Source organism: Zosterops lateralis (genome assembly GCF_965231275.1).
Source record: "Zosterops lateralis genome assembly, chromosome: 27".
In the NCBI taxonomy this organism is placed as follows: domain Eukaryota; kingdom Metazoa; phylum Chordata; class Aves; order Passeriformes; family Zosteropidae; genus Zosterops; species Zosterops lateralis.
Window position 1 is genome coordinate 6,235,847 of NC_139787.1, and position 139,192 is coordinate 6,375,038.

Below are 139,192 nucleotides of genomic sequence, written 5' to 3' on the forward strand. Positions count from 1 at the left end.
GCCACATCGCACTGCAGCTCTGGCAAAGGCAACGGCTGCGGCCAGGGCTGTGGGCTGGTGGCACTGGTGCCTTGTCACTGGGGCTGGACCTTTCTACCCCACACTGTATCCTTTATGATTTGCTCTCTCTGGCTCTGGGATCCTTATAGGAAGGTTTTTTCTTTCCCTCCCATCCGCTTTCTGGGTCCACCAAGCAGAAGATCTCAGCTGTGGCTTAACTCGGCAGATGGAGCACCCAGCATAAGGAGATGGCTCATCCACTGATTCAGCTGGTAAGGTCCTGCTGGAGCTTTCCCTGTGAGTTTGCCCAGGCACTTTGGGAAGGGAAATTTTTGCTTTCAGTTTGGTTTTGGCATCCAGGTTTCCTGATGTGTAGTACAAACTCGGGGAGATGCTGGGACACCAGCTGGAGGGGCTGCTGCTGGCAGGTCCTCTCTGCAGCAGGACCTGGCATGGAGCAGCTGTGGGTTAGAGCTTGTGGCAGTTGTGCACAAAGAAAAAAAAAAAAAAAAAAAGCGGAGAAAAAAGTAAATCTAAGGGTAGGAGAACCCACCCACTGCTGTGTTTCATGAAGCTCATTTTGGTCATGATTGTAGAACAGTGTCCTGAATTAGGCTTTATTTCTTTTTTCACCTTTGTGTGGTGATGGGACTCCTGAGAGTGGCAGTTTGGGATATTCCTGCTTCTAAGAGGTGTCATCTGTTTGTATTGGGATATAATGGATGATGGCTGCAAAGGGCAGATACACATCACACAGCAAGTTTTAACACAGGCACTCGGCTGGGTATGCCCCATTTAATGGCCAGAAATGTGCATTTAATGCTCATGGATGTTTACACACACACTGCTGGTTCCCTTGCACACACCTGCTGGTTGTGGCTCACTCCACACTTACAACCAGGCTAAATCCTTGTGTGTGTCTGTGTAAGCATGTGTTACAGGTGCAAACACATAGAATTATGTACATTGAAATATGTCTATAAATCACATGCTTTTGTGTACGAGGTGTTTGTACGCACACGTCTCCATGCAGGGGTGTTCCCACTATGGATGAGGATTATGTGTGCCTATGTGCTGGAACACATGTGGTGGTGGTGGAAAGTATCATATTCTGCCCTTTAAATTATGGACTTTTCACTTGTCCAAGTTGGATCTTATGTGTGAGGCTAGGAGCAATGCCTGCTCTGGAGGCAGCATGTCATTTTAGGGACATGGTTTTGCTTGCACCTCCATTTTAATTTCTCCATTGTCATGGAGATCTCAGGAGAAGAAAGTGCCCTTGGAAATCAGAAAGTGAAAGAAAAAAAAGTAAGAACTATGGACCTCCAACTCTGAGCATTCCAGCAGAGTGAGCCAGGCCCAGAAATCACCAAACTGACTAAAAAGTTTGTGTGACTCCAAAAAAAGAATTGAAAATTGAGTTTCTTTTCATTTGCCTTCTCCTGGGGCTGTTAGATTTCACTCTGGTTGCATCACCTTGCTTTTCTGCACAGCCACAAGGTCTAGAAACTTACTTTAAAAAACAAAAATTCATACTCGCACAGATTCACATGACTCACAGAGTTGGGAATTTAAGGCAACCAGAAACGCTCATTTAAAAATCACAGGAACTGGCAACATGGGCAGTGACTAATCCTGATGGATCCCTGATAGCAGCATCTCTCAGTTCATACAATATTTTAGGGGCGTAGCTGCTCTACAACCAAGACTTTGATCTTCTTCCCAGTGATAGCAGCTGCTTGGGAATGATCTTACCTCCTGTCTGGCATCACTGCCTCTGGGGAAGCTGGATTTCAGGAGTAATTCAGGTTAAAGTTAGCTCTGCCAGGTGGCTTGAACCAGCTCGAGTAGGAGCTGGAGTAGGTCATAGGGGCTCATGGCACAGGGCTGTTGGGGGCTGGATCATTCACAGCTCCCTCGATAGAGGGGTAAAAGGTTATTTTTGGGGGCAGGTAGTGCTGGATTCAGAGTGAGAATTTCACCATGGGTGTAGTCTCTGCACAGCTACATCCACTCAGCGAACACCCCTGCCGAGGTTTTGGCAGAAACACAGTGTTTCTAGTTAAAAGGCGGGTATTTCCAAATGCTTTAAAATCCACATCCCCGAATTACTGTCGGGGGGAAAAAAGTATTAATTAAAGCCAGGCACGGCGGCAGAGTCCTCCGAGCGGAGAGGTCGGGATCAGGCAGCGCTATCACGTGCCCCTTCCTGAGGCAGGAGGCTGCAGAACGATCAAAGGAAAGGGAGAAATTGCGAACTGCAGCTGCTGCCGGTGCCAGAGCCGTCGGGGAGGGGTGGCCGGGCACCACGGCTGGTGACAGAAAGTTCTGTGGGAAGCAGGAATAAAGCTGACATTCACTGAAGAAGTGCCAGCAGCCTGTCCCTAGGCAAAACAGAGACTTAGAGTCACCATCAAGAACCAACGCGGAGAGAAACTTTCTGGATGAATTTGTGTCATCAATGTGAAGCCAAATTTGGCTCTTCCCAGTGCTGCATCCCTCTGCCCACTGACATGACCCAAGTCTGGGGGAAATGTGGCAGCTACTAGGGAAGGTTTAATGCTGTGGAAGCATTGCACGTCCCATAGACATGAGGTGAGGAGCTGATGGTGGGGAGGACAGGGGGAGTAAACACCTGCTTGGAACCAGGACACTTTTTTTAGGCTTGTCTTCATTTTCATCTTGCATGGAATCATAGAATATCCCGAGTTAGAAAGCTCAAGCTGGGATACCATCACCACGAGTGGTTTGAGACAACTGCTCAGCTGTACACGAAACAGAAGTACCCCAAATGATGGAAAGCTGGAAGGGCTCCCTTCCACTCTGAGCCCTCAGCCCTATGTGCTGGCCGATCCCTGAAGCACATGGTTAGGGGGGGACTCTGTGCTCCCTGGTGGCTGATCCACCCGGGATGTCATTCCAGCCCTGTCTGTGGCTGCCACTGTCCATACAATTCATCTGCTGGCTGTTGATGTTAAACCTCTTTGCTTTGTCAATGGCACTGGCAGCAAGAGGAGTCTCACTGTCCATGCAAGGATCCTAAAGTGCTTTGCAAACATTTGTTAATTAAGCTGTTCTATGAGATAAGTAAATTAGCACAAAGCCTGATCCAAAGCTCCTTGAAGTCCATTGGTTTCGGTGAGTCCAGGTCCATGGGATCAGGCCCAGGAGACCAGATTTTAAAACCCCTCAATTTTGTTAAGAGCTCAGCATATTGGCTGCAGATGGGTGCTAAGCTACAGGGACAATCTGGCACTGGGATCGCCAGTGCTGCGCCATTGGCAGACTTGGTTGCGTTCATAACGTGGTGGGTTTGGACTTCTGGTCATGAGGGGTTCTTTTTTAAAAACTGCACTAAGGTTGCTGAAGAAACTTCTGCTGAAATCTGGACAATGTTAGGTCTGGCATCAAAAGGGGGTGTTCAATTTCAAGGTCACACTCTCCCTTTATTCCTGCTGCTTATACATGTAGTTCATTTTCCAAGGAACACGTTTTCCTCCCATTGGAATCCCATCTTCTGCAAGAAGATAATTCCCAATTTCAATTTCTAGAAGATCAGAATTACCATGTGTTTCCTTGAGTATGTCCTCTTTTGAATTTTGTCCAGGGGCATGTTGGGGATTTGGCACTTGCCTGTGTCTGAATCTCCATCAGCCCAGAAATGCCGGTGCAGCCACAGATCAGCCCCGTGAGCATCACCCCCACCTCCACTGAGGTGCCAGTGGGGCCAGTTTCCTGCATGTGCTCCCACTGCCTGCCTGGTGCATCTGCCATCAGTCAGATGCTTCCTGGACATGTCAAGCCCAAGGCCCATGTGTTGGCCAGATGGTCCATGTGTGCCCAGCAAATCCAACATGTCTAGGATGTGTTGTATTTGCTGCACATTCACTGTCAAGCTGTGCAGTGCATGTGCACATATTTCTGTCCAGGAAATCTTGAAGGGAAATATGGCAGCTTCATCCAAGGAGACTTACCTGTCTCCTGTTATCCTGACAAACAAGCCCTGTCTGTTAGGGTCCACCTGAGAGAAGGGGAAGAGCCATATTCTGAGGACAAAGGGAAACAGTTTCAAACCAAAGAGGTTTACATTAGATATTAGGAGGAAATTCTTCCCTGTGAGAGAGGTGAAGCACTGGCACAGGTTGCCCAGAGAAGCTGTGGATGCCCCATCCCTGGAAGTGTTCAAGGCCAGGTTGGATGGAGCTTGGAGCAACCAGGGATAGTGAAAAGTGTCCCTGCTTATGGCAAGGGGATGGAACTTGATGAGCTTTAAGGTCCTGTCCAACACTAATCATCTCATGATTCTATGATTCTATGATTTCTAGTTTCAAAACAAGAATGTAAATCATGGAGTCAAACTAACTTGCACTAGGTGCAGCAAAAGTGGCACTGGCATTTCTGTGAGCTACACACAAGCTCCTTCAGCACAGTCATATCTTCCCACTTGGAGACTCAGTGCACCCACTTTTAATGATCTTTCTGGTTATGAGTTATTTTAAATGAAAATAGGGGAAGGTTATAGGAGGGGCCATGCCCAATGAAATCCCATTCTTTCAGGAACATGGATGTGGGTGCTGTTGGCTATTTTTAGCCAAAGAAGGCCAACAAAGAGTTTTGAAGCATGAATTTGGTGCTGGAGAGGAGTGACACTGATTATTCATACTCACAACATATACAGTTAAATACATGTAAAACATGTAAAACATTTTTTACTTTTTATCTGGGTGTTTTCTCGCCATTTATAAATCTCAGGTGAAGCTAGCATGCATGATCCTTAAGTCTTTTGTGTCTTTCTAAGCAATTTCATCAAAGTCATGCAGCAGGTCCAGGGTGTAGTCCACAGAGCCAGCATCCTGTTTTATCTCCTCTGAACAAGTGCTATATCACTCCAATTTTGTGCAGAAGCACTTTCTCCTGTATCACTGCCTCACTTTTCTCTATCATATTCCACAACGATTGCTGCACATTTTGACAGAGATGAGGAAAGTCATTACGTTGCAGGTGATGCCTCCTTTCCAAGGAGGCTCTAATCACCCTGTTATGCTCCAGAGCTCTTCCTGTCAGTGCTAATTTTAGTCTCATGGTGGAAGTTGCTGCTGGGTGCTTGGGATGGGATGGAGCCTGAGCCACACAGGTGTGTTTGCAATCCTAATGCTGCTCCGGCATCCTGCATGGCCCAGCAGTCTGGATGTCAGATCTTGTTGGGAAAAGTCAGAGGAACACATCTCAGCACTTTTTTAGCTGTTTTGCACTTGCTTATGCCAGTCCACAGATGGCTAATGCCTCTCCAGGGCACAGCAGGGACAGTGGGGACCTGCTTTTCCAAATAGTTCAGTGTCATGCAGGCATCTAATCCAAGGCCAGGTTTTCCCAAGCATTCACCTCCTGGCTATGTCTGTTAGGAAGGCTCCTGTGAGAACGCTGAGCAATTCTGAGAGAACAGGTCCTTGCTCTGCCATGCAGAGAAGACCTTGTCAGCACAGGGACTTTGGGCACAAACAAGCAGGTGACACTGTCCAGTCTTTGCATTTATTTTCTCTCTGCAATTCTAGATCCTTTTGGAAGCATCTCAAAGCTTGAAAAGAGGGTATTTTATCATGGTTCTGGTGACAACCTTGCACTGCTCTGCTCTGGACACTGCTTTTGGTGGTGTAGGTTGATGAGTGGGACACAAGGACCTGATGTGTGAGAGACAGAGCAGAGTGACCCAGAGAAGCTGTGGCTGCCCCATGTCCTTGGCTGAAAACAAGTTCCAAGGGAACTTAAAGCTCATCCAGTCCCAGCCCTTTCCATGGGCAGAGACCAGGTTGCTCCAAGCCCTGTCCAACCTGGCCTTGAACACTTCCAGGGATCCAGGGGCAGCCACAGCTTCTCTGGGCAACCTGTGCCAGGGCCTCACCTCCCTCACAGGGAACAATTTCCTCCCAATATCCCATTTAACCCTGCCCTCTGGCAGTGGGAAGCCATTGCCTCTTGACCTGTTCCTTCAGACCCTTGTCCAAAGTCCCTCTGCAGCTCTACTGAAGTCTCCTTTAGGTGCTGGAAGCAGCTCTAAGGTCTCCTTGGAGCCTTCTCTTCTCCAGGCTGAATTAGATCACATTAAAAGTTTCTTAGAGCTCTCTTCACCTCTGCCTCCCACAGGTTAACAGTCCTGGAAGTACTCTGATTTCTAGGTTTAAAATCTGGGAGGAACAAGTACTTTGTCTAGCCTGGTATAAACTTCTGGTCTCAACCCACCTCAGTTTTGCCTGGGCACCACAGTGTGCTGCTGCGCCAAGCACATGGCAAGGCAGAATCAGGCCCTGAGCCAATTTACCCCTTCTTCTTATCAGTCTAGACATCCTCATTATCCAGATAAAAGTCTGATCCCTCACTGAATCCCACTAAGCTCCTGCCTGTACGGTACTGAAGGCAGAGGGCACTCGCCCTCACCCAGGACTCCCCTGTGGATGGGAGATGCTGCCCGCGGCTCCAGTTCCTGCACTGGGAGCAGGTCGTGGGGTGAGCATATATTATCTGAATGCTTTACCAATTACAAGTCATTACTAATGCTTTTATTACCATTATTTAATAGATGGTGTTAATTATTATTATTAATTTGCTTTAAAAGCAGTGTTTCCATAGCAACAGGAAGATGTGTGGTGCTTTTCAGGCACTTCAAGTGGACACATTCCCCTCTCTTCCCCAATGGACTGGCAGCCCACCGCAGAGCTGGGTGATGGAGAGAGCTGTGCTTTGGTCCCTGAGGGGATGGTACCAGCAGGGCCATCCAGGAAAGATGAGAGTACCATCTCTGTCACTGGAGAGTCCCTTGTGCCATTAAAAAGTTCCTGCAGGATGCAGACTTGGTGCCTAAATGCTGCAGATGCCCCAAGAGAGCAGAGCAGATGTGGTAATGTTTGTACCTCTGTGTGACCCAGCAGTGAAGGTGCTACTGTCAATTCCCATGTTGCTGATTCCCTGGACTCCAGCGCTCCCTCAGAAAGTGCCTTGTCTCCTTTTATGTTTTCCAGTCAGCTGTAGAAGGACCAGACAGAAGTCCAGCAGACCTGGCTGTGGGATGCCAAATCTCAAAGAGGTCTGCAGTGAGTTGGGAGCTGCTGCTGGCATGCAGGGAACCTCTGAGTGTCAGCAGGTGCCACAATGGTTCCAGGGGAAAAGGACCACCCAGGATGCTGAGATGCCACTTCCCAGTCTCAGGCTGTCTACAGGCTCTGGTACAGGTATCCTGTGGTGAGAGGGAGATGCAGGTTTGATGCCAACTCTTCTGGGGTGTGTTGAAGGCTTTGCTAAGGCAGGGAAGCATGCACACTGCTTTGTAGATTTTCACACTAAAGGAGTTTAAACACTGAACTCATCTTTAAAGTTGGCCTCTGAACCATCATGTCCCTCTGACACTGTGCCCAGCTGGCCTTTGCCCCATACTGCCACAGTCACTCTTTCCAGGAGGGATGTGCCTCTTACACAGCTTCTGGGGGGCTGAGAGGCTGAGGGTGTCATTTGCAGGAGTGTCATTACCCCATTGGTGGTGGAGGTGCCTGCACGTTGGGCTGTGTCCTTGCGAGAGAAATTTACAGCAGAGGAGATGCAAAAGGCCAAGGCTAAGCTCAGCCAGGAGCAGTCTGTCAGGGCACGTTCTGAGCCCCGCACTGCTCAGGGAGACCCCGTACCCAGTGATCGCTCCAAAACAAGCTGCAACACTAATTGCTGGCAGCCAGAACATAGGGGCCATCACTGAAGAGCCCATGGGGACCACGGCTCCATCTGCCCAACCTAAAGGAGTCCCTGAAGGGCTGGAGCCAGACATGCTGTCACCTTATCCCTGCTGGTCCAGGTGGCTCCAAGGGTTGCACCAGGAGCAGACTCACATTCTCACACCGGCTGGGTGCCCTGCCTCTGCCTCCTGCTGGCAGGTCATCACCAATTAATTTGCTCACTGCTTTCTATGTTGTCAGAGCAGTGGAAATCCATTGTCTTCAGGAAGGTTCCAGCCAAAGCCTCGATCCAGCAGCTCCTCAACGGGAGTTTGGAAGCTACAGCCTTAAAGGAACACCAGCAGTGACACCTGGACAAGCAGCAGCACTCAAGGCACTTATGGTAAAGCTAGAAACACTTGCTCCACAGTGGCACATCCCACATCATTCCAGTTCACCCTGCTCTCCTGGGGTGATGGGTTCTGTGGGGCTGGGAGAGGGGATTACCCTGCTCAGTCCTGCATGTCCCTGAGGAGAGCAACTCCTGGCAGAGTTTGACTGCTTGGGGTCAAAAATGGGGGTGGCAGGTGGCTGGGACAAAGCCTCATGTCGCTGTCAGCCTCCCGCGCCAGCTGTGGCATTCCCAGGGTTCGGGGGTTCTGGCTGCCCCGATGTGGGTAGGCGGGGTGCAGGTATGTCCAGATGGGACCCACCGGAAGCGCGGTGGGACTGCAGTCCTGCAGGGACACTCGTGCAGCCAGCTCCGCGCTGCACTAAAGCTGCCGGACGCGCCCGCGCCTCCCCCTGATCCTCGAGAAGTGGAGAAACAATTAGAGAGGCAGGAGGGCTGGGAGCGGTGGGAGGGAGGGGGGGAGGGAGAATCCCCCATGCCCGGAGCTAATCCTAGCTCCTCTAGGAGAGGGATCTCGAATAACAACCGTCCGTGGTTGAGGCCAGATGGATTTGATTTAATAACAAAGCAGGGGAGCTCGGAATCATTTCGGAGCCTGCCAAAGGGCCGGATCCTCGGCAAGCAGCAAAGGGCCATCCAAGTGGTGTAAATCCAAGCGTGAGCTGCAGACTGCTTGCATGCTTCCCAAAATGCCGGGATTGACTCGGCTGTGGGAACATCTTCTGCTTCTTGAGAGCTCCCTGAGTCCCGGCCACCAGTGGGGCACAGGGCAGGCACAGGCACACGGCGCCAAATGCACAGGGGCTCTGTGTTTGTCTCGTGGTCATAGCCAGGAGGCAAAGGGGAAGGGGATTGGGGGGCAATTCCTGAGCCTTCCACAGGCCCAGCTGTGGTGTCTCACCACTCGGCACTGCTGTGGGCTCAGACCCCTTTATGGAGCACAGGACAGCCGTTGGTCTTGCTTTTGCAAATCCAGGAGACTCCTACTGCACCCCACAGTGGCTGAAGCCTCCCACTCCTTAGTTTCAGCATCTCGGAGGCAGGGAGGTGGCTCAGGACAGTGTCACCCTGTCCCTGTGCCATGCCAAAGGAGGAGGCTGTGGGTTAGGAGAGGGGGTAGCACACGGGGCAGCAATGCTGATCCCAGGTTTTACCGTGCTCCTGCCTCAAATTCCATCTTGGGTTTGCCTTGGAGAGGGTGGGTGAGTGCAGGGAGGAGTTTCCTGCACATGGCAAGAATTCAGCATTTGGAGAAAGACACACACCCCACACCCCTCCTCCAGCTGTCTGAGGCCCTCCCATGCTTCCAGGACCCTGTTCCTGACCCCGTTGTCAGAAGATGCAGTGAGCACCTTGGGCCATGCCTGGCCTGTTCCCTTCCTTGGAGCAGCTGCAGACAGAGCCAGTACCAGCAGGCAGATGCTGGAGACCAGCTGGCTGAAGCAACACCAAAATCCCCGTATTCATTCCTGTCCCCCATGGTCCTTTGGGATGCTCAGAAGGTCCTGTGTCAGGCAGATCGTGGTGCAGCAGAGCAGCACCTTGCTGCCAGGCCGTCCCCACCGCCCTGCTTGCCACGTCTGCCAGTTGGTGCTTGGGCCAGCAGCCTCCCTGGAGATCCTGTTTCTGGAAACCGGAGCAGCCTTGGCGCTGCCCCACCAGCTCTCCAAGCAGTAGGTGGTGCTGCCATCAGCCCAACACCTGCAGCTCAGCCTGCGACTGTTCCCATCCAGATCGCTTGGCCCTCTGCCTTGGGAGTAATGAAATCCCGGCACCAGTGATGTGCTGGCAAGAGCAAGAGGGGTGTTTTCTGCTTGGGGGAGGATGCCAGGGCTGTGCAGCTGGGCTGGAAGAGTACTGGGATGCAGGAAGAACTGTGGGTCCATCCCAGAAGCAGAGAGCCAGGAGCCTGGCTGTGTGTCCAGCATGTTCTGTGCAGAGAGGCTGGGATGCAGAAGCTCTCGCTTGCATCCCATATCTCAAATGGACTGTGTGTCCTGCTCCAACGGACTCCTTCTCAGGGACCTGTGCTCATCTCATCCCTGTCTTACCTGCTCTTTGGTGACATCATGTTCGCTCACTTGTGTGGGAGCTGGAGCTGGTTTCTGATTCCTGCTTCTGCTCAGCAATGGCATTGGCAGGAAGTCTCGTCTCCTGGCTGGCTCACCGGGACCATCTGCTGTCCGGGAACCTTTTCCCCCCTCTCTGTTGTCAAAAATCCTGGAGGGAGGACCGGGTCAGCATGGGCTGGTTGAGGGAGGCATAGGCTGTGCTGCCACTGCTCTTCCACAGCTGGGTTAGGACATGGTTGTTCCTCCCCACACCAGCGTCAAGGGGATATTCCCACTACACTGGGTGTTTGGTGCCTCAGGGACAAGTGCTGCCAGCAGAGTAGACCCCGGCAAGGGATGGCCTCTCTCCTCACCCACTTGGGAAGACGCCAGCCTGGTATGCGAGCTCGAGACCATTTACTCCCAGCTCTGCTTCTCTAATGAGAAGGAGTCTCTAAGCCTTGGCCCCGTGCCTGTAAAACGAATCTGTGCTTGTGCTTTCGGTGCCGCGTGCTCTGCGGCCAGAGCAGGGGGTCTGTGGAGAGGGGTGGCATCCCCGCGGGCGAGCACTCCACGGCTGCTGGGAGTCTGAGGGCTCTGGAGGGACGCTGCTCTGAGTCTCCAGGCTGGGACCTCGCAGAGCTTAGTGACACCTCCGTCCCGAGTCTCAGCCTCCTTCAGGAGCCACAGGGTGAGGCTGGCCGTGAGTTAGGGCAGCCCCCCGAGCCCACCCGCCGGGACGCGGGACAAGGAGCCGCCGTGTCCAGCGCTGTCCCGGGGCTGGGCTTCCCGCTCTGTACTGCGGGCGTCAGACACGAGGTGGAGCTGCCGATCCCTCCTGTACCCTGCCAGGACTCGGGCTGTGCTCAGCTGAGCCTTGGCCCCTGGCCCGCCAGGCCACCCAACTGCAGAGCACAGTACGAATGACCTTGGTATCACCTCCGGGGGCTGGAAGGTCCCCTTGGCGGCGCGTCTGGGGGTGCGGGAAGGTGGGGGCAGGGTCTTGAGGGTGCGGGTCCGCGGGTCAGAGAGGGTTTGGTGCTGTGTCTTTGTTGATACAGTCCCATGGGGACTGCCCTTGGGCTGGCCTCTCACTGCCTAGAGGAGGGGAACCAGGATGGTGTGTGTCACAGCAAAACCACATGACTGGTCAGACCCTGGGGGTTACAGAATCACAGAGTAGTTGGGGCTGGAAGAGACTTTAAAGCACATCTTCCACCATGCTGCCATGGGGAGGGACACATTCCACTATCCCAGGTCACTCCAAGCCCTATCCAACCTGGCCTTGAAAAATTCCAGGGATGAGCCATCTGCAGTTTCTCTCAGCAGCCTGTGCCAGGGCCTCATCACCCTTCTCTTTTATCCTTTTAGAGAGCAGAGGATTGTGCAGAGCCTGCAGTGTGGATGATGCTGTATAATCATTAATAACACATTACTTTATTTGCATTATGGTAATTTCCAGCATCCTCATATGAGAGCAGGGGTTGGCTTTGCAAGGGGCCATGTATGGAAATCCTACCAGAGAGGATATATCATGAGACCTGTTGATCACCAATGCAAGTGAGCTCATCAGCGACATCAAGATTGGAGGCAGCCTGGGCTGCAGTGACCACGCACCAGTGGGAGTTCACAGCCCTGAGAAATGTGGGACAGGCAAAGGTTTAAGTTAGGACTGGACCCTGAATTTTAGGAAAGCAAAATGCAAGCTGTTCAATGAGTTGGTCAATGGGACCCCTAAGAAACTGCCCTTAGGGACAAGGAGACAGAACAGAGTTAGCAGGTCTTTAAGGACTCTTTCCATAGACTGGAAGAACTCTCAATCCACATGAGTAAGAAATCAGGAAAGAAAGACGAGACTGGCATGGCTGAGTGGACACCTACTGGTGTACTGGAAGGGCAAGAAGGAAATGGACAGGCAGTGGGGGCAGGGATCATGGAAAGAGGACAAATGGCAATGGCTTAAAACTTTAAAAGAGTAGGTTTAGATTAGATATTAGGAAGAAATTATTCCCCACGAGGGTGGTGAGGCACCAGCACAGGTTGCCCAGAGAAGCTGTGGCTGCCCTATCTGTGGAAGTGTTCAAGCTTGAGAGGGCTTGGAGCAACCTGTTCCAGTGGAAGGTGCCACTGCCCATGGCAGGGGTGTGGAAGGAGATGGACTTTAAGGTTCCTGCTACCCCAATCAGTCTGTGATTCTGAGATTCTGTGTGAAGGAAGAGACCATCTCTATGCAGACAAACCCCCAGCGTCTTACTGTGTTAAGACAGTGATGGAAGAATGTGCTGAACCCAGCCTGGCAAATGAAGAAACCAAGGCATGGACCTCTGCATCATTGACAGATGAGCTCTGAAGACTCCAAAGCTCACAGGATGGTGGAGGGGATGTTTTAGCACTTGGGCTGACCACTGCAGACCAGGCAAATCTGAGCATCCAGTGAGTAGGCCAGGCTTTGCACAGAGAAGGACAAAAGGTAGAAGTGGAGGCAGTGGAAAGAACTCACATCCAGCATGGAACAGGAGGGGCAGTTTGGTGCTCTCTGTCTTTGTCGTTGGAGCCAAGGGTGTTTTCTGATTGTCAGTGAGTCATTCCCAGTAGGGTCTGTCCTCCAGCCTCCATTGTATAATTGTTCTTGGGGCTGGTGTGTCACAGCACCCTCTGCTTCTGCCACTGGCCCCCACAGCCTCCATCCTACTGCTCTCTGCAGCAACTCGGGTCTCCAGCCAGCACAGTCCCCTCTCCTGGTACCACGGCTCCATCCTGCCTAGTCCAACCCCACCCTGTGGTCTCAGCTCTGCCCTCAGATCACAGCAGGGATCCCGCAGCTTCCCCATCCCAAACCGTCTTGAAAGAGTGGCTGAACCACAGTGCTCACAGATCCCAATCAGCCGCCACGGGGTCCTTGGCAACAGGCAAACAAACAGCCTGTCGGTGGCTTCATCACCAGTGTGATTCATGGTGAGGCCGGGAGCGCCTGTTTGGCCACTTGGCCTCTCCTGCCTGGGACATGCTGGGATGAAGCACTTTTTAATCATATTTTTTCTTTGATGTTAATCAGCTTATCTCCAGCCTCTACTGCCAAACCCCATTAAGAAAACTCACACTGCTCCTCCGCCCACTAGCCTGGGGACGCTGCAGAGCAGCTCCAATGGGCAGCACAAGTGAGCCTCAGCCATGGGGCTGTTCTGGCTTTGTCCCGTGCTGCCAGCCCTGGATTCCCCCTGCAAACCACAACTCAGGGTCTCTCTGAGGACATTTTGGCCCTTCCCTGGAGCCAACACCCAGGGCTTTCCCCACAGGGTAGATTTGTTTACCCTGCTTCGGGAAAAGACTTCTACCTCCCAGCTTGGAAGAGAGCAGCCTCAGGGCTGTTCTACCTGTGCAGGGGTGATAATGAGTCCCACACCTCCCTCTGCATGCTCTGACTCTGGCTTTGTGCAAGATCCTGCTCTAATTTTTACAACTAAACCCATTTTTGTTTTCTCCTTTAATCTGAGGGACTCTTCCAGCACTTGGGTTTTGTACTATCTTGAGTGCAATTTTTTTTTTTTTAATTTGGCTTTTTGGATCACTAAATGTGGTAAAGCCAACCAGCCGCACCATGCTGCCCTCCACCCCTGTGGCAACACTCAGAGGGCCAGGAGGCAGAAGTGTAATGAATAGCAGGGAAACAGTCCTGTTGCAGAAAGCACTGTGGATGAAAATGAATGGAAGGGGCTGTGGACACACCTGTCAGGGCTGGCAAGGTTTGCCCGGTGCAGCTCTTCCTGCTGATGGAATACGGGCAATGATGGTTCATCTCCAGGAAATACAGAGTGTGGAGATGGGGAAAGGTGCTCAGCAGCCTCCATGGCCCATGCCCTGGTCTGGTGTCCATCAGTGCCTGGCAGTGCAGGTTCCCTCCCCAGACGCTGCAGCCCCAGTGCTGAGCTCTGGCTGCTCTGAGCAGCTCTTCTGATGCAGAAGGAGCCAGGGGATGCTCAACATGCTGAGTGCATAGGGAGCATGAGCCTTGGGACAGGGAGAGAATTCCCTGAGGGAGTGGCTGGAACTGTGCCAGGGGAGGTCAGGCTGGATATCAGGAAAAGTCTCTTCCCACAGAGGGTGGTCAGGCACTGGCCAGGCTCCCAAGGGAATGGTCACAGCACCAAGGCTGCCAGTGCTCAAGAAGCATTTGGACAATGCTCCCAGGCACACGGTGGGGTTGTTGGGTGTCTGTGCAGAGACAGGTGTTGGACTCATGATCCTTGTGGGTCCCTTCCAACTCAGGATATTCCATAATTCTGTTTTTTTCCCATGGAAATCGTGCTCTCTGAGCTTGTTAATATTGCTCAGATTTGCCTCTGCAGCAGCAAAGGAGGCAGATTTGAAAGGAAAGAATGGAAGAATGGAGACTTCCATGTCCCTGACATTCTGAGCTGAAATAAGCTAACGTCATATTTTATATGAGAAAATGTCTGGGATGTTCCTGGCAGGATGTGCTGACACTGAGGTGTTCATTGCTGTTGGATCCAGGATGGCCAAAGGACAGACAGGGGTGAGATGCTGGGTTTGGAGGATCAGTGAGTTTATAAAACATCTCTGGCATAAGAAGACCTCAAGATGCTGATAGCTGGATTTGCTGGGGCTTGGTTTTGCCAGTGTGGAACAGTCCATCTGCTTTGTTCCCAGCTGGTCACAGACAAGTGCCCCTTCCCTGAGGAGCTGCCAAGGACAGAGGAGGTGGCACCACCTGAGGAGCTGGAACAGCATGAAGACTGCTGGGGAGATGGGATGCTGTTTGGAAACATGGAGTGTGTCTGCTCTGTCCTCTCTGCACTGAGGATCCCAGGAGGAATATGCCAAGGCCTCTTCCCCTTTCTGACTTTTAAAGGCAGTGAAAAGGGATGTGAATATCTGCACAGCAATGTTTGTCCCCGCTCATGTGCCTTGTCCCTGTCCCCATCCCTTCCCCAGGGCAGCAGGAATGAGAGGGCCAGGTCTGTGGGCTACTCTCTACTACAGCCCCCAGTCGAAGGTGGGCTTTAATCTCTGCAGTGGAGCAGAGAGGCAGAGCTGGACATTATGCACACAAGCAAAATGGAGAAGAGGAAGATGTCACCACTCTAGATATGGGAATAGTTCATCCTGAAGCTGTTCCTGGAAATTATTTTTCTTGTGGGATCCTTAAAGCCCCAAGCAGTGGAGACCTTTGAGCACAAGGATGTTTTACTGCAGGAGCAGCAGCAGCCGTAGGCTGCAGTTTCTTACATCAGAAGACACCCACTCAGGGGCTTCTCCCGGGATAGAGTGAAGGTGCTGGGAGCCCTGCCAACCCAGGCACTTGGGCCCTCAGGCCAGATTTGGGGCTGGGCTGGCATCCTGGAGGATGCTGGGCAAGTTCAGCAGGGCTGTGGTGAGCCCTGGAGGCAGGATGGCTTTTATCCACCTTCAGCATGGCAATGGCGAGGTCTAAGCCCTTCCAATGGCCTGGATCCTCTCCAGCTCTATTCTGCACAAACATCCCCTTGGCACCTCCACTGCCCTGTAAGGAAACTGGTGAGCTGCCACGCTGCTGAGAGCCGGGGATTCCTCTGGCCCAGGATGAGGGCAAACAGGTCCACATCCTGTCCATGGTGCTGGCTGCCAGACCTGCTGGGGCCCAGCGGCTCCAGTGTTCTGCATGCCAGGGTGAGCTGGCACGGACTACAGGAGAAAAACCTCCACAGCCCTGCAAACCACATCCCTGTCCTGGCATCCCTGGCCATGCCACAGGCTGGAGAGGCAATGCCACAGGACTGGCTGGGGGGCTCCAGAGGTGTTCCCAGCCCCTGCATTGACCACCTCATCCCTACCTGGGAGTATCCCAAGGGACATCTCATTCCTGCCTGGCAATCTCCTAAGGGACATCCCTGCTTTACACCTTTTCTAGCACAAATGGTGAGAGTTGGCAGGAATTACCTCAGGCAGCTCTATTGGTTTATTTGTGAAGCCTCTGGTTCCTGCTCTGCCTCGAGGCACCATGCATCCCACAGAGAGCACCAACTACTGCAGATCCCCCACCCTCTCCATGGCTGAGATGACTCTGCTGCTGCAGTGTGGGAAGCAAAGACTAATTTCCAGCTGTGCTGAGGTTCCCCTAATTTGCCCCAAATGTCTGGATTGTTTAACTCCTTTGAGTCACCCCTCACGATTGACGGGGGTGAGCCAGGGTCCCACCAGTCACTGCAGGTTTAGGGGCTGTTCCAAGGTGGCATTTAATGGGGTACATCCGAGGCTGGTGTCTGTGTGTGTGAGCCCCTATCCCTCTGCCCCACGCTGGCCTGGTCTCATGCCAGCCCATTGTCTTTTGGCTTTTCCTGCAGGCGCCAAGCTCACTGCTTTGGGAAAACTGGTCACGAGAATGTGAGTGTGACCCCAACCCCACAGTGCTGGGGGTTATGGGGAGCAGGGAACTGGCTTGTTTGGGATCTTATATTCAGAAACACTTCTTTCAGTGAAATGGGATATTTTGAGTAGATGTTTATGTGGTCTACTGACTGCATGAAAAGTAGGCCGATCCTGCTCGATAGAAGGATTTTCCTTTAAAGCCCTCCACTTGGGAGGGCTCATGGGAAGCCATGAGATGCATTTTCCATGGAGCCACCACTTGCCACTTGGCGGTCTGACCACAGCACCCGTGCTTGGGGTTTGGGAGAGCTTGGAGCAAGATGCACACCCAAGAGTACATTCCCCTCTGCCTGGCAGTGTGGGTGGGCTTCCATCTGTGCTACTGCACCCACAGGTCCCTGCATCCATGGGTCCCTGATATCTCTTAAAGAGAGATTCAGACACTGGATTATGGGGATGGTTTTTCTCCTGAAAGTGAAGTATGGGAATGTGGGAGGACACAGGCATCTCTACAGCCATTTCTGTGGGCAGACATCTGCCCCAGGACATGCAGACAGAGCTATTCCCATCTCAGAATCTCCAGCAGAGCAGAGGTGACTTGTTCCAGGGTCCCCAAGGGACCTGTCAGGGACACCGTGAGCCTGAGCCTGCACCTACAGGGCCTCATATTCCCATTTGGCCTGTCTGTCCATCTGCTCTGCTTGGCTGCTGGTCGTGGGGCAGTCCGCTGGTGCTGATGGTTCTCAGATGTTCTCAGGGTGGAGGGGCAGGATCCATGCCAGAGAGGCTTGGTGTTTGCTCTCCTTCCCACTATTGCATATCAGAGCAGAACCACCAGTGCTGCCCTGGCTGTTGCTGCCAGTCGCAGCTCCTCAATAGATACAACTGGTAAATCTATTAATTTTACAGCTCTAATTGATGTATTGCTGTAATTACCTTTTATAACAAGGCAATTAAACCCTATTAAAGATTATTAGCTAATCAAAACTCCTCTGTGCACACACCCCAATCCCCTTATGTGCACAGATTGTTGGATGAGGGAACTGGAATTGGAAGCCCATTGCAGCTAGGTCTTGAGGTCAGCATGATGTATGGCATGATGTGATGGGTCAGGATGCTGGATGGGGAGATCATGGAATCACAGGCTCCTTTGCATTGAAAGGAACCTTAAAACCCATCTCATTCCACCTCCCTGGCATGGGCAGGGACACCTTCCACTATCTCAGGTTGTTCCAACCCTGTCCAACCTGGTGCTGAACACTTCCAGGGATGGGGCAGGCACAGCTCCTCTGGGTAGCCTCTGCTGATGCCTCACCACATTCACAGGGAACAATTTCTTCCCAAACATCTCCTATAAACCATCTCTTTTCCAGTTTAAAGCCATTCACCCTTCTCCATGTCCCATTCCTGCCTGTACCACCATCTGTCTCTTCATACTTGGGTGTGTACTTAGCCAGGGCTATAAGGAATCCAGACTGCTGCATGCATCCAACCCAGCAATTTTCAGCTTTCTGGGATCAGATAGGAAAAATATTTGAGGCTGGGATCTTCTCCTCCTGGTAGTGAGGTGGATGGAAGTATAGGGCTAAGGATGGGCCCTTGGCCAGAAGAATGGGTTTAAAGGGGAAAAGCCCCACTTGGAGATGGGGTGTGTATGCCTTGGAAAAGAGAAATGGCCCTGTACTGGAAGCAGGACTGAGGGGAGTACATTGGCTGGGGAGAGAACTTGGAAGGTGTTTGGGAGACAGAGGTGGCTCAGCCCTGGGTTCCACCTGTGAAAGCAGGTGCCAAAAGCTGTGCAGTCTAGGAAGTGAACCCTCAGGTCCTTGTGAAGAGCCTAAAAGACCTGAAAAGCCATCAGAAAAGCAGCCCACAGGAGTCCCCCCAGGGACACTGCCTGACTGCATGGCTCATCCCCTTCCTGTGTCCCTCCATGTGGAGCAGCCAGGGAGTGCGGGTCCCTGGAGTTGCAGGTCCTCTTGTCGCTCCCAAACCAAGTTTCATCACTGCCCACATGTTCATTTGTATCATGAAATTGTATCAATTACAGGCCCCAAAACTGGGATTTTTTTTTTGGAGGCTAAAGAGCTGGAAGTGCGTTGAAATTCCAAGGATGTGGCTGCTTTCTGCCTTTTGAGTCACACAAGTAAGATACAGCCTCTGCTGAGACCCTCTCCTCAAGCCCCAGACTCTTGTTCTTGCCTTGTCCCTCACCTGTCCATTACTCTGCTCCAGCATTCTGCACCTTGAGTTCCCTCGGTGTCCACAGAACCTGAAGAAATCCATGTTAGTGGGTTGAAGCACAGTGCTGTGCCTGTGCCAGATCTGTGGAGTGCAGCCAGTCCTCCTAGCTCATCTGGTTTGAGTTAAGCCCTCCTGCCTTGCGCAAGTGCCAAGCATCTCTTCGCCAGACCCAGTGACCAGCTCAGGGCTGTGCTAGCAGTGGGCTCCCTGTCCCCATTTTGGGTTGGGATGCTCCTACCCCTGGGGGCTGGTGGGGAAGTGGAGCAGCATGGACTTGTCCGTGTCCAGGAGATGAGGGTCTGCAGAGGAGCAGTGTGGGGTCAGCACTGTCCACCCCATTCCGGGGGAGCTGTGTGTGGAGCAACTACTGCAAAGGAGCTGAAGTCTGATTCTCCCTGGGGACTTTTCACTCCAGGCTGCCAACAACTCCTGCAGGCTCCAGAGCAAGCTGGGTCCCCCAGGTCCCCCATCTTGTCCTGCTTGCCCAGCCCAAAGGAGCCCTCAGGTTTGAATCCCGAGCAGTGACGCGTGGGATACTGAGCCGGGGTCCCGTTCACAGCAGGAGCTTTGCGGGGAGCATGAGGAGCCAGGAGGTGCCGGGAGTGCCAGATCCACGATAGGCTGTGCCAGTGACCCTTAGCCGTGATTTCCAGCTGTTTGCCCAAGCTGGTCCTTCCCTGCCTTTACCCTGGATGCTGTTTCCCATATCAAGGCAAGGAAGCATTAGCCCCGCCGTTCGTGACCTTAGAAATGCTCTGGTCTGTGGCCCCGCGGATGCCCTGGACCCTGGCAGGCACCTCCTGCTGAGGGAGCACCCTCGGGCGAAACGGCCTTTCCCTCCCACCCGGCGCTTACCATTTGAAACAAAACAAAACAGAGGCGCGCAGGGGCGGGCGGCTCCGCGCGTCCCACAGTGCTGCGCGCCTTGGCAGCCGGCGAGCGCCGCCACGCCCGCCCACCGCGGCCGTACTCTGTTGGGCGGCCTTGAGGGGCCTGTGGCCACCATCCCTGGCTGCTCCCGGCCTCATGGCCCGCTCACAGGGTCCTGTCGGCTCTGCCTGCCTTGGTGTGTGACACGCACGGGGGTTCCCAGGACTGCGGTGTCCCCCGCCAGGGAAGGGGCTATGGGCATGAGAGGAGGAAGGAAAGGTGTGGGGAAGGAAAAGACAACCCGGGACAGACAAGGAGGCAGGAAAAGAGGAATTTGTGTGGAAATGAACAAAGGAATGAGATGAAGAAGCACAGCCTCCCGCCGGAGACGCGGGGAGACCGGTGCTGGGTGGGTGGTGGCACAGTAACTCCCTGCCTACAGCACTCATGGGCACTTCTCCATGCAGAGAGGGTTACCCTCTGCGAGGTGGGGTGGGGAAGGGTGTAGCGAGGCCGGGGGGGTTAGGGGAGAAGGAGGGGGAATCCCAACCCCTCGGCCTGGCTGTGCCAGGAGGGCTGAGCCCAGCTGACACCCTCCTAACCCTCCCCCCCCACCCCGCCTCCACTTTTCCCTCCTTTCCATTCCTGTCTTTGACGTGGCGCTGGGGCAGATTCCCCAGCGAATCGAACTGTTGCTTTTTGAAAGTTCGACCCTAGGCTGTTGCCGGGGTCTCTTCCCTACCCCTCTACCATGCACCGGCAGCCGGGCCTGAGCAGCTGCCAGCGGGTTAATCATTCCCGGAGAGGGCGCATACACGTGTGTCCTGTGTGTGCTTTTCGTGTTTGCGTGTGTTGCTCCGTTGCTGTGTGAGTCATTCTCAGCCTGCCTGGGGCTCTGCTGTGCTCCCTTAGCTGACAAGCAAACTGAGTCTGGATTGCAGCACGGACAGGGGGAGTCAGGCGGCCGTGGCTCGGGAGGCGGCTCGGGTTGGCTGTGGCCTTGACCTTGGACCCCTCTTCGCGGGGAATGCTTGGGGGAGGTTGTGCTTTAGGGTGCTCCGGCTCTCGCCAGTGTCTTCAGCTGCGAGGTGCAGCTGCCTTCCCAGTTTTCCTTGCCGCAGAGCCCAACTTTCCAAGCAGGAGTTCACAAGGAGGAAGCTAGACCTCTCCGGGCCCTGCCTACTCCTCATTTCTATGGTGTAAAAGGAGTGCTTTTCTGTTCCCATTGTAATTTCATTCCCATTTCTCACACACAGGAGAGTTTGGCTCCACAGCACAACGCAGGGAGGGGGAAGAAGTCCAAGGAGGGGACACCCTCTTTGTGGTAGCACTGGGAGTCCCTGGAAGCATTTGGCAGACCTGGAAATCACGAGCTGCCTGAGTGTCGGCAGCACTTCGAGGGAGACAGAGCATCCCGCACCTGCTGGGAGGACTGGGAACCACCCCCGCTGGATGCTGTCGATACCTGAAAGGTGGTTGAGTGGGACTAGAGAGGGCTGGGAGGCAGGAGAACAGGAAACAGTGCAGGGAATTGGGGAGGGGGCTCAACTGGTGCTCAGAATTTGGGGAGTTTGCCAGACTGGCACAGCTGGCACTGAGGAGAGCTGGGAAATTAGGCAAACCAGTGCTGACAGAACTGGGCAAAATCAGTGCAGGGAAGTGGGTAGGTGGGTGGGGGGATTCTTGGGTTCCCCGGAGCTGTTTGTGTGGGATGCCTCAGGATTCAGGGGAACCCAGACCAGAGTGTTTTAGGTGACTTGGGACTGGCTTTGGGTCCCTAGACCCCAGAGTTTCAGGTACCCCAGGGTCCTGTGCAGCCTATGGCTCCTGCATTCAGGGTGTGCCAGGACCGCCCCCCCCCCCCCCCCCGGGTGCCAGTTGTTGAGATGCTGCCTGCCCTGCCCTATAGGACAGCAATGACTTGGAGGTGCTCAGCCCAAGGGTCCTGGGGGTTCCTGGCTGCACCCCCTCATTGCAGCCCCTCTCAGGGTGCCTTTTTCCCTGCCCAAGTCCCCCTAGTCTGCAATCCAGCCTCTGTCGGGAGAATCGCCCTAGAAAAGGGTGTGGAAGGGGGTTACCCCAGACTGCATCCCCAGAGACGCCCTCTCAAGGCCCCTTTACCCAGAGATATTTTCCCAGCCTTTCCTAAGGAAGGGCTGGAACTGATGCGAGTTGTCTCCACCCAGGTTTTGGATAACTCCACCCGCCGCCGCCTCGCAGCTCCTCCTCCCAGTGAGCAGCCCAGCTGGGATATAAGCAAGTCACTCAGAGACCAGGAGCTGCCGCGACAGCTGGGTGGGTGGCGTGGGACATCGCGCCGTGACCTGAGCTGTGCCCTTCGCCTCGACACCGGACCCCATGGCAACACCTTCGCAAAAAAGAAGCACCCGCAGCGGGGCTTCGGGGACCCCCTTGTCGCCTACACGCATCACCCGCCTCCAGGAGAAGGAGGACCTGCAGGAGCTCAATGACCGCTTAGCCGTCTACATCGACAAGGTGCGCTCGCTGGAGCTGGAGAACGCCGGCCTGCGGCTCCGCATCACGGAGTCCGAGGAGGTGGTGAGCCGCGAGGTCTCCGGCATCAAGGCTGCCTACGAGTCGGAGCTGGCGGATGCCCGCAAGACCTTGGATTCAGTGGCCAAGGAGAGAGCTCGGCTGCAGCTAGAGCTCAGTAAAGTCCGGGAGGAGCACAAGGAGCTGAAAGCGCGGTGAGTGCCCTGGGGATGGGTGCTGTCGTCATGCTTGGCAGGGAGCCGGGAGGGAGGAAGAAGCGACGTGGAGGAGGCAGGGAGAGAGAGGAAAAATCCGTGGCCTGGCCGGGGCTGAAGTGTCTGTGGTAGGGAGCGAAAGAAGAGAGAAGCTATCTCGTCATTCCTGCTCTCTTTCCAAGCGCCATCTTTGGCTGGGTTGCCCTTGGAACGGGGCTTTAGGAGCAGAGCTTGGGCTTCAGGGGACGCTTGGGTCTGGGGCTGAGCAGATATGCCCTGGGCCCCCGGCAGGGTCTGTGCTATGCGGGCTGCAAGCGCCGGGCTGGCGGCCCCTCTACCTTCGTCATGCTGAAGCTATTCCTAAACACGCTCTGGCACAGCCCGGGAAGCAGTGCCAGCCAGCTGGCTCTGTCCTGCCTACAGATTTCGCCTGCTCGTCCTATTTTCCTTTGCTATCTTTGGCACCGGTTAAAGAACCTGGTCCAGGTTTTGTGTGTCTTAACCCTCCCTGTGCCAAGCTTCTCTCACTCTGTGGGATTCCTGGCTTTGGGGGAAGCAGTGTTTGGGCAGCACTCATGTCCCTCTCCCACCAGCTGTCTCTGGGTGATATGCTCCCAGTCCGCACTGAGGCACGAATTCCTCTGGCCACTTCCCATAGGGTTCGTTTCTTTCCCTCCCTGCCTTCAGAAATACCTTCCTCATGGACTGCTCCCTGCTGCCACTGGGTACCTTTGCCCTCCTCAGGGCTGTCACTGGTTACCAGCACAGGTCCCCTGAGGACACGGGGCTCCCTGGCCAGTGTCACTGCTGGCCATGCAGGGGCTGGCACTGGGCTTCCCCAGGACTCTGCCAGCCCGTGCAGCGTCGGGATGTGTCCCTGTATCGCTCAGTTCCCTGAATCCTGCTCCATGGAAGAAGCCAGCAGATCCCTTTCCGTCATCAGCTTTGGCTCACAGCCGGATCCGGGCTGGGCAGTGTCGGGACAGCCCCCTCTTACTCCATTTGATCTTTTGCCTATTATTCTGGATGCCTCGTTTTGAGCCTGTACCAAATGAGGCTAAAATTAACCTCCTTAGTTGATGCCATGAATATTCTACCTGGGAGGGAGCGACTGCGCTACCCGTTACAGCCGTCTCCAAAAGCCATGTGGGGTTATATTTAGCTTTGTATTTCCCGTACACTGCTGCAGCTTCGTCCTCGGATAAGGCGGTTTGCTGCTTGCCAGATCCCTGCTCCCGGATCCGGAGGATCCGAATGCTGGTGAGAGGAGGAGCTGAGCTGTCTAAAGGCTTTTTCTGCCTTATGCAAACCCAGAACTATCTTCGCCGCGATCTTTCGAGGGCTGGAAAAAAATGCCCGGCCCGCAGCAGTGGCTGGAGGGGAGTTGGCTGCGCTGTGGAGCCGGCCGTGTGGAAAACGGATGTGGAATTTTTCCCTGGGATGGGCTGCACTCCGGGAGCTTCTGTGCTTGTTCCCGGGCGCTGACAAATCTCCTGAAAATGTGCTGTGACTCGCGGGGGTTCCCAAAGAGCAGCCTGTGCTTCAGAGATGGGTTTCGGTGCGTTTTGGAGAGCAGGTGGTGCGCGGGGCTCTGGAGGACAGGGGCGTTTCCGTGTTGAGTCATCTCTGAGTCACGATCGGTGAGATGGAAGAGCGGAGATGCGGGGGAAGTCGTTGTTATTCATTCCTGCCTCTGGCTTGTCCCCTCTTCCTAGGGCGCGGTATGAGGATTGCTCTCTAACCCCCAAAACCCTTGCAAGGAGGCTGCAGCTCATCTTGTTTCCCTGGGGACCTGCTCGATGTGGCAGGGCTGCTCAGGGAGCAGCACAATAGGCTGCCGAGCTGCGATTCAGCTCCTTGGGCTCAGTTTGAAGTGTCCCGAATCTTTGGGGCATGAGGGAATGGGGCCGCCACGAGCCCAACCCTGCGGAGGGGTCAGAACTGTTGGCGGGATTAGGAGGGCCCTGTTCAGACGCTGTCCTGCTCCCTGCCATCCAGTTGGGCAGGGATGCGCCTGCTCTGCCGGCTCTCCCCGCCCACCCTGAGCCCTTGGGTCAGCACCTGGTATTGGGTCACTTCACTGTCCTTGACACAGCGAGACTTTAGCTAATAAGTAACTGGCAGCCCTCTGCAGCCCTCGCTGTGCCTGTCAGCCCCAGGGAAGTGCCGAATATCTCCCGCAGGGCAGGCGCCCGGGGGCGCGTTATCAGCACCCACAGCATCGCCACTGCCCGATGCGGGGGTTGTCTCGCCAGCACAGAGGGAGGGTGGGGGGCTGGGATGCCAGGGCATGACGTGTCTGGATGTGACACGGCCCCGGCTGCTGGGTGCTCTGTCTGGGGTGGGGAAAGAGGTGCTGACTGGAGGGGGACAAAGTGTGCAAACAGGAGACCAGTCTAACCAGTACCAACGCATGAATGCAAGAGCTGCATGGGTGGAGGGGGGTCTGAGAAGGGCTGGTCTGCTTGCCCTCTGCCTCATGCCACCCCTCTGTTCCTGGCCCACTTCTCTTCTCCTTTCTTGGGGAGGTTCCCAGTGCGATCTTCCCGCTGCCTGTTTGGTTGCTTCCAGTGGTGATCGAGGAGGGGTTTCCCAAAGTGCTCACCTGGCTCTTTGCACAGGGACCCTCAGCCCTGTGCAGCCTGATACTGGTTGTGCCCCAGGACAAGGGGCCCCTGGACAAGGGACCCCTCTGGGCAATCATGCCTGTCCTGGTGCCACATGTGCCCCCAGCTCTGGATGGCCTCTGGCTATGCCATAGCCACACTTTAGGCAAAGCAGAGGGTGCCATGAAGGTGGCTGGTGACTCAGAGGTACTAGCAACACCAGCATCATCCCCTCCCAGGCCATGGGTAGAGACAGGACTAGTCTGAAATGCCCGTGTTCCTAGTATTCTCAAGCTTCTGTCCCCCTCCTTAGAGGACACCTGGATTTCAGCATGGCACCAGAGGTTGGAGAGATGATCTGTGCTTAGTCCTGCCCATTGTCCCCTCTCCTTAAGCTGGCTTCTGACTCACAGGGTGAACAGAGACACAGCCCGTGCTTTGCTCCATGAGAGTTCATCCCATCCCACAAAGTGGGAGACATTTGTCAGTGCAAGCAAGCCCCCGTCTGGAGGTGCAGGGGTGTAGAATACAGCCTTCGGGCATCTTCAGTCCCAGGAGAGACCCCCTGAGGAATTCAGTGCCCACTCCATGAGCAAGGAGTGGCCATGCAGTGGCCATGTGATAGCCATACAGTGACCAGCTCCCTTCTCCAAGGCAGGAACCAGTCCTTGTTAGTACCGTAGCTGATGGGTGATGCCTTCCTGAATTGCAGCCTCTAACCTGATTAAGCCAGTGCCTTGGCAGTGCCTCTTTCTCCTGGGGCCCAGATCTCATCCCTGGCCCTAATGAGGACAAATCTTCTATTTCCCAAATGTTGTTTTGGAGGGAGGAAGCTCATCCAAGGGCAGAGCAAGGGAGGCAGGAGTGGGGTGCCAGGAGGTGAACTCGACAACCCTTCCCCAGCCCAAGGGGGATTTGCCTTATGCTTTGTTCAGTGATGACCCTCCAGGCAGGAGCAGGTAAACGAAACCTGTTTAGTTGATAAAAGGGAGGAAAAAAATTAGGACTCCGTACTCAGTGCTGCTGGTGGCGGGGGGCGGGGGGGGGGGGGGGTGGACGGGGGTGGGGGCGCGGCGAGGAACGTACTTCCTTCAGCAGCAATAAGCTTGTGCTGGAACATTTTGCGTGGGGTGAAACCTCAGGCTCCTGGGTTTCTCCCCCGTCTGCCTCATGGAATCCCTGCCAGGGAGGGAATGCTTTGGCTGGGAGGAGGCTTTGCCCTTTCAGGGCAAACAAAGAGCAGCTTGTGCAGCTGGGATACTTGGGGGGAGTCGTGAAGACAGAGCTGGGCTGATCCAGACCTCCATGGCCCTCTGGGACCCTCTTAAACATGCTACCCTGAATCTCCAGCCTTGTGGACACATTGGTTCTCCCTTGACATCTGCAGCCAGCAGCTCAGGATGGCTGGGCATGCCGGCCCTCCTGGCACGCTGCAGGACTGGAGGGTTCTGTGGCAAAATATTTCTTCGAAGGTCAAGGTTTTCATTAACTGTTACCAGTAGAGAGGAATTCTCGCCTGTGCAAACATCCAGCCCAAGAAAAATTATGGCAGTAAAACACGTTCCAGCACTTTAGGTTTGTGACCTCGCTCCCGTTGCTGTGTTTGCCAGTGCCTTACAGCCACGGCTCATCCCCTCAGTTTTCCCAGGGATGAGGGGAGTGAGAGGAAATCCTGTTGTCTTATATATATTTAGGATGATAGGATCCACTCTGGTAAATTAAGGACTTTATCCTTGGAGCTGGGGATTAAGGAGAAGCGATTGCAAAGAGAATCAGGGCTGCTTTTGGTGTGGCAGGGGATCCATCCCTGACAGCTCGTCCCAGCCTGCCCCGACCCCACATGCTGCCGCAAGTGTTTCTCAGCCTTGCATATGTCACTTCATTTGTCTGAATCCCATCAACACTCAAACTCTGGAGCTCAGAGGACAGGGAGTTGTTCCCAGTGTGGTGCTCAGCGATGCAGACAGAGAGGGGTGGCACAGCCAGGGTGGGACATGTGGGGTGGCTGCCAGCTCCATATTCTGCTGAATTTGTACCCTTTGGGAGGTATAGTTTCCTTTTGTGCTGCTGACAACCAGGAAAGGAGGAAGTCAGCAGAGTTCTCTCTGGTCCTGGACAAAATTAGGGCTGTCATGGAGGATTCCCCATGAAGTGTTTGCCCAGTAGGTTCAGGATGAGCTGGGAATCACCTTCCACTGTCCCGCCACTGCATTACCAGTTTTGCCATCCTGCTCTTCCTGAGGTTGTTTGCTGAGCCTGTTCCTTTGTGACCAGCTCAGCATGTTCCCAAACAGCTGAGGCCAGTGCCTTGTAAAACCTTTCTCTGTCAACAACTGCCATCAAACAGCATGGTGTCAGGGCTGGGTGCCCACCTGTCTCTGCTCCCTTCCCCTCCCTGCCCAGGGTTGAATATCCCCAGTGTGAAGCTGAACAACTGTGGGGGCTGGCATAGTCCCCCAGCCCCACCTGGTGCAGTGGCAGCTGCAGCCCTGACTGCAGAGACATCTCTGTGACAGCCAGGCTCTTGGCTACCCAGGAGAAGCCCTATCCTTCCAGGGACAGGGTATCCATAGCATTTCTGAGCAAGCTATGCCAGGGCCTCACTAACCTCACGGGGAAGGGTTTCTTCTTAATACCTCATCTGAATCTGCCCTCTCACTTTAAAGCTATTCTGCTTTGCCCAGTCATTCTATGTCCTTGATAAGAGTATAATAAAATATAAGCATTTTTCCTTGTTCCTGTATATGCAGGATGTCACAGCATGTCCATGAACCACAGTGTGATCCAGGGTTGTGGGTGTTGGGGAAAGCCAAAGGGTGTGGAAGTTGGTTAATTAAGTGCATTGAACTCAGCCCACAGAAATACCACAAAACCCAGCTAGGGCTGGGACACCTCCGTTCCTGGCAAGGCTGAGTCAGCATCTCACTTCTCTGCCAAAAACAAATTACCTTTTCCCAGTGAAGGTGAAGGTGCCCTTGGCTTGGGGTGTCCTCCAAGCTGCAGCCAGTGCTGTATTTCTGCCTCCCATGGTTAGTAGAGCTAGGAATTGCAACAGCAGCAGGGACAAAGTTCCCCAGCACACGGGGTGCAAGGTGGATGCTGCCCTGCCTGTATTGTACCTTCCTTAATTATGGAGTTGCACCATTGCAGGTGTTGGCACCATGTCCCTGCAGAGACATGGTGGAGCCAGGGCAGAAACAAACATGGGCTCTCCTGAATTTTTGTGTCGGGGCTGTGAGTGGCTCAGAAGCACCTCTGTAGGAGCAAGGTTCTGATAGCAGAGGTCTCTCCCTCCTTCTTGCACAAAATCTATCACCACCCACTTGCTCTGGCTGCTGCTTTCCACACACTTGTCCTCCTGCCATCCAGTCCAGTGCCACCATCCTGTTCGGGTAGCGCTTGACATCTCCACACTTCAGCGCTCAACTGGAGCTCAGAACTTTCAGTTTGTTGGTGTTTTTATTTATTAAGAGCTTGAGGACACAGTTTCTCCTTAAAACCCCATCTGAGGTACATGAGCCCAAAGAAACATCCAAGCTCTTGGTGTGGATGTGTAATGTGGTCTTCAAAAGAGGTGGTAGCCCAAAGGAAACTTGGTCCCAGTGCCCCTTGGCACTGAGGGGTGGCCAGCTGCCCCACTTGCAGCTCCCAGTCCCCACTGTGAAGAGCTGTGTGTCCCCCTCTCCTTGCAGTGCAGTGCAGTGGGCTTGCCATGGCTGTGGAAGGGCTCTGGATCAGCCCTGGCAGAGCAGGGAGATGAGTCATGCTCAGCCATGTGTCTCTGGGCTGGAGCAGGGTGCGGCACCACAGGGCCGTGCTTTGAGAGGGCCCCCTCCAGTCCGGCAGTCACGCTCTGTCCCTTCCTTTCTGACATGATGGCAGATAACCTGGCAGCATCTGTGGGGTGTGAGGATGCTCCCCCATGGGGCACCAGGCTACACTGGGAAAAACTGGGGGAGTTTTCTAAGTTGATCCTCCATGCCGTGGGCTTTAGTGGGGAAGGGGAGCACTGAGGAGAGCAGCCTCACCCCTGGGCATTGTGCTTTGCTGTTTGGGTGGCTGCCAGGCCCCCCTTTCAGGGCAGAGACACTGCTCTGTGCAACCCAGCCTCAGCTCTGCCATTCCAGTGCAAAAAGCCACTGGAGTGGGGTTTGCCTGATTGTGAGTGTGTTGAGGGCATGTAAGGCTGAGCAGGAGGGAGGTGGAGGGGAGGCTGGACCATCTCATGGTGGTCCTGTTCACCAGCAGGTCTGTGCAAACAGCAACTGGGGCTAAATTGTGCCTTCTAGGGATGCCACATCTGCAGTCTTTGCTCTGGGGAGGTGCTTATTTCCTGCCCACGTGCCAAGCAGGTCTGGGCTCCATCCCAGCACAGTGCAGACTGGCAGAGAAAGTGGGCAGAGGTGTGCTGGTAGCTCTACACATGGCACAGTGCAGCAAAACACAGGTATTCACCTTGGTTGCTGCTCATCCCTGTGCTGAGCTGCATTTTCCCGATGGCATTCTATCCATACCCATTCCCACAGCCACCCCAACTGCAGCTGGAGCTCCTGGTGCCAGCAGTGACTCAACGTCGGCAGCCCCAGTGCAGCCTGCACCAGCCTTGCTGCCACCGCCACACGCAAACAGACCTTGTGGCAATGTAAACACCTTGTCTGCCTTTATCTGCACTGCTGGAGCCGGGATAGCAAATCCTTTTGTTTCCAGGAATATGTGTGGCATCTGGATCCAACAATCCCCTGCTTTGTTTCTTAAGCAAATGTTGCTGGCCGGAAGCTTTGCGTACCCAATTTATGAAAAGCGGGGTGAGCTACTGCTGCTTCTGAAGAGAAAATAGAGGCCTTGAACTGTCCCATTTTGCCTCTTTTGGCTCCTTTCTGCCTTGTTCCACCTTGCACAGGGACCTGGTTTCCATTGTGGATCAGGATGCAGAAGTTACAGATCGACCTCCTCATCCCTTTCTATCACCCCTTTGGGCTCAAAAACTGCATCTGTGAGCAGAGGAAGGGGGAGTTAGAGCCCTTGCTCCTAGGGGTGGGATTGCATCCCTGCTCCACATCCTGGCTGTGTCAACAGTTCCTAGCAAAACATGAGCTTACAGACTTTTCCCCCAGTGCTCCTGGTCCTGAAGACATGACTAATACAAGTGACTCAGCTCCCTGTTTTTAACTCCCTTTGTAAGTCTCCAGCCATGCCCAATCTCCCAAGGAAACACCGGGAATCTCTGCTTTGTCTTCATCCTTTGAGATGGTGGTTTATGGGCTTAGCATTTCTTGTTCATCCGTAGAAGGATGTATTGAAGTGGAATGTTCTGGGGTTTCCATGGAGGGGCAACACTCAGAGCTGTTCTAGGCAGAAGAAACAAAAAAAAAAAAAAAAAAAAAAAAAAAAACCAAAAACAAACAAACAAACAAAAAAAAAAAACCACCACAACTTTCCCATTAAGTTTTAGCCCAATTATTCAAAAACTGGCTTTTGCTGTGTTGGAGTAAGATAGTCAAGGCTGGGCAAAACTCCTTAAATTTCACCCAGTCCAAAGCTTAATTTTGAATATGTCATTACTTTACACATAATATAACTATATTTATGACACGAGACTGACTTGTTGACTTGTTAAAATGGTGAGTGTTCAGAGTAGCACCATGAAGACTTGGAATTTCCTTGTTCCTTCGTTTTCCCAAAGGCTTTGGCTTAGGCAGCAATAGACAACACTGCAAACTGTTAGCAAATTCTGGATTGGGAAAACATGCTGACAATGTCCTCAAGCACATGGTGGGATTTTTGGGGCTGTCCTGTGCAGGAGTTGAAATCAATGATCCTTATGGGTCCCTTCCAATTCAGGATATTCCACGATCTCAAAACTTTTGTTTTGTGTCTCTTTCTTACTGAAATCTTGCCCTCAGGAGATGGAATTGAGTGGAGTGGAAAGTAGTGTATTGACATATTTAAGTTTTGTCTAAAAAATTTCTCTTTCCAGCTCAATTCCAAGCTTTCTTTAGCAAGTTTCTTTTACTTAGGGTATTATTGCTTTGATATACTTATGATAGTTCAATTCCTGGCCATCAAGTGTCTTCTAGATAAGCCAATTCAAGATTTCATGTGAAGCCAGGAAAAGGCAGGCTGGCATGTTCAGAATAGATGGGTTTAGGTTGTGCCAAGCCTGGGCTGCATGTGGGCTTGACCAGTGTTTGATTGTGGTGTTCTGAGTGGTTGAGATGTTCAGGTTTATAAAGAGATAGAATCACATAACAGTTTAGGTTGGAAAAGCCTTCCTCCAAGATCATCGCATTCCCCTAGCCCTGCCAAGGTCACCACTAAACCGTGTCCCCAAATGCCACATCTACGTGTCTGTTAAATCTCTCCAGGAAGTGGGCAACTCCACCACTGCCCTGGGCAGCCTGTTCAAGTGTTTGATGACTTTTTTCAATGGAAAATGCAGTTTTTTCATGCAAGGAACTGGCCTCCCTCTGGAAACACTGGGCTCAGCCCATCCCCTCAGGACTTGCACAAACACTGGCCAGGTTTTCCCAGTGTCATGCAGACAATTCCCAAGCTCTTCAGGATCAGCTCTGGTAACCGACCTGGGACTGGGCCAGGTTGGCTAAATCAAGTTTCAACTGGTAGCACTTTGCATGTCACCCCAGCCTGGAGGCTTGTTCCAGGTAACCCAGGCTTTGGTGGTAGACATTCCCCACAGGGAAATCCTGCCCTCATTTTGCTGGGCTCCCTGTGCTACCAACACTGGGGACTCCAGTGGCTGATCCTCCTTGTACTTTGCATCTTCTTTGCATCTCTCTCCTGGGGCTCGCTGTGCCCTGGAAGGGCTTTTTCCAGGCAGCTGGGAAAAGGAATCCTGTGGGTAACAGGGGGTCCTACAAACAGCAAATGGGGTTCCACAGGTGGCAGGGGGTCTCCCAGGCAGCCAGGTGCTGGCAGACCTGCTGGAGTGTTGTGATGCATACTGCAAGCTGAGACATTTGTCCATGCAGGGTAAGTCCTTCCCTTTGTCTTGTGCAGACACAGAGATTTATGCCTGATACAAACCTCCCCCAAAAACACAATGTGGGCTGTGAAAAACCAAGTCCTTCCCATTCCCCTGGTGACTGCCACATGGCAAAAGGACAAAACCTGCTTTTCCAGCTCTGAAACCCCTCTGGTAATGCCGTCTCCCCTCCAAAACCACAGATTATTCTGTTACTATGGGGGACTCAGCCCAAACAGCAGCGTCAGTTGGTGACTTGGGATTTCCATTCCAAGCTGCTGGTGGAGGCTGGGATGAGTCACCAGCTGGCATGACAGCCCGGACAGGGAGTGAGCAACACTGGGGCTCCCCAGCCATCCCTGAGCTGCAGCATTGTTAATTCTAAACAATTAATACACTATCAATTCTCAGAAATATGTTTTTTTAAAATAAGCTCTTAAGCAGCACATGGCTGTTAGTTGTGATGCTGCTGAAGCTGAAGTGCATCTCCCATGGTGAGAGGGGAGGCTGAATGGTGTCAGGTCTTTGCTCTGGTGCATCCAGGACAAGAAGAGCTCCTTCAAACCTTTGGAGGGAATGTGTGTGGCTGATTCCTGGCAGTGTCAGTACCAGTTACGGTCAGATTCCATCACACTTGAGTTTGTGTGCACCCACAGCTCCCAGCAGTGTTCCTGATGGTGGGAGCTGTGGAGGGATAGGAACATCTTGGATTTGGGGAATCCTAGACAGGGGGGTCCGTTTGCTGCCCCATGAAAGGCTTTTTCCTGGTTCCCAATGAAGCAGCAGTTTTGGTTCATTTTAAGGGTCAACGAAAAGCCAGATCTCTGTTCCAGGAGGGGAAGCCCAGCTCTTGGGAGATGCCAGTGAGCTGTTTTTGCTCCCCTGGGGCCACATGGATCTGGACAAGCCCCTCAGCCCCATGGATGAGCATATCGTGAGTGTATCAGGAGCATGTGGCAGGGCCAGCACTGGCCCTCGCACCAGGAAAGCTTTTTGGCAGCACTGATGCCAGAGGTGGAAGCTGTTTCCATGCATCTGTGAACGCAGCTGGTGCTGGCATCTTTAACTCCCTCTGGCAGGGGTCTGGTGCCCAACAGGATGTCGGCTCCCTGCAGACGTTGTCCTCACTATACATCATGCTGGCTATTTCCAGCTCCCCTGCTAGGAGACCAGCCTGTGTTTATCCTGGTGATTTGGCAGAGATGCTGTGGCACAGATGAGTCAGAAGCTGGGAGAAGCTGCTTTGCCACATTCCCATCACCCCAATCGCAGAGGTTTTCCAGGTCCGCCTCTCCTTGTGCTGTCCTTGCTGCTTTTCCTGTGGGGCCCTGGTCCCTGGGATAGGGGAACAATCCTTGATGGAGGAACAGTCCCTGGGACTGGGAAACTTTCCCTGCAATGGGGTGATGATCCCTGGGATAGGGGAGTGGTCCCTGGGATACGTGTGGTGATCCTGGAACAGATCCCTGGCACTGGAGGCAGCGCCATGGAGAGCACCCTGCCCGAGGTGGGACAGAGAGGGTTTCCTGGGTCCTCCAAGTAATCAGAGACTTCCATGGGCACACACTGACACTCCTGTCTCGGGTTCCCAAGCTGTAAACATGTCAAAGCCTTTTCTGGGATAGTGTTCTCAGCCTGTGTAGCCAGGAGCAGACAGCTGTGGCCCCTGGAAGTCAGGTGGGACTGAGACCTGCAGTCTTGGGAGATTTGCAGATGTCCATAAAGATTTATGGATGGGGCAGAAGCCAGAAGTTCCCTGAGTTGGCACCTTTTCCAGGGTGGGGCAACTGCAATTTAGAGGCAGGGAAGGAGGGCAATGCCTGCGCCTCTACGAGCTCCATCCCACTCATTGGTCCTTTTCCAGTGTATGAAGCCCAGTGCTGCCCATGCTTCAGGAACACTTGTGGGGATTAGTAGTGCAGAGGGAAACCAAAGAGTGTTTTCTAAAAATGCATTGAGTGGGCTCTGGCATCTCAGAGAGGGCTGGCATTTTTCCACCAGCATGAGCTGATGGGCTCATGCCTGGAGCTGTTCCAACAAGCTCTGATGACTTTGTCCTGTCTTGACTTTTCCAGAGGGAGAGCCCAGACCTGCCAGGTTTCCTGGCTGGGATTTTGGGGCAGAGTGGGGGGAGCAGTAGCAGATGCTGCTCTGCAGGGCTGTCCCTGAGCCCTCTCTGAATCCATCATGTCGACTTTGCAGCCTCACGTCTGTCTGTGTTGAGCACAGCCAGAGCAGATCCAACTTTCCATTAACATTTGGATTTTCTGGCAGCTTAGCTGCAATATTCAATCTTTTTTTTTTTTCCTTCTTCCTGCTTTTAAAAGCTAAAAATAAAATGTCTTGAGGCCCCTTTTCCCTCCATCTTTTCTCTTGAGACATTTGTTTCTTGAGGATTTGATGCCTCTGTTGCTTTTTCTCCTCTTGGATTGTTTTTACCCATGGCTCTTGCAGTACAGGGGATCAAATCCTGTGGGATTTGGAGGCACCCAGCCCTCCAGGATGAGTCTCCGCTTCCCTTTTCACTGGGGAATTTGGGATCTTGGAGGCTCTAGCAGGCAGGATGGAGAGGCCAGTGAAACCCTCTGGGGTGGAGGAGGAAGGTCTGTCTCTGTCCTCCGCTCCAGGGAAGTGGGAGTGACACCGCTGCCATGGAGTTTTTATTTTTAGCCCAGCACCAGCTGGAGCCTGTGAGGCTTCCTGGGAATAAAAGCAGGACCTGAGAGCAGGAGAAGGGGAAACTCAAACCTTGGCTGGGCTGGAGCGGGGATCAACAAGGCTGGTGTGAAGCAGTGAGCTGGGGTCCTCAAGGCTAGAGAAGACTCACCTGTGTGCTGATACCTGATCCAGAGGCTGCTGCCATGTTTGGGGTGTTTGGTAGGAATATGGGGGGAGGTGCTCAAGTCCCAGGGAGCCAAATTCTGCTGACCACTGGACCTCCCAGAGCAGAGGACAGGAGAGGATTTGTCTCACCTCTCTCCATCTGGCATAACTACACCTAACTCAGCCCCATGACTGGTAAGCTCCAAGCTTCTGGCTCTGCTCCTCTCAGTGGAATCCAGAGTTGAGCAAAGGAGGCTTCTAAAGAAAAAGGATTTGTCCTTGAGTCATCTGAGATTTACTATGGGGCTTTCCAGGCACTGATGCCCAGAATCCTGGATACTTCTGGTCCCTGGAGTGGGCAAATCTGCTGTAGACACAAGTGTAACCAGCAGTTTTCCCTCGTTTGTCACTTATCAATGGAACTGCTGTCCTTTGAAAGAATCCTAGGATCCAGGTTGTGCTGGAACTCCCATCCCAAAGAGCCAGTGTCCTACAGCTGTACCCAAACCTCTACAGCCAACACAGCAAGCAAAGAGCAGCAGCAAAACACCAGGAGAGAGGAGCTCTTCCTGGAGTCACATGGCAGTTCACTCCATCAGGAACGACAGGACAGGGCCCCGCTGGCAATGCTGGGGTGGCCACGCTGGCTGCGGGTATGAGCCAGGGCCAGATGGGAAAACTCAGCCTCAAACACTGGTTGCAGTGAGCCTTGGAGCCTCGGATCCGCTCCCAGTTGGCATTCTTGTCCTATGAGTCACTGGCACAAAAGGAGTGGGTTGAACAGGAAGGACCCAGCACAGAGCTCCAGCAGCAGCTCCAGCAAGCAAGACTGTGGTTCCCTGGAAAAGGGGGGCCAGCAGCATTTCTTTGTCAGTTATTCCACTGTGGGCTAAATTCCAAATTCTCTAGACTGGTTAAATGCTATTTAGACATAAAAGAGGCTATTTTATGGAATTTATGGACTATGAAATCATACTCTATGCATATCATTGACACCCTCTTACCTGAGAGCCCCAAACATTAAATTATGAAAATCCAACCACAGAAACATTATAAAATTAATTACAGATCCAACATGTTATCCTAAGCCCTTTACACCACAATAAAGAGTGTTCTGGCTTGGGAAAGGAGGTTTCTGAAATTGAAAGAAAGGCTGAAGATAGATCTTCACTCACTTCCAAGAAAAAGTCTGCAAGCTGCTCCTGGATTCCCAGAGGCTCTTGGGCTCTGCTCTTCCTGACAGCAGCACTTTAAGTGATTCCGAATTTCATTACTGTACATGTAGGAATTGTTATTTTTAAACTGTCTTTAAGTGGAATTCCTGCTCTTTTAACATGGAATATCCTGGGATTCGAAGTGAGGTTTGCACTTAAAAACAGTAGCCTGGGATTTTGAAATCATTGCTTTAGTCTGCAAAATAACAGAATAACTTCTCCATGCTGGCTAGGGTCAGGAAACAGAAGGAAATGCAGAAAAATCTGCTGCTGGCCAATCCTGGAGCTTCCGACATCCCGCACCTGCAGGTTTGGGAACGTGGTCCCTGCTGGTTCTGGGTCCCATTCCTGGTGGTCTGGATCCTCCTCTGGAATGGGCTGAGTGCCGGCGGTGCCGCACCCGCTCCCTGGTATTTGTGACCCGCGATGTCACGGCGCGGGTGCGCCCTCCTTGGCCCAGGAATGCGCCGCGCTGCCGGCGTGCGGCAGCTCCTCGCCCACGGCCGGGGGGCTCCGCGGCCACTCCTCGGGCACGTTTCACCCCCGCCAGTCCCACACCCCATTTTGAGGGAGGTGGGTGACAATCCCACCCCGGGGTTGGCAGGTGCTAGAGGGCCGTTGGGTCTTTTCTTCTTATAGGACTTACCAAAATAGCTCCAGACTGTTTTGGTGGTGCAGTCAGATCAGATTCCCTGGTCACACGGTGGCTCTGTAGGGAGTGGCTTTCACCTACTTGTCAGAGGGCTGGAAAAGAGAGGGGGGCAGTGGGGGCCAGGATAGTGCAGGAGTGTGGATGGTGATGCCAGAGGTCGGACTGGTGGGCTGAGGCACCGGAGCTCTGCATCCACTGAGAAACAGCTGAGCTCATGGCGAGGCACAGCCACAGGCAGCCCCTAGCCCCCCGCTTATCACCTGGTGCTCCTTGTTCACTCTAGCAGAGGCATCGAACTCTTGGCACTAACAGAGTGCTACAGGCTCCTCTGCCTGGCCACCTCAGGTGGGCAACACTGGCTATGGGGCAGTTTCAACTCCTCCCTCAGCTGCTGCTCCACCATCCAGCCCCATGTCACACAATGCCACGCTGTGCTGAGCCACGCTACAGCACATCTGACTGTATCGTGCTGTGGTGGGCTGTGCCACACCTTGTAGTGCAGATCCATGTCATGCTGTACCACATTCTGCCACACCACAACATGCTCCAGGTGTCCCACCATGCCATACGGTGCCACTCTGGCCCCAGGCTCATCAGCACTGGTCTCTTGTGATGCAGCCATGCCGTGGGTGTGCATATTGCACACTGAGATTCCTCCTGCTCTGCCAGACTTTCCCAGCCCTTCCTGCTTTCCAGTATCCAAACTAGGGCTGGGTGTGTCGGGTGGCTGGGTGCTGGTTCCCTTCGTAGGTGGTTGTTAGGGACAGTGGTGCAACCCTTCTGGGAGTGATCACAGGGGGCAGGTGTGACACTCTTTGTGCTTGGAGTACAGTGCACAATCTTTTCTGAAAACTGCCCTGAGGAGAAGAACTTGGAAGTTTTGGTGGATGAGAAGCTTGACAAGACCTTAGAGTCACTTCCAGTACTTAGAAGGACTCCAAAATTTTGAGAGGGAACTTCAGATAAGGGTCTGGAGTGACGGGACAAGGGAGAATGTCTTCTCTCTGCCAGAGGGCAGGGTTAGATGGGATATTGGGAAGAAATTGTTCCCTTTGAGGGTCGTGAAGCCCTGGCACAGGTTGCCCAGAGAAGCTGTGGCTGCCCCTGCATCCCCGGAAGTGTTCAAGACCAGGTTGGACAGGGCTTGGAGCAACTTGATTTAGTGGAAGATGTCCCTGCCCATGGCAGGGGGTGGAACTAGATGTTCTTTAAGGTCCCTTTGAACCAAACAATTCCATCATTTCCTGATGACTATGATTATTCTTGCTGTGCCACTCACCTGTGCCACCCTTTGCTGGACAGGAATGCCAAGAAGGAAGGGGACCTGCTGACTGCCCAGGCACGCCTTAAGGATGTGGAAGCTTTACTTAATTCCAAGGAGGCTGCGCTCTCCACAGCCCTGGGTGAGAAGAGGAATCTGGAAACTGAAGTGCGGGACCTGAGGGGACAGGTGGCCAAGGTGAGCAGTGGCAGCTTTGTCTCCAACTGACCCAGGGATCCCTTTTTACCTCCCTACTTGGGGGCTGCCAGGTTCCCACTATGCCAGGGGCTGTGGGGCAGATGCAGTTGGGTTGTGGGTCCTCAGCCATGCCAGGTGCAGTGCCCAGACCCTCTGTAATGGTCCTTCTCAATTCCCTGCCAGCTGGAAAGTGCCTTGAACGAAGCCAAGAAGCAGCTGCAGGATGAGATGCTGCGCCGCGTGGATGCTGAGAACCGGCTGCAGACCCTGAAGGAAGAGCTTGAATTCCAGAAGAACATTTACAGCGAGGTGAGCTGTGATGCACTGCAGTGGAGCTGGGATCACTTGCAATAACCCCCCACTACGTGTGTTGTGTCCCTTCCCTGAGGTGACACAGTGTCCCCTGACTTGTCCCCAGGAGCTGCGGGAGACCAAGCGGCGCCATGAAACCCGGCTGGTGGAGATCGACAATGGGCGGCAGCGGGAGTTTGAGAGCAAGCTCTCTGAGGCCCTGCAGGAGCTGCGGAGCCAGCACGAAGCCCAGATCAGGCTTTACAAGGAGGAACTGGAGAAAACCTATGGGGCGAAGGTGAGCAACCTCCCCACGCCACTCTCCTCTCCCTCCAGCCCCACAGAGCAAGGGTGGGCTGTGGATGCTGAGATGCTGATCCCCCTGTCCTGTCCTCCAGCTGGAGAATGCCAAGCAGTCAGCTGAGAGGAACAGCAACATGGTGGGTGCTGCCCATGAGGAGCTGCAGCAGACCCGTATCCGCATTGACAACCTCTCCTCAGAAGTCAGCCAGCTGCAGAAGCAGGTGAGTTGAGACCAAAGGGTTTCTTGGGATGTCTGCCCTGGGGATGGTCCACTTCTGGACATGGTCCCTCATCTTTCCTCTCCACAGCTGGCTGCCAAGGAAGCAAAGCTGCATGATCTGGAGGATATTCTGGCCAGGGAAAGAGAGACCAACAGGCGCCTGCTCTCCGACAAGGAGCGGGAGATGGCTGAGATGCGGGCACGCATGCAGCAGCAGCTGGATGAGTACCAGGAGCTGCTGGACATCAAGCTGGCTCTGGATATGGAGATCAATGCCTACCGCAAGCTGCTGGAGGGCGAGGAGGAGAGGTGAGCACAGGATGCTGTGCCCAGCTCTGGGCTACATGGGTCCCAGCCCTTGTGTCCTCACTGGCTTCATCTTTTCCCCCTGCCAGGCTGAGGCTGTCCCCCAGCCCTTCATCCCACAAAGGTGCGTCCCGAAGCCACCTGTCCACCCCAGGCTCCTCCAAGAAGCGGAAGCTGGAGGACAGTGAGAGCCGGACCAGCTTCTCCCACCATGCCCGGACCAGTGGCCGTGTTGGTGTGGAGGAGGTGGACTTGGAGGGCAAGTTTGTCCGTCTCAGGAACAAGTCCAACGAGGTGAGTTTGCCTTTGGGAAGATTCGTAGTGTCCCTAGGGTGAGGTTCACCCTGCAGGCAGGACATGAATGGGACAAGTTTGAGGGGAACCAGGGTTCTGAGGGTTGCTACTCTCTCTCACAGGACCAGGCCATGGGGAACTGGCAGATCAAGCGGCAAAATGGGGACGATCCCCCTATTACCTACCGCTTTCCCCCAAAGTTCACCCTGAAGGCTGGCCAGGTGGTCACGGTGAGTCACTGCCTGGTGGAGAACCCAGGCAAGATCCCAAACCCTCCCAGGCCACTGGTTACATGGAGTGGTTGGGGTGCAGCTTTTTGTGGTGATAGACCCCTGTCCCTGGGCTGTGGAATCTGCAGACCTGAGAAGTCACTTTTCTCCTGCTTTTCTCCCTAGATCTGGGCCTCAGGAGCTGGAGCAACCCACAGCCCCCCCAGTAATGTGGTATGGAAAGCCCAGAGCAGCTGGGGCTCTGGGGATAGCCTGCGCACTGCCCTCATCAACTCCAATGGGGAGGTGAGAGCTGATGGCAGCTCCAGCACGGGGCATGGAGGGTGGCCAGCACTGAACCTCCCAACTCACCTCCTGTTCCTTGCAGGAGGTGGCCATGCGGAAGCTGGTCCGCACTGTAATCATCAATGATGATGAGGATGAGGACGATGATGAAATGAGCATCCACCACCGCCATCACCATGTGAGTAGGGTGCTCATTCCAAGGGGTCCAAGGGGGTGCAGCTTCGGTCAGGGTGGGAGGGAGCTCAGCATCACACAGGATCGGGCATATAGGAGAAGTCAGTGGGGAAGCTGCTGTGGAAACAACTGCATGAGAGAAGCCAACAGACCTCTGGCATCTGGAGATTGCTGCTCACTATAAAAGCTCTGAAGACCTTACTGGAAGTTGTCCCCAACACTAAGGAACCCAGATATGCCATGAAAAGGGCCAGAAGAGTCAGAGGGAGGCTGGGCTGGTATCCAGCATGGCTTGGAGGAGAGGATGGTGGGAAGTTGATGGGCAACACTTCTCAGCAGCTGCTCTGTCCTCTCTGCTTCATGAGGGTGCTGGAACAAATCCAGAGGTGGCTTTGTTCTTCCTCTCAGCCCATCTTTCCCCATATGGAGCTGAAATATGCACCAGGAGGAGCAGCAGGCAGAGAGCAGGCAGTGGGCAGAGAGCAGGCAACATGCCAGGAGCAGAGCTGCAGCCACTTCTCCCAAAGAAACATCCTTGGCTGCAGCCCAGCATCCCCCACCAGCCCATCCTGCAGGGTGTGTGTGTCCTGCATATGAGAGGTCCTCAGGGATCACATGCAGAGAAGTGATCAAGCCATGCCTCAACGATGGTGAAATCTTCTGGATACCATTTCCAGAGCTCTGCAGGAGCAAAATGGGGCATCCATCATCCACATCCCTTTGAGTTCTCTGGATCTGAAGAGCTGTGCCGAGACTAATATCAGCACATTGAGCTAGTGGATTGTCTTCCTCTACTCTGCCCTCGTGAGACCCACCTGCAGTGCAGGATCCAGATCTTGGGCCCCCAGCACAAGAAGGACACGGAATTGCTGGAGCAAGTCCAGAGGTAGCCATGAAGATGCTCTGAGGGCTGGAGTCTCTGCTCTGGAGGCAGGCTGGATGAGTTTGGGGGCAGCCTGGAGAAAAGAAGACTTCAGGAAGACCTTAGAACTCCTTCCAGGGCCTAAAGGGGCTCCAAGACAGCTGAAGACAGACTTTGGACAAGGGCTTGGAGTGACAGGACAAGGGAGAATGGCTTCCCACTGCCAGTTAGGGGGTAGAGTTAGATGGGGTACTGGAAGGAAATTGTTACCTGTGAGGGAGGTGAGTCACTGGCACAGGTTACCCAGGAAAACTGTGGCTGTCCGTGGATCCCTGGAAGTGTTCAAGGCCAGGTTGGACGGGGCTTAGAGCAACTTGGTGTACTGGAAGATATCCTGCCCATGGCAGGAAGCTGGAATAAGATGGGCTTTCAAGTCCATTCCAAACCATTTTATGATTCTGTGATTCTTTTCTATATTGACTATCCATGGACAGAGGAGCCAAGCTCCTGCAGCCAGTGCTGCCCAGTCGCCTGGAGGCTGAATCCTTTCCAAGAGCAAATTTCCCATCGGAAAGCTGCCAGCTCATGAAGTGGTGAGGAAGAGGATGTTTTCAGGAGCACAGTTCAGGTGTCTCCCATGTGTCAAGAGCTCGGGGTGCAAGGTCAGGGCAGAAGGGTAGGTCACCCACTGGCAGTGTGCTGGCCCTGGTCACTTGGGATTAGAAACACAATAATAAGGACTCTATTTTATTTTTTTAAAACCACGTGATTGAGAGGACAGGTGAGTCAGGCTCTCTTCAAGGCCTAATGTGAAGAGCTCTCCTGGGTCACACTGGTGTTGCCACCATCCTCAGGGCAAAGGAGGCTCTGGCAGGGGCTTGAGGTTATTTTCTCTATCTCCCCCAATGTCTAGGGCTGCAGCAGCTCTGGGGACCCTGGTGAATACAACCTGCGCTCCCGCACAGTCGTCTGTGGCACGTGTGGTCAGCCGGCCGACAAGTCGGGCACCCAGAACGCCGGCATCAACACCATGTCCTCAGGCTCGTCCACATCCAGCGTGACCGTCACCCGCAGCTACCGCAGCATGGGTGACTCTGGCATTGGCCTTGGGGACAGCCTGGTGTCCAGGAACTACCTCCTGGGGAACTCCAGCCCCCGCAGGCAGGTCAGTGCCATTCCCAGACCCTGGGTCAAGTCCCTGGCACTGGACCACCAGCTGTCCTGGTGCTGCTGGGTCTCCCTGTCCTGGCATCGTCCTTTCCCAAAAGGGCTTTGCTGCAGGGTCCTATCCCCTCCCACCTCTCCTCCCTGTCCTTCCTCTTCCTCCTTGGTCTCGCGCAAGCCTCTTTATAAGGGATGGGAGATTGTGAGAGGGATTGGAAAGGGATGTGGCCATAGCAGCTTCCCACCACATTCCATCTTATGCTTGGCCCCTTGGCACCCCAGAGCATTCCCCATCCTCCACATCACTCTTTCCACTGCTGCTAAGTGTTCAGGCTGGTAATGGTGAATGTTTCAGCACTTTAATATATATATTTTATATCTATATATTAGATTGATGCATAATATAGTCTATATTGATACTCTCAGTCAATATTGTAATCCTCATGTATCACCTACCACTAATTCTCATTTTGGAGCTATGAAACATCCCAGTTTGGGAGAATTTATTTATCACACCACAAGGACCAGGATGGAGGAGAGTCTGGGGGCACTGTGGGTATCCAAAGGATCCCACTGGACACTTTGCAGTCAAAGCAAATGGATGGTGACACTGGGATCTTCTTAACTCTCTTCTTTTTCTTTCTCCCTCACAGGCTCAGGCTGTGCAGAGCTGCAGCATCATGTAATTCCATGGCAGATTCCTGTGGTTCCTGCCCGTCTCCCACTAGGTTTTTTTTTCCCAAAGCAACAGATTTTTTTTTTTCCCTTAAAAAAGCAAGACATCAAAAACCAAGGGGTTCTTTTTTGTTTTCTATAGCAGGAATTTTATATATATATATATATATATTAAAAGTGCTAAAAGATGCTTTGATTTTTTTTTTTTGTAAAGAAAAATCTATTTCTATATAAAAAAAACTAAACCAAAAAATAGCTTTTCAGCTTCAAATATTTTTTAGAACTTCAGCCAAAGACAGCAAAGAACTGTGTTTACAGAGCACCCATGCAGGAGGAGTTTGTAGCTGAAATGCTCCTTAGATTGTACCTTTTTTGCCAAAACTTTTTACATAGGACAGGGAGAAGTGCAGCCATATCCATGGAGCTGCATGCCACAGGGGCTGCTGTCCTGTCTCAAGTGGAGCACAGTGCCTTTACAACCCTTTTTCTTGGGATCTGAAGCCAAAATTCCCTTTTTTCCTCTTTTTTTGAATTGTGATTCCTGGCGATGCTGGCGCGGGGGCTCCTGGCAGCTCAGGGGTGATGCCCATGTCTCTCTGTGGCCATTGCCCCCTCCCCAGCCCCCTGCCCGCCTGCACTCCCGGCACTCTATGTACTGTATTCCCCATATTCCACATCCCAGGCACCTCTTGCCCTTTGGGTTCCCTTTTTCTTAATCAGCCAAGTTGTGCCTTAGCTGAGGCGGGGGCCAGGCTGGGAACCCCATTGGACCCCACCTGGCATCATGTGGAGATGGAGTAGGAGAAGTAAAAACACACCAGAGCTGTGTTCTGGGACCAGATGGATTTGACAGCTGGGGTGATGGACCTCGGTCCTGCGAGCTCAGCCCTAGCGGGGCCCCCAGGTCCCCTCTTCAGGAGCCACTGCATCCAGCGGAGTTCACCCCAGCTTTTCTCAGCTGCGGTTATTCGGGCTCGTCTCTGGTGACCGGAGCTCAGGAGCTGTTTCATGGATTAAGCGAAAGATGCTCAGTCCAGGTCAGAGCTGGTTTTCCAGGAAGGCACCTAGGGAGGCTTTTTGTTCTAGGTAGATGGATTTTGGGATCTAGTAGGTGCAGTTTCTCCCTTGGCAAGAGTCCATCCAGCCACTGACAGATGTCTTGGCTTTTTGCCTTGATTGGGAAATGCCCGCAGCCCCCTCAAACTCAAGTGCAGCAGAGGGATGGGGCTGGAGAAGGTGCCAGGACAAGCCCCCCCACTACAGTGTGTTTTGGGGAGGTCATGTATGTATCCATGCTTGCAAAGCTTCTGTATTACTGCCTGTAGTTCTTCCAGAGTCAAAATACAGCTGAACCCTTCCCATGCTGTGTGCTGTCAATCATTGCTGTCCAGGGGGATTTGGGGGTCCTGTGCTGCACCCCAGCAGCAAAAATCCCCCAGGGATCTCTTTCCACCCCACAGCCAGGGCTAGGGCACAATACCCACCATGGATGGGGGCAAGTGGAGTGGCCCTTTACACCCTGGCTCACTCGAGGGTGCGTTGCTAAGAACTGGGCCAGCTAGGCAAGAAGCCCCCCAGAGAGGGACTAGACAGGGGATGGAATTTGAGGTAAGAGAGACTCACAGGTTCCTCTTGGGGGTTTGGGGACCGGACATTCTCCAAGATGGGATGGACTGGAGGGGTGCAGAACCTGAGTGAAGGTTTGCTCCTACCGTAGGGATGACCCCACACTCTGCCAAGGGGACCCCCTGTGCCCCCAAGCCGTGCCAGGCACTGGAGCGAGGCAGGAGGGGATGCTGGGGAGAAGGAGAGCTGTAAAGCCGATGCATAATCGGCTTTACCAGGCACAGCACTGCAGAGCCACGATGTGAGGGGACGCAGGCAGGTGCCCGGGGCACAGGCACAACCAGGTAGGTTCCTGGGATGTCTGGTTGGGGGGTATCCCCTGCCCCAGTGCTTGGATGCCTGGGTCCCCCCCCATGCTGTGTGGGGCCACATCTCCCCAGGTTTGGGTGCAGCAGGGCTGAGGTTCAGGAGGGCAGGGAGTGCCGGGGGTCTAGGGCATTGCTGCCACCTCCCAGCTTCAAGTGAGCTTGTAGAGACACAGCAAGGTGCCATCTCCCCTCCCAGGAGACGGGTGCAGAGAGGTGCTCACAGCATGAGAGGGGACACACTGGCCTCCTCTTTGTGCCCTATTTGCCTCCCATTTCTCCCAGCCCAGGGATACCCATGCCACAATGCTGGGGCAGCTACCCTCACAATGCTTCAGCCTGTCCCCTTTCATGGGGATTCAGCCATACTCCAGGCCTGGCGTTGCCAGCCCCCAAAAGTCATGAGGTTCTGCCCAAAATAGCAGGTTCTAGAACGATGCGGGGAAACCAACCATGCTTCTGGCACCTCGTGCTGCTGCCTGGCCATGTTCTTGGGAAGAAACAGGTCAGGAGACACGGGAACTGCCATGGGGAACTGCCATGGGGAAATGCAACAGGGAAATAATGCCCTGGATCCTCCCCACACCTCCCCCTCCCGACAGGGCCCCAGGGTCTTGGCACTCCTGGGCTGGGTCACTCTGGGGAAAGGTTGAGTGCACAGCCCTCAGGGACATCGCAAAGCCCTGTAAGTACAATACAGACATTGTGGGTCCCTTACAGAGCCACATGGGGCCCATACACTCCCCCACAGGAATTCTGCACACCCCATTGTAGACCTTGCATAACCCCCTGAAGACCTCTCACATTTCTATGGAGCCATGTGCAGCCCATGGGGACCTTGCACAGCCCACGGGGGAGCTACAGCCCACAGGCACCTCACACCCCCCTATGGGGACTTTGCAAAAGAGCCTGTGAAAGAGCTCCAGCTCCCACTCAAGCCAAAGCACTGACTCAAGATCAGGTTTCTCCCTCTCCTCCTGTTGTCCCACAGATCTGAGCCCTGCTTCGGGTCCTCCCTGGCAGGAGAGAGATGGGATCCCAGAGCAAGAGTGATAGCCTGGCCTTGCTCACTTGTGATCTGAATGTTGGGGTCTCTTCAGAGGCACCCTGAGTGGGCAGAAGCACCAGGGTTCGGGCACATGTGGAGGACCACAAGTTTTTTTGGGGGAAAGTCTGGCACAGGAAGCCTTGGAGCAATCACTGGGATGGGGTAGAGCTGGGACTGACTCCAGTGTCTGGCAAACCACCAGGGTTTTCCAGCCAGGGCATGGCTGAGTGGGTGCTGGGGGCCCCGCCAGCCCCACACCAGTTCCTCCAGGCCCCTGCGTGCCCAGGGAGATTAAGGTCAAGCCACCCTGCTAATCCCAAGGTGGGGTCAAGATGTGAGCTTGTGCCCACTGCTACCCCCTGAAGCTGCACCCCAAGGTGCTGCAAGTTGTACGACCCCCATAAGGCACTCTGGGGGTGTCCAGGCAGGGCTGAGAGGCTGCAGCTCAGCCTTGGAGTGGGAGAAGTCTCTGCAGCAGGCTCCAGCTAAGCTTCCAGTGCTGGTGGGCACTAGGCACAAGCTCCTTACAGATTCCTGCAAAAGGCTTCAACCTGCTGAACCCTGTGAGAGCTGCAGGGGCACTTGGCTCTGCTCTCCAGCCCTGACAGAGCAAGTTCTGCCAGGCAATGGGCCTGCCGCAGGCTTGTGGTTTTTGGGGGTGCTGATACTGCACCCCAGCTGATGCAGGGGCTGGCAGCTCTCCAGTGCTTCGGCTGCAGTTGTGCAAGACTGAGGTCATGCAGAGAAGGTGGTTGCAGAGCAGGGGAGGAAGTGCTGGCTGGGGATCCTGTTTTGGGGCTCATGGCACCAAGTTCTCACACACAACTGGGAAGGGGAAGGGAGCAAGTTCCACAGGAGAAGTGAGGTCTGCAAGCACCAGCTAGGCCAGGCTTTCTGGCAAGGGAAATTCCAGTGGGGGAAATGCCATAAACCAAAATTTGTGGATTCTGGGGGGGGGGGGACAAGCATGCAGCCCAGTGCCATGGCTACACCCCAAGCCTTCTCCTGGGACCCCACAAATCCACATAGCATGGGAAGCCAGAGCCAGCAGCACTCATCTGGGACGAGTCAAGAGGGAGGGCTGAGACAGGAATAGGCATGCAGGGATGGAGTGTGGGTATGGGGGTGCAGGGATGGGATGTGCGTATGGGATGCAGGGATAGAGGATCTAGAGATGTTGAGATGGCAGTGCAGGGACTTGTTGCCAAAAGCTGAGAGCAAAACTGGGTTGAAGGGCCCCAATGTAGTTATAGGGGCACAGGAAATTGTCGGGAGAGGGGTTGGATGTAACACGTGTAGGGGCAGAGGGTTGTCCCTGCACCTCCTGGGGATGGGGGTGTAGGTGGTGTGTGTGGGTAGGGGGAGGTAGTGCCCGCCCTCCGTACGGGGGGCCATGTCCCGCTGCAGGGGGTCTCGGGGTCCGCAGCCCCGTGTCCGTCCGTCAGGGTCTGTCAGTGCGGGGGGGTCGCGGACTGCCGAGGTACAGCCGTAGCCATGACGACGTGAGCCGGATGCAGGGCCGGGGGATGCTGCTCCCGCCCGCCCGCCGCAGGTCGGTACCGCCGCACCGCGACTGGGGCTGGGGGCGGTCGGGGGGGCCGAGGGGATCTGGGGAGGCTCCGCGTGGGCGAGAGATCGAGCGGGAAGGGGGAAGTCGCCATAGTGGGGTTGGTCTTGGGGGACCCCCAGCGCTGATGCTGCCAGCCAGCAACAAAGAGGCCGAGGTCCTGGCCCTGGGGAGACTCCCGGCAGCCCCCGGGCAGCCCCCTGCACTCCCTGCCTTCACATTCCTCCCAACACCCCCCCTCCCCCTTCCCCTATCTCTTGTGCACCCCTCCACACCTCCTCCACCCTGCAACTCCCTTCTGTGCATCTTCCTCTCTTTTACCTGCACCCCCCCAGCTCTCCCCACCCTTTCTACGGAACACCCCCATCGATACAATCATCTCCCATTTCCTCTTGCATACACTCCCCAAATTTCCTCCCCTTCATCCTCCCAGGTTCTTAGTCCACACCCCACTCCCCCTTTGCCTTCCATCTCCCCCCCACACAACCCCTGCTCTGGATCGGGGCGGGCCGGTTGAAAGAGCTTACCCCAGGCTGAGGTGCCCCAGCCCCTCTTCGGTGTTGGGAGCATTCCTGCTACCCCCCACACCACAGGGATGCTCCTGGGATGCAACATGGGCAAGGGATTGAAGTCCATCTGCAGAGAAGGACTAAACTCTTCTCTGCTGTGGGAAATTGAGGCACGGAGAATGTCTGAGCAGCTGAGAGACCAGTGTCACCAGCTTCACACCTGCACTGCATCCGTCACAGTTCACCTTGCTCGAGCGTAAGCTGGCAGGTGATGTGCTTTTTGCAGGGAGTGTGCATGTTCATTAACAGCATAATATTCCCTGGCTTAAAGGGAATCCTCCAGGAGGAGGAGATCCAAGCAGGAGCAAGACCCATGAAGCCACAGCTGTGGTCAACCTGAAAGCACCAGGGGAAACTAAACCACCCCAGTGTTGAGAGACCCTTGGTGTCACTTACTCCCATGTGCCAAATCCTATACAAGGAGACTGTAAATTACATCCCCCTACCATGTCTCCATGTCCCATGTACACAGTGTCACCACTGTGACCAGGGCACCCAAAAAAGAGGAGAGACTGGGCTGAGAAGGATTCCAGTTTCCCACACTGCTGGAGCAGCCTTGAGGCTGCTGTCACCTCACATCCTGTATCAGCCCTGGCTCATGCTGGGGAACACTCTGGCGGCTTTCCTCAGCCCCACCACAGCCCCAGTCAAGCCTTCAGCCTCGCCAAGGATCCTCTGCTCCCTTTCCCATCCCTCCTCCCCCTCCGCGGCCTTGGTGGCTCTGGCCCAGGGCAGAACAATGCAGCCGGTCCAAGGCTCCGTGCAGCCCCGTCCCTCAGCCAGCCCTTCGCCAAGTGGGAAATCCGGGGCAGAGTAACCTACTTTCTGTGCTCACAAGGAGCTTCTGTCCCAGCCAAGCAAGGTGGTGAGGACAGCGCTGCCCTCCCAGGGCTCCATGTCCCAGTGGGCTGCTGTGGAGACAGGAGAGGCAGGTAAGGAGGCCCCAACAGGGTGGGATGCTTCTCAGCCCTGTCTAGAGGGATATTGGGGTACCTCAGGTATGGCTCTGATGTTGAGGAACTCCAGAGCTCTGGCTTTGGCGGGTTTCTTGCCTACAGCCACCCCAGAGCAGCCTGGGGTTAAGGATAGAATCTACAGGGAGGTGTGGTCCTGGAACAGCTGCAGGAGCTTTGTGGGGGCAATGCTCGGCCCCATGGGGCTGTTTGTGGGGAGCAATGCTCAGCCCTGAGGGGCTGGTTTTCTGGGTGATGCTTGTCCCCGTGGGGCTGGTTTTAGGGGTGATGCTCAAGGCCCACTGTTGGTCTGCACAATCCACAGGAAAAATGCCAATTTTTTCCTCACCCCAAAGATTTCCCCAGCAAGCAAACCCAGGCATCTGTGCGTATCTGTCTCCTGCACGTCACCCCCTGGGCAGCAGCTGGAGGAGCAGAGCTCCCTGGTTCCCATCCCAGCTGCCTCCACCAGGCTTCGCTGCTGTCCTTGCGGGGGTGCGAGGCAGAGAAGGCGGGTGCAGGCGCCCACTGCCCCAGCCTGCCGAGGCTCGTCCTCTTCCAGCAGGACTTTCAGGTTCCCGCAGTCCCGGCGGAGCCACGCAGGGTTGGGTTGGGCTGGGCTGGGCCGGGCTGCAGCGAGCCCAGCACGAGCAGGGCTGGGAGCGTGACAGCACGGCCACCCTTCAGCTGGATACAGGGCATGGGCCCACGGGAGTCTCGTGGCCACAGCCCTCAGGGCTCAGGCGCCTGCCTGGTGCCCATGCTCCAGGGGTGGAGGTGAGCAGCTCTGTCCTCGCCCGCCAGAGAGGTAATGCCGCTCGCTGGGGACACGGTGGCCATCAGCAAAGGGGTCCTGGGGACCATGAGGTTCTTGAGACGTGGCTCTTTCCCCAGTGCTTCTGGTACGAGCTGCAGAAAGAGCTGGAAGAAGAGGGTTCCCATATACGTTCCCCCCCATTTTGCGGATGCTCTGATAACTGACAGAACCAGTCAGAGGAATCCCTGATGGGGACAGACTCTGAGGCTCTGGGGGCAAAGGCAGGAGCATCTGGACACCTCTGTGCCAGGGTCCCTCGTGCAGGAGCCCCAGAGCATGAGGGGAAGTCACTAACTGTGCCAGAGATGGTGCAGGAGCCCCACAGGGCGAGGGGACATCTCTGACTGCCGGTGTAGCAGTAGGAAGTTCGTGCCCAAACTGGGGGGGGGCAAGTGTGGCTCGAGGCACTGAGGGCCCCCCATCCCCCACCTCTCAGCCGGGTGCTGCTTCCTCGTCTCATTTCCGCTGGGTGAAGTGACACGCACCCCAGCAGCGTGTGCCCTTCACCCTTGCCCTCCCCACAGGGATGGTGGTGGGACCCTCTTGGGGCGCATCCCTGCTGCCCTCCACCATGCCCGCTGCCCTTCGCCTGCTCTGTGGGGTGGTGGTGCCGGCTGCCATGCTCTGCGCAGAGTCCCTGCCCCGCGTCACCTTCCCCAGTGGTGAGTATGGCACTGGGAGCAGGAGCACTGGGAAGAGCTGGGACAACTGGGGAGGGGGATACAAAACCTCTGCGTGGGAGAATGTCCATCTCCAAGGTTGAGCACCTGCATTAGGAACCCTGGGGTGCCCTCCATCATAGCTCCTCTGCCCCATCACTGACCCTCACGAGGGGCTGGAGACAGTGCCCGTGGCCGCAGGTGATGCAGTGGGGGATGAGAGCAGATGAGGCTGCTTGGCACCCCAACACTCAACGGGTCAGATCCAGCAGCGATTTTGTCACCCACCTGGCACCCAAGGTCTGCTCGGGGTCACCCTGGGGGGAGGAAAAGCTGCCTCTGAAAGGGACTGGGCACGGCATGTCCAGCTGAAAGGCAGGTGGCAAAGCAGGAGCTTGGGGGAGCTGTGATGTGGCAGTTGGGCTCCAAGAGTGTCTGTGCCCCACGGCAGGGTCATGCCATTCCAGCCCTGACTGCACTGCCACTTCCATTTCCCCATGCAGCCATGCCCAGAATAGCAAAAATCCCCCAGCCTGGTGGGATGAAAATGAATCTGCAGTCCCTGGCTGTGCCTAAGGGCACCCTGGGGGCTGGTAAGCCCTCCAGTCTGGCACCTCGGGGTCTTGTAATCCCTCCATGGTGGTACCCTGGGGCAGTGCATCCTGCAAATGGAGCACTGCCCTTGGCCATGGCCTCAAAGCATCACAGGCACAGCCTGGGGGAAAATGCACCCCATTTCTGGGGGTCTGCAGCTTGGGGATGTTCAGCTCTTGGAGTAGGACCTAGAGGGGACAGGGAGAGGTGGGAACCTGGAGGGCGAAGGGGTGATGGTGATGTGGGAGCTGAAGGGGAAGAACTGCACCCTGTGTGAAATGTAACAAGAACTGCAATGGCAACAGCTGCCACATCTGCAGCGAATAACAGTGGTGCTGTGTGAGTGACCCCTTGGCCCCTGTCATCCCCTTTGCTCCTGCCAGGGGACCCCCGGCGGACCCTCACCCACTTCAGCCAGGACAACGTCTCCCATTACGACATCTTCCTCCTGGATGAGAGCAAGGAGGAGCTGTACGTGGGGGCACGTGACTGGGTGCTGGCCCTCAGTCATGACACCCCTGGCAGCATCCATGCCAAAGCCTCGGTGAGCAGCCACCACTTTTGGGGAGTTGGAAGGGGGGGCACCTCCACTGTCTTTCAGTTTCCCTATGGAGCTGGGCTCAACAGCCCAGGAACATCTTCATTCCCTTTGCAGTTAATGTGGGGACCCACAGCCGAGAAAACCTCTGAATGTGCTTTTAAGAAGAAGAGCCAAGAGGTGAGATGGCCCTGTGGGGGCTCAGGGGTCCCACAAAGCCACTGGGGTGCTCAGCACCCAACTCTGCTCTTTCCCTCTCAGACCGAGTGCTTCAACTTCATCCGAGTCCTGGTGGCCCTGAACCAGACCCACCTCTACGTCTGTGGGACCTACGCCTTCAGCCCTGCATGCACCTACATTGTGAGTGTCCTGCCTAGGATAGGGTGCAGCAGGTCCCTGGGCAGGTTGTAGTGTTGCTGTGAGGACTCACAAAATACAGTCCCAGAAGTGAATTGTCCCCAGGATGGGGGTGCTGGGTGTTCCCCCCAAGGGACATCTTTGTGTCCCATCTGCTAAAGGAGCCCTTGGTGATTCTCATTCAGCTGCCAGCAACTCTTCCTCTGGCAGGGAAACCCCGGTTTTGGGTCCCCTCAGGTGACTCAAGGCTCTCTGTTGCTGTCTCAGTTTCCTCTATGCTGAGCACATGGTGGGGACTGCCACTCCCCAAAATGAAAATGAGGGAAGGTGACAGGAGTTGGGTGCCCCCAGCATCCTTTGTCATCACCCCTGCCATCATCCCTCCACCCACCTTGAAGACACCCCATGACTGCAAGGTATTCCACAGTCATTCCCTATAGATTTGGGGTTGTTTTCACTTCTTTGGCTGATTTTTCTCCCCTTATCCACAGCATCTGGAAAACTTCACACTGGTGTCCAGTGGCAGAGGACAACTCTTTCTGGATGGGAAGGGCCAGTGCCCCTTTGATCCCCAGCACACCTACACGGCCCTGCTGGTGGGTGAGTATGGGGCCAGTGGCCTCATGGGTGGGCACCCATCCCTGGGATGGAGTGGAGGGTGGGGGTCCTCACTGCAGCTCACCCCCCACTCTGTCCCTGGGCAGATGGAGAGCTCTATGCCGGCACCATGAACAACTTCCAGGGCAACGAGCCCATCATCTCCCGCTCACTGGGCACCCGCACCCTGCTCAAAACAGACGCCTTCCTCCGCTGGCTCTCGGGTGAGCAGAGGGAAGGTCCTGAAGAGGATTCCTGGGGAGGTGCCTGCAGCCTGCCCTGGCTCCAGCTCCTAACCCACCTGCCCTGGCTGTGCCTGTAGCCGACACCGCCTTCGTGGCCTCCTTCAGCATACCTGGGGACGACAAGGTCTACTTCTTCTTCGAGGAGACAGCGGATGAGTTCGACTTCTTTGAGCGGCTCCTGGTGCCGCGGGTGGCCCGTGTCTGCAAGGTGTGTGCAGGGGTGACAGCAGGGAATGATGGTGGGCTACAATGAGAGTGCAGTGACAGGGGATGATGACCATGTGGGACAGTGATAGGAGACGATAATGGGGACAATAGTTGTACTGTGATTGGCATCGATGATAGGGGACAATGACTTGATGGGACAAAGGGAGCAACTGGGTCTTGTTACCTTGGTAATAAGCACCCTCTGGCTCCTGCAGAGTGATGTAGGGGGGGACAAGGTGCTGCAGAAGAAGTGGACAACTTTCCTGAAGGCGCAGCTGGTGTGCTCCCAGACTGGCCACTTTCCCTTCAATGTCATCCAACACGCCTTTGCCCTGCTCCGCCATGACGGCCGTGCCGACTTCTATGCCATCTTCACCTCGCAGTGGTGAGTGCCCAGGGGTGTGGAGGAAATCTGGGGGCCTGTGCCCTGCCACTGCTCACATGGCCATCTCTCCCTGCAGGCAGGCGGGCAGGGCAGGCGGCACGGCTGTCTGTGCCTACAGCCAAGAGGATCTGGAGAAGGTCTTTGAGGGCAAGTACAAGGAGCTGAACAAGGAGAGCTCCCGCTGGACCGTCTACAGTGGCCCCGACATGAATCCTCGACCTGGCAGCGTGAGTGCTGCCCACTCAGGGGGACTGGACTTTCCAGGGGATAATGTTGGTCCTCAGGAGATGGAGTCTGTCTATCCCAGTTTGCCCTGTGTGCTCACACTTGCAAGCAGGATGAGAAAGGAGAAGGGTCCCTCTGCATCCCACTGATGCTGGCACAGGGCAGTGCAGTGATGCAGCACATCCTGCCTTCCCCATGCCCCAGTTTCCTACACCAGCAGAGATCCTTTTCTTCCCCTACAGTGCTCCATGGGTCCATCCTCAGACAAAGCCCTCACCTTCATGAAGGACCATTTCCTGATGGATGGGAAGGTGTCACCCATCCAGGGGCAGCCTCTCCTGGTGAAGTCAGACGTGACCTACACACGCATCACAGTACATGAGACTCGTGGCGTCTTGGGGATAATGTATCGTGTCATGTTCCTGGCCACAGGTGGGTTAATACAGGGGTGCATACAGGGTCACCCCTCCGACCCTTCCCTTGGCTCCAAATCCTCAGTGATGTCCCCTGTCCCCCACAGCTGAGGGCCTCCTGCACAAGGCAGTGGAGCTGCCTGAGGGTCCCCACATTGTGGAGAGCATCCAGCTCTTTGCAATGCCAGAGCCGGTGAAGAACCTGCTGCTGGCCCCAGGGAAGGTAGGGTAGATGTGGTCACCCAGACCACCCAACAGCCATCCAGCCCTGGCACGGGAGGCTGGGGGGAGGCTCAGCCCTGTCCCTCTCCCTCCCCAGGGCATCCTCTATGTGGGTTACTCCAGAGGCATCCTGCAGATCCCACTGGCCAACTGCAGCCTGCACCAGAGCTGCGCTGAGTGCGTGCTGGCACGGGACCCTTACTGCGCCTGGCACATCCCCAACGGCTCCTGCCGGCCTGCACGCTTCACCACCAAGGATACGTGAGCAGGGGAACAAGAATGGGAGGGGGTGTGGAATGGGGGTCATTGGGATGCTGACTCCACTCTCTGACTGCAGGAATGTGTGGCTGCAGGACATCGAGACAGGGAGCCCAGTCACCACATGTCACCGTGGGAGGAGTGCAGCCATGCCCCGAGCCTGGGGGGCACCCGAGGATCCCACCGTACAGAGTTGAGTATGGTAGCACAGCTGGGTGGGGCACATGGGGTTGGATGAGGCAGCACATCACCCTGTTCTCTGCACCCACAGAGCTCAGCCCCCAGATGAACACCGTGGTCCAGCTGCCGTGCCCTCGACACTCTGCACTGGCCACCTACAGCTGGCAGCAGCCCAGCAGTGCCCAGGGGCACACAGTGATGCTGCCTGACCACACTCTGGTGGTCATCATGCAGCAGGGAATGGCCGGCACCTACAAGTGCCAGGCCACAGAGAATGGCTACACCTGGACTGTGGCTCACTACCAGCTCAGGGGCCTGGGGGATGGGTTGGATGAAGAGGAGTTGGCCTGGGGGTCCTCAGGCCGTGGCATCCTCCGGTCATACTGGCCACAGTTTGTCACGGTGACAGTGCTGCTGGCAGTGACACTGACCGTGGCTGCCTGCCTGGCCCTCCTGGCCTACCGTGACCAGCTCAAAGCTCGGAGCAAGGTGAGGGGCTGCAGCACGCCCCACAGCCCCCCATTCCGTCACCGGGAGAAGGTGCCTCTCAATGGGGGCACCAGAGAGCCCCCAGCACCTGGAGCTGCCACCGAGGAGGAGGAGGAAGATGAAGGATCTCACGCTTGCTGCCTCCAGCTTGATGGGGACATCGACGCTGACAACAACCGACTTCACATGCCAGCACAGGACACGGCGTGACACTGCCAGCAGAACAGGGAGACCATGGGGAGGAGGGATATGGGGAGGGGTGTGAATATGAAAGAGTTTTTGTTTGGGTTGTTTTTTTGGGTTTTTTTTTGGTTTTTTTTGTTTGTTTGTTTGTTTGGTTTTTTTTAATTTAATACACCTGTTTTAACCTAAGGTTCACATTCTGAGGCAGGGGGTGGAATTGGCCCTGGGAACAGCAAGGATGGGATGGGGCAAGGGAGTGGGATAGGAAGAGAGTGGGGGGCAAAAGAAAGTCATGGGGAGAGCCAAAGTATGTGGCACAGAGGAGAAATGTGGCCGTGGGGCAAGGACACGGGGTGGGGATGGCTGGAAATGGTGGATGCTGATACCGCTATTACCCCAAGAAAAAAACTCAGGTTCCATAAAAACTTCAACATGGGCTAAGCTGTGCTCACAAGGTTCCGTAAGCCAACCCCGTGGGCACTGACCCTGCACTGCCACCCACCCCTCAACGCTGCATGATCTCGACCCTTGGGACCCCAGGGTGGCCGAGCTTCCCACTTCTCCCTACCTATCCCCCCCACCCCCCACACCATTTCCAATACCTTTTATCTGCCTTTTTAAAGTCAAACCAGCTGTAAGTTTTTCTGCTCTTTCCTTTTTTATTAAAAAAGGAAAACTCAGTGCCTCACATTGCTGGGTCCATGGAGCAGCCCCGGGGGACTTTTGGGCAATGTGCGTGGGGGTGTGCAAAGCCTGGGCCAAGGGAACACGTACGCACACGAGCGGGCGTGTAGGGACACTCGGTCCTGTGCAGTGTGCACCAGGTGCAGTGAGGGGCAGGGAGAGTAGGGGACAACTCTCTCACATTTGCCCATCACTCCTTTCCTGTGGGTGCATCCCCTCCTCGCCGCGCCCCGGCCCCTCCAGCCCGTGGCACACAGGACCCGGACACCTCCGCTGACGGCCACTGGGCCTTTAAGAGCCGCAATTCAGCGCGGTCCCTTTAAGGCGCGCGCCCCCTCCCTGCCGCCCTCTTTACTGCGGACCGGAAACGCGTAGCGCTTTCCGTGCTGCTTCTGCCCGTTTCCAAGATGGCAGCGGCGCTCGGGTGCTGACGCTGCCGGTCACTTCCGGCCGGGGAACGGCCATGGGGCTGCCAGGCCGGGCCGGCTGGGGGGTCGTCGGGGGTCCCTCCCGGCGGCATGAGGTGAGGGGTCGGCGGGGCCGGGGCCGGGCCTGCGGCGGGCTGGGGAGAGGCGTTGCCTGGGCCAGCAGCGGCGCGGCAGGGCCTAACAGTGATGGCCCAGCCCGACGCGGCGCCGGTGCGGGCGGCGGCGACTGAGCGGAGGCCTGGGCAGGTGTGGAGGCTGCGCGGCTGGACGGGAGGGCGGCAGGTGGGGGAGAGGGGGACGGCTAACGAGGGGTGCACGTAAAGCGGGGTGGGGGAGGGGGTTGGTGTGAAACCCATTTGGCATTGAAAGACCCCGGGAGAAGGGGCTGGAGGGTCCCAGGGCAGATGGGGAAGGGCCCAGAGCCCCCCTCAGCGAGGCCCCCTCGGGGCAGGCGGGACAAGGCTTGAACGGCTGCGGGGAAATAAGCTGGATAGTCTGAGGACCCTCCCCAGGGTAGAGGCCGAAGTCCTCCCCGGGGTGGACGGGGAAGTGGCCGGAACCTCTCGGGGCTGCTGGGGTAAAGCTGGCTTGGGGACAGTGGGGACACCCCCGCGACATGGAGCCGCGGTGCTGGGGACGCGTCTGGCCCGGCAGTGACCTTGAGCGGATCCCGGACCGAACTCTTCCACTGTTCACGGCCTCAGAGCACGCCCGAGCTTTTGTGGACCGGGGATCAGAGTTGGTGGTTTCACTCGGGGAGTTGGAGGGTGGAGGGCTCCCGCCCGCGGGGCTGGGGGTGCTGGGGAGAGAAGTGCTGTCATCAGAGTGCCGCTGCTACATTGGTTACGGAGCGACAGCTGCTCCGGAGAGCTGCGGGTTGTCAGCGGGGCTGGGGTTATAGCCAGGAGTCCCTCGCGGGTTTGTATCCGTTCCCACCGTGGGGTGAATTTAAGGAGCGAACAGTGGGTTAGCTTAGCTCGGTGACTTGGATATGGTGCTAATAACACCAAGGTCAAAGTTCATCCCCGAATGGGCTATTCACTCAGGAGTTGGACTCGATGGCCCTTCCGGGTCCCGTCCAACTCAGACTATTCTGTGATTCTTTGCTGAAGGAGATGCCAGACAGCCTCAGCGCTGACTCCGGATGCTTCCCAGGAGGGTGCTGAGGCATTAGCATGCTGGGCACGACACATTCCTGGCCAGGGCACACAAAGGCCCTGTCTCTGTTTGCCAGAGAATCATCTTTAGCTCCAGCTGCAACAAAGAGCGGTTTGGGGACCAGACTGACAGGGTGGCATTAAAAGGACATAAACTGGGGACAGTTATGCTAAGTTCAGTCCTGTGTATAGGAGACTGAAGCTGTGCCCAGACAAGAGAGCAGGACCAAGGACACCATGCTTAGTATCCCCTGCTTGGATTTCCAGGCAGAAGTTCAAGAAATGCTGGTTTGTACGTGGTGGCAAGGAACCACTGAGGGATGGCTTTGGCGCAGAAGCTGCTTTAGCATTTAAGGATGTATGAGCTGTGGTGTGCTTGTACCTTGTTTTGGAGGGCAGGTCAGTTCTTAGGAGATTATTAGGAGCTATTACTTTTGTATCAGTCTCCCTAAAATTACTTGAAAGATCATCAAAGAGTTGCATAATGAGTGTGACGGGATCCCTGCCCTGAGTAAGGCCTTGGTCTAAGTTTCTGGAAGATTAAATGCTCTGGGTAAAATTCTTTATGTTGGCAAGGTAAGAATTGCAGCCATGCTGGTCATCCCTGGAGCTGCCAGGACCCCTTCCTTCTTCCACACAGGAGAGACTTTGAGTGCCTCAGAACCATGGGGTTAAAGTGACTTCATCTAATTCAGATCTTGAATGAGAGGAGTTATTGGTGAGCATCCAAAGAAAGTACAGCTGTTTCCTCAAGAAGTTGTGGCTGAAATTCTAAACCCAAAGCACTAGAGCACATAAAAGTAAATAAAGATCAAGGATACTTCATTACTGTGATTATTATTATTATTTTGTTTTCCATACTGCAGTAATGAGAATCTTTTTTGCAGGCAGCCCTTCCTCCTTTTTGGGGAGCTCAATTCCATCTCTGGGTGGCAGAGAAATTTGGAATATGAACTAAACGCTCTGGCTTCACCAGGGAATCATATTGGCTAGACTCTATTTTATTTTTTAAAACAAAATATTAAGCTGATGGGACTCCCAACACGAACCAAGTAATAGGTTCTCATAGGTGCTGTGTGCAGATCATTCCTGTGCATGAAGCTTTGTGTGTCAAATCACGTTGATATTAGTGAACCCAGTAAGGCTGTAATTGTAACTAAAGCAATCCAAACTTTGTTTAGCCAGGCTGTGGTGTTTGTTATGCCTTAACTGCAAAGGTAATTGCCTGGGAGGGTGAAGTGTAGCTCTCTTTACAATAGTAAAAATGTTGGACCCAGGTGCCCTTGGGTGTTTTTAACTCCCCAGCCCATCTGCAGGAGCTGTGGTAGCCTGTAATGCTGTTTGCTCTTGTTCAGCAAATATTTTGTTGGCCAGCAGACAATGAAATGAACACTGACCCCTGATCTGCCACAATTTCATAACTGTAATTTCTTCTCTGTTCCAGAGGTAAACCACTTCCAGTTGTTTTGTTACTGTATTTCTAACAGAATGTCTGTGGCCTGTGTGAGTTCTTCATGAATTCTGAAGTGTTGAGACATTGCCCCAAGAATCACAGATTGGTTTGGGTTGGAAGGGACCTTAAAGCCCATACCATCCCACCCCCTGCCATGGACAGGGACACCTTCCACTATCCCAGGTTGCTCCAAGCCCTGTCCAGTCTGGCCTTGGACACTTCCAGGCATGGGGCAGCCACAGCTTCTCTGGGCACCCTGTGCCAGGGCCTCACCACCCTCACAGGGAACGATTTCTTCTCAGTATCTCGTCTAACCCTGCTCTTGGTCAATGGGAAGCCATTCCACCTGTCCTGTCACTCCAGGCACTTGTCTCAAGTCCCCCTCCCTTGAAGCTCTTTTAAGCACTGATGTTGTGGCTTGGTAATGTAAAGTGCCTCCAAATTTGTGTGTGGTGATGACTGCCTGTCTCTTTGAGTTCTCATTTGGTGTATCTGTTTTGAGATCTCTTTGTTCCTGTTTCTGCTTCTTGCTCTAGCTCTGCTCTCCAGCAGTTCAGCTCATGCCTGGGCACATGCTTCCAGTACCCTCTTGCCAGCCCCTGGAATACAAGTTATGATCCACCTGCAGACCTTTCCCAAAAGTTCAGCCATCCAAACATCCCAGGGTTTTGTTTTTTTGTTTTGTGGTGGTTTTTTTGGTTGTGGTGGGGGTTTGTTTGTTTGTTTGTTTGTTTTGGTTTGTTTTGGTTTGTTTTGGTTTTGGTTTTTTTGTTTTGTTTTGTTTTTTGTTTGTTTGGGGTTTTTTTTGTTTTTTTTAATTTCATGCAGAAAGTCCTTACAGGGAGTGAAATGGTCCATGTTGCATTGGGTGATTCTCTCTTGTTGCCTGGCCCTGTGTGTAGATTCCCTTAGTCCAAGCTTGGTTAATCATGCAGCAAGTTAATTTACTAATTACAGCAGCTGAAAGTATCAGGAGCCTAGTTGTGGACAAGCAGTTGGTGCCTGCTGGGACATGGTGATGAGCTGCAGCAACTGGGGCTAGGGGTGGCTGAACCAGCCCCTCCCTCCTTATCCTCCCCATTCCTGGTGCTCTGAGCACAGCCAGCAGTGGAAGGGGGGGTTATCAGACCAGGAGCAGCAATGGAGTGTTGGAAGGGAGGGTGAACTTTGCTCATGTAGCTGACAAGCAGCTCAACAGAGAGATCCTGGGCTGTGATTTAACCCTTTCTTTTCAGGGTCTTGGTAATCAATGTGGCGACTACATGGCTGTTTTGCCTTGTTTCCCCATTGTTCTTCTTTTCACCTTCTCATCACCCTCCAGCTTTAGGAAGATAAGAATGGAAGTGCCCAAAGAAATGTGTCTAATTCATGCAGGGAATCTAGGAGCACAAAAGGACTTTTCACTTTCTTCTTTGTACAGATCCTGAAACTGTAAAGTGATGTCCTGACACCTGAGAGCAACACAGACCTGGAATGACTGGGGAGAAGCTGCTTTGGTTGGCCATCCCTGATCCTGAGTATCCATTAAAAGGTGTGTGTGCTGCTGGAGTGGTGGTCATCTGCTGGCTCTCAGCCTACTTCCCAAAGCATGGGAGCTTTGCTTTTCCAGAGAGCAGTCTGAGCTGTGGTGAGAGCTGCCACATGTGCCAGCTGCTGCTGGAGCTCAGAAAACAGCCATAGTGACATCAGAAGGTGTCACCATCAGCCACGTGGTAGGGCCCTGCCTCTGGAGGTTACAGTCCCTCTGCTGGGCTGGCACAAAGCTATGCAAGGGCTTGCTGTGTGCTAGAGGAGAGTCAGCAAAGTTTGAAGTGATGTGGATGGCTGTAGTGAATGGAGCTTTTTCCTCTACCCAAGGGGTCTCTCATTTCAGGTGCCAGTACTTGCAGTCTGGTTGGTCAAGGCTGGAAGGCTGGGCCTGGATCTGCTCTGTACCTTTGAGGGAAATTCGGACCTCTCCTGCCTGACCCCAAGGAGCCATGGAGGACAAACGCAACATCCCCATCATTGAGTGGGAGCACCTGGACAAAAGGAAATTCTATGTGTTTGGGATTTGCATGACTATGATGATCCGGGTGAGCGTTTACCCCTTCACGCTCATCCGGACACGGTTGCAGGTTCAGAAGGGCAAGAGCCTGTACAACGGGACTTTCGATGCCTTTGTGAAAATCCTGCGGACAGAAGGGGCGGCTGGGCTCTACCGTGGCTTTTTGGTCAACACCTTCACCCTGATCTCGGGACAGTGCTACGTGACAACGTATGAGCTCACTCGGAAGTATGTGTCACGGTACAACAACAACAATGCTGTGAAGTCTCTGGTGGCCGGGGGCTCAGCCTCCCTCGTGGCTCAGAGCATCACGGTGCCCATCGATGTCATCTCCCAGCACCTCATGATGCAGAGGAAGGGGGAAAGCATGGGCAGGTTCAAGGTGCAGAACCAAGATGGCAAGCGTCTGCTGGTCTTTGGCCAAACCAAGGACATCATTGTACAGATTTTCAAGGCTGACGGTTTTAGAGGCTTCTACAGGGGTTATGTGGCCTCGCTGCTCACTTATATTCCCAACAGTGCAGTCTGGTGGCCCTTCTACCACTTCTATGCTGGTAAGTGAAAGGAGGCTTGAAATGTATCTTACTTTAGGAGACCCAGAAGCCCCTTGGATCATCTCTTGACACTGCAGATTCAGTGTGATTAATTTTCTCTCTGGGGGTGGGAGCAGAATCTGTCCTGAGCTAGGGAGCTGTATCTGGTTGTGTAGGAATTCTGCAGGTGTTGGGTGGAAGTTTAACAGAGCAGCACTGTTTCAATGCAGAACAAGGGGTCCAAGTGCTATAGGACTTCAAACTGGATGGCTCTAGGGAGGTGTGGGTTTTACGCATCTGCTTTAACTTTCTTTTCCACTAATCCCAAATAATGCCTTCTCCACGGGAGTGAGGAAGGCTCTTGTGTTGAGCAGAGTTTTGGAGCCACCATGTAAGTATAGTTCATCTTTCAGTTCATGTGGACTCAGGAATCTCAGGCAAAGGGACTTCTAGAGAAGTCCTCTTCATGAATCTCATGACGAAACCAAACAACAGGCAGAGGCAAGGGCCAAATCTCCCCTGGGTTTCTGTCAGGTGTTGCTTCAGTTTTGGCAACTTTAAAATTGGCACCAAGTCTCGTGATGAAAAACTGTACTCAGTAGAATGTTCTTTCTCCCTAGGTCAGTTCTGGTATTCCTTAGGGTGTTTCCAAAGGCTAAAGGTATTGGCCAGCTGAGGTTTATTTACACCTCTGATGATTCTTTAGATTTCCACTGTACAACTTTGCGTGTGGTTTTTAGGTATCTAGTTACCTAATTTCTGCCAAAAGATGATGATAATGAGCAGTTTGGATTTTGCTGTACTGGGCCTAAAGAACATCTTGGAGGTCGCCTGTTCTTCAAAATCCAGATGTCTCAATCCAGATGTTTCCAGAGTTCTGGTAGCTAGACGAAGCATTGGTTCTCCATCTGGGCTACATTTAAATGGCAGTGGCAGCTTGGCACGTTGGTCTGTACTTTGTGGGAGTGCTTCCATCAGTCTCCATGTCAACAGTTTATAAGACCAAAGCCCACTGTATTAACTGTAAGATTTTCATTCCAAAAGGGCTCAAGAGAGGACATGTAAGAACAAGGCAGTTGATATGGAGAGACCAGAGCTCTCAGCTTCCAGGTGTTTGCTATTTCCCTGTCTTCTCAGTGGAAATTGAGATGATGGGAAACATAAGCCCCAACTGTCAATGAATCTCTGCTTTGGCTGCATTTCCCAGTCCTCTGTCCCTGGAGCAGCAGCAGGGGTCACTGAACCCTCTTCGGGTTCAAAGGACACTTCTGGCCTTGATTCCAATCAATGTTCGAGGTCTCAAACAGAGCCACTTCCTTCCCTCCTGCCAGACAGGCTTCCTCATTGTCAAAAAAAAAAAAAAAAAAAAAAAAAAAAAAAAAAAAAAAAGGGGGCTTTTGAACAGTCTTCTGTCCAACTTTAACTAATAAAAGTGTGGGAGATTCAAATCCTATTCACCAGGCAGCAGGAGCAGAGTGAGGAAATCTGGGATGAGCACTATATGGTACTTTTCTCCTTAGGGATCCACAGTGGGATACAGGGTATCTCCTGGACAGCGTGCCCAGTAGTGACAGCTTTCTGCTCAAATCTCTGCAGACACCTTCCAATAGAGCCTTGTCTTAAGGCTTCCCCCACCTTCTAAAGAGGGTGGGTACTTTCATGCCTTGTTCTGGGGACACTGAAGCTCATTCTGTCCAGTTTGCCCCACAGGCCTGGGAGCTAGTGTGGCAGGTGATGGTAGGCTGTGGGACAAAGCATGGGGAGTGTCCTGCAGCCAGCAGTGTGATGAGTCCTGCTCCCTGTGCTGTGCCAGCTTTCTGGTTGGTGTAGGAAGCACCAATTCGAGATTCTGTGGGAGGAGCTGTCAGGCTGTAAATCAAGGATTCTGCCCACTGCAAATCAGTTGGAGTTAGGGGTTGAGTTAAGGAAATTATAAGGAGCTACTGAAAGTCTGAAACTTTCCTCTCTCTCTCCTGTTCACAGAACAGCTTTCGAGTTTGACTCCTAAAGACTGTCCCCACCTCCTTCTGCAAGCGATATCAGGGCCACTTGCAGCTGCAACAGCTTCTACGCTCACCAACCCCATGGATGTGGTGAGGGCTCGGGTCCAGGTAAGAGCTCAGCGTGCTTGGCACAGTGCAGGGTGGGGTTCAGCCTTGGCTCTCTCATCTCTGTGGTGTCAGTTGAGCTGCTTCCCTGCTCTCCCCAGGCCTTTCATCCTGGGTAGTAGCTGCTTAATTAGCCCTCAACATTAGCAAGAGGAGCCTGGGGAGCAAGGCTGGCAGTGCTGGCCTGGCCTGCTCAGACAGTCTTTCTCTTCAGAAAGGGAGAGGTGCTTCCTGCTGCCTCCTTAGGAGTTTGTGGTTATTTGCTCCACTTCTCAGGGGGTTCTGGAGACCAGATCAAGGCTGTTGGACTGGTTGATCTGTTGTCTCCAGTGTTCAGTTGCAGCAGAGCCCCAGAGCAGCTCAGTATGGAGTTTGGCAGCTCTGTCAATGTTTGTTCTGGCATTACAGGTGGAAGGCAAGAGCTCCATCATTCTCACCTTCAAACAGCTTATTGCAGAGGAAGGTCCCTGGGGGCTGACTAAAGGCCTCTCTGCCCGCATCATTTCAGCCACTCCTTCCACCATTGTCATCGTGGTGGGGTACGAAACACTGAAGAAGCTGAGCCTGCGCCCAGAGCTGGTGGACTCAAGGCACTGGTAGAGGCAGCTGGTGGAGGAGAACCTTCCTGTGAACCCTCTGAGTTTGGACTGTTGCAGAGGAGAGCCTGGGATGCAACACAGTTGCTGTGCCTTTGTCTCTGGCTGGTTTCACAGCACAAGGCAGATGCAAAAGCAACTGCACTTCACCTCTTTAGATTTGAGTGTCATACAATGGTCTGCTGCTGGTTTTGCTTAAACTGTGACCTTTGGCAGTGCTGTTTGCCTGGGACAGTCCATTCCAGGTGTGTGAACGCATCCTGGCAAGTTATTAACTCCTTTTTTCTTAAAGACTTACTGGCTCAAGCAAAAAGACAGTTTATTCACTTTAAATTATTTTCTTCTTTGCCAAACTTCCAAGGAGAGGAGTCTCACCGCCTGCAGCAGGACTCTCTGATGGGATGTTTCTAGTGGCAGTTGTGCTGTAGTAAGCTGGAAGCAGAAAATAGACAAGTGACTTTCTCCAATTTACCTGCATTTATTTCTAGAAGATGTGAGACAAGAGTAACCTGGAACCACTTCAGACCTGATTTCCTGTGTTTTGAATAGGTCTACATACTTGTTTTGTATATTCTTGGAAATGTTCCCTGTCTCTCATCCTCCAAACAGCAAGCTGGCTGATAGCTAGTCAGGAACTGAGCTGTCTGCTTGGAATTAGCTGATGGCGGTTTTGACACCTAACCTGTGTTTTTAATCTTTGTAATTTAATTTTTTTTTTTTTTTTTTAATTTTAAGGAAGCTTTTTCTGATTTCTGGGGAACTGAATGGTTGTCCTGTGGCCTTGTTCAGTGTGTCAATCCTGCATGTTCAGAGTGGCTGTGACCACTTTCCACCTTAGTTAGTTTAAGTCCAGAAATGCAGTTTGGAAGTGTCCAATTGTGGTGCTGCCGGCAGCTGAATGAGAACTGAATGGGGTTTGAGCTACAATTAGATGGGAGGTGGGGAAGGAAAAACCTTGTCCTGGCTTTTGATCTAGTTCAAACCTGACGGACATGTTCATATTGAATAAGAAGTGATGGTTCACTTAATGAGTTTAAATTCTGCTCATCCAGTTTGGGAAGGGCAAGGATAATGTTTTGCACAATTGCTGGATCAGAAGCCTGAGCTATGGTCTGTATATTTTACCAGGTGAAAAGTTCAGGGGGATGAAACCCCCCTGAAGAGGCTGCTTTTTGGGGAGGGGGAGGGAAGGGATTGTTTGACTACTCTGCTGCTCTTGGTGGTTGAGATTTGCCTTTGATGCTGCCGGCCCACACGTGGTGCTTGTCCCGGTTAGCCACATCCATGGGGGTTTGGGATGCACCTTCAGACAACAGAGTGCACCATCTCCATTCCCCTTCTGCCATAACCAGGAATTTTGGTTGAGATGTTGATTGTGCCAACCTGTGGCTGTTGCTGGGCTCCTCTTGGATGTCTCTTCCGAAGGGGTCTCACCAAGTGTGGCTCTGCCCTTCATCCCAAGTGTTGTCCCTGCCCAGCAGGCACTGGTCATGCCACCATGTCTGCTGGAGATGGAGAATGCTGAAGCTGCTGCTGAGGTGGGAGAGGCTTCTGTGCTAAGGGCAGAGCTTGATTCTAAGGTGCAGTGATGTGATGGGGCTGCAAGTGAATCATCAAAGCCCTCTTCATTTCATTTTTGTTTCTTGCAGTGCTCAGAAAGGCAGTGGATGCTGGAGCCACTGGTGGAGTTTGTTGGAGCAGCACCTTCTGCACCTGCTCTGGTCACCTGTTGTTTAAAAGTTGACACCACTTGGCTCTTGCTCTAATAACAGATTCTGCTCTGAAAAGCGAAACAACAGCACACCAAATTGCAAGGCAGCAGTAACGCTAATATTAACAGAAACAATAACAGTCGACCTCTGCCAAGTGCAGCAAAGCCAGTCCCAGTGTGTGGCATGGAGGGGTGGCAGCACCAGTGGGGGGAGACACTGTCAAACTTAATGTTCCTCTCGTAACCAGCAGCGTTCTCGGCAACTAATAAACTTGTGAGACCTTCAGTTTGGTGCCTGCGTTTAAAAGCACATGACTCTCCTTGCCAGGGGAGGCTGTCGCTTTTTGTCGTGTCTCAGAAAGGGTCTCCCGCTTTGCCTTTGGACTAGGAGAGGGACGTGAGCTGCCTGAGAACGCAGCGACAAGTGGCTGCTCCGTGGCGTAACGAGCCAGGGAAAAACAGCTGAAGCACGTGGAGTGTCTGGGAGCAGCTGAAGTGACCCAGAGCCGCCCTGAGGGTGCGGGACTGGGTTTTCGTTGGCTACTACATGAGAAATGTCGCCTTTTTTATTGTCTAACCGAGCTGAACTTTGCTGCTTCTTTCCTCGTTGAATTCTTCAGGCTTGATCATTTTATTTCAGTAAAAGACCGAGAGCCCCAGTCGCTGGGGGACAGGGCCGGCATTTCCACGGGAACTGGGGAGAGAAGGACGGTTTGTCATGCTGCGTCGCTCCTGGACCGGGCGGAGCCCCGCGCCGGGAGGCAGCAGCTTCCCCTCGCGGTGTGTTTTTTTGGCGTTTTGGGTTGGAAGCGGGAGGGACCGTGCCGGAAGCGGCCCCGCCGAGCGGCGCCAGTCGCCCGGGCCGCGCTCCCTTCCCGCGCTTGCGGCCGGCGGGGGCGGGTCCCGGTGCCTCGGCCAATGGGAGCGGTGCCCGCGCGCCAGCCAGGCCATGGCGGCAGCGGGCGGTGATGGCGGCCCGGCCCCGGCGGAGGACGGGGGCGCTGATATCGGTGGCGGCTCGGCCCTGGCGGCGGCCCCGGGTCGCGCCCAGGTGTTCACCACTGTGGTAGATACATTCCTGGAGAAGCTGGTGGCCGCCGGAAGGTGAGGCGGGAGCGGGGTCGCGCGGGGCGAGGAGGGATCCTTGACCCCGGTCCCAACCGTGCCATGACCCTGGGCCTACCCGGATCTCCTGACCCCGGCCCCATCGCTAACCCTGCACCCGGCTCTGAGCCTGGCCCTGACCCCGGACCCATCGCTAACCCTGACTCCCACCCCACAGTGACCCCAGTCCTGATCCTGCCCTTTTACCCGCACAATTGGTCTTGCAGCTACCAGAGATTTGTCAACTGCTACCGCTGCTTCTACAAGCTGCAGCCCCAGCTGACCAGGAGCATTTACGATCAGTTCATCTCCCAGCTACAGGCGTCCATAAAGGTGAACGGGGGATTGAGCCGGGTGCCTGGGGGGCTGTGGAGGGGCTTGGTGCAGTCAAAAGAGGATTCAAATCCGTGTGAAAAAGTGATGAACATGTTGATGTTAAGGGCAGCAAATGTACTTCCTAAATGGCAAAAGCAGAAAGTTGAGGCTGCTCTCCAGAGTTCTGTCTTCCCCAGAAAAGCTGTAGGATCATTCAGATTGGAAAACACCACTAGGACTGTCAAGTCCAAGCATTTCCCCAGCACTGCCAAGGCCACTACTAAACCATGTCCCTAAATGCCACATCCACACAACTGTTAAATACCCCCTTGGGATGGTGATTCCCAGAGAGTGTAAGCCCTTCATCCAGGAAAAAGCTGGAAGGACTTTGCATAAGGGATGGAGGGACAGGACAAGGGGGAATGGCTTCCCAGTGCCAGAGGGCAGGGTTAGGTGGGATATTGGGAAGAAATTCTTCCCTGAGAGGGTGGTGAAGCCCTGGGACAGAGTGCTCAGAGAAGCTGTGGCTGCCCCATCCCTGAATGAGTTTAAGGGCAGGTTGGACAGGGCTTGGAGCCACATGGTCTAGTGGAAGCTGGAATGAGATGTGCTTTAAGGTTCTTTTGAACCCAAACAATTCCCTGATTCCATGACCAGCAAAGGCTCACAAGCAGAGTGGTGCCTGTGTTTGTTCACTTTGTGTCCTTCCTTCACAGGAAGAGATCCAGGAGGTGAAAAATGAAGGGAATCTGGAGGGACTCTTTAGTTCACTTGATAAGATCGTGGAGGAGGCAAAGGACCGGGAAGAGCCGGCATGGTATGGATGGCCAGGGGTGGGGGTCATGTTCCTACAAGTGCAACAGGCAGTTCCTGGGCAGTGTCTGGGTATCCTGTTGGCCTCATGCTCAAGAGAGGGTCTGAAAGCTGCTGTATCTTTACAGCAATGTCACTGGGCCTAAAACACACAACGATTAGTTTAGTCTGTGCTTCTCTGGATCCAGGATCCATTTCCATTCACTTCATTAGTGCAGGGAGGTCAGTGCCACTGAGGTGGGGGAACAAGCCAATTATGACCAATCCAAAGGGCTGATGGAATGTTTTGGGCACAACACCTGTCCAACAGTAAAACTCCCCTGGGTGCTTTTTGTATCCCTGGCTCGGGGCCTCAGCAGGACATACAGGTGCTGTTTGGCTGCCTGGGAGACAGACTAGAGATTGTAACCAGAAACACAAGATTCTGTGTTTTTATGCTGAGAGGGTGAATGACATCCTGCCTGCTCCAAGCATCCACTCAGGGCCAGGCTTGGGAAGGGCTCCTTGTTCCCTCTTGTGGGGCTCCACACTGGGGTCCCTGCTCCGGCTGTCCTCAGTTCCCTGTGCCAGAGGAAACTGGGAGCCACAGAGCTGATCCCACCTGGTAGCAGTTCAGCATCCAACTGGGATGTGTGTGACTAATGCCGGGCAGGATTGCTGCTCTCTGGCTGCCTCACGTGCTGCTGTGTGCCCAGGCGGCCCAGCGGGATCCCAGAGCAGGATGTCCGCAGCACCATGGTGCCCTACTTCCTGAAGCACCGCTCCCACCTGCGCAGAATTCTCAGGGAGAAGGAGGAACAGAACAGGAAGATGGCCGAGTCCGTGCTGATGGGGAGGGACAGGATTGCAGAGTTGCAGCAGCTGATCCATGCTCACCAACAGGCCTGGCAGGTAAAAACAGACCAAGCCAAACTCCTTCTTGCAGTACCCGCTGGAGCGGGGCCCAGTGGGGCCTGGAATGACTTTCAAACCCTCCACTTCTCCAAGACCTCCCCAGCAGCCAAGTCCTGCTGAAACTTTAAGTGTGGACATTTTCTCGGAGGTTGTAGGTGCTTTTCCCTGTGCAGTGGGTGGGATGTGGGATGGTCCCAGGGGAGATAAGGGGGTTATGTTCTGCGCACACAGGCAACAGCAGCGTGTGGCGCACACAGCCCACATCTGCCCTGAGTGTGGCAGGGTGGGAGAAGCATCACGCTGAGGGCTGTGGGTCATGTTCCTTTCAGGCAATCAGTAAGGAGCAACGAGAACTCATCATGATATTCCAGGAGCCCCAGTGATGCTACAGGATGTCCCACACGCTCTGCTGACACAGTTCATCATCCTAAAGCACTGATGGGACAAGGCATGCACAGGACCCAAACTGAGAATCACCCCGTCACGCCACTGGAGACTGCAGAGGGACTGAAATGTCTGCTGGACTGACACAGTTTGATCAGATTTGGTGCAGAAACAAAAAAAAAACAACAAACATTGGTATCTTTGGAAATGTATGTCAGTTCCCTATTTCCTGCTCAGAGAGGAATGTCACAAAGTGTATCTGTGCTCTCACCTGCCCCACTCAGTGTTGTGACAGGCCTGGTTCCAGTTTCCAAAGCCACGTTTGGGTTTTTGTAGCTGTTTAGCTGTGTGTTAGACAAAATTCAATGCCTTAAGCCCCAAGCCAGGCTGTGCCCAGGCCTGAGGAGCCCACAAGCTGGAGCGCATCTGAGGGTGGGTCACAGTCAACACTCCTGCCTGTACTTGCAGGTTCATTCAGTTTTCATGTGTTCAAACCACTCCTCATTGCAGATGTGGCAGCAACTGCTGCACCAAGTTCCTCATTACCATTAATTCTGTTCTTCCAAGTTATTTTCTACCCCTGGTCCACTCCCAGCAGCCTGAGGTATCTGGGAGTCTGTGCAGAGGTTGGAACAGCCCTGCCTCCACTTTGTGGGCTTGTGGCACAGGGATTTAATGTTTTTCTGTGAAACCTTCTAGAACCAGACTGGTTTCCTCCACCCACAGTTGTCTGTTACTGCCTCATCAGAAGTTTGCAGGCTGGGGAAGCAAAGGCTCCCAGGATCTCTCTGGCAGAGCCCCACCAGTGATGGGTGCCTCCAGCATGAACAGGTTGTTCATGGGGCTGGGCAGGGCATGAGGAGAGTGTCCCCACACTTGATGAGGACTGAGAGAGGTTCTGAGTCCAAAAGCCACTGAGGGCAGCAGGTTCTGTGGTCTCTACCCCAAGGAGAGGCCATGCCATGACAAACTGGGGAGCAGCAATGGCCACTTGCACCACGCCCCAACCTCTGCTGCAATTAGAGCCAGCTGCAACAGTTTCCCCTCTGCCTCCCCTTGCTGTGTTGGAATCTCAATAAATTGGGGCTGTTGTTCCCAGCTTGGCTTCCACTGCACACTTGGCCCATCTACTCTGTACTTTATGGGTTTGTCTGACAAAGGCCCTGATTCAGCAGTTTTGTCTGCCTTCTGCTCCAAAGCCTCCAGTTCCGCTTTTCAAGACAGGATTGGGATTTATAGGATGAGAAAGTAGTCAAGATCTGGAAGAGGAATGTTATTCAGGGGCTCTGACTGCCCTGGCCATGCAGCATCTCCCTCTAGCATGTGGCAGGGAGGAGCTGTGCAAAGACCAAGGGCATAGACACCTGCTTACGTTTCTCCAGGGACACATTGTGACAATACCGCAAAAGAAGCATGTGCTAGCCCCCCAAAAGTGGGCCAGCAAGTTCCTGCTGGCTCCACCCATGGAGGAAAACTCCACAGGTTTTGGCAGGAAAGTCTCCCCGTGTCACAGAAGACAGTTCTGGGATCCAGCAGTGGGAACTGGGACAGGGCAGTGAGTGACTGGGGAATGCAGTGAGGAGCCCCCAGTGGCCCATCACCCATTCCAGTGGGGACTGGGTGCTGCCAGGCTGGCAGGGCTGGGCCCACCAACAAAACCCCCTGGCCCGCAGCCACTTTTCCCTCCCTTTGTGGGCTCTGGCTGGGCATAGGGGGACCAAGTTCATCCCAAACCACAATTGCCACCTCTGCTGGCAGCTCCGGCCATGGCGGATGTGCTGGAAATAACTCTGGTGGGGCCATGCCCCCCCTTGCCAAGGCCACAGGACCCTATAAAGATAGCCAGGGAGCCAGGGCTGCACTCAGCCCGGCACAGGGAGGCACCATGAAGTCCCTCGTCCTGCTGACCCTCTTGGCCTTGCTCACCCTTGGCCTCTGCCGCAGAGGTACGGGGCGGGGTCCAGGGCTGATGGGGAAAATGGGGGTGATTCTGTGCTCTGGGAAGGGCTCTGGAGGGAGCAAAGGGACTGAGAAAAATTTGCTGAGGCTTGGGGCAGGGGGCACAGGGATGCAACAGGGAGCAGGATATCCTTCAGCAGATTGGGGGGGTGGGGTCTCAGTGAGGGATTTGAGCTCCAAAAGGAGTGGGGTGAAATCAGTCCCCACATGGAGCCTTCCTGAGCCCTCCATGTCACTTGCAGCTGCCGATGACTCCACCAGCACCAACGACTCACCCAGCTCTGAAGGTGAGTGATCACAGCTGTTCAGCCCCACTATCCTGGGGAGAGGGGGACATGACCCCCCCCCCCCAACCCACCGCACTGTCCCTGCAGCCTTTGTCTCCAGACGTGCCAGCGCCGAGGTGGTGCAGAGACAGAAGCGGAATTACGGCTATGACAGGTAGTGCTTCATCGTGCTGGGTGAGGGATCAGGGCCCCCAGGTAAGGGGAGGCTTGCTGGCTCAGCCCCTCTCCAGGAGCCTCCAGCTCCCATGGAAACCCCTAACTCCCCCTGGGTCCCCCATTTGTCCCCAGCAGCGTCTATGGAGCCCCGCGGGACCCACTGGAGGCCAAACGCGAGGTGTGCGAGCTCAACCCCGACTGTGATGAGTTGGCTGACCAGATTGGATTCCAGGAGGCCTATCGGCGCTACTATGGCCTCGTGTAGCCCCAGCCACCCCCTGCTGGGTTGTGGGGCAGGGACTGACCTCCCATAAATCCATGTCAGCCCCCTCTCCCTACACCTTCACCCTCACCCTTTCTGTTAGCCCTGGAAAGAAATAAACGCAAATGGTGGAGCCACTTCCTTCCCAAGCTTAGGGCATGGGTGGGTGGGAGGCTGCAGTGGATGTGCCCCATGTCACCCCACCCCACACAGTTGAGGACTCCTGATTTTCCTCCCTGTGCCCCCCCAGGCTCTAAGGAGGATCAGTGCTATCATCCCCAGATCATGTTCCCAGCAGTGAGGAGCCCAGAGCTGCGCCATCATTATTCTAGTTTAATTTAAAGCTACTTCTCCCAAGTGTGGGGTTATTGGGGAAGAGCAGAGCTTCTCTGTGCACCCCAGGGCCCTTTGGCCTGCCCTAAAATTTCATCACAAACCACCTAATTATTCATTAACCTTGACATGCACATGCACATTTACACTGCTGGGTCCCCACATAGGATGACATATTGTCCCTGCCCCAAATTCGTGGAATCACTACCGGTTTGCATTGGAAGAACTAAGGCACAGACTGGGTGCAGACGGAGTCAGGAGAGTGAACACTGCAAGACACCCAATAACAGGACTCGCCACAAAGAGGCTGCCAGGATGCTGGGTTCTCCCAGGCTCTGCAGCCCAGCCCCTCACACACAGTATCACAGGTCCTTCCGGTGCCCAGCCCCAGTGGGGACACCTGGAGACCAGCAACGCCACAGTCAAGCCACTGATGATGGCAGCATTCCCCACAAGGGCCCACCTGGCAATGCTGAAGGTTCTTGGGATCCTGGTGGGGCTCAGGTGGCCCCACAGCCAAACCTGGAGACATCACAGAGGATGTCCTCCAGCTGCAAGGGGGTGCACAGCACAGAACAGATATTGAAAAGCTGGTAGCTGGTGGCTCTTCTGTCAGGCTGAGAGGCCATCACCTGTGGCTGCTGGGGCTCCTTGTACAGCTCCTGCTGCAAGAGGCTGCTCTGGGGGCAGGGAACAGGAGCCATGGCAGTGAGAGGCACTGGGGGTTGCTGCTCACTGATGCAGTCAGAGCAGCACAAGGCACTCGGGCAGGTGGGATGTGAAGAGGAAGCCAGTGAGCAGTGCAAAGAAGAGGCAGTGACAGTACCTGACCTCAGCTTCACTCCAGGCACAGTCACACCAGCAGCAGCAGAGAAGTTGTGGGGAGGAGAGTAAGAACCAGCAGGGAGCATCTGGAAGCACCCTGGGACCCGTGAGGTGGGGGCATCTGACTCTTGCCCTGGGCCACCCTGACTCACCAGGTATAAGAGCAGGATGTTGTTGTAAAGGAAGGGGCACAAAAAACTCACAGCACCTTGCTCAGCTGGGCATGCTCCAGCTTGGAGAAGTTGTGAAGGAGGAAAGGGTGGGGGAGTACAGACTCCTGTCAGCTTCCACAGTGAGGACCGTTGCAAAAACTTTGGCTTTCGGCCTGATTCGGGGGAATCACAAAGAGGATCAAAAAGCTGAGAAGGAGGAAACCTCCAGCACAAGTTTCCTTATCCCAAATATACTGGGAATAGCCAAGAGAGGTCAGTGCAGATGAAAGAGTTCAAAACAACCACAGGGACAAAGCAACGGTGCCAGACATCGCTGACCCAGGACTCTGGCATGACGTAGGCACCACACAGGCAAACTCGCAGCCTGTGACAGACGTGGTGTCATGAGGCCTGCAGCTCCATGTGCCAGCCCATCCCTGTGCCAGCCCATCTCCGCTAAGCCTCTCCTCAGGGGCAAAGGGATAGACAAGCAGCAGCAGATGAGCAGTGGCCAGTGGTGGACCCACCAGATCTCCAGGGAGGATGAGAGCACCAGGCAGCACCACATGAAACACCCACTAGCACAGCATGTTTTGAGGTGAGTTCTGCCTCTGTCCCTATCCCCGTCCTTGTCTCCATCCTCTCATCCTGTATGTGTCCCTAACTCCATCTCTGTCTCAGGCCCTGTCCCTAATCCCATCTCTATCCCCATTGCCAGCCTTTCTTTGTCCCCATCTCCATCCTCTTCTCATCCCCATCCCTGCCCTCATTCCCATCCCATAATTTCATCACTCCCATCCTTGTCCATGTTCCCATCAGATCTCCATTCCCATGCCCATCACCATTCCTAATTCCCATTCTCCTCTCCATTCCTGTCCTGATCCCCACCTGATCAGCAGGAAGTGCATCCAGGACTGTCTCATTCATCATCTGAAAGGAGCTGAGGACACAGTGAAGGACTGAGCTCTTGGGGTGCCAGTACCCCAACACAATCCCATCCTCCCAGAAGATCTGTGGGGCCAGTGGGGCTGGTCAGAGGACACCCCAGGGAGAGCAGGACAGCCCAAGAGCTGCTTTTGGATTGTGGTGGGTAGGGAAACTGAGGCAAGGTAGGCAGAGAATATCTCCAGCTGAAACAAGGTTTCATGGGGAGTCCAGGTGATTTCCTACTTTGGATGAGGGAACTGGGGGAAGAAACCTGAGGACAGAGCCTCCCCCTACCCCAGCCAGACATCCCCAAGGCACCTGGTTGACCCTGAAGGCCTTACCAGCAGCATGGTGGGCCCAGCACTCAGGGTGAGAGAGAGGTTGGATCTTCAGGACCAAGCCCACTGGGGGATGGGGATTGTGGCTGCAGGAGCCAGGACAGACACACCCAGGAAGGCTTCCAGCTTTTTCCAAGGTTGTATGCAGCAAAGCCTACTTTCTGTTTGGCTCTTCCAGAGAGCCACTGACTGGACAGGATCAGGACCCCAGGCCCAGAATGGGAGAGGACATTAGGGTCAGGGATGGGGGCTGCAGGAAAGAATGAGATCCTGCTTCATCCCCCACACCACTGTACACCCTCTCCCCAGAGAGGCTCCCAACCCTACAGATGTCCTTGGCAGATTCAGGCTTAGGACCACCATGGCAGGAACAAGCCCCCATAGACACCCTGCAGCCTCCCAAGCCCCAGCCCAGTGAAGCTGTTACACAGGGCCTGATGAAGGACACTGAACTGGGCAGGTGGGGAAATTGGGGCAACACGAAGAGGAGCTCAGCAGGACAAGGGGTGTTATAAGCATCCCACTCACCCCTCAGACCAAAACTCATACAGTGGTTTAGAGGAAGGAAAATCCAAAATAATCCAAAAGTATCTGGACAAATTCCCTGCTGCTCTGCACTGAGCAGGAGCCAGAGCAGTGCTGGCGAGAAACACCAGTGGTGCGGTGGCCGCGTGGGCATCCCCTCTATCATCTGCCCTGAAGAGTCCCCTCCTCACCACTGCCTTTGGGCCGGGGGTCTCAGTCCTGCCACTGCCACTGGCTGCCCTTCTCCTGGCTCCATTCTGGATCCCTCCCTGGTAGCTCTCCCTCACTGGCAGAAGGGGAACACGGGGCCTCTGCATGGGCTCAAAGGCAACTTTGTGCTGGACAGATTGCCAACCCTGCCACGGCCTTGCCTTGGCTGAGATCCCCTCAAATTCCTGCTGAAGACACAACCCCTCCACATGGGCCTCCAGCACTGGAGGGGCCACAGGAAGGCAGTTCTGGGCACCAGACTTTAAATGCCACCAAGCTGGAAGAGCCAGGGCAGATGACAAAACTGAGCGCAGGTCCATGCAGGGTACCTCAATAACACCCACCGTGTCACACTGCAGAGTCCCACCACAGGAGATCTGGGAAGGAAGAGATGGAGAAAGCAAGTTTGTGGAAACAAAACTGACCTGGCAGCAGAAGGGTAGGCAGTGGCTCCCACTTAGTTCATGGGGGCAAATGCCAGCAGAAGGTCCATGCTGCAGCTGGATAGAGCTCAGGGGACAGAGGACTGAGCTGGGAGCAGGATGGATACTTTCTAAAGCCCCTATCTTTGGGGATCTATTGATCCCCAGGGGACTTGTGTAGAGTGCTGGGCATAGCATGAGCAGCTCAAAACCACCGAACACCTGTCCTGAAGAGCCCGAGGTGCAGGCTGGTCCACACCAGAGCTCTGCTGCTCTGGTGGCCCCAGCCAAGGAGAAGTCACTTGCCCTCAGGGGTGTTGGCAGGAGGCCAAAGGGAGGGTTTGGGGGTCTCCACACTGGGATGAAGACCCTGGTGCTGGTGCTGAGCAGTCCCTCCAAAATAACCCATGAGGCACAGCAAACCCAGCCAGGGAGATGTTCAAGGTAGGGGCATGACACGTCTGTAGCAGAAGTGGGAAGTAGAGGCACAGAAAAAGAGGGGAACAGGCAGTGAGTGGGGCTAGAGAGCAGCTCCTGGGGGTCCTTGAGGATTCACCTCCCCAGTGAGCAGGACCAGGAATCCCAGCCCCTGATGAGTATTGTGGCCTATTCCTGCTTCAATTTTACCTTGGTTGGTTCCCATGCAAGGGCTCTGAGACACACCCCCACCCATGGACCCTCCCCACCAACACCATTATGGACGCTGAGGGTTTGTTATGGGGTTGGCAGCCTCTTGGAATGGCCCTTCCAAGCTGGAAAAACCATTGCCAGCCCTGTTCAGGGGGATGGAGCCAGCAGCGACAGTCCTTTTCTGCCAGCTTGGTAGGTCTCACCCCTGGCTCATTTCCCTACTGGAGACTGACGTTGGATTCACCTTTTCACAACCCCCCTCTCTGACCTCACCAGTGGCAGCCTCCAAAGAACCCAAGAGGGAAAGAAAATTATGACAGTGCCCAGCTCGGTGCTCCCCACCAGGGGAAGCAGATCAGGGAGCTTTGACAGTAACGAATTCAGGGCAGAAATACTGATTTATTTCCTCTCCCTACCTCCCAGCTACCCTTGGCACCAGAGCATGGTGGGACCCTCGCACAGCCCAATCTCCAGCCTGCAGCCCCCAGCCTATCCTCTTGCAAAGGTGGCAAGGGAAATGTTATTCCCATCACAAGGACGAGGAAGGATCCACTTGCACTTACTGGAAAGTCTGGTCAGCAAAGCATATGCCTGAGGGTGGATTTACAGATGGAAAATGCCCTCAGCCCCAGGGGTGCACAGGCAAGTTGAGATGGGCTGGGAATGACCACAGGACACAAAGTACAAACATCTGGTATTTTATTAAGCCATTCGCTGTGTTCAGACCATGGTCAGACATGTGCTGGGAGCCCCAGCCCCTCCTCACCCAGCTGGGCCCCATGTCCCTTTGTCCCTCAATGAGAGCGATTCTCTCTGGCTTTGCAAGCCCATGTACCACACGAGGGCTGAGGAGAGGTGATTGTCCCTTGCCTCAAACCTACAGTCCCCTCGCTGAGACCAGCAAGTCCAGCAACATGGCCCCTGTGCCAGCTTGCCTTGTCCCCACCCTGGCCAGCCCGGCCAGTGCTGCTGCACACCAAGAAGGAAAAGAGCCCTAAATTGAAGATGCAAGACAAAACTCAAGGCATTGAGGGTGGCTTCAAGCCAAGCAAGGATGGGAGCAGAGGAGCCGCTTGGAACAGCTCATGAAACCATGGAGCAGAAGCCCAACAAGCACCAGTGGCTGTGTCCACCATGGTTTGGGGACAGCCCAGCCAGCTTCAGCCACCACAGACCTGTGTCCTCCCAGCATGGGGTCACCCCAAAAACCCCCAACAATTCAACAGGGTGGTAATGAAGAGAAAAAACAAACCCAAGAAACATACCAGTACACATGAAAAGTCTTGTTTTCAGCCCACAAGATGTTTTTTCTGTTTGCTCTCCTTCCCAGCGCAGCAGACACTACCAGACTGGCTTTACAGCTGCTACGGGGAAAGCCTGGAGTTGGTGCAGGAGCACTGCAGGGAAGAGCCATGGCCAGTGCCTGCACAGTCTCCATCCTATGTGATACTCTCCTGAAGAGGCAGCTCACAGTTCTGGCTTGGACCAGGATGCACAGGGTGGGAGGCTCCCAGGGAGCCCCCGCTGCAGCACCACAGCAGCCACAGGCTGCACAGAGCCTCCCACAGACCACCCCATTTCCTTCCACCCCAAGACCCACTTCATATAGCAACCACCATACCAGGGGAGAAACACAATGACCCTTAGACAGAGCAGATCTGCTCAAGGTGGAAACTCCAGCTCATCCCAAGTGTTGGTTTGAGGGCAGAGAAATGCCTTCCTTTACCGAAATCCTGGGGTGACACGTTGAGCCTCCTCCAAAGGCCACGCTATATGCCATCTCCCCACGGCTGCTCTGCAGCCACACTGCTCCCATGTTCTGGAGCCTTCCCAGTTTTTCAGTTCCGGGCATCTCTAACTGGGGATGCAAATCCAAACACCATTCACCAGGTCCTCAAGCACAGCTGCATGCTCTGGAGAGGAAAAGGGTAGCATATGAACCCTTCATGTGTCCTTTTTAAAGGTCACAATCCCTCCCCATCCAGCCCAGAATGGAAGGTACGATGGGGGCAGTCAGGATTCCCCATTGCATGGTGAGGGCTTCCTTCTCCCCTCCAGGTATGCAAAAACTTGGAATATTAAACCAGTGCCTCAGAGGACCAGAGCGGTGACCAAGGGATAGCTGTGAGCAGCCCCTGCTGTCACCATGTGGCCCCACATGCACTCATAGCAGCTCCACTGTTCTGGTTACAGGAATTGAGTTTATTTACTTTTGTTCTTAAACTGCATTCTCTGCCCACACAAGGCCTCAGTGACTCAGAACACAGCTCCTCCTCAGCCTGCCCAACTGTGCAGCACTTGGCTCCCAGCTGCCACCCTGCACAGCTGCGGGAGCTGAAAGAACTGAAAACACCTGCCATCAACTGAAACACTTGCCACCAGTGAGACAGGAATTCCCTCTGGGCTGCTGCTTTACCTGTACTGCTTGCTCTTCTCTCCCCTCAAGATCCAGCCAGGACCTAAAGAATGCTCAACCCAGATTGAAGCAAAAGACTGTTCCCAGCTCCTCCCTGCTTTGACCATAGCTCAGCAAAACTTCTCTTCACCAACCCCAAGTGCAGCTGCAAGGGTGACACACACACTAGGCTCAGCCTCAGTGACCTCCAGACTCCTCTGCTGTGCTCGGCAGCCAGGATAAGGGGGGGGGGGATTCTTCAGCAGCAGGAAAAAGCAGAGCACATCAACTCTTCGTGTTCCCCACCAGATAAGGAAGGTTTCACCTCAGCAACAGTCCCACAAGGTGATTCTCTTTTCTTTTTCCACCTCATTGAAATAATGAGCTACACAAATAAATGGCTTCAAATAAAAACACTGGAGGGAAGAGTGACTATGAGCTTTACAACCCATCTCAGATCTCCCAAGAATCCCCAAGGTATGCTGGAGTCTCTGACGTGCTGTCCTGCATATGATCTTTTCTTGGCTTAGCCAAGCAAAGCATTGTGAGTTTCAGGAGAAGCTGTAAAAGGGAAGATCTTGCAGGGAAACCCCTGTCCCTCACAACCAGCCTGTCAGCCTCCAGGGATAGACCAGCTGTACCATGGAGGTTGGCATTTCCCTCTGCTGTGCTGCAAAGGAGCTGGAACTGCAATAGAAATTAATCTTCTGGTACTTGTGCTGGTATTTTTAGTTTTTACCTGAAAACAAAGAACACCCTGCCCCTGAAGTACAACACACCACGCTCAGAGTCTGCACAGAGTGGAGTATGTGGCTCAGCTTCTCATGTTATGCTCTGGCTGTAGCAGCTTCTGGTTGGCCCATGTGAGAACACAGATAGAAGACTCCAATGGTTTGTACTTGCATAGCTGCTGCTGGTTCATGTGGATGGAGACATATGTTCCGTGGCCACAGAGAGGCAAGAGGGAGCATGAAGAGACCTCCCAGCCCCTCTGCTGCTGCCCTGTGAGCAACCTGCAACTTTCCTATGCGAGCACCAGCCAAGTGATGCTGTCAGGATGGACGTCTGCGGGATCCCTCACAGGCCACCTGGGGAACCAGGTCTTCCAGCATCCGTCCAGGTAGCATCAGCCCTTCTGTTTGAGATAGGAAAAGCACGGAACAGTCTGTGAGTTCAGTGCTCCCAGGCAGCAGCAGTCATGGCACTGCCTCTGCCAGCCCATAAGGACGTGAGAAAGGGGGACACAAACACTCCAGCTCTGTCACCATCTCTAGCACAGCATTGCAGCAGTGGTGCATCAAACAACCAACAGAAGATAATGGCTTTGAGATTCTCCTTCCTCCTCCACACCCTACTGAAAGATTTAGTGGGGAAAAAAAGATGAAAAAGAGGCTTTGGGTCCTTTGGAGGCATCTGCTCCATCCCAGTGTTGCAGTGCTCAAGCCAAGCATTTGAGCCTTAATGGTGCATAAATCCCACCCAGCTCTTCTCTCTTTCAGCAGTTGTGCCAGATTACTCCTTTTCTCAAAGGTCTAATGCAAAGTGGGAGAAACTGGGGATGGAGGCACAGAGTCCTGTGGCCTCCCTGGCGCAGCACGGTTGAGCTCATGAAACGTGCAGCTCCCAGGGAGAGTGGAGTGCAATGTGGGGCCACTCCCTCCTCACAGGCCAACATCCCTTTGCACTGAGCCTGCACTATGGGGGCCTGGGAAAGGAAATAAATATGCTTGTTCTAGGACAAAAAAAATTATATTAAGAGCTTTCCCCCCCTTTTAAATAGAGTGTCTCCTTTTCTTTCTGACATTGGAAGAGTATCCAAAACTCCAAAGGAACTCCTCTTTTTTCTTTCTTTTTTTTTTTTTTTTAATATTATTCATATATATAAAAACTAAAAATTAAAAGGAAAAAACCCTTGAAAAATAATCAATTCAAAGGGGAAGGGGGGGAAATATTATCCGCTCTCCTGTCCCCAGACTGCTGAACGAAGAGCAAAACACTCTTTGGATCTTCTTTCCCAAACTGGAGGGTTCCATTTCTGCTGCACTGGTTTGGCTTTGCTGAAGTTAAGTCCATGCTTTGAACCACCAGCCTGCTTCTGCTGGCCAAGCAAGCTTTGGGAGGAAGGAGGGGGATGAAGGACTGCCCGTCTCTCGCCCATCTCTGCTGACTGGGAGAAGGACAGAGCTCTGCTCTGGCCATACCAAGGGGCCTCTCTCAGAGCAGTTGGCGCCACCAGAGCTGTACAGCCATCTGGTCAGGATACAGGTGGAGGGTGTCAGTGTGCGTGCCCACATTGGATTTTTTTTTTTCTAATTCATTTGGGTAGGTATTTTTGTTGCTGTTGCTGCTGCTGCTTCTTCGTGTCTTAAGTGTCGCCCAGATTGTTGTTTCCTTGGTTCAGACGCTGCACGTTGCAAGAGGGGGAGAGAAAGGTTCACCAACCCGAAGCCTTTCTGAACATCAGCCCATCTCTTTCCACTGCTTGTAGAATTCCAGAACATTTTTTATCTCTATGTTGGCATTGGCGGCTGCCTGGATGGCAGACTGCAAGCAAACACAGACAAAACAGGTGGTTAATTTTTAACTTGCCCCGTCAAGACAGCTGCCATTCCCAACCTGGGGACTCTTTGGCAGCCTGGCACAGCTGGAAGGCCAAATCCTCTCATTTCTCATTGCTCTGGTACAAGAGGCCTACACAGACACGAAATTAAATTCTCTCACCTGTCCCAGAATACTCTGTACCACAAAATCAAGAACCTTGAGGGAATAAGGAATCTCAACATATAAAGTAACTTCGGGGAAACCAGGGCTGTTATTAGCCAAGGCAAAAAAACATTAAAAAAAATCTTCTGCCAATCAATCATATTATATCCTTGCTAGGAAGCAGAATGCCTCAGCTCAGCCAGACAAGAGCTACCGACCTGCATGGGCATGGAGAACAAGCTCAGGTCCTCCAGCTGGAAGCCCGTGATGATGGTGACCATTCCCGTGGTGTCGTCCTCTCCACTGCCCTGGGACACTGTCAACTGTTTGCAGCTGTCCAGTATTTTATAGAGATTCCTGACAGAAAAGAGAAACAGAAGGGAAAGTCAGCAGGAAGACCACATCTGCTTGGGATAAGTGGGAAGCAGGGCTGCTTTCCTGCTCCTGTTAAGGACTTTTCTGAGACCTTTTTGAGCACAGAGTGCTTTGTGTAACATGCACAGGTGGCTGTCGGAACTTCATCATTATTCACACAGAACAAGCTCTGCAATGGTTCCCAGTGCTAACACCTCTTCCCAAAGCCACCTGCCAGCTGTGAACTGGGCTCGGACACCTTCAGATGCTAAAATCTTACCAGGCATCTAAATCTTGTCTCTTCAATTTATGCCTCTCAAAGCTCTTCCCAACATCTTTCTGGCAACGAATGTACCTAAGGAGAAAGCAGAGTCTCTGAGCCCATATGGAGACTGTCACACAGGCTAAAGTCAGTGCTCCACAGCAGCTCCTTTGGGTGCTGTAGGGCTTCCACCAACCCAACTTTAACACCCAAAAGTCCATGCAAGGAATCCCCTGTGAATCCCTTTGATCACCTTCCTGCCTCACCACCATTCCTGCATGCTGCTCACAGTACCACGTCTCAACCCCATCAGCCCTGACATTAGCCTCAGAGATGCAGTTTGTCCTCTCAATTGTGTTTCTGCAGAGCACCCAGGCACAATCCAGCTCTTCCAGCACTCCCACTGCAGTGGCAAAGGTCACTGCTCCAGTTTACACAGCAAGAGAGATGCAATGCCACCATTGCTCAGAAGCAGCTGCACTTCACAGCTGAGCAGCAACTACCAGCACATCTGAAGAACCAGCTGCTGAATGTGCTCCTTCACCACCTTCCCATTCCTGAAGTCTGGCTTTTTCTTGGCCCACTACTCATTCTGCTCCAAGGAATCCACAGCCTTCTTCCACCCAAAGCCCACCCATTCCAAAAACAAGGGAAAATCCCTCTCCTGCTCTCACCTGTTTCCCTTTTTAAATTCTGCTTCCAGATAACGAATGCTGTCCCTAGCACCGGCGTTCTCCTTTTTCAGGAAGTCTAGGCCATCAATAACTAACAGGAAAAACAAACAAACAAACAAGACCATCTTGTTTGCAGTTCTACTTCTGCAAACTAATCCAGAGGCATCAAGTACTTCCCATTCCACAGAACGCTGTCCAATAAATAGCTGCCACAAGAGAAGCAGAGGTGGAACAGGACCTCTCTCCTCTCAGCTCTTCTGACACACTCTGTCAAAATCCCAAGCATGGGCCACACATTGAACTGACCCCAAAAGCAACACATCAAAAGGGTGTTGCAACTGTTCCAGATGAAGTCAAGCATAAGAGCAGGAGGATGGAAAGGCACCACCCAGGCCCCTTGGGCCTGCTCCCAGCACAGAAGGGACAGGCAGCCACTGACAGTTACCTGCTGTGGAGTACCCATACCTGTTCGAGGGATGATGATTATGAACCTCCCACTAGTGGCCAGCTGCTTGACAAGAGCCAGATGCTGGCAGAGGGCCTGGGTGTCCGGAACAAGGTAAGGAGACATGGCTGACTGTGCCTTGGGCTGCTGGAGACTTCCCTCCAGCTGAGATACTTCCAGCTGGAAACACACATATAAAGACACTCATTTCACATTTATGCTGAAACAGTCCATCAAACAGGGCAAGACTTGCCCTGAAAAGTTCCACCAGACTCTTCCAACCTCTGTGCATACAGAACAGAGGACTAGATGCAGCAGAGGGTCAGCAAAAGGAGATGGTCTCACTCTGCACTGCCCAGTGCAGCCCCACCTCAAGTACTGTGAACAGTTTAGGGCACCTTGATGTAAGAGGGGCATCAAAATATTAGAGAGTGTCCAGAGTAGGATGACCAGGATGGTGAAAGGCCTCAGGTGGTTGAGGTCACTCAGTTTGCTCAGACTGGGGCAGAGAAGGCTGAGGGTGACTGCCCCATCACAGCCTACGCCTTCCTCGAGGGGGTCAGCAAGCAGGAGGTGCTGACTTCCTCTCTCCAATGACCAGCAACAGGACATGAGGAAATGGTAGATTTTAATTCTAGCTTCATTGCTGCATCAGGGCAAGTTCAAGCTGAACATTAGGAAAAGGTTCTTTTCCCAGAGGGTGGCTAGTTCCTGAAACAAGCTCCTCAGGGAAGTGGTTGTCACACCAACCTGCCAGACCTCAAGAAGACATTCAGTTTAAAGTAGCCCTGTGAGGAGCAGGGACTGGGACCCCATGATCCTTACGGGATGCCTTCCAACTTCAGATATTCTACAGTTTGATCTATGTAGAATGGACTTACTGCCCCTGTGTGGGACAGGACCCTCTTCCCTTCCTAGCTTCTGACATTCCAGCCACTACCTTGCTGGTTTTCAGGCTGGAACTGGCATTTCCTACCTGCAGTCGAAGCTGAGCCATGTCTCTCATGAGCCTGTTCCGACGAGCTTCCTCTGCAGCCTAGTTGCAAAACCAAACTTCCATATAAGTTAGCAGGAAACAGACCAGCTGACACTAGCATACACTTCCAGAGTGAAAAGGGGGACACTGGAACAGCTTTAAGGAACAGAACTTTCCATCTCCTCCCAAAGTTCTGTGATTATAGTTACAAACTAACAGTAGCCTACAGGAAACTCTGCCAAGTACAGAGAATTCATTCACCTCTACCAACTCACCATGTGAAACTGGGCCTGGGCCTGGTGCAGCAAGTTGTCTTGCTCTGACTGTGCTATACTGATGAAGATCCCAAGCTCCGGGTTGAACTGCAGGATGCTGCCTTGCAAGTGGGTAATGAAGTGGCCAAAGCTCCGAATGCAGCAGATCCGCACGACAGACTGTAAGGAAGCAGGAGGCAGTCACCAGCCACTGCAACCATGGCGCTGGTGGCTGTGGCCTGAGGCAGTGCTGGCCTGCAGCTCACACTTTTGAAAAAGGCAGGAACTGATATTAAATGCCCAGTTCTGACGGATGTTTCTGATCTCTTCTGAAGTCAGAGACTGCAGGAGGGGGCTGCGGGAAAGACTACAGCTGGCCAGAAGGTTCAGGAGTGCTAGCAGTCTGGGCTTCCTCAACCCAAAAAAATCTTAGGAAACCTCAGCAGCACCCTGCCACGCCTGCTCCATAAACGTCTGATCAGGTCTTTAGTGCTAGGAAAAGGAACCACATAACACGACAATCCAGGTCTAATTTTTTTCAGGATTTACCCCAACTCACCTCCTCAAGTGCTGAGAAAATGGGCCGGTCCTGTTCAAAGTTAAACCTCTTGTGTGCATTTTTCAGAGGGGGAAGATTGCGCAGGGCCACATCTTCAGGGAGCAGCAGGTTGGCCTTCAGGTCTGGGAGCTCAGCATCACTCAGGATGTCTTTGACTTCTTCACACAGGGCCAGCCCTGGAGTGGAAGGACAAGAAGGAGAGCAAACCACTGATGAGGGGGATAAGAGGAGAACTGCTTTAAGGCACATGATCTGTAACGGTCATGGGCAGAGATATTAATGACACATGTTCTGTGAGCACCTGCTTAAGGAAGAACCACCCACAATACAAAGAGCAACTCTCCCAAACAATCTGCCAAGGGACTCTGGGAAATCACCTGTTTGGAGGGATAGCTTTCTCACCTATTCCAACTGATGAGCAACCCTGTTTAAATTCTGTTTCTCATGAACCATTGGGAACTTCAGGCTCAGCCCTGAAGAGGCACATGGCACATCATGAGCAGCTGGAGCTCTGAAACTATTTTCCAGGATTACCATGGCAAAATCACAGCCTTACTCCTGCCATTGGGAGTGAATTTCACTCCTGTTGGCCACACACAGATCCTCACATGCTGGTGTCAGTCAGTATGCTTCCAGCCATATTAATGTATTAATATAGCATTTTTGTGTGTGATTTTTGGAGTTGTCCTGTCAGGGCCAGGAGTTGAACTCAATCTTGGAGCAAGGGGGAGGTCTCTTCCAACTCAGGACAATCTGTGATTATATGATTCTAAAGTCTATGGGACAGTATAGGAATATATACATATATTCCTATATATAGTGTGTGTATATATATAAATATACACACTGGAATGGTGTTTAAACAAAAAACAAACAAAAAACCACACACAAAAACAGCACATGCACACATTACTTCCTATTGTGTTTATAAAAACTGCTACTAGGAAATCTTCCTCCCTGGGCTTTCACACACCCTGGGAATCACTGATGACTAGGCTTGGTGAAAAATCACATTGCCACTTCTTTTTCCAGTACCTGATTCCTGCAGGTCTGCAGCAGAAGGCAGAAGGTTCAGGAGCACAGACAGCCTGTTCCACAGGCTCTGAGAGCTCTGCAGGAATAGAACACAAAAGGCCATAGAAAATGTCAAGACGGACATATACAACAACTAGGCAGCATAGGCCTTCCAGCATCTCACGACCCTCAGAATGCTTTATGAAGAGTAAACCTCACCATCCTTCTTAGGCCCAGATTAGCTTAACTCAGCTGGAGGAGGACATAACATCACCCTCCACCCAGGACTGGGCCATGGCTGCAACCAGCCCAGGTAAGCTGGCCAGACAAAACCTTGTAGAGAGCCCCAACACCATCCTCACCTGAGCGCACATGATGATGAGGTCTGTGTTTGTCCTCAGCCAGTCCAGGAACACCTTGACAGTAAGCAGCAGCCCTTCATTGGTCACGATCTCCAGCTTTTCCTGAAGGGATCGCTCATTTCTGCAGGATTTGTTACTTGAAATGCTTTCTTCAGAGTCAGACACATCATCTGGAAAACAGAGGCAAGCCCAAGACAGCAGCTGTTAAACCTCCTGAGATGCCAAGTCCTGCTGGTGTCAGAACAGCACTGGGCTGGTAATAATTGAGTTGAAATACTTGGTGCCTCCACACGTCCTCACAAAACCAGTTCCTGTCCCCCATGCTGTTTCTAGAGTGTATCACCCCCACCTTTCCTTCCTCCTTGGGATAAGAGGGTTAAAATCTCCCTGTGAAGGTCTGGCCAATGCCTAACCTCTGCAGCAACAGCCTCCAAGAGGCTTGCTGACAGAGTGGGGCAGCACATGTCAGCACAAGGACCAGAGCAGTTCCTGCAGGGAACAGAGCCGTGAGGCCAACATGCTCCCAGCTTTGAGCCAGGCAGGAGAAGGAAATGGCAGGGGTCTGCCCTATGAGTCAGAGAATCTTAAATATTGAACATATTCTTTGCACTCTTCTAACTTTCCAGACCTGAGGATCTCAAAGCCGTTGCCAGTGGAATCACATGTGACATGAGTGATCTGAGGTCAAGTTGGGAATCAACCACACAATTTGCTACAGCCCCTTATTTCAGGTGAAACCACTGCTTCCCATTAGCACAGCTATGGGTATTCCATAAACCCTCGGAATCACAAGAAAGGAAGCGATTTATTAAGAACCCACCAATGACAGCGTTACACCACGAAAAAGCAGTTTGGATGCAACACAGATGAGGAGAGCTCAAAGCTAAAAAGTACACAATGAACTCATTCCATCTCTCATTTTCTACACCTGTAAAGGTATTGTGGCCACATGTTCCTGGAGCTGCAATAGCGAAATAACCACTGAGGGAAAGGGTTAAATAGACCAAAGCCCATTTGTTTCTTTCTTTACCCCCCATCTCTTTCATATAGCCATGGAGCAGTGCCAGGAGCCAGTCAACACTAACATGATCTAACACTGTGCCTTCAAATGCTGGCCCAGGCAATGCCTGAATCTTGCCAGTACTGTAGGCCAGTTGGATTTGGCAGCAGAATGTTTCCTTACTCCAGGGAAGCTGGGAGGAATGAAAAAACAAGACTGAACAGGCCCATGTAGTTTTATGTGAAATACAAACAATTCCCTGTAGTTTATCACATCTCCCTTTCCAGCTGTTTTTGCCCAGAACATCAGTCAGTAGTGCAAGCTGAACGGAAATTGGGCAGCTCCACCTGCTGTGCATCTCCCAGGGGCTCAGCACGGAACAGTCAGTGAGGCACACTTGGTGGGACACAGAGAGGCCCTCAACACCTCTCACATGCACCTGGGTCACATCTTCCACACAAACCCCTACATGAGCATTGGACTGATAATCTGTGATCTCATGGAGAACTTCCTGTCCTCCTTCTGCCCTGTCTGTCACCAAAGGGAAAAGGGAAGATGCAATCTTTAATACCTGTTGGAATTGTCCTCAGGAACCAAAATGGCTTCACTATGACAAATTGTGCCTGAAAAATTAATTTGCCTTCTACAGTAGGGTTATGGCAGTGGAGGATGAGGGAAGAGCAACTGACCTCATCTACCTGGGTTTGTGCAGAGCATTTCACACTGTCCTGCACAACATCCTTGTCTCTTAACTGGGGAGACATGGATTTGATCGACAGATCACTTAGTGAACAACGACTTGGCTGGATAGTCATAGTTAAAGAGCTGCAGCCAACAGCTCAATGTCCAAGTGGAGAGCAATGAAGAGGGGCATCCTCAGGGGTTGAGACCAGCAATTTTTAACATCTTTGTTGGTGTCACAGACAGATCAAGTGCACTTGCAGCCAGTTTGCTGACAACACTGAGTTGTGTGGTGGGGTCACACGTTGGAAGGAAGGGTTAGCACCAAAGAACCTGAACAGGCTGGAAAGGTGGGTCTGTGCCAACCCCAGAAGGAATAGCAAGGGCAAGGAGAAATGTTGCACTTGTATTGGGGCGACCCCAAGCACAAACACCAGCTGGAGGAGGATGGATAGAGAGCAGCCCTGAGAAAAATTTTGGAGAGATGGGTTGACAAGAAGCTCAGTATGCCATGGCAACGTGCACTGGGGGCCCAGAAACCAAACACTGTCAAGGCCAGGTTGGATGTAGTTTGGAACAACCTAGGGCAAGACAGATGAAATCATATGGATTTTAAAGTCCCTTCCAAACAAACTAGACTGTGAGCCTGTGATTATCACAGCAACTCAGAATTTAGTCTGCAGAACAGCAGTTGCTCTGGTCACTCTGGTTGGCTGCAGGTGTTTCCTTTGCTCGGTGCACACATTCCTGCATGCTAGGCAGTAAAATTCCTCCATCAGGAAATGTCCAACCCAAGGCCTGCCCACTACTTAGGCAACCTGGTCCTCCAAACCTAGCCAAAGGAGAGCTTGTACCATGGGAAGTAGGGAATTTAGCAAACAGACTGCTATAGTTTGCAGTTTTCTACACATAATTGCAATTACAAGGCCCTTACCTTGGTCTGCCAAGCTGGGCTTCTCCAGATCTCCATTGACACATGGCTTGCTCTCGATCCCGTCCTTCAAGGCAGGTGGTTCACTGTTGGGTTTCAGGAGGATGTTGCTGAATGTGGGAGCCAAGCGAAAGCAGCGTTTGGTCTGGAACAGCTGGGTGGACATGGCCTGGAGATTACTGGCTATGCTTGCATCATTAGTGCTCAAGGAAGCTGGCCCATTGACTGCTGAATCCACAGCCTCAATTCTAGAGATGCTTGGGCTCTTTAAGTCCCTCAGCCCACCGCCATCCACACAGTTCTTTAAGGCCTCTTTGGGCCCGCTTTTGCCTTGGCTGCTTCCCTCCTCACCCGGTTCATCCTCCATGTCCTCCAAGTCAGACCGAGATTCTTGGCTGTTCATGTCAGAGTCTGTCTCTACATCAAAAGCAGCTTCTGCTTCCTCATCACTCTTCTCTGAACCACTCTCTGAGCCATCACTGCCCTTGATGGAGCTCTGGCTGGAGTCAGAGTCAAAGCCCTCACTCAGGTCGCTCTCATCCACTTTCTGGGGGTGGCGGCGGCGGCGCAGACAGGAGAGACGAGAGTATTTTTTGCTTTTCTTGCAGTCGTTCTTCCGCTGTTCCTCGCTGGGCTGATGATTGGCCAACTCAGCTTCAGCTTCCTTCTCAAGTGAGTTCACAGGCTCCCGTGGCTCCTGATCATCTGCTTACAAGGAAATCATAAGTTTAAGTCAAAGTGTATTCCACGGGCTGCTGCTTGCCAGCCCTGGGCCCAGGGCTGCAAACCTCAGCCATCACTTCCATCAGTGTCTTCCACTGCAGAATAAGCAACTCCAACAGAAAGACTCACTTTCTAAAAGCACCTGGGAAGCTGGGATTCCTACTGCCCAAGCTGGGCCACTCTGTTACCAGGCAGCCTCAGTGCTCAAGGTTGCTAAACCAGCATAGAACACAGCTGAATTCTAACTCCTCCCAAACTTTCTACAGTCAAAGAGCTGAGTGACCCACCGAGCAGGACAAGGACATGTGCTCTGTAACCACACTGACCTGACCCAATCCCTTTCTTGACCAACACGCATGGAGCCTTTCTAGCAGCCCTGGATCACCATGACAGCTTCAAAACCTGCAGAGGAGGGGTCATTCATTGTTGCTTTTACCAGAAACTCCCTCACCCTGCATATTCAGTGAGGTATTGCAAATGGACTGTTTTCAGAGACAAGGTTTAGCAATTTTATTCGCTGCTCAATAAAATCCCCCAGAAATTCAAGAGCCACCCTTGCCTGAGCAGAACTGAGGTACGCTGAGAGGACCTGTCTACTTCAGCCTCACTCAGCCCCTTTCTGCCTCCCTTGGCCCATGTGTTTTAACTGAGATCATCTCCTCAGTGGAAGATAAAAGCAGCCAGTAAACAACAGCAAACAAAGACAGAGAATAAAGCCTCAGATTGGGATAAACAGATGATGAATGAATGAGCTACCAAGAGATACAGAAAGCAAATTCCTTATAAGGAAAGCAAGATGTTTATCCTGCAGTGATTCAGATACTCAGAAAGAGCATCCAAGTGGAGACAACTCAGCACATCAACCATCTTCAGGGATTCCAGATCAGCAGTAAAAGATCAATACACCTGTGCACTACAAAACCCATGCCCAGGGTAGAAAGGAGAGAAAGGGGAAAGACAGCCCTGTAGGCAGGCAACCTGGGAGAGCCAGGTGCTGCCGTCTCTGTTCTCTTACCTGTGCCATCACTCTGAAAGGCTGGGACAGGATTTTCCCCTTCTTCTAGCTCAGCCTGGAGGCGAATATTGACGTGATTTATCAGGTGAGAGAACAGGGCCAGCGTGAAGGCAATGGCTGCACTGTACTGCTTGGAACCTGCAACCAGACAGTACAGTGAGATGGAGGAAGTGAGCACTACACCATAACACGGATGCGAGTTCAGACAGCATCTCCAACGTAACTGTTGGATGTTCACCAGAAAATTTCCAAACAAAGTACTGGTTACCTGCCCTCTTGAGGCTGTGAACACTCATAAGGCAGATGATCACCATGCGAAAGATCAGGAGATCAGGAAGGAAGGAGTAGCCACTCTCATACTCTTCTTCATCTTCACTAGTTGAGCTCAAGTTAGGAGGAGAAGGCAGGTAGAACAAGCACAGGTTGAAATCCTCCAGCACAGACTGGCAGAGAGATGTCAGCTCAGAATCCAAAGAGCTTAAAAAGAGTGAAAAATAAATAAGAATTGTTAACTCAAGACTCATGCTCCTGGCATGTCTGCCCAGAAACTGAACCAAAACTAGCAGTTAGGCTGTCTTTAGCACTAGGCAGGATGAAGCACCAGGGAATATACTGCAGGCAACAACAGCTATGGGAAGTAAGTAACATTAATCAGATTATGTTCTCCTCTTTAAAGCTGCTAAACTAAAGACAAACAATACCTAGAGATGGGTCACCAAAAACCAGATTAATTTTCCCCTGGGAGCTCAGTGGTGGCCATTAAGATACACAAGGCACTTAAATGCTAAAGGGAGCAAAAGTTCTAGATGCACTGCTCAGTGAAAAGTATTACACTGCCACACACATGGGACTCAGTTTTTCCTTCTCCCATGTGTCTCCTGTAGCCCAGAATATCCCAAAATCCTCCACAGCTATTCAGTCCTTCAAAGGAACCGTCTATGAGATCAATCCAATGGGCTGTGGGAGCCTCCTAGTTACAAAACAGAGCTGCCTGTGAAACTTCCAGCAAGCCTTTTCAGGGGAAAGTGTGCTTGGGAAATTGAAGTAATTCCCAAATTTCTTATGTGCTAAATACATGTTGAGTGGATATTAGAGGAGCCTTGTGGTTCCACCTCAGTATAAGGCAGTACTGGAAAGCCAGTTCCATATTGGGTTGCATGAGCAAGGGCAGAGCCAGTAGGTTGAGGACATATTCTGCTTCTCTATTTAGCACTCAAAGGGGGCATCTGGGGCACTGTAGTTGGTCTTCAGGTCCCCAGGACAAAACCAAAAACAAACAAACAAACAAAACCCAAAACAAACAAACAAACAACAAAAAAAAACAACACACACACACACACAAAAAAAAAAAAACAAAAAAAAAAAAAAAAAAAAACAAAAAACAAAAACAAAAACAACAAACCCCACACATTGACAAACTGGATTTAATCCAGCAGAGGAACAGAGAACATGGTGAGAGAACACGAGAAGAGGCGAAGAGAATCGAGTTTGTTCAGCCTGAAAGACAGAAGGCATGGGGGTTGTCTTCTGCTTCCACATGCTAAACAGATGATTACAGAGGACCAATTAAGACTCTCCTGAGTGGTGCACACCAAAAAGAAGAGAAATTATGGGTACACACTACAGAAATGAAAAATGAAATTAGATGCAAGGATAAAAAAATTCTGTGGTGAAGATGGTCAAACACTGGAAACGGGACCAGAAAGGTGTGGGATTTCTGTCCTTGGATCCTGTGAAAATTCAGTGTGATGAGGCTGAGCAAGCTCATCCAACTTCACATCTGCATCTACTTTCACAGTGAAGTCTAGTTTGAGGAAGTACTGGACTCCAGAAGGTCCCTTCCAACCTAAACCACTCCATGATGAATTTAACTGCAGCTTGTATTAAGCCCTTTAAAACACCTGCTCTGTTTCAAGCAGTAAGAGGTTTATTTAAAATCACCTGAAAACCTCCAGCAGAGACAGAGAAAATGCAATAAAAAAATCTAAAAGCCTAAAATCACACAGTTCTATAAAGCTTCCCATTTGTTCTAACACAGCCAGGATGTGGTGTTTCCTTGAACAAGGTGTTTAGTTACAGACTTCCAAGTGCAGTGAATAGCCCCACACATGTGTGGACAGCAACTCTTTGCTGTCCCATCAGCCTGAATACAGGGCTTGATAGGAAAAAAGCATCTGATGACTGCATGGGGTAAGTAAACACCAAAGGCACAGTACAGCACAGAGACACTTGCAAGGTGCAGGAGCTCAGCACACACTCAGGTCGGCTTGATTTAAACAAGTCACAAAGTATTTAACCCTTTGGCATTGCAGCCTCCCCTGGAAACAAAATCTTCATGCTCCATGCACAGATAGTCCAAAGCCTTGGGTCTTTTGGCAGAAAGCCTCAGCACAGGTACTGTTACCCTACAGGAAACCATCCCTTCCAATTCCGAGTGTCTGCTACTGTGAATTATCAATAGAAGATATAATCTACCAAAACCTTACCTGCTCTTTGGCTGCAAAAGACTCTGCAGGTACATGAAGCTCACCAGCAACCTCTTAATGTCTTTTCCTCTAAAAAGATGGAGGAGAAACACTGTAAAGCAGGTGCCCCATCACAGAGATGAACTGGGCTGACAGAGCTCTATTAAAAGGTAAATCAGGTCTCAACTAAAAAGTCCATTCTGATGAAACTGGAGAGGAAGAAGACAGTTTATACACTGCAAACTTTCACCAATATGCCCCAACCCTCAAGAACAGTCCTCGACTCCAGGGAAGAATGAGAAAATTTCTCAATGCAAACTCTACACCTGGCCAGCATTCAGCTTTTCTCCTGAAATTGTGAACCCAGAGAGCACGAATGGGATCTAGAGTGGGGCTCTCAAAATTCTGGGAACAGTCACCGTGCTGAATGGCCCATCTACCAGCTCCACTTCCCACAAAGACACTACTCTCAACTCAGAGGATACACTAGTGGCACTGCAAACCCTCAGCCTGCACCTCTCCTTTTCTTTCCCTTCTTACCGTTTCTTGCTTGGAGACAACTTCCTGGTTTCACATTTCTTCAACTGATGATACATCTTGGCTGCTTTGTCATATAGCCGCTTCAGGTTCCCGTAGGCACCTTCGAAAGACACTTCAGACTGGATACTAAAGCATCAAAACAGGACACAGCCAAAGTTACTTCTCCACAAGGCCGCTCACATTTTATGGCTTTAACTCACTAGCAAGTTATTTAGGCACCAAGGCATGAGGACAGGTACCCAGTGTTGCTGTCTGAACATGCTGGGCAACTAAACTCCCACCGATGTCTGCAAACTGCACTTCAGTTGCCTCACAGCTTCCATCTGCCCTGCTTACACGTATTCTCAAATCAGTGCCTTCAAGACAGGAATTTCACGCAGTTCATACCACAGGGTGTCTCCCTCAGGACCTCCAACCCACTTCCAGCCTGGCTCTCCAGCTCACACAAGGGGCTTGGGCAAAGCTCTCCAGGTGCAGCCTTGCACAGGTGATTAGTAACCAGCACAATGGTTTGGTTTGACCGAGGCTCACTCTTATTACTGCCAGTCCTACTCAAGGGCACACCAAACTCATCTCTTTCTCTTCCCCCAAAATTCATTTGCCAAAAACTGTGCCAAGTTCAAAGTAAGGAGAATAGGATCTGGCACCCAAGTAGCAGTGCATGGCTTCCCTGCCCAGGACATCCGGATCTGCAGGAACTCACCAGCGTAAGTAGCAGTAGGTTGCTTCCACATTGTAGTATTTGCTCCCTGCCAATGTCCCCAGTTGGTTGAAGGGCATTCCTGTCAGGAAGGAGAGGGGCAATGGAATTCACTTAGAATTCTCCAATGGCCCTGGCTAGAAAGTGTATCCTTTCTCTTCCACCACATTTCCACCCAGGAGGGAAGCCAGGAGACACAAAGAGTAGTAAAGTTGTAGTACAAAGGTCGGGACTACTCAATCCTTCCACCATCAAGGGTTTGTTTTCCATTTTACAGAGCTTTTAGATCCTCCCCACTTTGTGCCAGTTATCTATATAAGAGAGAGGAGCAAACAACGCCTCCTCCTTTTATTAACAGCGGTGTGGCCTTGACTCCATACTCCCCAACAGACATGTCATGTTATCAGCATCTGAGAGCTCTATTCCAGCTCCTGTGGTGCAGAAACATTTGCCATTTTTATTTGGGAACGGCCTCTAAAACAGTTCAGTAAGAACTCTGCAAAGATAGCATAGAGAATGTAGAGAACTTTTGGCTGGAATCACACACTTTAAGGTATGACAAGCCCTCTACTCTGGCACTGATGTGTTCCCAGAAGGAGGCACTTATGAAGGAGGAAGCAGCATGAGATTTTTTTTCATGGATAAAAGGGGAAGGTGACTGATAATACTCTGCTTCTGGCAATGGAGAGCTGATCTGCCCTTAGCCCACAGGTACAACGTCACCACAGTCAGGGAAGTCTGAGCTTCTCAGAGGTTCTCATTAGAGTACAATGACGTCACTGGCAAAGAGCACCCTGGCTTTAGCTCCTCTGTTTGGCTTCCCAGCAAGAGAAGTTCTCAAAGGAAGCAACTTTAATCAGAAGATAAAACCAGTCTTCTCCCAGTTGCAGGATATAAACCTAACCAGTGCAGTACATTGTTTTTATGTTACAGCAACATGATTTTAACAACTATAAATTCATGGTAAGTCACTCACCAATTTGTGGTGCAACAGAAAGGGCTTGATAGTAAAATCGCTCAGCCAGCAGCTCTGTGTCCACGCCTGCCAGCTCATTCTGATAGCGAGCTGAAAGGAAACCACACACCATGCATCAGAAACCCAAAGGCAGCGGCTGCTGCAGAGCAGCACGGTTTCTCTATTAAAAATACCACAAAACTTGAAATACTAGCCAAGTCAACAAATCCACCAAAGAACTGCTCTTGGCAAACACTGCAACACACAGGGTTTGCCAGGCCTGTCTGAAACATTTCTCTTTGACCTGCTCACAACACACACAACTCCTTCCCCTTCCAGACGAGGGCAGAGCCTCCCACACTTGCAGCATCACATGAAAAAAGGAAAATGCTCTTCTGCTCCACGTGCTAAGTACTGATTCATCTATCCTTCAAGTAACTCAGACTTGTGTTCCATTTTCCTGTACCTCAGACTATATTCTAGTACAGCAGGGTGTGAAATCTAAATCAAGTCAGCTGACTTCATAAAATACCTGACTGTGGCTAGACTGAACTTTTTTTTTTTTTTTTTTTTTTTTTTTTTTTTTTTTTTTTTTACAAATGTAGGCATTTCGAAGACCTTAGGTGACAACACCGTGGAAAGGTGAGCACATTCCTCTCCCACCATTCAGGTAAGTCATTCCTACTATCTCCACAAGACATTATTTGCAATGCCACTCTTAGGCTGATTCATATGCAACACTAATGCCAAACAGCTTTCGCCAGCTGGCAGGCTGCAGCGTGAGACGTGTACCTGTGCCGCACTTCCAAGAGCTGCTTTCCACACAGTTACATTTTCTCCCTGTCTTTACTCCCACATATTCACCATCAAGAAGCTGACACACCACACACTTCATGAAGTCGCGACTGTGGGACAGTCATGCCTGCTATAAAAAGGATGCTGCACAGCCAGTGACAAAGAACCTGGGGCTTTGCAGTGGCAAAACTCTAGACTGATGCACAATATTCCCTAAATGTGATTTTCAGTCCCACTAGTGCTGATGGAAGTGGCTTTGTAAGTCACAGCTAAGCAGTCTGAACTGAACCCTCTTTGATCCCTCCCTTTTTTTGTCGAAACAAATGTAAATAAAAGCAAAGGCTTCCACTCTTACAGCCATGGCTACAGCTGGTTATCAGCAGCAAACTCATCTACTTGACCAAATACAAAGTTCCGGCAACCTATAGCAGTTCAGCCAGGAGGATTTTAGCTTATTCCAGTCTGTGACAAAGGTGTCAGAGGGAAACAGAATCTTCAAGTAACCTTGGCTGGTGCCCAACAGCAAAGGCCTCACATGGTACAGGAAGCATCTTTTCCCCATTTCAAAGGCTGCCCTGAGAGGCAATGCTGTCCTTACCTAGATCTCCCAGATAAACCAGACATCGGTGACAGGCCATCTGTGCCCACTCCATTTCCTTCTCTGACGCAGACACGGGTTTCTTGCAGCCTATAAGCAAACACAGAATCACTTAGAGCATTGGGTGGAGGCTGTTGGGAAGATACCAAAGCTGCCCATGCCTCTGCCCAAGACATCCAAATCAAATCCCACAACAGTCAGACCTCATTGCTGGTTGTGCCATCTTGTAGAGCAGCACTGGGTCACTCTTGTCAAAATGTGGAAAATAAATGCAGAAAAATACTTCCAGACTCTGCTGTTCACCTGCTCCGCCTGGATTCCCTTGTGATGGGGGCACAGTGCATGTCACCGCACCACTAAAATCACTGAAATAAATGACTGTCACCACGTCTGCAGGGTCTGCAACAGAGACCTATCTCCATCTGCCTTCACATGAGAGGACAAAGGACAATTCCTGTCTATAAGATCGTGTGATCACATTAACACAGCACTGAACACAAGTAATAAGGGTAATAAGGCTGATTTCATTAGCATGGCTAATGAGGGCTTCATGGGAGCAGGCACACATCCCTGGAAGCCAAAACAAACACTGAGTACTGGCACTGGGCAGGAACACATAATGGGGACAGAGCCTCTCCAACACTGAAGATGGAAACAAACTCATTGTCTCACGACCAAGACGTAGACTTAGGAGTGACCAGCCAAAAAGGGAAGAAGTTGAACAAGCAAAAACTAGGACGGAAACCTGTGCCGTAGGCAGGGCAGCTGGACTCAGTTAGTGAGAATTGCCTCTGGACAACAGTGCCTTTGCAGTGGGTTCAGAAGGGCAACCAAGCTGGTAACAGGGCTGGAAGGCACAGGCTTGGAAGAAAGGCCGCAGACTTCAGGCTTGTCTAAGTTGGAGGAGGCTGAGGGATACTTCATTGCTCTCTGCAGCTTCCTGAGGAGGGGAAGGTCTCTTCTCCTCGGCATCCAGTGACAGGACACATGGAAATGGTTCAAAGACGCATCAAAGGAGGTTTATATTGGACATGAGGAAGCCTGTCCTTACCAGAGGGTGGTCACACCCTGGAACGGGTTTCCTAGAGAGCTGGTAAATGCCCCAGATCTGCCACTGTTTAAGATGCATTTGAACGTTGTCCTTGACAACACGTTTTAACTACTGGTCAGCCCTGAGTTGCTCAGGCAGTTGGATTGGACAATCACAGGCCCCTCCCCACTGAGACAGTCTTGTATATTTTATACTAAACTTATAAAAAAAGAGCAATTCAGGCACCAGAAAGTGTCAAGAGCAAGAACAGACAAAGGCTGCAGCCAGCTGATCTGAACTAACTGAAGCCATCAAACATGACTCAGTTCCTGGGAAGAGTACAGGAACCCCTCAGCCAGTGGGGCCACAGTTCAGCCAGAGACCAGGAGGCAAAAGCTGCTGCGCCTGCACCTCCCCTCCGGAGCGTCCACTGCAGCTGGGCTACCAGCATCATGGACTCGGGCTGGCTTCAGTCCTCCTGCTGCCAAAGACTCATACCTTCTGGAGGAGAAAGTTCCCTCAAGCAGGAATCCCAAAGAAGATTTTGAAGACTGATCCAGTCTGCACTCTGCTTTCCTCCTGGCTGAGGCTAAAAGGGTGGACATGAAATCTGGAGGCTGCAGTGACCAGAGAGGAGCTGGTCCCACTTACCAACATGTATTTGTACAGTGTGGCATTGTACAAGCCACACTGTACAAATACACAGCCTTAAATCTGTGTCCACATACGCCGTTGGACTACTCCTCCCATTTTTGCTCTGAATCTTCTTGCTCCTATTCATATAGCCATCAAGCTGTGCCCACCCCCATATGGTTTATATGAGACCCTTTCAGATCCATCTTTTCTGGACAGGCAAAAGTTACATCTCTACTCTTCAGTCACGTGTTCACCTGCAGCATCCTTTTAAATTAAGAGCCCAAACACACCAAAAAGCCTGAACAAGGGGAGCCTTTCATATGCAATCACCCCTCAGGGTATAAACCCACTTGGAATGTGCATATTGAGGATTTATTAATTCTGCAGTACTGAGATACATTTCTAAAAACAGTTGCCAAGAACATCTGCCTTTTAAACCAACATTTTGAAGACAATAGTGATACCATCATTTCTCGGAACAAAAACTAGGATCCCAGGAAGTAAAACCTTCCTTTGCTAAAGACATGCCAACTTCCCTTAGCCAGGTGCTGCCGTCCTGTTCCTTGCCAACTTTAAGCACATTGGTTAAACCCATGCTCATACAGCTCTCAAAACAGAGGCTCCATTTCTCACCTGGACACCCCACAACAGAAACATGTACCCTGAGGCCATTGAGTACAACCCTAGGCAAACAACAACAGACCATTGCAAGGTACAGGGAAATCTGAGGGGATCTAAGGCCATGCAGAGGTCACACAGGCCAGCTAACATAAACTACAGGGCCTTCCTGTGTTCTCAGTCCAAGATGCAAAAGCCATTTCAAAGCCACACAGTGAAGAGAGCACAGACAGTAGAGGCACCAAAAAGATGAACAATGTCTTACCTCTAGTGAATAGGCAAATCTGTTGATTTCAATAACCTATTCTCATTTGTCTGCTTTAACTAAGATTTTAAAAACATGGTATACAGCCAGGAGTGCTCTTCAATTTTCCATAAAAATCTGCCATCACTGGACACTTACTAAAGAATTTTCTCACTGTTTTCTTCCTGTTAGAAACGCTTCTTTCTTCCCTAATTTAGTATTATAAAGAAAATAAAATTTTAAAAAAAAGTGCCATGGAGAAGAAAGCAGGACAGTCTGTTCTAAACTGAGACCTTGCTAATCATGGGGAAAAAAATTCCCTTGAATGCTGAAACAAAGATGGTCTTGTGCTAGGGGAAGTCACCTGTGGGGGATTCAGCCTTGCCCATGAACCAAACACCTTGAGCACAAACCTATGAGAGGGTCCGTCACGTGTGTCCAATCGATGCAGCACTGCAACTCCAGCTGATAATGAGACTGGATGTAGAGCAGGAGGTGCTGGTAAAATCCTATGCCAGCCACCAGGTGAGTCCGGTATGCACACTCCAGGGTGCTGCGGCTGTGGATGTGCTGGGAGAAGGAAAATGAGCACGTAAATGTAGCCCAGGGCACAGTTTAGGCTGGGCACCCAAGCTGTACTGAGTGTGAAGCAAGACAGTGGTAGCTCAGCTGTGACTGGTTTTGCACAGCTCCGTACCTTCTCCTGCTCAACAGTGTTCTCTCTAATGGTATTTACTAAGGGTCAGCATCAAGAAGAAATACTTGGAAAAATAAATAAATAAAATCAAAGTATCTGGTTAGAGCACCTTAAATGCACCCAGACTCCTGGAAAGTCAGGAAGGCTCATGGCATCAGAGAGCACTGAGGATCTTCCATTGATAAAGCCTCATAAAACAATCAGTCTACCTGGAGAGATCTGTCTTACGAAGAAGGGAACATAAAAAATAAACAAATTCTATTGAAATGCCTTCTACAACGGCAGGTCTCTCAACAGTATGTTAGTTAGCTTAAGTGCCCACTGCCAGACAAAGGTACAGGGCAGCTCCATAGAAATTTGAGAGTGCCCAGCTTCCCATCCTGGGCTCAGACCACAGCTTCTCCAAGCAAACAAAGCTTTAAACTTTGTGTCATCCACTGCACAGCCAGAGACTTTCCCATGCCAGAGTCACAGATACCTGCCTTTTTATTTGTTTTAATGAGCTGGATAACTTCATAGTAAACCTTTCTCCAGAGCAGTTCTTCTGCTTTTCTTCCATAATCCACTGGATGCAGGAACATCAGCTTCACACACAGCTCTCGCAGCCTAGGACAGAGAGCAGAGCATTCTCAGTGAGCTGCTGCAGCCTCAAACACAGCTGCCACTACAGAAGTACAGAAGAGGAAACTCTAAATCCATTAAAATGGCTGAGCCATGCCATCTGGTGACGGTACAGCCTGGACGACTCCTACTCAAAAGCACCAGGAAAAGCCAATACTTAAACCAGTGTCCTCTGGGCTCAGCTGGCCATCAGTAACTTACTTCCTGAAGTGCAGTAATTACAAGAATTGGCTTGACAGCTTAAAAAATTAGTAAGAATAATCCTCCTTGCTCAGCAACCCCTAAACCTGATAAAAGATTTTACACACGTATAAAAAATTTCTGCCCCCCAGTTTTTATTACAAAGAAGGGACTGGTCAACACAAAGACAATTCATTTGTATCAATGACATCCAGGAAAGCCTCCAGCCATGAACTGCACTGCTCAAATACAGGTCTGAAATCCAGCGTCTGCTTCCAAAACCTGGAAGGATCTCAGGTCAACAGGCACACTACAAACTAAATAAGCATTAAAACTGCAGATTCAACAGCTCCACATGTTGCTTCACATGGATTTTCCCCAGCCAAACACAAAATACAAGCATGATGCCCAACTTACTTGTTCCTCAAGCTGATGTTCTCTGGCTTGAACACGTCCTGATAAGCTGCCTTATTGCCAAGGATGAGATCCAGCCGGTGCACGGCCTCAACCACTGCCCTGCATGAGAACACAGAACCAAAAGTTTCAGGACAGCAGATCACCTGGGATCACTGAAGATCAGAGGTGTCTGCAAAGAACCACACCGGCCTATTTAATTCCACTGTCAGCACACTGCCCTGTACCACTATACCACAGTTACCGATCTCCTTTTTGCACTCTATTTGAAGAAGATTATGGAACCAGAAAAAAGCACAGTTACACATATTATAGGCATTTTTCTGCAGAACAGTGGTTTAATCACCACTTACTGCTGCCTGTTTGATCAAATATGTAAATTATTTCTACAGCTGCAAAATCAGAAATGGCTCTGGACATGTCGGCAACCTCAGCAATTAAACTTGCTATACCAACACTCTGATACATTTAAATGTCTTAAACTCTGTGATTTAAAAAATGGATTGAATTCAAATAACTACTCTTTTGATAGGGTAAGTTTTAATGGTGTAAGAATCAAACCTCCACCAATTCCTGTTTCCTTACCAACCTGCCTATGAAAGAAGGCAATACAAGTCTCTCATTTGGCAAAACTTCCCCATCTTCACTACAGAGATTCACTAGTTAAACCCCTAAAGTTACCTCAGTGACAGGTAATAGATATTCAAACCAAACCTAAAAGAGGAAAATTGTTTCAAAGTTTTCTCTCCTGAAACCCAGTCAAAAGAGAGAGCAAGTGACCTCCAAACCTCTGAGCCATGCAAAAAAGTACTTTGGTGAATCATTGCCCGAGACCCTCCTCCTGGAGGAAGAATCCCACACTGTGTGTGAATCTAAAGCACTCAAAAGTTTGTAGCTGTGAACAAATCAAACCACAATTCTGAATGCTGCAGTGAAACAAACCCAGAGATAGCTCCGGGACAGCTCAATAAAGCACATTAACCATCAACTCTTCCTACACAAGAGGTCACCTCCAGCACTACTCCAGCCTTTGTTCCATATGTACCTGAGGTTACCAAACCCACTCCTGTAGTTAACTTTCCCCAGCTCTTCTTTAAGCAGTACATCTCGCAAGCCATCAGCTACCAAACCCCAGTGGTCCTTGTTCTCCTGAGCTTCATATCTACCCCATCCATTGCCATTCCTAATTTGCACTAATACCTGTCCCACTGTGGCTGCTGAGCCTGCTGCACCCAAGAGCTGTTGGAGCAAGGAGCTGAAGACAATTGCAATACACTGCAAACACAAAAGAGGACCAGAGCTAACTCCTGCCAAGCAGAGCAGTGAGGTGCTGCAGCCAGTCTGCTCCCCCTCCTGAAATCTCCATCACTGCAGATTGAGAACTCCCCCATCACACTCACAGCACATCGCAGTGACTGAGCGTGCTACTCCTGCATTGATGGTGGACCAATGGAGCATAGGGCACTCTCAAACCAAAGCCTGCAAGCCCACGTTCTGGGAGGCTGAAACCACCACCACTTCCTTGAAAACTAAAGATATTACTGGGAAGTAACCAACAATTTCCTTATGCCAGCATCCTCCCAGCAAGGCCAATCTCTCTTCACAAACTCACTACACCCAAAGGAACCTTCCTGAAAAACGTCCCAACACATTACAGAGCTCACAGAGAAAATGTCTCATCTCCTGCTATGCCACAGAAAGCTCAAGGTAAAGAAATCTCACTTGTTTCCAGTAACCACAGAAACTGACAGGAAAAGGGAAGTGTGGGGAATAGAAGCATCTCATGCAATGCCTTGGGAGAGCAGAACACCATAGACTTGAACTAACTTCATCCTGAATAATCATTAAGAAAACCAAGGAGATAGGAAGAATCACACAAAAAATTCTGTTACATCTTTGACATCCAGCCCCTCCTGCTCACTCCCCTCTCTCTCTTATGGCCTGAAGGACATTTGCAAACTCTGACAGCTGCATGCCTTCACAGCAAGAAAAGAAGCAAGTAAAATACTTTTTGCTTTACGCAGCATCCAGCCAAGCTCATATTGGGGTTGGGACAGTCCTAAAAGCCCCCCGGTTTAGCTTCCCCACAACAGAACCCCACAAAACACCTGCAATGCTCCTTACTGTAGCCTGGGACTGCTGTCCTAGCTGTGGCTCTCAAAGTCCCTCCCAGCACACCAGGTGCTGACTGGCGTCCAGTCAACAAAGGGTGACCAGAGGAAAGAGGAACTGCTGGCTCATTTGATTCCCAGAGAGAACTACAGGAAAACTACAGTCATTTATTCCTGACATAGGCAGTAAAGAAGCTGTAAAATAACATTCTGTGAGCACTGAATCTCAGCTGCATGTGTCTGAAACAAGTGCACATGTCCATGACATCCAGTGTGGGAAATTATCCTAGTGGCCTGCCAAATGAGAAGTACAGAAAAGTTTCCTTCTAGAGACAGGCTGAGCAATGACATTGGAAGGTATTTCACCTTCCCCTCAAGGTGGCCTGGAGGGCATCTGCCACATAACCTAATTTTCTACAACAGCCCATGGATGGGCATATGTACACACTTGGTATTTCTGCTGTTATTTCAGGGTTTGTAAAGAAAGAGTTCATGACTGGAGAGCAGCAAGGCTTACACACTGGGTGTGGTTCGTCAGCCCTAAGGGAGGCCCCAGCTGAAGCACTGCCTTGCCCACATAGGCCCTATGGTGCTGCTGGAAGAGAAGGAGGCAGGAATAAAGCAGAATCTGTGACAGCCAGCAATTTCTTGTCAGGATCCCACATCTGTGGTGCTAAGGAAAGAGGACTTGGTGAGGACAAAAACACAAGTGCTGTGAACCTTGCACTGCTTGAAATGCACTTCAACATCTGTGCCCTGACTGGCCCAAGACCATGGGCTGAACTTTCCCTAGCAGTTAAGAGCACAAATCCTGTCCCAAGACCCATTTTTCTACCTGCTGTGTTTAAACATTGCTTTCAGACAGTGCATCAGAGCCACAAAGGAGTCACATCAGATGCCAGTCTATTAAAAGAAACAAGTACAGTACATGGTGCCAAGCAGGGTGGAAATAGCACAATGCCAAGCCCTCTCAAGCCATACAGACACTGATCTGTCCCTTTTCCTCTTTGCGATGAACAGTCTGGGATGGAGCAGGACCGCAGGGAGAATTATTTGTCCCCTCTGTTTCTTCATTAATACATCACTAAGAGCCACAGTGTCTGAAGAGTAAGACATTCCTCAGAGAAAAGACCTGCAAGTCATTAATCTCTGCTCTGGCATGTGTCAGTCCACAAATCACACTGTTTGGAACAGGCTCCACACAGGAACAGCAATGGTGAGTCCATGAGCTGATGGCTACCCAGAAATCTGTAAAATAAACCTGTCTTACGCTACAATACGCATTGTAGAAGTGCACCCATAATAATGCAGTTGCCACATTCCAAGGTGAAACCTGGGAACTACCAATCTAGGAAGACTTGGAAAAGATCAAAGAGTACCCTATGAGTATCAATGGGCACCCTCATCTCTGAAAGGACACTCCAACAGGCAACATCCTGCCCAGGACCTTGGAGACCCAAGCTCAAGTCCCACAGGCTGACAACACGCTGATACCATGGGATCACAGTTTAGAGCTGGGACTGTGAAATTCAGGTATCTGTGACTCAAAAGCGCCACTTAAGTGTGATAGTCGAGAGTTCTCAGAGACCATAGTCACAATACAACAGGCTGCTTCGAAAGCAGGAAACTCCCACTTCACGAAATCCCACTTCAGGCTGAGACAGAGAACTGACAGGAGACTGTTAAGGTGGAAACTTGCTCAGAGAACTGTCAGTTACAGAGACGAAAACTTGTGGCCATTGCAGGTACTATAAATCCTATGCTAAAAGCACAATGCTTCCTCTCAGCTAAAGAAGAGCTGTCCTGCAGGAGGGGGGTGGTTCTTTTTCTGCTGTAAAAATGCTCTAGAGCAACCACATGCCTTATTCTGCTATAAAAATTTAAACAGAAAACAACCCCCCCCTTGCCAGGATGCCAATCCCTCATCTGGCCACAGGCCATTCTCTTGCCAGCTGTAGCAGAACATGAGGTTCCACTTGACAGATGAGCTGAGCAGCACCAGGAAAACAAAGCAGAACAGGTCTTGAACCATTACAAGGATGGTTCCGACAAAACATGTTCTGTTTTGCAGGCAGAAGCACAGACATCCTGCACATCTTCTCCAGCCCTATCCCACACTCCTTGGGCAGGCACAGTGCTCTGTTGCTCCAGCTCAGCCTCCAGCTGACATGGTTGAGATCACTGCAGGTGTCTCAGCGTAGCAGCAGACACAGAGCTCCACAGCCCAAGATGCTCCAGGCAGGACCATGGAGCCCATACCTGCAGGACATCGAGCCGCTGGGTCCTACTTCTGACCTTGCACCAAGAAAAGCAACCCACTGAACCTCCAAAGTGCAGGAATATGCTTGCACTGAGCACATTGTGGAAACAGAGAAATAACCACCACCCAAACCTGCAGTTATTGGTGGGGATTCCGGGGCACAGATCCTGCTAGTGGCCTCAGCAGCAGGCCCTGCCCTGCTGTAGAGGAGGGCAGTCAGGTCCCACAAGGTTGGTGAAACAATATAGCCAATGTCACCAAGAAGAAAAGAAATAGAGCCCCATATAAAACTCATCTCTTGTCTCCATCACTTTGCTCATCTTTGAGACCCAGAGTTGCTGCTGGAACTCCTGTGGATCTGTTGTACTGACAGGGAACCTGAGCCAGAAGGGAACAATTTGTGGGCTGCCCTCACAAAACAAGTCATGAGGGGAGCAGAAGGGACCTGAGCTCACCAAGGCCAGTGGGAGTGCCCTAATCCTGTTCTCTGATGCCATTTCCAATGCATGTTGTGGAAATGTGGGACCAGAGTCACAGGGAGTGCTTAACTGGAAAGATCTACAGCTGGAGCAGTTCTGCCCTCCACACAACAGCAAGGTGCCCTGGCTCACACTCCTGCTCATCACAGCCTCTTCTCCAGCACTTCCTATGTAATCCCTGCCTACTGCCAAAGCCAAGTACACCCTCTCCAACTCCCCTCTCCCAGGATGACCCCACATCTCACCCCTATCCCATTGTATCCCAACAACTCCTTTCCACTCAGCCCCCATTGTATTCCCTGAATCACACAGGATTCTCTGAATCCTTTTTCCATCTCCCATGTCCTTACTCATTACCCTGGGTCTCCCCTGACTCTGTTCTTACTCTCCCACCTATCTTGTTCCCCCACCTCTCCATTCTCCCATCTTGCTTGGATCTCCCACAGCTTCTTCTCCCACTGTCCCTTGGTCTGACTCATCTGCTCTGGAGCCACCAGACTCCTTTTCCCCAGTGCTATCCTTCCATGAATTGCTTATCCTCTCTGGATCTCATACAACTCCCTTCCCCACATTCCCTTTCCCCAGTCTTCCCTAAACCTTCTCCTCCCCCTCTCCACTGCATCCTTTCCCTGGATTTCCCCACAACTTCTTCACTTCAATCTTCCCTAAATTCCATCATCTCCTTCCTCCATCTTCTCTGAACATCCCTTCGATCCCCTTCGCCCTCGTTCCCCCTAGATTCAAGACGCCCCTCCCGCACCGTTAATCCCTGTTGTTACCTCGATTCCGCCATCTCCTTCCCCAGTCCCCTGAATCGTTTCCTGACGACTGCCCCATCTCCTTTATTTACATCTTCCCTATATCCCCCCAACCCCTTCACCCTGGAGCTCCCCAACTCGCCCAACCTCTCCTGCCCCAGTCCCCTTCTATCCTATCACCCGCAGTCCCCGCCGGACATTGCTCAGCCCCATTCTCTCTCTGCTCTCCTCGGGCACCCCGTTACCCTCCCTCCCCAAATCCTTCCCCGTTCCCTTAAGTAATCCCCCGACCCTCTCCGCGCTGACCCTCTCCAGGCTCATCGGAGCCGCCCTGGCCCCTTCGGGACACCGGCTTCCTCCAGTGTCCCCTAGTCCCCTCCCCTTCTCGGCCACTCCATCCCCTCTGGCCCCTCTCCTCACCGGTATAGCCGCTTGGTGTGCAGCACCTTGGCGTCCGGCTCGCCGCTCTCGCCGGCGGCCCCGGCACCCTGGCTCATCGCGCCCGCAGCGGGCCCGGCCCAGCGCCGCGGCCCCTCAGCACCACCCGCGCCGCCGCCGCCGCCGCCCCCGGGCCCGCTCCGCCGCCATGGCTGCCCCCTGTCCCTCGCTGCTCTCGCGAGATTTCCCGCGGCTGCGCCGCGCCGGGTGGGCAGGGCGGTGGCAGGGGCGACCTCGCCTCGCGAGAACCAACCCGCGCAGCAGGCCCGCACTTAGTGCTGGCAACATGGCGGCGGCGTCGTCAGATCAGCTGGAACCGACTCCCAGTGGTAGCCCGGCGGGAGCGACCGATCGGGCTCCGAGCGACCCCGGGGATCGAGGGCTCGACCAGAGCCCCCCGTGGCTGTGGGACTGGAAGCGGGGGGAGCGGGGGGAACAGCACAGGAATCCCTCCGCGCTCTGGGATCCCCCCGTGCCGGGGGTCCCGAGGGACCGGCCAGGCATCTGGGCGAGTCCTGTGGGGCCGCGGCTCTCCCAGTAGTGTCTTCAAGCTGAATTATCGATCTTCAGGCTGAATCTTCTCACCTTTTGTAAACATGACTATGCCGTCACATAACTTCTGTAAAAAAAAGTAACTCAATAAAATAAAGACTTCGTATTTCAAGCATTGTGATAGGTTGCGGGACATAAATATTCATTAGGTGGGCGGGGAATGTGTATTAGACGGGTTTACGTAAATTTTACTGTATAAAAGCTGTAACTTTGTGTTACCCTTGGTGCGCTTGTTTTGTGGAAAACTCCACCACGCAGAATAAACAAGGACTGACTTGTCTGTCTCCTTTCTAAACGCTGTGTGTGTTTAAAGAGCTCTTTAACTTAGCACGCCCGGACTGGGATCCGAGGGGTCTCCTGCTGACACTGGGGATAGCGCCGGGGCTCGGCCCGAGCTGGGACGGGCGGAGGGCCCGCCCCTCCGCCCGCCCCACCTGAGCTGGTTCGGCAGGTTTGAGGTGGAGAGGCGGCCGGGAGAGCGCTGGAATCCCGCAGGGTCCCGGCAGAACTGCCCCGTGGCCCCCATGTCCCCTCGCCTCTGCCCGAGTAAGTGCTGCAGCGAGAGGAAGTGGTTCCGCGGGGGTAGCGGGGCTGGGGGCTGGGAGAGGCCTGGGATCTGGGATCTGGGCGCTGGAGGTGCGGGAAGCCCAGGAAGCTCTTTCAGACCTACTTCCGTGTGTGGATCTCGGAGGAAGCCCCAAGCGGCTCCGTGCCTCAGTTTCCCCACACCTGTGGCCAGGCCAAGGCTCCTTCTGAGGGTGCAGGGATGAATGTACTGAGAGGAATGAAGGAGCAATGTTCATTGCAGGAGACGGGCAGAACATCCAGGACAGACCAAGAGACAGGGTTCCCATAAATGGTAACAATGTGAGAGCTCTGCCTATACCTCCTGCACCCCATGAAGGGCACCCAGCAGCCCCTTTTGCCCACCCCACATCAGTCTCAGCTACAAGAGGCAGCAAACCTGAGCCATGCTGGCTGTAGCCAGGGTTCCCAGAAACAGCTAGGTCACCTCTCCCCAGGGCTTGGCTGGTCCTGGCGCAGGAGAGAGCCACAGAGGAGCCAGTTGTATCATCCAGGCTGTGCCCAACCAGAACCCCCAGGATGTTTTTTCAGTGGAGGAAGCAATTCTTAGGCTGCTCCATTTTGCAGCCAGACCTGCACCTCCACCACCCTGCCCAGGACAGTATGTGACGCCACTGCCAGGGGCCAGAGCATGAGGACACCAGGCACTGCTTTCCTCTCCTAGTGCAAAGACAGGTGGGTGGTAGAGGCTCCAGGGGTGCTAGTTTGCTCCTACTTCGTCACTGGGGCTGTCCACATGACCCCAAACCTCTCATTTCTGATGTAAAATTATATGTCTTCTTTCTCCCGGTCCAGGGTGAAAGCAGAAAGGACAGGAGCTTTGTCCCCTCTGAACACCACAAGTGCAGGCAGAAGTGTTACCAACCCCCAGCTGCATCCCCAGCAGTGTGAAACTGGACGCTCTCATGGCTGCTGTGGACCCTGTCCTGCCCCCTGAGGAGGTGGCTCTGCTGGAGGTGGAGAAGGTGGCCCTGGACAAGGAGCCACCAGCCCCAGATGAACACGTGGGAGACCCTGATGCCACCCTGCCATGGGACCGGTGTCAGCACAATGCCCAGGGCCAGCCAGAGCTTGTGGAGACAAAGAGGCGTTCAAGTCCTGAGGGGGGCCATGAAGACCCAGAGGAAGCTGTTCCCACATGCCCCACAATCGAGGCCAAAGATGAGGAAGTCCCCCGGCTGCCCGTGATGGCAGCCCACGTCTTCGTGCCCATCGACCCCCAGTGCATTGAGCAGAGCCCCTTAAAGCAGAAGCAGCACCCCACCTCATGGCCCCGGGAAGAGGGCAGGGGGAACCATGTACCCCACAGTGACAGATCCAGTAGCCTCCACCACAAGCAGGTCTTCCTCCCCCTCGGCCCCTCACGCTACCAGGACCCACTGGGCTTTGAGGGGCGCGTGACCAAGCCCCCAGCTGAGGCATTGCAGTGCCCATGTGCCAGGGACTGTGGTATTGATAACCTCAAGGCGGTGGCATCAGTCGCAGGGGCCCTGCTCCTCTGCCCTTGCCTCATCTATGGAGCCTACATCTTCTTGCCCTTCGATGCCCCACTGCTGCCCACCATCAGCACCCGCCTGGTCTATACACTGCGCTGTGCCGCCTTTGCCACCTTCCCCATCGTGCTGGGTGAGCCATGGGCTTGGGGTATGGGCACTTTGGTCCCGCTTTGGGCTGCATTAGCCCTGGGGCTGCAGGTGCAGAGCTGGGGCTGAGTTCTTTGTGGCTCTGTTGCTCCCACAAGGAGCAGCAGATGGAGTTTTTCTCCCCTTCGTCCTCCCCAAACCCCACCATGGCTCCTCTGGGCACCCACTCAGTCCCTCTGTCTGTCCCTCAGGAATGATTGTCAGCGCCATCTCCCGCCTCTGCTCCTCTGCCCTGGAGCCCTTTGGAGAGCTCCACCGGGAGGTGGAGATCCACCGCACTTACGTCTCCCAGTCCGTCCACCTCTTCATCCTCTACTTCTTCAACATGGCCGTGCTGGCCACCTACCTCCCACAGGAGCTCCTCAAGCTCATCCCACTGCTCACAGGGCTCTTTGCCATCTCCCGGTAAGTGACTCCTTCACCCCGCGGTGCTGTTGGGCTCTGTCGGTGCCAGCAAACACCATCCCTTGGAGCAAACTCCCACTCTGGCAGCACTTCACCAGAGCCAGAAAGGGTTCCTCTTCCTACAGCAGCCATGCCTGGGAAATCCTCACTGGTCCCATTGAGTGCCAGCCCCATAGCATCACCCGTGGCTGAGCCTGCACCCTCTGCCTTCTCCAGGTTGATTTTCTGGATGTCCTATGCCATCAGCCGCTCTTTCCGTGCCTTCGGCTTCAGCATGACCTTCCTGCCACTCCTGGCCATGCTGCTCTGGAACCTGTATGGCATGTTTGTCCTGGAGCCCGAGAACCTCCTCTCTGTGGCGGCGCCAACACCCGAGGGCCAGTCCAAGGAGAGCCGAGCCAAACTCCGGCACTGGGGGTGAAGGAGGCCAGGAGATGGGGCGCCTGGACCCTAAGAGCTTAAGCCCTGCTTAATGCCCTGCCTCAAGAGTTCTGACAGCACAGGGGTGCTGGCAGATCTAGCTGAGCCCCTGCTCCCTGCCTAGACACAGTCATGTTTTCCTGGGCCCACAGAACCAGGCTGCAAACCCTCTGCACCAGGAGACTCTTGCTGGAAGGTGAACAAGGCCCAGAGCATGACACATCAAGCCCTGTTCCCTGGGAGTGGGGTGGGATTTGCTTCACCTTCTGCTGGAGCCAGCTTTGCCCAATAAAGCCCTTACCAAGCAGCTGTGTGGCTGGTTTGCAGAGGGTGAGTTAAATTCTCCACATAATGACTCAGAGCTTTGCCTACAGGATGCAATCATCCAGCCTCAAAATTATGTTTCCAAGAGGTAAAAAATGTTTCCCCAAGACTGTCCCTCGCCTAACCCTGAGTCCCACTCCTGGATCCCTGCATACCCTGTCTCACCCTTTTTGTCCCTCCTCTTCCTCCTGGTGGAGGTTCGACGCCCAGTTCACAAACCAGTTGGTCAGACAAGAGGGAGGAAGCCCTCCCTACAGAGGGATGCAGGGAGAAGCCAGGTTGGGTGACATGGCAGCAGGTTTGCCCCTGCCCAGGGCTAGAGATGGCTAATCCTCCCCAGGATGGGTGCTGAGCCCCTCATTCTGCAGACATGAACAGACCCCTAGGAGTCACATGTCTTATGGCCTCAGTTCTCAGTCATAACCCAAAGCAGTTAAAACCCCACCCAATCCAGGAAAAGCCACTCCAGCTCCAGATCTGCCAAGTATCTGGCTTGTCCCACCTCCCATCCTGCAATGCTGTATCACAGAACAGCCCACCCATACCAGAGAAAGGGAATGAAGGACCTGAGGGGCTGGAATGAAGCTGTGTCAGGGGAGGTGTCTTGGTTTGAAAGACAGGTGTCTAACAAGGAAGGCAGGAACTTCCCCTGGAATAGAAAATGTGACCCCCTTCCCTCTGAATTATTATAACTCTGCAATCAAAGGGCTTTCAGGAAAAGATATGGAAAAAGGAGTAACACTTCTTTACAAGTATAGCAAAGCAAACAAACATCAACAACGGCAGCAACAGCAAACAGAACCAGAAAACCCACTAAACGTTCTTCTCGCTCTTTAAGCGATTTCCCCTTTGGTGCAGTTCAGGTCACAGCCGGCAGGAGCGCTGGTGGCTCCCGGTGGGTGGGGCAGGTGCGCTGATTCCCCCGCGATTGCAGGGGGCGCTGTGGCGCGAGGTCGGCCACCTCTCCGTGCGGTAATGGCGGTTTGGCTGAAGCGGGCGGTCGTGGGCGGCAGCTGGTGGCGATTGTCGGAATACCGCGCTGAGGTGGCCCGTACAGGGACACAGCAGACCGGGATCTCGGAGTCCAGCATACAGGAGTGACCGCGGCAACACTCTGCAAGCAGAGGGTCTGGCGGGAGCCGGTCCCGGTGCTTCGGCGCCACACGCGCTGGTTCTGAGCTCCCAGTGGTCAGACCTGTCAGAAAAATTAATCCACAAACACCAGAGGTTTATATCCAAAAAGGAGAAAGAGGAGACCTGTAATTTATTCGAATAAAGGGAGAGGCCATGGGCATTTTCCATGGAGTCTCTCAAATTTTTGGAGGACGCAGCCTCCTTTTTATCCTCATTTCCTGGCCGCATTTCTCTCTCTTTCCCCATTGGCTGTGGTACTTCAGAGGTATAGACTTCCCGAAACGCCTCATACCTGATACCCCCTTCTAATGTATATCCCCCCTTGTCTTTTGCTTGTGTCAATCGGTGGAATTCCTATGGAATTTATAGTTCTTCCCATTGTTTCTTTCATCTCTCGGTATCCAATTTTATTTATCAGCAGATGTACAGTTTGTTTGTTGACAAATCTCTCTTCATTCCATTCATCAATCAGTGGAATCCTTCCTTTTTTCTTTTCTTTTTTTTTTTTTTTTTAATCTCTCAGTGCTAGTTTTATCTTCTAGCAGACTCACAGGCTGTTTGTAAAGACAAATCCCTCATTCCCTTCAGGCCGCCCGGAAAAACGCAAACGGCTCCTTACGAACCCGGAAACCTGATTCCGCAAAAACCCAGCCAGACCTCCGGGATAGCCCCTTCACCGTTTTTTTCTGGTAGTATCACCCGCAACCCGACCGCAGCCAGGGCCATTTCAATGGAATGTTGCGACATCTAGATACATCTTTTGTTTCCTAATTGCCCCATTGGTCTCTCGGAGAACGCCGTCGCCCCGCATTGTCCTTTTTCCAGGTAGCAGATGAAAAAATCCACTGGATAAAACCAAACCCGGAACAGGAGATTTAGGCTGGATATCAGGAAAAGGCTCTTCCCCCAGAGGGTGGTCAGGCACTGCTCTGGCTCCCCAGGGCATGGTCACGGCTCCAAGGCTGCCAGTGCTCAAGGAGCATTTGGACAATGCTCCCAGGCACAGGGTTAGATTGTTGAGGTGTCTGTGCAGGGCCAGGAGTTGGTCTCTGTGAAAAATAGCGCTCGCTCTTTGAGATTTTTGAAAGTTTAAAAAGGGATAAAAAGGGACAAATATCCAGCGCTGGGGTGGGCTAAAACAATGTTCTCTATTTACTCTTACATTACAGGGATATATGCATATTCATGAGAGTTTATGCATTATTCAGACATTCCTGGGAGTTTAGATGTTCCAGGAATTCTTTTGGTTGGTTTTAACCTTTGACTTCTCTTCATGCCATCTTGTAGATTAAATATTTTTTTTTCTTTTCTTGATTCCATCCTGTTATTTGTACACTCCCTGATAATGAAGAGTCAATAAATTCTCTGGATGTTCTGGTTTTTGTCCCTGTTATCTTATACTTCAGATAAGATAGTCCACAAAACGTGGGAAACCACCTAATTGTCTTATGCCATTCTCTGAGTTAGTTAGATGAAAAAGAATTTTAACAGCACATAGTCTCTATTTTAATATAATGCCACAGTCTAAGATACATCTATCACACTACTATTTATATAAGCTACACATAAACTTTATACAAATGCATACATAAACTGACAGATTATACTATACCAAAAAGCAGTTAAAAGGAAATAGAAATTGTACAATATAAAAATCTTTGTGATTAATAATAATATGCAAAAGCTAATACATAAATGCAAAAGCCAATACTATATTGTCATTTATAACAGTCTCCACACCCCTTGCGTGTCCCTTCCAGCTCAGGAGATTCTGTGATTTCTGTAAGTCTTCTAAATGCACCTGTCATGAGGGACTTGACCCAGGCCACTGACCCAAGAGCTCACAGGCAAAGCCACCCTGAGTACCACATGCTGCTACAGGGCACAAGTCAGTCCAGGGGCACCTTCGGCTTCTGCTGGGCTCCAGCACCATCCCATTCCTGCCAGGCCTGAGAGCTCTTTTGATTTGTGGCCCATCCAGTTCTTTAGTGTTAATTACAGGGACTGAGGGCAGAAAACTAGCCTAGTTTGCCCTTTTATAGTGTCAGTGCCCAGAAAAGCTTCCACCTCTACACATTTTTCTCTCTCTAACTACTCTGCCCTACAACAAGGCTTTGTCTTCCCCTCTTAGAGTTACTGGGTCCCCTCCAGCTCCCAGGGTACCAGGAGCTGGCAGACTGGAAGGAAAATATAGAGAAGGTGTAGGCTGGATGCATTAACCTCTGACAGCCAGCACAAGAAAAGTGCTTTGCAGAGAAAGTCTCTTCTTTATAAAAAAGCTCTGAGTTTCTCACGCCTAGGACAGGTGATCGTGTCACTGTTTGGAGGCTGGGAAGAGCCTGCCCTGGCTGCAGCAAATCCTGTGAAGGGTGGGGTGGGAGAGAGAAGTCCAGCCTATGGTTCCGCAGCCTTAATGGCCAACAGGTAACAAAACTCTGGGTTGCTTTCCCAGCAACCAGTCAGCAGCTTGGAGAAGCTTTATCTGGGAAAGGAGCAGAGAAAAGATGAAAGTAAGGGAGAGAGTAGGAGAAAGTGTTAAGGGGGTTTGGGGCTTATTTGGGTTTTTTAAATTATTTTATATTTTTTAAAGGTAGACACAGGCATGCTGAGTGCAGCATTGCTAAAAGAAGAATTGATGATTTTGACATCATATTGGACTCTTATGACACTAAAGAGATACCGTAATTTTATATATTGGTTTTGATTATGTGGAGGAGCAGCTGATTCTATCCTGTTCCAGTCTACTCATTCCCATCTCCTCACTTTTCTTCCTGTGATGAAATACAACTATTTTCCTTAACTCCCAGAGCGAGCAACATGTCCCACACTGTGGTTCTGCAGCCTCTCAAAGCTGGGTACTTCAACTTCACCTCTGCCACCATCACGTACCTGGCACAGGAGGGTGCACAGGTCGTGGTAAGTGGTCGATTTATGGGAGCCCTGTTGTTACCCCTGCCCTTTAGAGGGGCAACACGTTGTGACGTGGGAGTGGACCTTGACAGAGGACAGCAGGCAGCAGCTTGGTGAAACATGGAAAGCTCTTTATTATCTGACTCCAAAGGCTTATATACATTTTGTACAGAGGGCCAAGATTGGCCCAAGGAGGTTACAACCTCCTGACTCCATTGGTCAATATGACCATCAGTCAAGTTCTCTCTCAGAGAACAAGAATGCAAAACATAGAGATAATTTCTAAGAATACATATTGTTTACATGAAGCAGCGTGAGAAGCTGCTGCAAAGACTCAAATACTTGAAGGCAAGAAATTCAGGGACGACACCCTGTAAATGCGCTCCTGGAGCCACGTGGTCGGGGATGATGCGTGTCCGTGTGCTCTCACCCTGTCCGGTTCTGGAGCGAGGAGGAAAGGTGGCAAAGCCTGTCTTTTCCCTGCCTTTTCCAGGTTGGATTCACTAGTGCTCCCAGGCAGGGAGGAATCCTGGCTCAGCGTGACTTTGACAGAAGGTTCTCCCCTCACTTTGTAAGTACCTTTCAAGTGACAATGGAAAAGTGCACCACGGCAGCTGCAGCCCAGTGCTGTGGCTTCCTACTCACCCAGGCCTGGCAGGCAGAGTGGGTGAGTGGCCTGGGGACAGATGTTCACCTGCCACTGTCCCTGTCACAGCTCCAGCTAAGGGGGAGAGCCCCTGGATGTGGGGGGTCTGCAGGACCAGGCCCTAGAGCCAGGGAATGTCCTGGAGCAGTGCCAGCAGAGCCAGAGTCATGGCCAAGGGCTTCCATAGCTGCCCCTGAGAGAAGCCTGTCTGGAGCCCTGCACTGTCCCCTTTTAGGGCAGGATGCTTTGAGGGCCAAGAGGAGCCAAGAGGCCACAGACCAGTGTTATAAATGCAACAGCAAAAATCGGATTAATAAAGAAACTATTTATTAGAAAAACAATCCCAATCATCGATAAAGAGAGAAACCACAAATAGGATGGGCAGCGCAGTGCTGGGTGGACAAGGGGTCCATATCCTAAGGTACAGATTTCCCAAATCCACATGGAGCGGATCACAGCCCGGGGTTTTATAGTGTTTTTTTGTGTCCCAAGGCAAAACAGGTGCATGGTATAGTCCAGCAAATAGTCCAAATACATCTTTGGATGGGTTTCCCGGATTTGTCGAACTTTGCAAATTGTATTCCGGGAAGGTTCTTTTCACATGTGGATGGGGCCCGCAGTCCATGGTTGTTCCGATGTGTAGTCTCCGACAGAGAATTCCCCTTGTTCGGGGAGGAATTTCTCTGTCTGGGTATGATGCCGATTCTTATCTGGGTTGGCTAGTGTCTTTGTTCATTCTGATGGCTCCTGTCCCGTTCTTTGTCTCGGGCTGGGAAACTGCAGCCGGCTAGCTTGGAGGAAATTTTTCTACAGACTATACCTTTTCACATTTTTATATTAACACCAATCTAACATATTTCTATATTCTTTTATCACGAATTTTTACCCCAATGTCACATTTATCACACCAGGAATGACAGCAGTGGGAGCTGGAGCAGGCACAGAGGAAGGTGAAGCAGAAGCAGCAGATGAGATGGAACTGGCTGGAGCAGGTGGCCCAGAAGGAACAGTACCTGGCCATGCAGGTGGAACAGGACTTCCAGGAATTCTGCAGGGTGCTCAGGTGATGTACATGATGCCAAGGGATGGCTGAGGCAGTGGCTGGGGGGCTCCCAGTTCCTGCTGGTGGCGCTGGGGGCTCCAATGCCAGCCCAAGTGCTGTACCAGGCATGAGGAGACTGTGACAGGGTCCCTGAGCCAGCCCAGCTCTCTCCCACAGGGCCTATTAGGAGGAGCTGGAGCGAGAGAAGCTGGAGCAGGCACAGAGGGCTGGCCTGCAGCATGCCCCTGCCAGTGAACTCCAGTGGCAGATCCAGGAGCTCCGGCAGCAGTGGGAGCAGGTGGCCCTCATCAAGGAGGGCCACTGGCAGAGGCAGGAGGCCCAGCAGCCCAGCCAGTGCCTCGCCCAGCTCAGGCAGCAGAACCTGCAGGAGTTCAGGTCAGGGGCTGCCAGTGATACTTCTCTGGGCTCCATACCATCCCATCTTGGGCCACGTCCCAGGTCCCCTTTCATCCTCAACAAACCTGCTGAGGGGCCCTGGACACAGAGCCATTGGGATCCTGATGGATTCTTTCCCTTGTCAAGCCATGGGAATTCTCAAGAAATACTGTGCCCAAGTGAAACAGAGTGGAGGGGCTGGAGCTGAGCCAGCACAGCCCCCAACTAGGACCAGCCCCAAAAGGAACCAGCTCCAATTTCCCAGTGATTTGGGGGTCCAGTTTCATTGACTGATTTTTCCAATAACAGATGTTTCCAGAGCAGACAGTGTTTTCCATTCTTCCCTTGCCTCAGGGCTGTGAGGGAGGACAGGGCAGAGTTGGAGAACCACTGAGGCTCCTTGTTCCACCTGCACCACTCTGGGCACAGAGGTTGTCCCTTGCCCTGCCCCTAGATCCACTTGGGTAGACTTCTTGGGAGAGGCTGTGTCCTCACAGGGTGTCTCCAGCCCAGGGTAGGGTCCTGACCGGCCAGCCGGGCTCTTGCCCACCTACAGCCCCACCAGTTCCACCTTGTTACTGCAGTGTCACCTGTGGCCCTGCATCTGGACCTTCCTCAGGAGAAAAGCAAAAGGACTAGAGTGTGATGCAAACATGTCAAATCCATACGGATGGGTACTGGTGGTTTCAGAGGACCTGGAGCCATGGGGTCCCACATGAGCAGCTCAGATTCATTTTTATCCATGTTTCACAATGTCACCCGTTATACATACATTCAGTTCTGCTCCTCCCTCTCTTCTTCCTCTCTGCTATATATGAGCAGCACAGAAGCACTTGGGTACACATTTCCATCCATAGGGATTGCACATAGACCTCGCACATTAACAAACACAGCGTTTTTCACACCCATCTTTCCCAGTGACATTCTAAAACACAAGACTGCAGAGCTAAGACACATACTGCGCACCAACCTACAGCATCCTATGCCACTCAACCAAGTGCCTCTGATTTTTTTCATTAGGCTCATTCCTCATTTAAGAATACCCTCAAGCGACTCAAAGAAACATTAAAGAGAAATGCTGCCAGTACTATGCAGCCAGCAATGCATGTCCTTTCCTAAAGCATCTGCTTCACAAAATTGGCTGTGAAGGTATTGGGGGGTTTTGTTTAGTTTTTTGTTGTTGTTAGGTTTGGTTTTCTTAAGCACAAAGTCCCCTGCAATTAACCAATAAGGTGCAGTTGTTTTAACAATTTGCTTATTTGAAACAGCTGCTATTTTTCAAAGGAAAGAGTTTATTTAGAAGAATTCTTAATGTAAAGTGATACTGACGAAGTTTGTCAAGTAATTAATCTTGTAAATAAAATTATTAAGGTGAGGAAATACAAAACAATTTTCATATTGACAGCTAAGTAAGGGTAATATTAGGCAAAAATGAAAACTTCAATGCAAAGTTGTTCTAAATTATTGTCTTGGTTTGAAAGACAGGTGTCTGCCAAGGAAGGCAGGAACTTCCCTTGGAATGGAGAATATGACCCCCTTCCCTCCAAATTTGAAATCAAAGGGCTTTCAGGCAAAAATATGAGAAAAGGAATAACAGTTCTTTACTACTATGTATGTGAATAACAAGGCAAACAAACAACAACAACAGCAGCAGCAACAACAACAAACAAAAAGAATAAACCAGAAAATCCAATAGTCTCTTCTCGCTCTTTAAGCGATTTCCCCTTTGGTGCAGTTCAGGTCACAGCCGGCAGGGGCGCTGGTGGCTCCCGGTGAGTGGGGCAAGTGCGCTGATTCCCCCGCGACTCTAGGGGGCGCCGTGGCGCGAGCTCAGGGAGCACGTGGTAATGGTGGCTCGGCCAAGCCAGGAAGGGATTGTAGAGAGGCTTTGCTTCACAAACCCCTGAGGCAGCCATCCCGGTGCATCAGCAGGACTCTCGGAAACAGCAAGCTGGGATGGCAGGAATGAGCAAAAATCCGGAGTGGTAGACGAGATGTATCCAACTCCGCAGCTGTGGCGGGAACCACGGCACAGGCTGGCAGGGAGTTAAACTAGATATTGCTGAGGTTAGATAAGCTTCCCGTTTGTTAACAGAAGCCGGATTTAAGGAACTGACAAATCATGAAGCCTATCCAACTATATTTGTGTATTCTGACTAATCAATAGACTCCAAGAATACAATACAATCATGAACAGGCCTGGAAAAACAGGATTCAGTTGTCATGCAACACTAAAAGGTTAAAAAGTCAAAGCGAGGAAGACCATCTTACTTCATCATTTTGGGACCTGCCCCATAAAAAGGACCACCGACCCATTTCGAAGAAAAAACTACACATGCTTAATAGCTTTTTGGCTAATTACCATATGAAACGGGGAATGGGATGTACCAGAGTTATGAATATGCATTTGTGTTTTGGGTATTCAATACTCCTGTACATAAAAAGACCCTGTGATCATCTGTAAATTGTGCGTGTGTATTTGGGAGCGATCCCCGCACGCTGCTTGGCGTCGTAACAAACATACACTTTCTAACTTTAAACTGTTAGAGAGTCTTTGTCCGTCAAAGTTGGATATTGGTATTAGATCAATATCCATTTTTTTTAATAATTCAACAGTGTAGTGAAAACCCGGAGCAGTGCGGAAGAAACGGCAGGGGGTGGGCAGCAGCAGCCCGGCTCCCAGCAGGGCAGAGAAAGAGAGGCTCCCTTGGAGGGGAAAGGGGCTCCGGGATGCCGGGGTTTCCCCTGAGGCACCCAAGAAGATGGGGAGGGTCCCTTTTTTGGCGAGGTAGGGTGTTAATAAGGTCCTAGTGCAACGGCCGCTCTTAGGAGCTCTGAGTGAGCTCCACTCACGGTAGAAGGGAGCAGGAGACAACTTCACAGTGGTGATGAGTTCTTCCCACAGTGACTAGACTCCTTCCCCTCTGTGAGAAACGACGCTCACTTTTAAAATGTCAAACGTTAATTAAACGTTAACAAAATACAACAAAAGCTAGAACAAGGAGACGGAGCAGCCCTGTGTCTCTCCATGACCAGGAACCCCGTGCTAGTCTACGAAATGGATGTTTTCCCTTTTCGACTCCTAGACCCTCCCAAAGTCTTGTCAGTCAACTCATTCTTTGCCGTCTATTGGTGGGAGGTCGATTTCTTACATCTTGATTGGAGGTCAGGTGTTGTCATAGTAACAAGCCCCCCCCGCAATGCCCCGAGGGCCAAGGCCAACGGTGACACTACAAGGGCGGGGGAGGTGTTGGAAGAGGGCTGTGGGGAGAACGTACTACAGTAACATAACTATACATCTATAAAACTTCTCTTAACATACACGTAATATTCATTGTGAGAGCCAACCATCGCATTACTCGTCCATAACACCTCCAAACGCCGAGAGAGCAAGGGAGAGGTAGGAGTTGCACCCCACTTCTTTTCCCCAGTCCAGTTCTCGAGGTATCTATGCCCTTCCGAGAGAAACCCCGAGGTAAAAAGAGAGTAGCCAACTGTACCCCTTTCCTGAGCTGTGGCAACTCTTTTGTCTCTGTTAAGTACCCGGTCGTTATTGTCTCCTAAGCAACACATAGGGGACAAAATTCCATGAGAGAAAGAAACAAACGGAAGAATCCTAAACCCCAACAATTATCCAAATGCGATTTTTTATAGACCTCCGAGCATCTGCTTCTCCTGCCCATCCTTATGCACCCAGTTTTTGATTTGGGGAAGAGAAAAAGGAAAAGAAAACGTATCGAAAAACTCCTGAAGGACAGCGCAGACATTGGTCACAGCCAGCACAGCTTCAGCAGGGGAAGGAAAGGTCTGCTTGTGAAATCTGATTTCCTTTTACGACACAGTATCCAGTTAGCTAATCAAGGGAAGCCAGTTGATGTAACCTTTTTGGATTTCAGCAGAGCTTTTGATACTATCTCTCATGGTATCCTTCTGGACAAAGCATCCAGGAGACTGCTGGATAAACACATCAACACATCATGTGGTGGGTCATCAACTGGCTCATGCGCCAGGCACAAAGGGTGGCAGTGAATGGTGTGACTGCCAGACTGGCAGCCAAGCATTTAGTGAGGTTCCAGGGCCAGCACTCTGGATGCAGGACTGGAAGGGACACTTGGTTTGCAGACAATAAAAAACAGGGATGAGCTGTCTACTCCCTGAAAAGCAGAGAGGTCTGGACAAATTAGAGGGCTGGGTAATCACCAACTGTATGAAATTTAACAAGGGCAAGTGCCAAATCCCACACCTGGAATGGGACAACCTTACTTTTGTGTATATACTTGGGAATGAGAGGCTGGAAAGCAGCTGCAGAAAGAGACCTGAGCATCCTGGTCCCTGGCAGGTTGGATCTGAGTCAGCAGTGCCCTGGCAGCCAGGAGGGCCAACCTGTCCTGAGGGACATCAGGCCCAGCATCCCTGGCTGGGCAAGGGAGGGACTTTCCTGCTCTGCTCTGCACTGGGGCAGCCTCACCTCCAGTCCTAGGGCAGTTTTGGGCATCCCAGTATAAAAAAGACATTGAGCTATTGGGCAGTGTATGACAGAGGGACATGAATATGCTGAAGAACCTTGAGGGGAAGCCTTATGAGATCTGGCTGAGATAATTTGGTTTGTTCAGCCTGGAGAAAAGGAAACGGAGGGGAGACACATTGGTATCTGCAGCTTCTTCACAAGGGCAAGCGGAGGTACCGATCACTCTTGTGACCAGTGACAGGACTGGACCTGAGTCAGGGGGGAGTTAGGTTGGGTATCAGGAAAAGATTCTTCACCCAGAGGGTGATTGGGCACTGAACAGGTTCCCCAGGGTTTGGTCATGGCCCCAAAGCTGCCAGATCTCAAGGAACTTTTGGACAAGGCTCTCAGGCACAGGGTGGGATTGTCAGAGTATTCTATGCAGGGCCAGGAGTTGGGCTTAATGGTCCTGATGGGGGCCTTCCAGTTCAGTAAGTTCTTTGGTTCTCTATGTCCTGCTCCTAGTCACTACTTGATTTTGACATGTGAAATTCCAGACATATCTTGAGTGCCAAGTTTATTTGTGCCTGTGGTTTTTCAGACCATGCTTTGTTGGCATTTGTGGTGGGTTGATGATGGCTGGACATCAGATACCAAAGCCATTCTATCACTCCCCCTCCTCAGCTGGAAAAGGTTAGAGAAGAAGATACGACAAAAGACTCATGGGTCAGGACAGGGAAGGATCACACACCAATTACCAGCATGGGAAAAACAGACTAAACTTGGGGAAAATTAATTTAATTTGTAACCAATCAAATTGAAGCAGGATACTGAGAAGGAAACCCGAATCTCAAAATACCTTCCCCAGCATTCTCTTTCTGCTGGGCTTAAGTTCATTCTTCATTTTCTCTCCCTTCTCCCAGCAGTGGCACCGGAGGAGAAGGAGATGGGGTTTACAGGCAGTTTGTCACACTCTCTCATCTCTGCCACTTCTCAAAGGGCAAGACTCCACACTTTCTTTCCCTGCTCCAGTGTGGGGTCCTTCCCGCAGGCGACAGTCTTCAACCAATTTTCCCAACATGAACTATTTCCACAAACTGTAGTTCTGCACAAATTGCTTCAGGAGAACCTCTTCCACAGAGTCAGTCATTCAGGAACAGGCTGCTGATCCCAAAAATTTTCATGGAGCAAAGGTTTTGATCCAGCACAACAAAGCCGTCTGGGGAGGCAAGATTGATCAACATGCCTGTCGGAAAAGGGGTGAAATCTTTCCCAAATGAAAGCTGTGAGAGTCAATTTGTGCTGAAATCTTCCAGATGACTAATTTTAACTGGTTAATGATAAAAACACATGCACCTCTTCTCTTTAAGTTAATGAATCAATTAGAAAAAATATTCTGAAAAGTTTGCTACATTGATAAAGTGGATTTTCCCTTAAAAACCTGGAAGCTCTTCTGAGAAACTTCATGCAGCTAGGTTACAGTGTTTTTTTCACTTACTTGTTTTCTAATTGCATGTAGATTACAACCAAAAACTTGCTGGGTCTGAACACACAGAGCCTCTGGCAGATGTGATCTGAGGTCAAAATTGAAATGTAGATTTGATAACTCTTTTTTCAAATTTCTAACATAACTATTACATTATTCAAAATTATCTGTTGTCTAAAATTCTGATGCACATCTTGTATTATTCAACCTTCTCAAGGCACTAAATTTCCCCCTTATTCCCCCGTTTTTGTTTTTTGTGTTAAAAGCAGCATGCATGTCTCTTGCTCAGAACATGAAAAAAATAACAAAACAAAACTATATATGTAGTGAAATAAAAAACTGACACCAATCAGGAATAAGTCAGGTACAACCCTTAGGAATATTTCAGATAATACACATAATCAGTCACACGTGTGAAATTAGGTAATTAGCAATCTCTGAAATACTGTACCAATCATACCAGACTCTGCAACAGCTGATAAACCACAAATCAGTGAAGACTTGGACAGTCATTCGCCAAGCTCTTGTCAAAGACAGGTCCAGCTGTTATATCCATAGGGTCAAATTGCCAAGTGTTCTGGTTTGGGTTGAATAAGGGGAGAATCTTCAAGGAATCCCCTAATAACAAAACCTCTACCACCCCTCCCCCAACCCTGGGTTTGGGAAGGAATCTCTTGAACACAAAGTGGAAAAAACCGGTTTATTAACAAATGAATAAACACCCCCTCGACACAAGGGAAAAAAAAAGAACAGAAAAAGCTCAGGTTACTGTGAGGGGGAGGGCGCAGAGCTTCTTTTATGAGCCCTGGCGATCCTCTTCGGACTCCTCCAGCCAGATCAGCTCTGGGTGCCGGTCCTAAATCTTAAAGGGGGGGGGGGGGGGGGGGAAGGGAGAAGAGGAAAAGGGAAAAAAAACCCAAACAGAGCACAGAGGCGGCAGAAAGAAAGGAAGAAAAAAACAAAAGAATGAAAGGGCAAGAAAATAGCAGAAATTGCGAGACGGCAAAGCACGCCTAAAAGCCAGGAAGCCAAAAGCAGCAGCAGCGGAAAGCGCCAGCAGGAAAGTGCCCGCCCCCCTAACAGGGAAGGGACAGCTTTTAGACATAACAAAGGAGTCCACGATATGGGATTATGGGATAGAGAGCACTGTCAGCCCAGGACATTCCACCCCTTATCCCATATCGTGGACACACAATAAAAACTTCCATCTCACTTACTCAGACCCTTGACACTTACACATTTCCATTCATCTTACTTGCTCAAACCTTTGACACTTACACGTTTCCTTCTGTTTCACCCTACATTCAGATCTCCCTGAGGTACGCATCGTGTTGTTCCATCTTTCTGCATTATCCACCACGTATAACCCGGTCCTTGAGCACACACAATTCCACGGATGGGTTTGCCTGTACTCGAGGCAGGGTTGATCCATACTGTCTTTCCCAACAAACCTCTAACATGGGCCACTGGAGCTTTATCTCCATCTACTATATTAAGGAGCTGGGACTGAGCAGGACTTGCTCGATTGGTAGAACCTTGGGTGTTAACTAGCCAGGTGGCCTTCACTAAATGCTGCTCCCAGTTTTTTAAGGACCCCCCACCCAATGCTTTCAGGGTGGTTTTTAACAACCCATTGTACCTCTCCACTTTACCTGCAGCTGGTGCATGGTAGGGGATATGGTACACCCATTCAATGCCATGTTCCCTCGCCCAGGTTTTAATAAGATTATTTTTAAAATGAGTCCCGTTGTCTGACTCAATTCTCTCGGGAGTACTGTGCCTCCAAAGGACCTGCTTTTCAAGGCCCAGAATAGTATTGCGGGCTGTAGCATGAGACACAGGGTAGGTTTCCAACCATCCCGTGGTGGCTTCTAGCATGGTCAGCACATGGCGCTTGCCTTGGCGGGTTTGAGGCAGTGTGATGTAATCAATCTGCCAGGCCTCCCCATACTTGTACTTAGACCACCGCCCTCCATACCAGAGGGGCTTCATCCGCTTGGCTTGTTTAATGGCAGCGCACGTCTCACAGTCATGGATAACCTGAGAAATGCTGTCCATGGTTAGATCCACCCCTCAGTCTCGTGCCCACTTATAGGTGGCATCCCTACCTTGGTGACCTGAGGCATCATGGGCCCATCGTGCTAGGAACAACTCTCCCTTGTGCTCCCAGTCTAGGTCTATCTTCAACTCTCCTATTTTTGCAGCTTGATCTACCCGCTGATTGTTTTGCTGCTCCTCATTAGCTTTACTTCTGGGGACATGGGCATCTACATGGCGAATCTTCACAGGTAGTTTCTCTAACCGGGCAGCAATATCTTTCCACTCTTCAGCAGCCCAAATTGGTTTTCCTCTACGCTGCCAGTTGGCCTCTTTCCATTTCTTCAGCCATCCCCACAGAGCGTTGGCTACCATCCAAGAATCAGTATACAGATAGAGCCTTGGCCATTTCTCTCTTTCTGCAATATCTAGGGCCAGTTGAATGGCTTTGAGTTCAGCAAATTGACTGGATCCACCCTCTCCTTCAGTGGCCTCTACGACCAGTCGTGTGGGGCTCCAGACAGCTGCTTTCCACCTTCGACTCATCCCTATGACGCGGCAGGAACCGTCGGTGAATAAAGCATAACGTGCTTCCTCTTCCGGCAGCTGGTTGTATGGCGGAGCTTCCTCAACCCGAGTCACTGGTTCTTGTTCTTCATCTGCGACGCTGAAACTTTCACCTTCAGGCCAGTTCGTGATTACTTCCAAAATTCCAGGACGATTCAGTTTCCCAACTCGGGCGTGTTGTGTAATGAGGGCAATCCACTTGCTCCAGGTAGCACTGGTGGCATGGTGGGTGGAGGGAACCTTTCCTCTAAACATCCACCCTAGCACTGGTAGTCGGGGTGCCAGGAGCAGTGGTGCTTCCGTACCGATCACCTCTGAAGCAGCTTGGATTCCCTCATAGGTGGCCAAGATTTCCTTTTCCGTTGGGGTGTAGTTATCTTCAGACCCCCTGTAGCTCCGACTCCAAAATCCCAGTGGTCGGCCTCGGGTCTCACCAGGTACCTTTTGCCAAAGGCTCCAGGACAGACCATGACTCCCAGCTGCAGAGTAGAGCACATTCTTCACATCTGGTCCCGTTCTGACTGGGCCAAGGGCTACAGCATGAGCAATCTCCTGCTTGATCTGGGTGAAAGCTTGCTGCTGCTCAGGGCCCCAGTAGAAATCGTTCTTCTTGCGGGTAACCAGATGAAAGGGCCTCACAATCTGACTGTATTCCAGAATGTGCATCCTCCAGAAACCTATGGCACCTAAGAAAGCTTGTGTTTCCTTCTTATTCGTTGGAGGGGACATAGCTGTAATTTTGTTAATAACGTCCGTAGGAATCTGATGCCGTCCATCTTGCCACTTCACTCCTAGGAACTGGATCTCCCGAGCAGGTCCCTTAACTTTACTTTTCTTAACAGCAAAGCTGGCTTCCAGGAGAATTTGGATGATTTTCTCTCCCTTTTCGAACACTTCTGTTGCTGTGTCTCCCCACACAATGATATCATCAATATATTGTAGATGTTCTGGGGCCTTACCCTTTTCTAGTGTGGCCTGGATCAGCCCATGGCAGATGGTGGGGCTGTGTTTCCACCCCTGGGGCAGTCTGTTCCAGGTGTACTGCACTCCCCTCCATGTAAAGGCAAACTGAGGCCGGCATTCGGCTGCCAGAGGAATAGAGAAAAATGTGTTTGCAATGTCGATAGTGGCGTACTACTTTGCTGCCTTGGACTCCAGCTCATACTGCAGTTCCAGCATGTCTGGTACGGCTACACTCAGAGGTGGGGTCACTTCATTCAAGGCACAATAATCCACAGTCAATCTCCATTCTCCGTCAGATTTCCGCACCGGCCAGATGGGGCTGTTAAAGGGTGAGTGGGTTTTGCTGACCACCCCTTGGCTTTCCAGCTCTCGAATCATCTTATGGATGGGGATCACAGCATCTCGAGTGGTTCTATATTGCTGCCGATGCACTATTGAAGTGGCAATTGGTACTACTTGTTCTTCTCCCTTCAAAAGTCCTACGGTGATCGGGTTCTCGGACAGTCCAGGCAAGGTGTTCAACTGTCGAATGCTTTCTGCCATCACAGTCGCTACTCCGAAGGCCCACCTGAACCCTTTCGGGTCTTTAAAATACCCACTCCGGAGGTAATCTATGCCCAAGATGCATGGGGCCTCTGGGCCGGTCGCAATAGGGTGTTTCTTCCACTCATTCTTAGTCAAGCTCACATCTGCCTCCACCAATGTATAGTCCTGTGATCCCCCAGTCACACCAGCAACAGAAATCGATTCTGCCCCTACACATCTCGATGGGATCAAGGTACACTGCGAGCCAGTGTCAACCAAAGCCTTATAGTCTTGTGGCTTCAATGTGCCAGGCCAACGAACCCACACAGTCCAAAACACACGATTTTCCCTAACCTCTACCTGGCTAGAGGCAGGGCCCCTCTAAGCATGATTATCCTTCTTTCCTGGGGTATATATCTTAGAGGTTCCTTCAAGGGGATCAGACATGTCATCATCGACATCATACTTGACATCCTGGCTGCGAATAACTGGAGCTGCTCTCTGTTTATTGAGACTTCCTCTTTGAATCCTACCTTCCTTCAAATTACGTACCCGTTGTGCCAGAGCAGCAGTGGGCTTTCCATCCCATCTCCTCATGTTCTCTCCAGATTCACGCAAGAAGAACCACAACTCAGCTCGTGGGGTGTACCTTCTCTCCCCATCAAAGGAGCGCCTGCGTTGGATACCAGGGCCTCTAATTTGCACAGCCGAGATTTGGAGGAAGTCCTCCTTAATCTCTTCCCTGAGTTTCCTATGATTCTCCTCTATTTTGTCCTCTAATTTCTGCAGTCGTGTTTCCACAGCTGCAATTCTGGCATGAGTTGGGCAATGTACAGCGTCAGCATATGCTCGAAGCTTTTTCGCCATATCGAGCACAGTCTCATCTGTCTCCTCTCGCTTCATTATTGCTAGGGCAGAGGCATATTCAGATGGCCCAAGTCGCACAAGTTTCCTCCACATTACAGGGGTACATGCTACCAGGTCTGGATTCCTAGTTGTTACATCATCTGAAAAAATAAGCTCTGCTACTGCCATCTCTCTCAGACGTTGGATCCCCTGTTCTATGGTCCTCCGCTGTGTCTGCTGCAAATAAAGGTCATCTGCACACAGGTATCTTTGTGCTACACCATCCAGAATCCGTTCCCAGAGGCTGTGAGGGCTAGCCTCCCTCATCATGCCCTGATCAATAACAGGGTCTAGCGACAGAGATCCCAAATGCCTCGCTTCAGTGCCATCCAGAACTGTAGCCTACCCTGCAGCATCCCAAAGGCGGACTAACCAACTTATTATAGATTCATCAGGTTGTCGCCTGTAATCTTTTCTCAGGCCTCGAAGGTCCTTTAGGGAAAATGAATCAATATTGGCTCCAGAATCTACACCCATCGATGTAGTTTCTGATTTTGGTGAAGGTCCTTCTCCTGGATTATCATCATCATCCTCCACCTTGCGATCGGTCTTAGTTGTACACTTTCCGCCTCTTCTATTAGCAGCAACAGCCCTCGGTTGAGCCCTGCTGTCTGATTCGACTACTGGCCTGGGATACTAGCTGCAGCCTGAGTAATTGGGATAGTAACTAGCTTATCTCCCTGTTCCCTGTCTTCTGTCTGCTGCCCTTCAGTATCTAAGAGAGTACGATAAACATATGCCAGGGCCCAGCTCACTGTAATAATCCTTTTCTCCTTGGTATTACCCTGGCACCTCTCTTTCAAATACTTAGCCACCTTGGCTGGGTTCTGAATTTGTTCGGATGGAAAGTCCCAGGCTATAGGGTCGGAAAATTCCTTTAAAATTTGGCCCATATCTTCCCATTTCCCACTCCACTCAAGATTTCTCCTACTTGGGTTTGCTGGTAACTCAGAAGTCTCATTAGCCCCTTTGGAAATCTCAGCTTTCATTTTATATAAACTGCAGACAGTATAGAGAATGCTTACTAAATTAAATGTCAGAAAGATGGTCTCTTTTACACTCAGGGGAAACTGAATATTTCTTAATAAAGATATAAACAATTCAAAGGAGAAGAGGGAAAACAGAGGCTGAAAAACCTCTTCCCCTGCTTCTCCCCTAACAAACTGAGTGCCCAACCATAACAATGAATCATCAAACATATTTACAACCTTCTTGTAAACAATCACAAACAATCCGAGCCCGGTCAATATTCTGGTTAGTGCCCCACGGCAACATAAGTTACACATAAGAAGAAATGCTAAAGCTATCTCCGGGTAAGGAAATAACCCTAGACACCACAGAAGTAATAAAATCTCAAAAAACCCTAGAGACCAGAAATATTGACAGGCTTTCACCCCGAATGCCATTACGAGTCCAGAAAAAAACATCCTGATACACCCACCTGTTGGAGTCCAGGACATCCCCTTGGATGACCTGAGACCTGGGAAAGAGAATTTGAGCCCTGGACAGGGGGGTGTAGAACCGGTCCAGGGGGGTTGGAAACCTTGGCACAGAGCCCAGGAAGACACTGAGTTTGATCTTAGCCCATGGGAAAAACTTCCAGCATTAGGAGAGGAATTGCAAATCACCAGGAAGTGAAAATAGTAGTATAACACAGTAGAACATACAAAATTCAGTAGTTTTAAGATTCTTAGAATAGAGGTAAATGGGGGACAAGATGGTGGAATTTGGGTGGTACCTCGTGTCCCTCTCCTTCTTCCTCGTCCTCCATCTTCTGGGGTGGTGATGAAATAAGATAGTTAGAGTGGATTGGGTCAAAGCAGAAGTGACCCTCTTAGTGTAAGCACTAGGCATTGGTGTGAAATAGTAAATATCCTATACGTAATTATCTGTATAAATGTAAGGTGACGTCCCATCGGTAGTCAGTCGCCTCGTGTCCCAGCCGCTGTCCGGACCTCGGCTGGGAGCGGAGAAAAACTTTGTGATATCAAATAATAAACAACTCGAGAAACCAGAAAGCAAGGCCTTGAAGACTCCGCTTCTTTGTACCAACGCGACTCGGGGCTTTTAGAGGGCCAAGGACTTTAAACAACTTGAATCTCGGGTGAGAAAACCAACCCGAGAATTGGCGTCCCTGGGTGCCTGGACGAGAATTAGCGTCCCTGGGTACTTTCCAGTGGACACACCAAGCCCTCTGAAGCCAGGAAAACAGCCAGAGAAGACAGGGGAAGATTTTTGGCCAAAGCAGCTGCCTTCAAATTCGCCTTGGACAGACGAACTTCAAGGGCCCTGAAGTCGTCACCCTGAGATCTGCTGGTCGGTGATCAGGACACCACCGGGACGAATTTGAGAACACCTGCACCCTGTTTTTCGGCTTTGGTAAGACCGGTCGAATTTAGAACACATGGGGGTGGGAATCTCCCAGGAACAGCAAAGGATCCTAGCAAAATTAAGGGTAGTTGTGTCTGCACATCCTGCAGGCCTTTCTGAAAAGGAGCTTCAAGCTCTTCTTTTGTGGGCTCGGTGTAACTTTCCACATTGTGAGACCCACGTTGTATTTGAGCCTGCATTTTGGCAAGAGGCAAACAGGGAACTTTACAACAGAGCAACTAAGAAAGATAAAGCAGCTGCGAAGCTTTTGCCCGCAGTGAGAACCATGCTAGAGTCCATTTCACGTAACAGAAAAGCAGTTCCTCCTTCTTTACAACAGCAGAGGACTGCGCAAGAGGGACAAAGCAAGGTTTCTTCCGCTGAGCAGCAGCCAGCAGCGACTTGTTCTGCCTCTCAGCAGCAGGCGGATCCCAAATCTCCTAGTGGGGATGTGGGAGGGGAGAGCCATCAGCTCACCCAGGCAACATCAGGGGAAAGCCAGCAGCTTCCCCGAGGTGAGGCACATGATGCACAGCAGCTTGTCTCGGTGCCTCAAACCCCAAAGCCTGATTCCCCAAAGCCAGTCCCGGGAAGGCAAAAACTTGTACTTTATCCCAGTGATCAAGATAGAGATACGCGTTCTTCTGAGACATGTCCCCTGGACATGGGACAATTGCCCCAGGGGGGGAAACAGGGAGATTTAGAACGTATTCCATCTAGAAGCCCGTTTACCCCCCCGCAGATATCATGCGAAATCGCTTCGCCGCCTCTCCCTCCAGCAGAGCAAGGACAAACACAGCAGGGGGGAGGGGGAGGGCGCCAAACACCAGAACAGCAGGGAAAACAACCCCAAATCGCGTCAGCCGCGGGAGATAAGACTGCAGCGCATGCGCGCGAAAGTGATCTGAATCAGTCGCGCCGGGAACAATCATATAGCGGTGACGGGGAACGTAACGGGGGGCAGCGGGAAAACATACCGTGTCAAGGGGGCGCGGATCGCGGGGAAAAACAACTCGCGGGCGATCGTCGGGATTTTGCAAACCGCGGGACCGGGACAGCAGCGGGGGGAAAGTCCATGCCGGTAGCTGAGCGCAGGTTGATGACGCAAGCTACGGGGAGCAATGTGGACCAAGTTACGTCCGCATCGCAAAGCATGGGCAAAGAGCCAGAAAGGGCGGCGCAGGCGCAGGCGCAGAGCCATGCACTGCAAACCCCAGAGGCGCTTGCGGCGGATTTTGGCGCAGGCGCGGTGGGAGTGGGTTGGATTCCAAGCCGCAGTCTCGCTCGGGGCGGGGTAAACCCCGATGGCGAGCGGGACGGGGCGGTCTCTGGGGGCGGGCCGAGAGGGAACGCCTCCCAGGGGGGTGCCGGGACAGCGCAAGCAGGATCGGAGCAGGCGGGGGTGGCGCAGGCGGGGATGGAGAGTGGCCAGGGCGGAGAATTTCTCCAGGGAGCCGCCTCCTCACGGCAGCCGCAGACCATGACCCCGCCCACGAGCGGCGCCTTGATACCAGCACAGCAGGCGCTCAGTGATTCAAAATCAGCTAGCTCGTTCATATGCATGGGCGCACGTCCAAAAAATATTACAACAGTTTCCAGAGATCCAGAAACGGAGAATTTGTTACAAGCACAGCGTCTTTTGTCGGAGCTGATGGAACAGATCCCAGAAAAAATACCTAGTGCCGGACAGGGTCCAGCTGTCTCGATGGCAGCGCCACCTAGTGGCGAGACTGTACAATTACAGCAAACACGGCAACTTCCATACTCAGCCAGTCCAGCAACAGCGCCAGCTAGTGGCGGAACACCCACATTACATCATTTTTTCCCAATTACATACAAAAAACAGATTTATTCTCCAAAGCAGCAATTTCTACAGGAACAAACACAGCCTGTGTCAACTTTAGAGGATCACGAAACAATTCAACTACAACAACAAGCAGTCAGCACGGATGAAAGCATGATTCATATCACTGCTTCGCAAGGCATCCCTTTCATATCAACAACAACAGCAACTGCAGATTCTTCATCTCAAGCTCCTTCAATTTTATTATCCAAAGATTTCATGAAGCAATTTCTCCTGCAATTTAAAGAAACAGCTTTGGAGCTCAACCCAGATTCAAACACTCAATTCCCTCAAGTGTTCCTTTCACCAAAAGACAATCAAGCTCCTCTTCAATCAACTGCACAGACGCATTCTCCATTTATCCTCCGGCTACCCGATGGATCAACCCTCTCCTTTGGTAGTGCTGCACAGGGATCACGTGCTGCACAGAAATCCCAGCTTCCTACTCCTCAATTAGGAGGAAAAGAAATCTCAAGAAGAGATATATCCCTCAGGGATGAAGGGATCACATCTCAAGAAGATGTGAACAAACACCAAACACAAGAAGACTCCGGAATGACAGGAGCAGCATCATCATGGAAATCGCAGCAATTAATTCCATTTTTGGAAGATTCACAGATATCTGATGCACAGGTACCCAGTGCAACAGATTGGACTGAGATAAAGAAAAAAGCATTGAAAGAATTCAATTTAACAGGTGCAAGAAGTCTAGCATTGCCAGTGGCATACGATGCGCAAGGTCAGAACCCGAGATGGGAGCGATTGGATCATGATGTCATCAAGGAATTAGTGAAAGCCATCCGTGATAATGGATTGGGATCCCCGTACTTCAAGCAGCTTTTGAAGGCAACATTCAACATATATGATCTAACGCCTTTTGATCTCAGATCTATCGCATCAATGATTCTAACAGATTCGCAAGTCCTTATCTGGGAAGCAAAATGGAAAAGAGCCCTTGAAGAGCTCAGGAGAAGATATCAAGGACGACCAAATGCAGGCATCACCGTGGCAGAAATGGCAGGTGATCCACCAAATGATGACCCAGGTCGTCAAGCAAGGAATTTGCCACGAGAGGTGTTGACAGATATAAAAGAAGCAGCAAGAAAAGCAATAGTGCAAATTCCACCAGCAGGAATTCCAGAAAGCATTTATACAGAGGTAAAGCAAAGCCCAACAGAATCTTTCTCCTCATTCATTGATCGTCTAACACAAGCAATAGACAGGCAAGTCAATGATGAGGGAGCGAAGCCGCATCTGCTTCGAAGTCTTTCTTTTGCAAATGCCAACGCAGACTGCAAACGCATCATCAGTGCAATGCCAGGCCAGCCGTCCTTGGCAGAAATGTTGGAAGCATGCAGCAAAGTAGGAACACCACAGCATGTCGCATCCATTCAAGCAAGCATCTGGGGAGAACAGATGGAAAAAATCATCAAAGCCCAGACTGAAAACCTTAAGGAGGCTTTGGCAGCTCTTCGACAAAATAATTCCACAACAGTAATGACAGCAAAACTTTCAGGAGCACAATGCTATAAGTGCGGCAAACAAGGGCACCTCAAGAGAAACTGTCCAGAACATGCAAAAAATGCAAGTTCATCAGGTGTTTGTCCAAGATGCAGAAGAGGGAAGCATCAAGCAAGCCATTGCCATGCAAAAACAGATGTGGATGGAAGACCTCTGCCTCTCTCGGGAAACTCCAAGAAGAGCGCGAATCGTCAACGCGCGACGACACAAGTGATGGCGATGACTCAAAATCAAATTCCACAAACAGGACAGTTGTCGGGGAACGTCAATGTGATACCCTCAGCAGGACAATCTACAGGATCCCCAGCGATCCAGACTTGCTGCCACCAGGGGCACAATGTGACTTGGCAGCTTCCAAAATGACTTGTTTCATGAATGAGAGCCATGCAGTGATACCCACCGGGGTCACTGGAACTTCATTGAAAAGCCAAGAATTTTTAATTATAGGTAAAGACAGAAGTAGTATTTTAGGTCTCATCATTTACCCAACACTTGTTTGGGCAAACTGCAATGAAGAATTGACAATCTTAGCCAAGGCTCTTCGACCACCGTTGGTCATTCCTGAGAACACTTCCATTGCCAAAGCCATTGCATTGCCATCTCACACCACGGAACAGGTCATGCCAGTGTTTCGTCAACAGGATTCCCCTTCGAGTGAGCACGTGGAGGTTCATGCCACATGGGTAAAGCATCTAGGTCGAGATCGACCCATCATTACATGTTCTTTGACCTACGGCCAGAAGACAATCACGCTCCAGGGAATGATTGACACAGGGGCCGATGTCACGGTAATTTCACATATTTTTTGGCCCAGAGAATGGAGCCTGATTGCACCTTTGAGCTCACTTTCAGGCATTGGAGGAAGTTCTGTTTGTCCACAGAGTGAAAATGCAATTCTCATCTCAGGACCAGGAAAAAAGACGGCAGTCATTCGTCCGTTCATCATACAAAAACCCATCACAGCGTGGGGAAGAGACATTTTGGCACAATGGGGTGCGAGAATGGAACTGGATTTTTAGTGGGGGTCACTGTGGCACTCACCACTTTGAAACTGACCTGGAAAACAGACGATCCTGTCTGGGTGGATCAGTGGCCCCTTGAGCAGAAAAAGTTGAGTGCACTTAAGCTTTTAGTTAAAGAACAGTTAGAAAAGGGACACATCAAACCAACCAATAGTCCATGGAATTCTCCGGTCTTTGTGATCCGCAAGAAAGCCTCAGGTTCATGGAGACTGCTTCATGATCTCAGAAAAATCAATGAGGTCATTGAAGAAATGGGTCCACTTCAATTAGGACTTCCAGCTCTCTCAATGATTCCGAGAGACTGGCCACTTGTGATCATCGATCTCAAGGATTGTTTCTTTAACATTCCACTTCATCCAGATGATGCTCCTCGATTTGCATTCTCCATCCCAAGCATCAACAGACAAGAACCTCTGGAAAGATACCATTGGGTGGTTTTACCCCAAGGACTCAAAAATTCTCCAACGATTTGCCAATGGTTTGTGGCACGAGCTTTGTCTCCAGCGCGAAAGAAATATCCGGAGGCAAGAATCGTTCACTACATGGACGATCTGCTCATCGCAGCATCGACACAACAGGAGCTGCAGAAAGCTCGTGACTCCGTGATTGCAGAAGTGCAAAATGCAGGATTGGAAATTTCTACTTCGAAAATTCAAGAATCTGCACCTTGGAAATACTTAGGATGGAAGATCTCAGAACAGACCATAAAACCTCAGAAAATTCAAATCAAAGCAGAAGTCAACAATCTGCAAGACTTGCAACAACTTTTGGGAGAAATCAACTGGATGAGACCAGTCTTAGGAATCACAAATGATGAACTTACATCATTGTTTAACCTTTTGAAAGGAGACTGCAATATAAAGTCTCCCAGAGCTCTCACGCTAGAAGCTCATAAAGCCCTTGAAAGGATTGCAGAAGCTCTTCAACAGAGACAGGCACATCGTTTTGTAGAATCATTACCATTCTTCCTTGCAGTGTTGGGAGAGAAAATACAACTGTATGGGTTGATTTTTCAATGGGATGCATCTCACACAGACCCATTGCTGATTTTAGAATGGATCTTTTTATCTTACAGGTCTCCAAGAACAATTCTCACAAGTCTAGAAATGATAGCTCAGATCATCATCAAAGCTAGGTCCAGACTGTTGACAATGGCAGGCAAAGATTTTACAACAATTTACCTGCCTTTGAAAAAAGATTATTTTGACTGGGCATTGCAAAAGTCAGAAGACTTGCAAATTGCATTGTTAGATTATCCTGGCACTTGCACGATCCACTTTCCAAGCCACAAATTGTTGAAAGCAAAAATAAGTTTTAGAGAAAAGCCAAAAATAAGTGAGGTGCCGTTGGATGCAATAACCATATTTACTGACGGCTCAGGAAAAACTCACAAATCAGTAATCACATGGCAAAATGCAACAACAGGAAAGTGGGAATCAAACATAGAAACAGTGCAAGGTTCACCACAGATAGTGGAGTTGGCAGCAGTGGTTCGAGTCTTTGAACTGTTTTCTCAACCTCTCAATCTGATCACAGATTCAGCATATGTAGCAAATGTGGTCAGAAGGCTTGAAAATTCACTTTTAAAGGAAGTCGACAATGAAGATTTGTATTCATACTTACTTTGTATGAGGACTCTATTACAAGAGAGAAAACATGAATATTTTGTTTCTCACATTAGGGCACACTCTTCCCTTCCAGGATTCTTAGCAGAGGGCAATGCACACGCAGATGAATTGGCTATGCCAATTTCAAACACTTTGCCAAACATTTTTGAGCAGGCAAAGTTGAGTCATGCATTTTTTCATCAGAATGCTCAGGCATTGATGGAAGCCTTTCGCATTTCCAAAAGCCAGGCAAAAGAAATCATCAATACCTGTCCAGACTGTCAGCGTGTACAGCCTCCTGCATCCATGGGAGCAGTCAATCCAAGAGGATTGCACAGTCTGCAACTGTGGCAGACAGATGTCACCAAATACTCATCTTTTGGCAAACTTAAAAACATCCATGTCTCAGTAGACACATTTTCAGGTGCAACTTTTGCATCATTGCACACAGGGGAGACGGCACAACACGCTTGTCGACACTTTTTACAAGCGTTTGCATCATTAGGTGTGCCGCAAGAAATCAAAACAGACAATGGTCCAACCTATACAGGGAAAGTGCTTGACAAATTTCTGAAAAGGTGGGGTGTCCATCACACTTTTGGTATCCCACATTCTCCAACAGGTCAAGCAATCATTGAAAGGACACACCAAACACTAAAAGCCCTTTTGGAAAAACAGAAAAGGGGGGAGGTGGATGCAACACCACACATGCGCTTGAACAAAGCCTTGTATGTGTTGAATTTTCTAAATGGCTCTTTTACAGAGCCCACTCCGCCAATCATCAGACACTTTTCAAATAATACAAAAGCAAAACTGAAGGAGAATCCTTTAGTTTTGGTCAGGAACCCAGACACAGGACAAATTGAAGGACCATTCAAATTAATAACTTGGGGCAAGGGTTATGCTTGTGTCTCCACAGGAGCTGGACCAAGATGGGTGGCTGCAAAGAACGTGAAGCCCTACCGAGTCCAAACGCAAGCAGACGCGGACCCCAAGACAGGCACGCAGACATGAACAGATGTCAAGACAGCGGACATCCCCTTGTTCTACATGCAAGAGAGACTTTGGGATTTGGGTTTCCCTTGGGACTTGGGTGGTGGTGCATTTTAGGAGTTCCTAGGGGAAGGAGGCCTCAGATAGCACACATTTGCCTCATTTTTTCATTGGTTGCCTTGAGCAACGCAGCAGATTGGCCCATGGCTCAACCAAAGGAAAATGTCTGGGAAACTCTGGCCAATGCATCAGGGCTGGACACCATTTGTTTGACACACTCAAAACCAGGGAAGCCTTTTTCAACATGTTTGGTAGGGTTGCCAGTGAGCAAATGGCCGATTCCAAAAAACGTCCCTCCAGCAATCTTAAAGATCATTTCAAATCCAGTGGACAAATGGGACGTTTGGACAAAGTTCCTTCCTGTGGCTCCTTTTGAACCTCAGGAACTGGAAATTCTTGGATCGGTCAGAATGAAATTTTGTGTGAAATTTAATCACTCTGGAGTGGCAGAAAACAAAACAATAGATGTCACTCCAAATCACATAATTTATAGAAAAGCATCGTCTTGGTGTAACTACACTAAGATGGTGAGCAGACCATCCAACCATGATCCAGTGCAATTGCCAAGAGGAATCTTTTTTATTTGTGGGGACAGAGTTTGGCCCGCAATCCCCGCAAATGTCAAAGGCGGTCCATGCAGCATTGGAAGACTTTCATTGTTAACACCCAACATAACGTTACTGAGAGAGCGAAATCCCAAAGAGAAAAGATCTATCCAGCAATATGATCCAAAATGTGATGATGATGTTCATACTTTGTCTAAGGCACAGAGAATTGCAGCTGCAATTTTTTCACCGCAGACAGCATCAGGAGTAGCCTTGACACAATTGGATCATATGGCTTGTTGGCTGAGTAAGCATGCCCGAGCCATTTCTCTTACACTGAGTGACATGTTAATGGACACCGATAGTGTAAGACGAGCAACTATCCAAAACAGGGCAGCAATTGATTATCTTTTGCTGTCACATGGGCACGGGTGTGAGGAATTTGAAGGGATGTGTTGCATGAACTTGTCAGATCATTCTAAATCAATCCATGAGAACATCAAACAATTGCGGGAAAGTGTGAACAAAATTGGAAAGGAAACAGGGTCGTGGTTGGATGGCATGTTCAATTTTTTAGACCTTTCACCTTTGTGGAAGGAAATTTCAAAAACAGGTTTTTGCATCCTGTTGGGATTTGTAATTCTTCTCATGGTCGTGCCGTGCTTCTTTCAATGCATACGGCGACTCATGCACAAGGCTGCAAAAGAGGTCTTTTTGGTGCAAACAGGAGGGGGAGATGTTGGAGTCCAGGACATCCCCTTGGATGACCTGAGACCTGGGA

The 139,192-nt window shown here is 51.7% G+C and overlaps 8 protein-coding genes across 10 annotated transcripts; 6 read left to right on the top strand and 2 right to left on the bottom strand.

Moving 5' to 3' along the window:
• Positions 1-20,551: 20,551 nt before the first annotated feature.
• LMNA (lamin A/C) lies at positions 20,552-44,249 on the top strand. Its single transcript, XM_083878986.1, has 14 exons — positions 20,552-20,624; positions 20,894-21,109; positions 21,824-22,345; positions 37,925-38,081; positions 38,265-38,390; positions 38,500-38,670; positions 38,771-38,896; positions 38,984-39,204; positions 39,291-39,495; positions 39,618-39,725; positions 39,891-40,010; positions 40,093-40,188; positions 41,960-42,211; positions 42,864-44,249. The coding sequence occupies exons 3-14, from the start codon at positions 21,996-21,998 to the stop codon at positions 42,894-42,896; spliced, it is 1,965 nt and encodes a 654-aa protein (XP_083735112.1). The 5' UTR covers positions 20,552-20,624; positions 20,894-21,109; positions 21,824-21,995; the 3' UTR covers positions 42,897-44,249.
• A 6,001-nt stretch (positions 44,250-50,250) lies between these two features.
• On the top strand, positions 50,251-55,804 carry SEMA4A (semaphorin 4A). The gene is made up of 14 exons (XM_083878767.1): positions 50,251-50,432; positions 51,407-51,567; positions 51,679-51,741; positions 51,823-51,921; positions 52,410-52,518; positions 52,623-52,739; positions 52,838-52,968; positions 53,183-53,352; positions 53,429-53,579; positions 53,820-54,009; positions 54,098-54,213; positions 54,310-54,473; positions 54,550-54,662; positions 54,742-55,804. The coding sequence occupies exons 1-14, from the start codon at positions 50,297-50,299 to the stop codon at positions 55,347-55,349; spliced, it is 2,328 nt and encodes a 775-aa protein (XP_083734893.1). The 5' UTR covers positions 50,251-50,296; the 3' UTR covers positions 55,350-55,804.
• Positions 55,805-56,412: 608 nt separating this feature from the next.
• SLC25A44 (solute carrier family 25 member 44) lies at positions 56,413-66,904 on the top strand. Of its 2 annotated transcripts, none has more exons than XM_083878798.1 (5): positions 56,413-56,529; positions 60,465-60,575; positions 60,918-61,645; positions 63,608-63,735; positions 64,141-66,904. In XM_083878798.1, exons 3-5 carry the CDS (start codon positions 61,024-61,026, stop codon positions 64,330-64,332), a joined length of 942 nt encoding a protein of 313 aa, XP_083734924.1. In that variant the 5' UTR covers positions 56,413-56,529; positions 60,465-60,575; positions 60,918-61,023; the 3' UTR covers positions 64,333-66,904. The 2 variants fall into 2 exon arrangements, with proteins under 2 accessions (XP_083734924.1, XP_083734925.1); XM_083878799.1 differs by lacking the exon at positions 56,413-56,529 and adding an exon at positions 56,853-57,172.
• An 84-nt stretch (positions 66,905-66,988) lies between these two features.
• Positions 66,989-117,913, top strand: LOC310919519 (uncharacterized protein; the record flags this gene model as incomplete). The annotated part of the gene is made up of 8 exons (XM_083878887.1): positions 66,989-67,143; positions 67,371-67,476; positions 68,175-68,275; positions 68,967-69,122; positions 115,333-115,441; positions 115,929-116,102; positions 117,311-117,519; positions 117,874-117,913. 8 exons carry the CDS (start codon positions 66,989-66,991, stop codon positions 117,911-117,913), a joined length of 1,050 nt encoding a protein of 349 aa, XP_083735013.1.
• Positions 71,435-72,216, top strand: BGLAP (bone gamma-carboxyglutamate protein; the record flags this gene model as incomplete). The annotated part of the gene is made up of 4 exons (XM_083878800.1): positions 71,435-71,495; positions 71,751-71,795; positions 71,883-71,949; positions 72,084-72,216. The coding sequence occupies 4 exons, from the start codon at positions 71,435-71,437 to the stop codon at positions 72,214-72,216; spliced, it is 306 nt and encodes a 101-aa protein (XP_083734926.1).
• Positions 73,047-74,800, bottom strand: PAQR6 (progestin and adipoQ receptor family member 6; the record flags this gene model as incomplete). Its single annotated transcript, XM_083878815.1, is given in 5 exon segments — positions 73,047-73,097; positions 73,779-73,908; positions 74,412-74,435; positions 74,437-74,534; positions 74,792-74,800. Coding segments are annotated over 5 exon segments (312 nt in total).
• SMG5 (SMG5 nonsense mediated mRNA decay factor) lies at positions 77,278-107,521 on the bottom strand (the record flags this gene model as incomplete). Of its 2 annotated transcripts, none has more annotated exons than XM_083879074.1 (22): positions 77,278-81,514; positions 81,892-82,030; positions 82,308-82,382; positions 82,964-83,054; positions 83,429-83,588; positions 84,385-84,444; positions 84,660-84,818; positions 85,198-85,373; positions 86,233-86,308; positions 86,574-86,743; positions 89,189-89,890; positions 90,924-91,061; positions 91,192-91,400; positions 93,410-93,478; positions 93,929-94,054; positions 94,632-94,710; positions 95,605-95,694; positions 96,977-97,066; positions 99,918-100,074; positions 100,684-100,807; positions 101,420-101,518; positions 107,445-107,521. In XM_083879074.1, the coding sequence occupies 22 exons, from the start codon at positions 107,519-107,521 to the stop codon at positions 81,431-81,433; spliced, it is 3,150 nt and encodes a 1,049-aa protein (XP_083735200.1). In that variant the 3' UTR covers positions 77,278-81,430. The 2 variants fall into 2 exon arrangements, with proteins under 2 accessions (XP_083735200.1, XP_083735199.1); XM_083879073.1 differs by having other exon boundaries at positions 89,189-89,893.
• Positions 108,448-111,374, top strand: TMEM79 (transmembrane protein 79). The gene is made up of 4 exons (XM_083878779.1): positions 108,448-108,560; positions 109,395-110,225; positions 110,434-110,647; positions 110,864-111,374. Exons 2-4 carry the CDS (start codon positions 109,505-109,507, stop codon positions 111,066-111,068), a joined length of 1,140 nt encoding a protein of 379 aa, XP_083734905.1. The 5' UTR covers positions 108,448-108,560; positions 109,395-109,504; the 3' UTR covers positions 111,069-111,374.
• Positions 117,914-139,192: the final 21,279 nt, after the last annotated feature.

Excerpts from the sequence above, each read along its gene's own strand:
- LMNA (XM_083878986.1), top strand. The coding sequence starts at position 21,996 with ATGGCAACACCTTCGCAAAAAAGAAGCACCCGCAGCGGGGCTTCGGGG. Across the intron at positions 38,671-38,770 it reads AGAAAACCTATGGGGCGAAG|CTGGAGAATGCCAAGCAGTC; the intron begins GTGAGCAACCTC and ends CCTGTCCTCCAG. Across the intron at positions 40,189-41,959 it reads TCCACCACCGCCATCACCAT|GGCTGCAGCAGCTCTGGGGA; the intron begins GTGAGTAGGGTG and ends CCCAATGTCTAG.
- SEMA4A (XM_083878767.1), top strand. The coding sequence starts at position 50,297 with ATGGTGGTGGGACCCTCTTGGGGCGCATCCCTGCTGCCCTCCACCATG. Across the intron at positions 52,519-52,622 it reads CTACACGGCCCTGCTGGTGG|ATGGAGAGCTCTATGCCGGC; the intron begins GTGAGTATGGGG and ends GTCCCTGGGCAG. Across the intron at positions 54,010-54,097 it reads TGTCATGTTCCTGGCCACAG|CTGAGGGCCTCCTGCACAAG; the intron begins GTGGGTTAATAC and ends TGTCCCCCACAG.
- TMEM79 (XM_083878779.1), top strand. The coding sequence starts at position 109,505 with ATGGCTGCTGTGGACCCTGTCCTGCCCCCTGAGGAGGTGGCTCTGCTG. Across the intron at positions 110,226-110,433 it reads CACCTTCCCCATCGTGCTGG|GAATGATTGTCAGCGCCATC; the intron begins GTGAGCCATGGG and ends TCTGTCCCTCAG. Across the intron at positions 110,648-110,863 it reads GGGCTCTTTGCCATCTCCCG|GTTGATTTTCTGGATGTCCT; the intron begins GTAAGTGACTCC and ends TGCCTTCTCCAG.
- SLC25A44 (XM_083878798.1), top strand. The coding sequence starts at position 61,024 with ATGGAGGACAAACGCAACATCCCCATCATTGAGTGGGAGCACCTGGAC. Across the intron at positions 61,646-63,607 it reads CTTCTACCACTTCTATGCTG|AACAGCTTTCGAGTTTGACT; the intron begins GTAAGTGAAAGG and ends TCCTGTTCACAG. Across the intron at positions 63,736-64,140 it reads TGGTGAGGGCTCGGGTCCAG|GTGGAAGGCAAGAGCTCCAT; the intron begins GTAAGAGCTCAG and ends CTGGCATTACAG.